We start from the raw sequence: 121,896 nt of genomic DNA, 5'->3' as shown, positions 1-121,896 counted from the left end.
ATTTTTGATTCATTTAGGTATATTATTATACTATAATTATGTAGATGTGTATATTCAGAATAATATATATATACATATATTCGCTACTATACAATTTTAAATGTCAATACTGAATCTTGTTTTTAAACACCGATTATAGCGTCCTCTATATTGGCTTCATGTGGTAAGATCAATGATTTACCATTAATAACTTGCTCAAAGCTACATAAAAAACGAAAAGTGACCTGCGATTCAAAAAATATTGACGCAACCAATAATCTATAGATTGAAATTGTTTTCAAGCTCTTGTTCATTTTAAGTGTAGAGATCGTTTCCCATTACTAATCTTAGTTCATTTCACACCTTTCGTTTTTTGTTATAATGTTTTCACTTTAATTGACATTAGCAGTGACAAAGTACCATTTGTAAGTGACATCGATAAAAGTTAGTTGCGTGTGACAGCTGAAATGAAATTTATTTATCACTAATGCTTTCAAATTATCGATTTAAGAGAAACAATTTTCGTTTCAAGATTTTTTTTTTTCATCTGGTTTGTAACTGATAACTGATGTTACAAGATTGCTTAGAAGTGAGAGTAAATTGAATATAGACATGAAGTGCAGAGTTGGTTAAATATGGCAATGTTCGAATTTTAATTTGGCATAAGATATTATACTAGAGGATATTATGGATCCATCCATATTTTATAGCCAAATGTAGAAAACTTAAGTTTCGAAATTTACCAGAGAGCTTATGAGAATATAACCTTCTTTGAAGTAATTTTTCATAGTGAAAAACAAGGCAACTCCAATGCCAAAAGTTTTATTCTCTTATGAGAAATTTGCAGGTAAATTTTAAAATTTAATTTTTTTTTAATATTTAACTATAAAATATCGATGGATCTATAATATTATCTATTTTAGTTTAACAATATCAGTTTATGAAGTTGAGAGCGTTATTACCAATTATAGGAATTTATCAAGATATATAAAGTAGACATAGAATGTTAACATTTTTGCTATTGCTGCTGAACTGGATATGCGATCTTTATATATATTTATATATTTGAGATGAGATCTAAATCATACATAATTTAAAATCGCTACTCCTTCAACAACTAACATCAGAGCACCATTTATGTGATACTAAATATTTGAGCTATATTTATATTTATATATTTCTTTAAGGGAAAGGTGAAGGAAATTCATCTCTTGAGATCCAAGCACATTTCCCATACCATTTAAATAACTGTATAACAGTCATAGAGAATTGGATTCAAATTATCTCAATTCAACAATGATGTCTACAGACACTCGTTTCCACTGTTTTTTTTTTTCTTCGTCTGTTTTTTTTTTCCTTGCATTTATAGTAAGTAATACGGCCAATAAACGATGTTAAAGATCAAAAATAATAACGGAAATCCAACACGACACAATTTATCAATGCGTTTTGCTGCAATCTTGTAGGATCCAGTGTATGCTTTTAAGTGCGGGACCTTTTCGACTTCATCTTCTGATTCGTGTTGCACTTTTGTCATCTATCATATTTGAATAAAAAAAAATACAAAACTCGAAATTAGAATAGTCTACTATTGGAAGATAAATATATTTTAAATGAAAATTAAATGTATTTTAAAGATATTAAAAATTTTCATACATTTTTATATAAAATATATTGTTAACTCTTAAAATATTAACAAATAAATATAAAAAATACAAAATTGTTTAAAATTTTAGAATTAATTTAAAGATTTTTAATACACAAACGTTATTTACATATTTTGCTATATCTATCATTTTAGATAATTGTTAAACTGCAATTTCTCCCCTGTGGGGGTCGGGCTAAGAATAGCGCTGCTGTAACCAATGCATGCCGTAAGAGGCGACTAAAATGGAAGCAGAGTTTCGCTCTCTTAGGTTTCTTCCGGAATTTTTCTCCCGGTGAGGGGGGGGGGGGCTTAGATTCTGGGGGGTTTGCCCTGAGAGAGCAATTTGAGTCTGCGGGGAGGGTGTTTTCCGGCGTGGCCCGTGTGAGGCATTGTCGGTGGACGCCTTTTCCTTGAATATGAAAGACTCTGCTCGGTGGTAGGGTGAGCCTGTGACTGAGTGGGCCAACGCTAAGTTGGATGATCTTTCGGCCACTGTGGAGTGGTCTAGGGATCGTTCTAATCTTTAAACAGGACTTTATTTAAAAATCGCTGTAGCCCATGCATGTCGTAAGAGGCGACTAAAATGGGACACAGAGTTTCGCTCTCTTAGGTTTCTTCCGGAATTTTGCTCCCGGTGAAAGGGGGGGGGGAAATTAGATTCCGGGGGTTTGCCCTGAGAGAGCATTTTGAGTCTCTGGGGAGAGTGTTCTCCGGCGTGGCCCTTGAGGGGCCTTGTCGGTTGATGCTTTTCCCTGGAATATGAGCTGCTCTGCTCGGTGGTGGGGGGCCGTCACTGAGTGGAACCAACGCTGAGTTGGATGGTCTTTCGGCCACTCGTATGGAGTGGTCCTGGGGATCGTCTTAATTTTTAAAGAGGGCTTTACTTACTTACCAGCAGCACTGTACCAGGCTTGGCTATTGCTGTTACCCACCTGCCATGATCAGAGCTGAGCTTATAGCTCTATATTACCTCATCCGTACATTTTCTTCTGAAGATAACGGGGAACATGAAAAGCATTCTTGCTTTACCCATCTAGCTCCAAAAAAACAACTACTAATTTCTGTTGAGAATGCAGTTATTTTCACTGTTCCTATGTTTTTAGTAATTTTGTACTTGTTTTAGCAATTTCAGTTTAGGAATCAAAACAAATTCTCCCGATTCGTGGTTAGTCACCTGAACGAAGTAAAGTGGTTTGAGGCTAATAGCTCTGATTTTGATATCAGTTTTAATGCCACTTACCTCCATAATGCTGTCCATATAGATGATGAATAACAGTGAAGACAGCGAGTGTGTCCCTTGTTTCATATTTAATTTTACATCAAAAACCATCTTCTGTATTTCCGTCAATTCTAATTTCTTACTTAAAATTGGACTACATGTTGCTCTCTATAATGTCCCATTCCCATCACATATAACGTTTAAATAATGTTAGATGCCTTCTTTAGATCTACAAAACTTAAATATCGATTCTTGTTATTTTCCCAAGATTTTTCTACGGATTGTCTTCGGGTACAAATCTGATCCTGTCTGGCAAAACCTATTCCGCTTGAACTCCGCTCGTTCTTCCCTAAGTTTCCCTTTCTTAACCGTTCTCTGAAATATACTTGCATAAATCTCAAATGGATCACTCCGTAGGGAAATTTCTCAAGCTTCGCTTTCAATTTTATTTTCCTTTTTTAGAGGTGAAAACTATGAGGATTCTTTTCCATTTATTTGGAAATTCATCGGGTCGGTCTTCTGAATTATCCAATGCTGCCACTAAAAAACTTTTATTTCCATATTTGAGCATTTCTGGTCAAATATAATCTACAGCAGCTGTTTTTCACATTTCAGATGTTTTATACTTCAATTGAATAAGCTACGACATACTCTTGAATGTATGTCTTAGCTTATTCAATGTTATAATCTCATTTATGTCATCTTTTATCATCTGTGATTCTTTTACGCTAATTTTTTACTCCCTTTGTAAGCTTTTCGATAGTCTAATTTATTTATTTTTTATAAATTGTTTGTCTTCTAAATTTTTTTAGCTACTTTTACCTACCCGACCTTTTATACATATATATTTCTCTCTATTCGTTAAGTGCACGTGAATTTCTTAAATCCACCAAAAAAAAAGTTCGATTTTTTTTTCTGCCTTGCAGAGAAGTTCATCACACACTTTCTTCTGAGTCTGAATTAATCAAGGATTTTTTTTTTTTTTTTTTTTTTTTTTTTTTTTTTTTTTTTTTAAGATTTTGCTATGACATTTGTAAGATTTCGTTCTTGTTTGGAAAGTGAATTTTGAAGGGGGGGGGGGAAGAGAAAAGCTAATAATGATCGAATATTATTAGCTTTTCTCTTTTTTCTAAATTTTCACAAAAAAAATTCTACCTGTGTGGAATTCATTTATTCTCATATCCAGATCTCCACTGAGAACAGTTTTTTTTTTTTTTTTTTCTTGACAAATATCTTCCTTAATGACGCAGTTTCTGTTATTCGAATCTGTTAGAACCTTCACTGGGAACAGGGACATAAAAATACATTTTATCATCCACTTATATCTTCGAATCCACTCCAACAGAAGCCGACTCCATTAAAGACGTTTACATGTTTAGCGATGAATCCAATTCGCTATCCTTTCTTTACCTGATTACTTTCATTTAAAAGTTGACAAGATTCTCATCTGTTTTGGTCTTGGTTATTGATAACACTAATTACATAATTAGTTTTACCATCGATGCTTCTTATGTTGCTAATGCCTAGTTTTCAATTCTACTCCATCTGAACACGTTCCAGTATCGGACTCTTCATTGTTTACCTGACTCAGCGCTGATGGCATTAACGGGGACCTTGCTTAACCCGCTAATAATTCGTGATATCCGTTTGATGTTCCATTAGTGTGTAGTCTCAACCAATAGAGAATGCATATTTAGACATCTGTGTCCAGAACGTCCAGCTCATCCTTTTGTTCCTTCATTTGCTGGAAGGAATAATTTCTTATAATTCAATATATATAAACGAAATACATATTCAGTTTGTGTTTCCCACATACACGTTTGTAATTTTAGAAATATTTGACGTTGAATACAAATGCAGCAACATTCATAGGGAACGATAGTTGGAAATTCGAATGGTGTGTTTATGTCGCTGTTAATCAAAGTAGCAATACCGGTACTGGTAAATAATACAGATAACTCGTCATTCATCGTTACTGCAATAATAGGAGATATCTGCTGTTTAACTAACTGCAACATAGAATGCATCAAATTGCGATCTTATAGCAGATGTTTATCCACATTGTCTATAATTATTAATTCCAGCGTAAATATTTTATAAACAAGGGGAATTCGATAACGATTGGGTGGAAAGAGAACAGAGTTCAAATCCCTTCTCTAAGAAGACGTCTAGAATCTTTACAAGGACTTTTCAGCTGAAGGTGAGCTACTTGATCACATGCAGCGGTTTCAGGGCAAACGAACAAACCGCTAGAGAATAACACGTAATTGATATAAGACTGTGGATAGAATTAACAATGCCATCAATAAACCACTGTTTCGTTGCTAGGTTACTTGGTGTGTCAGGTTATTTAAAGTGTGCCGTTTTCACGAAACCAATTAGCTGTTTGTTGCCATATTTTTTTACTATAATCAAATTTTAATTATTACAGTTAAAAAGAAAATTGTCTTTCGCTTGCTTCAATACGTCATTGTTGCTAATAGTGACAGTATTCTAATTGTTCATAGTCACGTGTTTTGAGACTGCTATTTGAAAATTGCAGTTACAAAATCATAATGCTTAACTATTTTGAATGATTTCATATTGAAGATTCTTGGCTTATAGCATCACTATGATTTTATTCCTGTGAACTGATAGATCGGGGCCCACTAAGTAAATATTTCAATGTATTTTTAAAGAAAGTATGTCATGAAATTTGGGATCGATATACTGAACTCGCTTTTGCAGAAAAAAAAAAAACATGGGCCGTCAGAATACTTATCCAAAGTTTATCTCTCGCGTTATTACGTTTCGTTTTATCTTTTTTTATTTTTTTTAATAAAGCAGATAAATACTACGAATCGTTATTCACATAGATAAAAGTAGGAATCGATGAGCCAGCAGTTTACTTTCGACAAACCCCTAAAACAGCGAACATGGATGAGTTATTACTAAAATCTTTAATTTTCAGACTTAGCTATTGGAAATGAAAAAATGCAGAATTCGTTTCATTCTGAATTGTAGGGGGGGGGGGGGGAAGAGAAACCAGGAGATGAATCAGCACAAAGTTTAGAACGAACGAAAGATTGTGCGTTATGAGCAGAAATAAATATATTATGCAAACGTCTCTTTAAATACCATTCGCGATCAATGAAGACAATGGAACTTTGTGATGATTTAGCTCCTGGAATTAAAAAAAAAAAAAGAAGCCAAGTATATGTTCGTAAAATCAACTTTTTATGAATTTAGTATTCCGTATATATTTGATATTAAATTACTTTGAAATATTATTTGTTAACATCCATATAAGGACTGGCTTAAAGGGGCGAAGCAAGAATGCTTTTCATCTTTCCCGTTATCTGTAGAGGACAGTGTAGGGATAATGTGTTACTGAGCAATTAAAGCTCTGATCATGGCAGGAGGGTAACAGCAATAGCCGAGCCTCAGTTAGAAATTCATTGGCTACAGCATTGCCATCCATTACCCTCCAAGAGTATTAATCACCATATGTAAAGGTAAAGCCGTCTCTAAAAATTCGGACGATCCCTAGGCCACCCAATCGTGGGTGAAAGACCGTCCATCTCAGCGGTGGCTCCACTCAGTGATGGCCTTCCATCCACACCACCACCACCACCGAGCAGAACCGCTCATATTCCGAAGAAAAGCATTCACCAACAAAACCCCTCAGCGGGCCGTGCCAGAGAACACTTTCCCCGGAGATTCAAATTGCTTCCTTAAGGCAAAAACCCTAAGAGAGCGAACTCAAACTTCGAATCTCTGTGCCCCAAGGGGTAACAGCAACAGCCGAACCTCAGTTAAACTTCATTGGTTCAGCATTGCCATCCATTACCCTCCAAAGGTATTAATCACCGCATCTCACGGTCGATTTTCTTCCCTCACCGTTGTTAACATCATCCTTATCCTTATAAGGACTGGCTTAAAGGAGCGAAGCAAGAATGCTTTTCATCTTCCCCGTTATCTGTAGAGGACAGCGTAGAGATAAGGTGTTATTGAGCTATTAAATTAAAGCTCTGATCATGGCAGGAGGGTAACAGCAATAGCCAAGCCTCAGTTAGAACTTCACTGGCTACAGCATTGCCATCCATTACCCTCCAAGGGTATTGGATTGAATGAATCCGTTGTTTTGAAAAATATATAAAATAAGGGTATTTGAAATAATTATTAAGAAAATAGACAAATATTTGAAATATAAAATATTAATTTTATGTAATCTGATAATATTTAAAACACCAATTTAAAATTATATATAATGAAGCTTTTAAGTTATTTGGAGAACTTGATGTTAATAAGAAGGGATTGATTCATTCAATCCAATACCATTGGAGGGTAATGGATGGCAATGCTGTAGCCAATGAAGTTTTAACTGAGGCTCGGCTATTGCTGTTATCCTCCTGCCATGATCGGAGCTATTAAAAGCTCATTAACACCTTATCCCTACACTGTCCTCTACAGATAACGGGGAAGATGAAAAGCATTCTTGCTTCGCCCCTTTAAGCCAGTCCTTATAAGGACTATATAACGATGTTAATAAGTTCTCCAAATAACTTAAAAGCTTCATTATATATCATTTTAAATTTATCAGATTACATAAAATTAATATTTTCTTTTTCAAATATTTGTATATTTTCTTAATAATTATTTCAAATACCCATATTTTGTATATTTTTCAAGAATATGTTTTCTTAATTGGTGTTTCAAATATCACGCGATAACTTAAATGCCTAATAGTAATCTTTATTCTGAAATGTCGAGATTAATGCAATGCCATTGGTCCTGTATAGTCAACTTTCTATTCTATAGTAATTAGCTAGCACTGCACAGATGTTTACAACTTAAACACTACTGTTATATTCGTGTATAATTTGTGACCTACAACGGAAACTCCCATTGATTTCTTGGCTGAATGTGTACGGTCATTAATTCCATTATATCTACGCGCATCGTGTTCTCTTTGCCTACAGCAAGTGGATTTATCATCATTATCATAATTCCTAACACCTCTGATGACACAGCTGTTCTCTACCGTTTTGTCACACACACACCCTCGTCGGGGAAAGCTTACACACAATTATCTATCTTCGAGACTAGGCCAATGTTGATCCTCCTGACTGCCTATTGAATCTTGGGTAATGGTGACGTACTTGAGCAGTGATGTTATCATTCCATTTATCTAGATTAATATCAATTATATGAATTTCGTCTTGAAGTTGTCGCTGTCTTTGTTTAGTTGGTTCGTTTATATGTCGTCGATTGCTTTCATCACTTGTATACAATTAATCTTTGAGGATACAAATGAAAAGGTGTCAAAAGCATAGTTCATAACGTTTTCATTAACAAAAACGTATTTAAATATTTATATAAAAATACGTTTATATAAAAAAAGCAAATATATTTATATATATATATATTTATGTTGAATTTCTTTTATTAAAGTAAATTATAATAATTAACTTAAATAATTCTAAATATTTTAATATAATAAAGAAATTCTTAAGACACCCTAAATTTATTACGATAATCTAAATATATTATTAAATCGCATTTTGGCCAACATAGATCTTTGCGCAGAGGCAGTGTTGTAGCCAATGAAGTTTAAACGTTCCAGGAGTTCCAGGATTCAGCGGACGCGACCGTATATATATATATATATATATATATATATATATGAGAGCTGCCTTTTCCGGATCGATCGTGGTTGGTAAGATAAGATATTTCTCTATTTTTGGATTCCTTTCACTCTATATATATATATATTTTTTCTTTCTTTCTGCTAGTAGCTAGGCTTAAGCTACAGGATTTGCTGGTAAGACTTGTTCTTACGGGATTACGGGATTTCTCTCTTTGCTTGTAGAACTTTTTCTGTCCTACGGTATTTTTACTAATCTACCTCTTCCCTAGATCCTATATCTTTTTTTTTTTTGGCCGTGGCCAAACCTAAGACTGACATGTCTTCACTACTTCCTAGGGTGAGAACGGTCGGTTTTCAAACTGACCCATCCCTAAACAAAAGACATATCTGCAAAGCACTTTGTGAGGCAGTAGGTTCCGAAAACATTTACGGGTTTACCCCCTTTGGGGCAGGGAGATACCAGGTAGTGGTAAAAAACACCACAACTAGGGACAAACTGCTGGAGGGTTTTAAATGTAATGACGTAGAAATCACTCCGTTCTTAGTGGGAAGCCTATTAAGAACGGTAAAAATTGACAGGTTCCCCCTCGAATATATAGAAAATAGCGACGACGTCATTCACAAGACATTCGCTAAATGGGGCACAATTAAGAACATTAAACGAGGCACTGATGTCGACTACCCGGATTGGAAATCAGGAGTGGTCATCTTCACAATGGAGATGAAAACTCCTGTTCCGAACTTTGTCACCATCGGCTCCGAAAAAGTCATGGTAAACTACCCAGGTGTCACAAAGCAATGCTACAGGTGTGGCTCCCACGAACACCTGGGAGCAGAGTGTGCCAAGGCCAAGTGCAGCAATTGTGGCGAATCTGGCCATTCCCTACCACATTGCACCAACCCCTGCAAGAAATGCCACCAAAAAGACCACAGTTACAATGTGTGTCAACACAGAACAGCAGCAGAACGAATGGGGGTTGCGATACAACCACTTCCCGTTCCTCCCCCCCTTAGCTCTGACAACACAGAACCACCAAAAATACCTACCCCGACCCCGCCACCGATATCAACAGCCCAACCCAAACGTGGCAAACAAGAGGGGTTCAAACAAGTATCACTGGGTAAAACCAAAAAGTACAGAAGCCAAAATTCAACAGCCAGCGTTCCCCCCACCACCACGAACGCAGATACAACCACAGCATCTGCCATAGAGGAAATGGACACCTCTACAGCAAAACGTCAAAGGGAACAGGTAGAAGACGAACAAGCTTCGTTTAAAAGGTTGCCTATGGGCGGAAACCCTACTACCCTCCCCACGACAGGAACAGAACCCACCCCAGCACCATTCCCTAAAATAATTCCAGGGGGAGCTACTATTCTCCACCACGTCCAAAAAGACCAGGACGGGTTCGAAAGAATCCACAATGCCATAGAGAAAAGCGGCGAGCCACACTTCTATGCCCACTACACAAAGGGTTCATCAAAACCCTGTGTTGGCTTGGAATGGGACAAACTTGCCGTGCCAGATATTCTAAATGAGGAACAAAATGGGGTGGGGGGGGGGGGGGGTGGGGGGGGGGGGGGGTGGGGGGGGGGGGGGGTGGGGGGGGGGGGGGGTGGGGGGGGGGGGGGGTGGGGGGGGGGGGGGGTGGGGGGGGGGGGGGGTGGGGGGGGGGGGGGGTGGGGGGGGGGGGGGGTGGGGGGGGGGGGGGGTGGGGGGGGGGGGGGGTGGGGGGGGGGGGGGGTGGGGGGGGGGGGGGGTGGGGGGGGGGGGGGGTGGGGGGGGGGGGGGGTGGGGGGGGGGGGGGGTGGGGGGGGGGGGGGGTGGGGGGGGGGGGGGGTGGGGGGGGGGGGGGGTGGGGGGGGGGGGGGGTGGGGGGGGGGGGGGGTGGGGGGGGGGGGGGGTGGGGGGGGGGGGGGGTGGGGGGGGGGGGGGGTGGGGGGGGGGGGGGGTGGGGGGGGGGGGGGGTGGGGGGGGGGGGGGGTGGGGGGGGGGGGGGGTGGGGGGGGGGGGGGGTGGGGGGGGGGGGGGGTGGGGGGGGGGGGGGATACCTACCATTTTAGTTCCACCTTTTTACGTTACCTTTTGTAGTTTTACTGGTTCTTGTTTTCTTGCCTTGTGCGCGTCTGTCCGACAGTCTTCCGCCTCTAGTAGGAGATTTCTGTTGACGGAGAACGCTTGGCTTTTTTGAATGTCCATCATCCACTTTGAACTTTGTATCTGCTTGCTATATATTTTAGTTAGTAGGGGATTTTTTTGTGGCTAGTTCTATTTTTTTATAGTTCTAAATTATGCGTCCTTTCTGCCCAGACTCAAAACTCTTGGGTTTGAAATTGACTCAAAGGTGGAAAAACGTTCGGTCGCGAAAGCGCTAATAGCCTGTGTAGGATCGGAATGAAATGGAATGTGTGTGTATATATATATATATATATATATATATATATATATATATATATGGAGATTCATTGACTCGGTTGAAATACATATTGTAAAAATAGAGTTGAATGACTTAAACCGAGAGTTAGGTAAATAAAGGGGGTTTAATGGTAAAACACGACTAGTTTCGGCTTATAACAGCCTTCATCAGGTGACATTATAAAAGAAAAGAAAAAACACTAAACACTGAAGGTTAAAAAAACTATGAACAACATAGAGAGTCTCTATACATAATTAGCATGAAAACGTTGTAGTTGTATTTGAAGCTGTTCTTTCGTTTGTTGCATTGTTGGGAGAGTGCGTGCGTGCTTGCAGCATCGCGTGAACGCCAGTACATGCTTACAGCTGAATGACTATCTGGGAGGTTGTAGCTCAAGTTATTATTTAGATGTTCAGGGATGAGGATGATTTCCCTAGATTCTACGATTTTTCTCTCCAATTCATCATGGCAACGAAAGATGTTGTTAGATCTGTCCCAGCGGACTGTATGACTTGGGTTATCATCATTAGGATCAGCCGAGAAAAGGATATGGCTTGATGAGGCACTGGCTCGGTGTCTATTGTAAGCAATGTCCCTCATGTGTTCCTCCATACGCATTTCAATAGGTTTGTCCGTCTCGCCAAAATAAGGAATATCACAATCACACCATATTTTGTACACACCAGGATATTTAAGATGATGATGACAAGATTTTGGGTGGCTTATTAAGAAGTGGATATTTTGGAAGTGGAGCGAACAAAGTTCTGATATTGTATTTTCTTAGAACCTTGGCTAATTTTTGTGAACTGAACTTATGTAAGGAATAGATATATTGCCTTTAAATGTATTTATTTCTTCTGTGTGATGACTAGGAGGATTGAGAAGGAATTTTTCAATAATTCTTTTAGAATATCCATTAAGTAAGAAAGTAGTTTTGAGATAGTTGATTTCTTTATAAAGTTCATCTGGGTCATCAAGAAGAGAGCGAGCTCTATGTCCCAAGGTAGAAATTATTCCAAGTTTTTGGGAGGGAAGTGATGGGACTGACTATGAAGATACCTGTTAGTATGTGTAGGCTTTCTATACATCGAAATTGTATGTTTACCAGAAGAGCGGATCAGTTTTACATCTAGAAACGGCAGAGAGCTATCAGTTTCAAGCTCGGCTGTGAACTTTATACTTGGATGTCGACTATTGAGATGTTTAAGGAAATCCATTTTCCTCATCATGTCTCCAAATGAGGAAAATGTCATCCACATAACGTTTCCAAACCTTAAGTGTTAAAGCAAAGGAAGAAATAGCCTGGGCTTCAAAATCCTTCAAGTAAATATTTGCAAGAACAGGGAATAAAGGATTATCATCGCCAGACCATGAGTTTGCTTGTATATAGTATCTTGGAATCTAAAGTAACCGGATTTGATGCGATGGGTAATAAAGCCAACATTTGTTTGGATAACTTGTCTTTGAGTAGTGTTAGGACCTCGTCTGTTGGGACATTAGTGAACAAGGAAACTATGTTGAAGTTAGCTATGGTTTCATCTTCATTAACTGTCACATCCTTAATATTGGGGTTCTGTTCAAGGGTTTCGCGGGCCAAGAAATTAGGGGCAAATTAGAGCTTGTCTTTCCATTTTTATAGTTCACACAGGAGGGGGTCGGCCTGATTAAACCTAAACTGCGAAGGCCTACATCGAGGCGGTGCAGCTTCTTGTGAGCTGCATCACTCGGGCCAGGTTCTTCCCCTATTTTTATTGTATAAGTATAAGGTGTTTTTTTTAAGGACAGGTGTGATGAGATGACGTCTACGGACCATTTAGCCACAACCTCTCGGTTGCATATCTAAACAGGTCGACTGAGGCCTCTTTATTATCTCCTACTATCATACTCTACTTTTCTTTTCTTCCCCTCTCACTGCTTGCTGACCCTCAGCATTCTTTATACTCCAAAGGCCGATGATGAGAGATACGAACTCCCAAATTATGGACTTTACAATCGCATTATAAATAACTATTTTAATTTCCCGACATATATATTATATGTAGAGGCTTGTATGTAGCTATCATATAACGTTAAATAGGAGTGTTATGGCATTATATATTCTTGTATTGTATTACGGACAGAATCGGCATGAGTAGCGGAGGTTGCTGGTTGTATGTCCTGTCTTACAGAGGTAAGGTCGCACTAGTTTCTGTCGTACGCTGATTCTTTACTTACAGGATTATTTTGCTAGGACTTATTCCTACGGGATACACTGTAGTGGTTTTAACCACTACACTTACTTTCCTCCCCCCCCCTCTCATAACAGTTTAAAATTGGTTACGGTTTCCTCTTACCTAGGGTTAGAACGTTAGGCATTGAAATAGATTCAAAAATAGAAAAACGAATAGTATGCCAAGCTTTATGAGAGGCAGCAGGATTTAGCAATATTTATGGCTTCACCCCTTAATGGTGAGGGAAGATTTCAGATGTGGTTAAGAATGTAGAAACGAAAGACAAGTTGCCGAAAGGTTTTAAATGCGCCGGGGCCAAAGTAACTCCGGTCATGATTGGAAGCCTGCTTGCAACAATCAAAATAGACAGATTTCCTTTAGAATACGTTGAGAACCACGATGACGTCATTCCTAAAATCTTCTCGAAATGGGGAACTGTTAAAGACATCAAGAAAGATACTGACAACGATAAACCGGAGAGATTAATTTTACTATGGAAATGAAGAGTCCTGTTTCCAATTTCGTGTTAATTTGTTACCCGGGTCCACAGAAAGCTTTATGTGTGACTCGAATGTATAAGAGCCAACGAATCCGGACACACCCTAGAGCACTGCAATAGCCCTTGCAGAAAATGTCAGCAATGAGACCACAAGATCAACATCAACACGTGTCCGTATCGAACAGCGGCAGTAGGAGGGGATGCTATCGAAGTACTCTCAATTCCCCCATCGGTTAACTCAGAGAGCATGGACACATCAGAGCACACAAACAGGGGTCCTTGAATTTCCATCGCTACCAACAACGACAGTGATTCTGAGGAGGTGAAACAGGCAGACTTTATGAAGACGTCGCTTGGAAAAATCAAGAAAAAAAAAAAAAAGAAGCAAAGTCTTAAAATAGAATCCGAGACTTCCTCCACAAAAATCGACACAGCAGCTGAAGAACCGACAACATCATTTGCCCAAGACGGGGGGGGGGAACAGCAGAGGAAATTAAAGTAACAACTAAATCAATCAGAAGAAGGAGAAAATCAAAACAATCAGCCAAGAAAAGAATCTACCTGCAAGGAAAAGCTGTCTTCCCCAGACAGTTCCATCGTCTGCCGAAGAAAACTGACAATTTACAAAACCCGTCAACCTCCTTTAATACAACAAAAAAAAGAAACACCCCTTCAGTTCCGAGTGCAACCAAGGAGGGATAGGAAAGCAATTATAATCTGCTCCTTCCGGGAGAACACCTGGTGCAATGGAAAGGCTCTTCGCTGCAATCGACAGATTAGGCGAACCACTATTTTACATATTCAACAAGGAAGGTTTGCTGACACCTGTGTTAACGTGGAATGGTTCACTCTCTCCTTAACAGATACATTTATTACCTGTCTTCTCAGGCTTATTTAAGAATTCCATCTCAGCCTCAAACATGGGTCTTCATGAAGCGCACATAACCCACTTACGTTAGACATTAATTGAAATAGTAAAAGAGGGGGGGGTTACCATACTAAAATTTAACACGGATAACAATTTCCTTTTTTGTGTTGCCACTCTGAATATGCTTGTAATCTATCTGTGCACAGCGCTGTTTGGAGACTGTTTCTACTTCATCACGTTCGTGTACTGTTTCTGCAGGAGACGCATTTTTGTCAGTTGTTGGACATTAAAAACTTGACCAGAAGCTTCCCTTCACAAAGCTTCTGGGGTTTTGGAGAGCGCTGCGCGAGGGGGGTGGGAATCGGGGTAGGAATCCTTTGTTCTCGTCAGCCTATTCTAGACAGGTTTTTCAATTAAAAAAAAAGATGTTGCAGTACGTCTATTCTATATAGACTGGAAATTTGAGGGTAGAACCATCTGCTTCCTCACTGTCCATGCCCCTAATAATACCTACCAGCGATGTAGGTTCTTCACGTCCCTAGAACCTGTTTTAGGGACGTGAAAAGGCTAGAACTGTATCGTAGACACGATATAACAAAGTGAACGGTAACAATTCTGGTACCGGTGGCTCTAGGAAACTGCAACTCTGCTGTGATGTCGACTTTATTGACATCTTGAGGGGAGCATAATCCATACAGAGTCGGTGTCGCGTGGAGGAGTCTCAACGGGATTCGACCGCGTTTACCATTCAAGAAACTTGAGCCACGAATTCTTACAGTGAGGCATGCAGCTGTTGGCAGTTCAATAACAGACCATAAAACGGTTGCGTTGAATATCGAACTACCCCGATGTCGTTGATACATCCAATGGACTTTTGAATCTTCCTCCAAAAGTGTATAAACGAGGATCTACAACTGCTGTGCGACAAATAGAACACTCATTGGGATTGGATCGCATGGGCCAACTTTTAAAACGAGGTAAAAACAGCTCTTTCAGAATTGCTCGAGAGAAAGGGCTTAAGCACAAAGGAAAACAATGAGAGAGCTGTGCCGAGAACCAGGGTGGTACCGTGCGAACCAGAGAAACGGCATTCCCAGTGATTCTCTAATTAAAGATGTGAAATTCGAGTTAGAGGCATCTCGACGAGAGAAAAAAAAAAGTCGATTATAATTATTTTTTATTTTTATTTTTTTTATTTTATTTTGTTGTTGTTATTTTTGTTTTTTCTGGCATGATTCGCATAGTCCCAAATATGTGACGATGGATTCTACAGTCACATTCTTGTACTTACGAATCAGTTCCTTGATCATCCGGGTTCTTCCACAATGGCCAAGTCCATACTCGCACCTCGACTGAGTTTCGACATGCGTTAACAGTTTGCAGAGATGATCATTGGACAACAGCTATAGTGACGTCACTATAGCTGTTGCCAAATCACCAACATGTATTAAATGGATGCAAATAATATTCAAGTAACATGAAATTCGATTTCTAACTCGTGATTTTTTTTTTCATGATATTGTCGACTTGGTTAGCCGAGTGGTCGGCAACCTTTTTCATATGAAGGGCGCCATGACGCTCGCGAGCGCTGCGTTGCCGACTCCTCCTGATTTAAATAATTAAACTTAAAATTACAATTGGCACGAATGGTTTGGAAATGTCTTTCTATATTACTTTTATTAGAAATAGCCACACCACTAGTGCATAATAAACAAATACATTTGCCATTATGATTGATAAAGTAAGGCGCTCGCATCTGATCTGACAGATACATGCTAATTGTTAACATGAATATTCTTTTTGTATTCATTTTTTATTTTTATTTTTTATGGTATTTTATATTCATTCATATGTGACAAAAATATGTTGTAAAAGCGAGGTAAATAAAATAATGTTAAAATTTGAAATCTCATTTTTCTTAAAAACAACTAAACATAGAATTTCTAAGCCTGAAATGAGAGAAAAAAAATGCCTGTGTCATGAGCCCTCCGTAATTTTCAAATTTTATATTGCGCTCTTCATATTAAAAAGGTTGCCGACCTCTGCAAGATGTGCTTTACATTTATGGAAAATACTAAGGAAAGAGGACTGGAGCTTGCTCTACCTTTACTACGAGTTGCCCATAAGGCACTACTTATGCTTGCATCCGCCGAACCTTTTAGTTTCTATAATATTTGGCACAAAACTCTTGTAGTTTCTATATTCGTCTATGAAATAATGTTGGATTCAATATTTACTTAATTTGTACCATCATGTATTATATTTGCGGTGTTTTTTCTTTATGTTTTCTTCATTTTAACACAGACTAGTAATGAATGTATTTCTCAGATATACTGCTATCTACACTGCAAGCTTCAAAGCAGTTTACAACAATTTTCTGAGGGGGTACTAACAATTCACTGCGGGCGCTGCGTTGCCGACTTCCGATCTATAAGATGGGATTGGCATCTGTTAAGTAGTTCAATACTAATGCAACTCGTAGCAAAGGTGGAACAAGCTCATAAGCTACATCAATGTATCATGTTTATATATTCCTTCCTCGATGCAAACATCCTACCGATTTACGATAATTAAATATTACAAAATATTTGAAAGTCTGGTAATATACTGTACATTAATATACTGTGGTTGGGCTGAAAGTTCAAATAATCTGGAAAAAAACTTTTATATACTATACATAGGAGGAACTCTTTGATGCTACGTCAGTTCTCCAGTAAGCAGAATGGAGTTTTACATTGTAGGTGATTTTTTTTTATTATTTATTTTGGACCCAGTGTTAGTATTGCTTTTTGTTTCGGAGCAAAAGTGATTAAAAAGTAATTAATAAAAAGAACTAATAAAATAATGCGCTTAATTACACAAAGGAAATATGTATAATTGATATGTTTGATCAATTAAAAAAAAATTAAAAACTAGTGAAAATAAAATGAAACATAAATTTTAAGATGCATTATCAGTCATAATTTATATGAAAATTACTCGACAAATCTGAATTCGAACAAAAAGCATCTAAATTTCAAGTGACTGTGATAATCCGTTCGTATAATCCGAAATTAAGTATAAAATAAATTATTCATATAAAAAACTTGTAATTATTTTATAAAAAATAAAAATAAATAAAAAAATCACTAAAACTAAGAGAAGAATTAATAATTTAAGGAGGTACATTTATACACCATTTATTTTTTTCTCTATATTTTCTATAACAAAGTGGTATATTTCAATGTATTGCGAATGATTAGTGATCTTTGATTTTGTTTGTGCTCGAAATCCGAACTGTTTTAGGCTGCGTTACAGAATTTACGGAGGTATTCCGTGATTCTTGCATTGCACTGGCTCTAACCCCCTGCCCGAATTCCTATTATTTCCGCTATATATACACGAAATGTGTATGAAGTCAATGGCCGCGTAGGCTCCACCCGCAATTGATGACCAGTGGTGGATGTATGGTTTTAGGGAGGTAGGAAATCGTAGCTGAGCCAAGCAGTTTTACGGCCTCTTCCCACAACACCGCTTCTCGAGCTTTGCTAGTTGACTGTTCCAGCCAACAGGATTGTGCTGGCAGGTCCGTAGGCCTGCAGGAATATAATTGCAGGCTCACCTTCCTACTTTATTATCAAGGAACAGATCCGGAATCTAAACAAGGAGAAATCACTAGAAGTGCTAAAGTTCATCATGACAAAGTTTGAGACTGACTTGCCAGGTTATTTAAACCTGTACGCCCAAACAAACGATCAAGGAGAGGATGAGGAATCTTAAGGGGAATTCATTAAAACCCCCTCCATAACTCACAAGGGGGAGCATTCAAACAAACGGCGAAGAACAACAGAAGATCTTATGAAGGAGGATTCACCCACACAGGACGTTCCGAAAAATTCGGAGAAGGTCCCCAGTCATATTACGGGATAAAGATAAATGGACTTCTGTCATATCAGTCCTTAGAGGCGCAACACCACATGCTCCTGAGCAAAAAACTCAGATGAGGAAGTCAAACTCCAATCCAGCCAGCTACTGTCACTTGCATACAGGCAGATGACAAGGCTAATGGACAACAAAAATCTTCCCTACGATACCTTTTGCTTTACCAAGCGAAAAGACCCTAAAGGTGTTGATACGCGGTGTCACAGAAGGAAGCACTGCCGAAGAAATCTCCGCTGATCTAAGCAACCAGAGCCTGACCCCTAATCAAAGTGAGTAGGATGCTCAGGTCTGACAAAAGGCCGATGCCGTTAGTACTTGTGGAGATTGATAACACTCAGAAGAAGATATATGAACCGACTGTTATTTGTGGATTCAAAATTACCACACGGAACCTCTTAGAATGAGAGCTTCCGCAAGACAGTGCCACAGATGTCAGCGGTTTGGGCACACCCAAAAACTCTGCCGAGCCAACTTCAGGTGCTTGAAGTTGCGAAGGCCACCAGACCATCACATGCACCAAATCAAGATCTACGCCGTTAAATTCGCAAACTGCAGAGGTTCCCATCCCGCCAACTATAAAGGGTGCGTAGCACACCCAAAGAACAGCGGGTCAGCAAAAGCCGCCCAACAGTGACACTCCGGGCAACCATGCAGATCGCCATCCAGTCCAAATAACCTCCACTTTGACAACTCAGGAAGGAAAACAACCTGAATCCAGATTGTTTTCCTTCCTGAGGAATCCAAAACATACGCCAAGACTGCACGAGCCAAGGATACTTCCTCCAACAAACCCTCAAGCTCCAACCTAACATCAGTACCAACTGCCTCATTAGCAACCATGCTTCAGGAATTCACTAAAACAAATTCTGATAGCCCTCAATCATGAACAATAGGAAAGATAAGCCTAACTCCCTTATCATAACTGCGTGGAACGCAAATGGACTGAGAAACGAAATCCTAGAACTGCAAGAGTTCACTCACAGATACAATCCTGATCTAATCTTAGTAAATGAAACGCATCGCAGGCCAGCTAATAACGCTAAATTACGGAGCTACATATTGTACAAAACAGACAGACTCACCACCAGTGGAGGATGTACAGCCGTATACATTAAAAACTACCTAAGCCACAACGTCCTGACCAATCCACAAAATAAGAACTTAGAGATAACAGGTATTGAAGTTTATACAAACAATGCTGGCAGTATCAAAATCTATGCTGTATACAATTCACCCAGCATTCCATTACTGGTATCTGACTTCGACTCCATTCTCTGCTCCACAGACTCCATCATCATGGCTGGAGACTTTAATCCCAAGCATACAGTTTGGTATAACTCCACAATCAATGACAAAGGTCGTACTCTAAACCATTACTCAACGCTAAACTCTATTGTTATAGCCGGACCCACAGAGCCCACCCATCATAGCCCAGCTGGAATATCAGATGTCCTCGAGATCTCCATTCTCAGAAATATCGGCTGGAAACGTTAAACGAGTTATCTTCTGATCACAATCCCATTCTGCTTAAGCTCGGTACACAAGAGCAATTTTCTCCTCTGCACTCCTTTATATCTTGGGACAAGCTCTCCAGACCTCTCTCAGATCACATCGGCACAGTACCTATTACGCAATATAAAGAGGAAATAGAAATAGCCGTAAACAACCTTACCAGCCAAATCAAAAAAGCAATAGCATCAGTTACGGAAACCACAGCCTTTCACCCGAGCGGTCGGATCCCTGAAGAAATCGTGGACCTAATCAGATGAAAAAACAAAGCCAGAAAGAGGTACCATAATACAAGAGCCCCCACAAGATAAAACAACTGAATAATTTAAATAGACAAGTCCGTGAAGCTCTGCAAAAACATCGAAGCCAAGATTGGGAAACCAAACTGACTAATCTAAACCCAGTGGACAACTCCATCTGGAAATTCTTGAGAACCCTCCGCACTAAAAGCCAACCTATATCCCCAATACAGACCAAGAAAGGAATTGCTCACACAGATAAAGAAAAAGCCGAAGCTCTAATTGACGGCTTGGAAACTCAATGTAACCTCAGTCATGTAATCCTTTTTATGAAAATCTGAACATCAATCTCATCTATAAGATTCACCGCCGAGTCAAGCAGGTCTTAAGACAACAAAAAGATAACTCAGACCCTATCACACCCACTTCTTCAGCAGAAGTTATAAGTATCATAACCCATTTGAACAAGAACAAGGCTCCAGGTCCAGATGGAATCACAAACAGAATAATCAAACTATCCCCAAAAAAGCCATTGCCATCTAGTCAACATAATCAACGCCATCCCCAGATTCGAGCATTTTTCCATAACTTGGAAGACGGTGGGTATCATGCCAATCAAAAAGATTGGAAAGAACTCTCAACTCGCCGAAAGCTACAGATCTATTAGTCTTCTATCCAGCCTTGGAAAGATTGCGGAAAAAGTCGTCCTCATAAGGCTTCAATCAGCAACGGATAAATTAGGTATCATTCCAAGTGAGCAGTTCGGATTCAGAAAAAACCATAGCACTGTACAACAAATACACCGACTGGGCGAATATATAAAGGTTTCAACTGGAATCTCCACACAGCTGCGGTCTTTATAGATACTGCGAAAGCTTTTGATAAGGTGTGGCATCATGGTCTTCTCTACAAACTCATCAAATTCAATATACCAATCGATTTAATAAACATAATTGACACATACCTCAAAGTCAGATACATGGAGGTCAAAATAAATGAAACTGTACTAACCAGAAGCAAGATCCTAGCAGGTGTGTCGCAGGGCTCACTTCTGCCCCCCCCCTCTTTTCAATCTATATAGCTGATACCCCTCAAACCCTAGTTCAACAATCACCGCATTATTAGAAAGATCTCTAAGCACCAAATTGGCTATCAGAAGATTCCAAAGCAGCATTCCTACACTGGAGAAGTGGATGGATCCTTCTGGAGGATCCAAGCAAACCCCCCAGAAGAGTTCAGCCATACTGTTCTCCAAAAAGGTCCAGAACAAGGAGGACATAAACCTGCTACGAATCAAGATTCAATGGCAGAGTGAAGTCGAATATCTCGGCTTGATGCTTGACAAAAAACTTCAATTCACCAGTCATATAAAACACATAATCTTGAAGACATCCAAAGTCAATCGCGCAACTCTACCCCATGATCAACAGAAAAAGTCAACTGGATACTCGGAACAAACTACCCATATACATAATGGTAATACGCCCAGTCATCACTTATGCATCTCCTCCGTGGAGCCATACCTCGGACACAAACATTCAAATGCTGCAGAGGATACAGAATAAATGTCTGAGAATGATCCTGGACGCCCCATGGTTCATTAGAAATTCACAGAGAAGTCAACATTCCCTCCTTCAAGATCTTGCAGAAAAGTTCTTCACCAAGACAAGCAATCATCCAAACCCGCTAATTAAGCAAGCTTCAGACTACAATGAAACAGAATTCTACAAATACAAAAGACCCAAGTCAATCCTATGCTCAGCTGAACACAGCTAATCCCACTGTCCATCCAGGGCGAGCTTAAAGCTCAAGAACTCTCCACACAAAGAACTTCCCTTTCAGACAAAGGGGAATATGAAAAGCGAATATGCTTCACCCATTAAACCGGTAAGGTTCTGTATTGCAAAAAGATAAATACGCTTGCCATTGTTTATTTATTTATATGTATATTTATTTATATATATTTATTTGTGTATATGTATATTTAACGACAACGTTACGGTGCCTAGCGGAAGAAAAAAAAAACAATTTCATTACAAATATGCAGAGATGGAATCGAATACAGAATGTCTGGCATCAATAACGTCACTAATGAACTCGCCTATTTCGTTCTTGAACGCAACATGGATTATTATTATTGATAATCGTATTACAGTGCAACTTAATGCAAGAGATTTTGAGTTATCACTTTCGACAGAACGCCAACTAAGAAGCTAATTATTTTTTCGTCATACTTTCTAAACTCCTTTTCTTTAGCATTAAACATCACAGTGATACGAAGCTCACCGAGGCCAATCCGGTTATATTCCGAATTGAACCGTAAGCAAATATATGAACAAATATTTCCCATCCACTGTATAAATACATGCAACAGCCTTGAATTATCACATCTACAGTTTAAGGTTTAATTAACTTAATGAATCATAAAACGTGTTATACATTACCTGCTGGTTGCCATTCATGAGTTCCTTATCCTGGATCTATAATGAAAAATAAATCGATTAAAAACTGTTAAATAATACTGTACTAATAAAGTTCTCTAGATTGATATTGTGGTTCATATAATAAATAAGTGGCGTGTAATTCACGAAGCAGACCTGATTTATAAGAGTTCCTCAGATTGAACGTAAATATGATTTAAAAAAATCTGTATAAACATCTATTTTTAGCATACTACGTGTCGTCATCAAGAACTCACCTCCAACTACTGCTACTAATAGTATTTTTTGTTTTTAAATTGGGTGTGTTCTAGGGCTGATTTGCCTGTATGCAGTAACTCGACTATTTATTTTTTTCATTGACATCAGAGAAAAATATAAGTAACTGCATCCTCAGCTAAAAAAAAAAAGCTTAGCTACTTGTGATAGCGACAGTACAATATCGGATCATCCCATGTCGAAGACAATGCTCTGCTCGCTTCTGCCCAATTTATGTCCCTATATTTATTAAACTATTCGTATTAGGTCAAGTTTTCAGAATTTTATCCATAGAATATTGGCCAGAAATTTGTACGTGGAAGATAATTTCTAATTGGGAATTCCTTCATAGCTGTATTACTCTATCACTTGGTGACATTAATGCTTTCTGTCCACTTTCCATTTATCTTCTGACGTTTAGTATTGATCCAGTAGCATCCTACGAGTCGTTTAGTGTCACATATGATTTATTACGTCACTTTTCCTGGTCATCATTGCGCTTCTAATGGAACTTGAGCAATAGCTATAAATTATCAAGTATTTTCCAGGAGTTTGTTTGTATTATCGCACTAACAATGCCGTATTTCTCATAAATTCTGTTAGCATCAACAGACGGAAATCAGTTTAATTATCTTCCGCTTCAATAGAAAAAGATTTGTATCTAAAATTACGACAATAGAAAAATCGATATTTAAAACAAAGGAATAGTTCCGATAAAAACATCGATTGTTTTATCCTAGTTTTAGCAGCCAATTTAACTTCGAGTGCTGTGAATTTCCACAATTAATATAATATAATATAATGGAATAAGTGAAGAGTGAAATCGACATTTAAATCATAAATTTTACAGACGATAAATGAAACTAACAACTATTTAAACAATGCAGCCGGAAATAAACAACTGTCAGATATAAACAATGAAATGTCAGTAAAACAATAGGTGAAATTCACTGAAAACTACATCGTTAAGCGTATAATTAATCATTACTGATTTCTGAAATCACTTGATCTTATTATTTTTGACAAAAGATAAATGACAAAATTAGCAAGCTATGTACAATATTTTACTAAAATATTTCGAAGAACTAAACGTTTATTTAAATTTATCCATTTGACCTTCATTTCGCGACCTGCAGGTCGCGAAATGAAGACTTTCTACTAAGGCATATGGGACTTTCTACTAACGCATGTATTGCCGGTCACGCATCTTTTTTTTTTTCCAAAACGTATACGTACAGAAAATAAGGCTATCCGAAAGGGAAATCGTCTGTTGCACTCCATTGAAAGATTTATTTCTTATCGTCGAACGAAAAGATTTCTTCTGGGTGAAAAGTATTCATAAATAATTCAAACAGAGTAAAGAAACTTCTATATCCTTGAAAATCCGTGCTACAGTTACCTAAATTTTGGTAGAAGTTTGTTTATTCACAACTGCAGAGAATATTAAAAAGGTCAGTTAAAAATAAGATGGATGGATACGTTTACTTTTATTAGCTCTTATGAGAATGGAAGAAATATAATTATGTATCGTTGTCTAGAGACTGTGCGCCGATTTAATTTTTAGATAATGTAAATAGGAGAACAATTACTTCAGCAATTTTGAAAACTACAGCAAAAAAAAAAAAACAGTCTCAATAACGAAATTGACATCTCGACATGGATCAGTGAAATAAACGTATTTAAAAAGAGACGCTGAAATAGACAATTAAATCAAAATGTAAGGATGCCTTTTACAAACAATGAAATCGACACGTGAGCAATTTAACGGATAAAATATATTTTAAAGTATAACTACGTAATAATGATTGTAAACAGTTGGAAGAGAGAAATTATGCGTTTCATAATAGCATTCTTTTTTTTATTGTTGTTGACCTATTATTACAACAATTGAACTAACTGTCATTTGTGACTTACGTATTGTAAGCAAAATTTTATTTTGGTTTCTTTTAAATTTTGGCATTGAAATGATCAATTGTAACTACTTAGAAAAAGTTTAACAATAATGCTAATTACTCAAATTTCGTGAAATTTCATCAAATCGCACTTTCACTCGCTGTGTGCAATCTGTGAAATCCATTAGTTAACAGGCAACTGATTGCAATAAAATACAGGTGGGAATTCAGAGCAGAATTTTAGATACTTTTTTTTTGTGTGTGGGAGGGGTTAGAATTCTCGCGCTGTAACGCTAAATTTATTACAAAATAAAATTTATAATTTTATTTTGCTACACAAATGGTCCTCCAGCCGAAATTAAAATGAAAATAACTTGATGTTTAATAGGAACTCCAAATATCGAAGTTTATTACATTCAAGTAAGAAATTATCAATATTAGTACGAATTGTTTAGAAAAAATCGGTTTCTGTGTATCCTACATTCCACATTTTGTTCTATTTCATGGATTATATTATTTCAACACCTTTCTACCCCCCCCCCTTTGTTCCCCTGAAAATGAACTGACATCAAAATTAGAATACTTGATATATTTGTATAATGATTCGAACACCAAAATTTCGTCAAATTGGAGTTCGAAAATAGCTTGACGAACTAGAAAAGGCCTGATGGGTGCCGAGGAATGTTTTGAAATGTATTAGTTAATATTCGTGTCACACTATTGAGGTGAATTTCTAGTGAACATAAATATTACTTTATAATTTAAATGAATTTTTAAAGATCCAGGCGACATTATTTTTTTAAAATCTGAAATGATCATCTTTTAAGACTTACCAGTTTCATCTTGATATTATCATTCCCAAGTTTTACGGGAGGTGGCGTTGGTTGTCTCTTCCTCCACAGATAATTGACGAAGGTGAATTCCAAGAGTGCCGTGAAAACAAAAGTAGTGCAGGCTCCCATCCACACGTCAATAGCTTTTACGTAGGAAACAGGAGGTAAATTGCTCTGGATTCCGCTACTTTTAGAAGAAATGGTCAAAAGTGTGGTCACGCCCAGAGTGATGCGTGCAGGAATAGCCTCCACATCAAGCCAAAATGATACCCAAGAGATCACCACCACCAGGATCGTAGGAAGATACGACTGGACCAGGTGAAAGCCTATGGAACGTCGCAGGTAAAACTTCGCTTTCAAACAGCTGTATTCTCCTGCAAAATATTTTTTTTATATAAAACTAAACATCAAAATCGTGATTTGCTCGTTATCTAGATAATTAAGATACTAATTAAGATTATTCTTTTTTCGACTCTGAATTATTGCTTCTATTCGAATCGGAAAGATTTCTTCCTCTCCATCCTCTTTTTCGTTTCACAGTTTCCATCGTCACTTAAATTATCCGTTTTATCACGTCTTTTCTTGCATTTATCAGTCCTATATTTCTAATTACATTTCGCAGTTGACTTTTACATTTAATTACTTGTGAAAACTTTTCCAAAGAGAGAAAAACATCACAAAAAAACAACACCAGATTAATTTTTAATTACGTTTTATACCATCATTAAGAAAGCATAGTTACTATAGCAACAGAAAGAAATGGACATTTTCAAACGTTATCTTTCGTGACCGTTATATTGAATTAAGCATTACGCATGCGCTAAATTATGCGCTTTTCCCACTGAGAATCGAATACAGTTTGTTTGCTAGCTAAGGAAGTAAATTAATCGGAGAAATACTTTATATTTTTATTTATGCTATTGGAATAAGAAAACGTACCGATGTGGAATTTCTCTCTGCATAAGGAATCGTTTACACCTTTGATTTCAAACTGAGGCAACTTTAGCTTTTCGTAGAGTTTAATTGGATCGTTTTCCAACCACTTTAGATTCAACTCTTTGGTTGTTTTGGAAACTATAAAGAAATACATGATTTTGTTTTTATTAGTTAATATTTCATTACAAGTTTTTCGCAGAATTTTGTGGACAAAAATAATAAATACAAAACAGTATTACTTACAAGAAGCCAACTCGACAGTACACACTTGTGAATCCAACGGGAATCTGTAGAGATCCATCATGCAAGAGAAAGTCAACTTCAACCTATGAGAGAGAAAAAAAAAACTTTCTGAACATGAATTATATTTGAGGTCTCATTATTTTTCTCTCTACATAAGAGAATAGTTTGCTTTATGATGGATGTGACGTCATGTTTCTATAGCAACAACATTACGCCATTCAAGTACGAAATAGGCGAGTCGATATAAGATGCATGGTGTTACTATGGTACCTTACAGCATCCGTCGAAAATTTTAATTTCTATAAACCAGAAAAAAAAGTACTCCAACGCGATTTTGTTTCGGTCCTGCAAATAGTTCGACATAGTAGTCTTCCCCTCGTTTTTTTAAGAACATTTTAACGATAACTTTTCATTTAATATTAAAAATTGTGAATTAACTTTATTTGCTCACACCGAATGTAATTTCGTTAAGATTATACTAGAAAAGAAGAATTTTTTTGCCATCAACAGCAGAGAGAAATGAAGAAAGAAAAAGTATTCAAAGATAACCCTATGATAAACTAAGAAAAAAATAGCATTAATAAACGACGAAACATTACACATAAAAAAATAGCTAAATTACAAAACCAATAAGCTTTACACACTTCGAAGCTAAATTACTTCCATTAGATTGCCTTAAACAAGCTTTATTGGGAATTGTTCTCTTATATTTCGAAATCCTATAGCGTATCTAAAGATTTAATGACAAAATATGGTCTTTATTTAATGGTTTTGTTTTTCTTCTTTCCTACTTGACATAATCTGCGAAATTGCTTTGTCACTTGTTTTTATTTCGAAATTCTCAAGTCAGTAAAAGAAATGTCATTATATATAAATTTAAATTGAATGAACATTTCTTTGTAATATTATATTATATATAAAAAATAAATAAAAAAAGCCAAAGAATACTGCATTATGTAAATCTAGACGTCTTAATTGTCTGTTGCGAAGCGCATTGCGGTCCCTAAGTACTTATAACTTCATAAAAAAATCAAAGAGGCGTATAGATTTTTGAACAAGAAAAAAAGGAAACATTATTGTAATTACTTTTATATTTTAGCAAAATATATTATATTTTATTTACAATAAAATTTTATATAGTAGACTTATGATATTAATTTCTACGACAGATTTTTGTGACACAAAATGGAATTAAATGCAAATAGTGATTCAAATGCTTAATTTACCTTTTGCTAAATAACTTTATTTAGTCTATCATTACATTGTTCCCCTGTTAATGTCTCTTCACAACAATACACTGTCGTTCTACAGTCAAAGCATAACTTCTGAATTATCGATTGTGCAGTTATTGCAAAAAAAGTTATTGCAGTTATTGCATTAATATATTTGTGATGTAGTTATAAAAATGTTTTCTAATGATAGATTATAATTTTTTAATCATAGCGTAAAATCTTCAAATCACGTGAAACTAAATTTAAAATATTGATTTTATTGTGTCGATGTAAAGGAAAGACGCTAATTTTTTTTTTTTATTATTTTTTTTTTTATTATTTTTTTAATAATCAGAATCGGCAGAATGTTTTTAATTTTCTCTTTAAAAAAGAAAACAAAATCTGAGTAGTTTACCAACTCTAGCCTATAAACAATAGCATAAAAATTTTGCTGGCTTCCTTAGAGAAACTTAAGTGTAGATGCGTAGTCAGTACATTTTTCAAACTTGATGGGATGTTATGGAAACGGTAAGTGAATTCCATTTCTTACAGTCGGCTCTCTCACAGTATGGTGATCTCTGAGACACTGCAGCCATATGAAGTATTGCTATAAAATATTGTACATGGATTGTAAAGTAATTGTGACTGTGGAAAAGATCGCAGCGACACATTACAAGAAATAATATGCAGCTTCTGCTGTTTGCTTTAGTATCTTCCTTTCATGTCTTTTTTTGAATGGAACTTTGCCAAAATAATTTATCGTGCGGAATACGAAGAGCTTTGTGCTTGACAGACTCGATCATAAATACTTAATAGGACATATACCATGCAGCGTCGCTTTTTTTCATAAATTATTTCCTAGCGGTTTCCATACCACTAGCATCTGAGTGTGAAGAGCATTGTAGTGTATGGCTTTATCAGCGCTTTGACGATAGCAACATCGTCAGATGAGTAATACTATGGGAACCTAATGGGTGTCCTTTTTCAAAGAACAGAAAATTTATTAAATTTATTGTGCGTTTCTAGAAAACGAGATTTTTAGGGGAACAGTAGTGACATCTGTGGAGAGAGTATTAACCTCGATGCTTTTTGTTCTGCACAGTATTTTTTTTTTTTTATCAACGGCCACGCACGAGAGCTGTCAAGACCCATAATAAAAGTGGGCGGTGAGTGAGCAAGTAATTAGAAGAAAGGAATCTTTTAATGGGTTTGTTGAAGAGCTGGTGGTTGTGTACATTGGAGAAGACGGTTTCGAATAATTCCAAATGGAACTGAAGAGGATGGGGAGTTGGATGAGTGGACTTATATAATAAGCAAAAGCGTCTTAATAATTAATATATTATTATTTTATTAAATAATCCTAATTACTGCTTTTCGGTTGAAGCAGTAATTAGGTAATTCAGTTGATCTCATACGCTTAGACGAATACAAAACTTAGAGATATAATACACCAGCCTTATGGCCATTGCTGATTCAGCCATAATTCCAATAACCATAATGCAGTAATATGCCACCAGAGAATAAGAATAATAAAAGTATAAATTAATATTTTATGTATAAAATATTAAATAATTTAAAATTAAAAGAATTAAAGTATTTAGAAAGAATTGTTAATTATTGTAATTTATAGATACGCCTTTTGTTTATTAACATGACTTTCATAGTCATGTCAATAAAATAAAATTTTAGAATTATTCTGCTATTCTGCTTTTCTTATCGTCCTCGTCAATCAATCGCCAGGTAGCTGACGATTGATTAACAAGGACGGACGTGTTCGTTGCATTCTTTTAGGTTTTACTATTCTACTATCGGAGGTGTTTCGTGATTTTTGCATTCAACTGGTTTCAACCACGCTTGAATTCCTACTGTCTCCCCCTCTCAACGAAATGTGTACGAGGTCAATGGCTGCGTAGGCCCCCCCCCCACCAGCTAAGAGGACCACTGGTGGATATTTGGTTTCTTAGGGAGGTAGACAATTCGCGCTGGGCCAAGTAAGGTCACAGCAGCACACAACACTACAACGCCTCTTGGTTTCTGCTAGTTGACGTCCTCAGTCAACGGGATTGTACTGTCAGATCCTTGGACTTGCATGATCATACTAGTAGGCTCTCAGGCCTGCATTAGTGTGAAGTCTCCCACACTTTTCACAGCTCCAGGCGGCGGCAGGAGACGCTACATCGGTATGGAAAGCATTAAGGAGCAGATCCTGAACCTGAATAGAGGAGCAGGCACCAGACGTGCTGAAGCTCCTAATGAAAAACTTCGAACCTGATTGGCCGGGTTTTTTAAACCTATATGCCCATACAAATGATCCAGATAGTTCGGGATAAGGACACTGACCGACAATTCACTACTTTTCTGCCACCAAAAACTCCCCGCCAAAACAATTCACAGGGGTACACTCAAATAAAAGGCGCGGAAGATCAGATGGAGGAGGACTCACCAACACAAGGCGTCCCTAGGAACAGGGAAAAAGGCCCCCCCCCGTTATATTACGGGACAAGGAAAAATGGACCTCCGTCTCATTAACCCTTAGGGAATAATGGAATATATTCCTGGGCTTAAAACTACTCAGATGAAGGAGTCAAAATCAAGCCTGTCACTGAATATAGGCAATTGACAAAGTTAATGGACAACAAAAAATCTTCCTTATCATACTTTTGCTTTACCCAGTGAAAAGAACCTGAAGGTGGTGCTTCGTGGGGGTCCTTGAAGAAAGCACTGCTGATCTTATCAATTAGGGCCTGACCCCCAGTTAAAGTGAGCAGGACCTCAGGTCAGATAAAAGGCCAATGCCGCTGGTACTGGGAGATCGAAAACATGCAGAAAAAGATATAAGAACTCGCTGCTATCTGCGGCCTCAGAATTTCTACTGAGCCGCCAACAAAGAAAGCATCAGCAGGGCAGTGCCATAGATGTCAGAGGTTTGGCCATGTCCAAAAACTATGCAGGGCCGACTTCAGGTCTCTAAAATGCGACGAGGGCCACCAAAACGTGCACCAAACCAAGATCTACGCCGGCTAAACGCGCTAACTGCGGAGGACCTCACCCCGCCAACTACAAGGGAGTGCATTATACATCCAGAGAAACGCTGGTCAGCATACTCCCCTTCCGCCTCCTCGCAATGACACTCCAAGCAATCGTGTAGGTCTCCCTCCAGCCCAAGTAATCTCTACTCCGGCAATTCAGGAAGGAAGGCATCCCTCAACCATGACCAAAACATACTCCGAGGCCGCACAAGCTAAGCTAAGACTACTACATCCCATGAGCAAACCAGCTCCAACCTAATAACAATATTAACTGCCTCACTAGTTTACCATGTGCTGCAGGAGTTCAGCAAGACTAGTCCCTCGCCATCCTCCACTAAGAGATTCCTGAAAGGGACTCAATCAATACTAACGGCCTTGAATCATCAATCGAAACAAATACAAACCAAACTCCGTCGTGATCACAGCATTAAATACTAATGGACTGAACAACAGGATTCTGGAACTTCAAGAGTTCACCTTCAGATACAATCTCGACATAATTCTAATTAATTAATCACACCTCAGAGCAGCAAATAACCCAAGACTAAGAGGTTATGTTATGTACAGAAGTGATAAATTTGACGGAGGAGGCACCGCCATTAATATTAAAAGCCGCCTGAACCACAATACAATAACCAACCCGCAAACTAAGAACTTGGAGGTGCACACCAACAACGCCGGCAGTCTCAAAATGTACGCAGCTTACAATTCTCCAAGCTATCCCCTATTAATATCAGATTTGGACTCCATCCTCGGCTCTACAGACTCCATTATCATAGCAGGGGATCTAAATGCTAAATTAATAAGGCCATAGATGATATAATGGACTTAACCAGGACAAAAACTAAAGCTAGGAAGACGTATCATAACACTAGGGCTCAAAACAGTCCTAAATAATTTGAATAGACAAATGAGAGACGCTCTTTAAAAACATATAAATCAAGAATGAGAAAAGAGTTAACATCGCTCAACCCAGAAGATCATACAATTTGGAAATTCATGAAAATCCTTCGCAAAAGAAATCAACCCTCCCCCTCCCTCCCTTGGATTTCCAGGCTGACAAATATGCACATTTATTATTATTCGAATTTAGTTATTAACTTGATAAAATATACATATATATTCAAGAGATTAGTAGTGTGCTATATTTGGGAAGTTCGTAAAGAAAACCGCAGAGGACATTTATATCCTGCACTAGAACTGGATATTGTTATAGTCCAGCGGGTTCTCAACTTCTTTTGACTCGCGAACATCTTTCAACATATTTTTATGACGAACCACTACGCCTTATATTTTCTGAATTCGAACAATAAGATTGAACTTTTATTATGAAATATATTTTTTTTTTGAGATTTACAACGTCTTGAAAGAAAAGAGCGTTGTATTTTTTGCATTGCAATGATAAATGAGGGGCATTTATCTTCGAAAAAAATATCTTCCAGTTAAGAAACTTCGAAGTCGTAAGTGGTCTGTTGTATAACCACTGAAACGGAAGGGGGAAAGAAAATAAACGAACTACTTGGCCAGCTGACAACTATTAAATATCTGTATGAATTAAAAAGGTTGCATGTTCACTGTCCTGTCTTTTTTTTTTCTTTACGTAAAGAATGAATAAACTGGAAATTCTTGGCCTCAGTTTTCTCAGTTGAACCGTTTTGACAGCATTGCTTAGACACGCTGTAGGGTTGTGGGCTTTAAGTGCGATGCCTCAAGTACTTTTCACTCTCTTGATTTTCGCATGATATATGAATCAGTATTCGATGTTTTAACAAAAACTAACTGAATAATTCTGCATAATTTTTGAATAACCGGTTTTATTTTTATTTATTTTTTAGTTTTATTTTTGAATAACCGGGTAAGAAGGAAGGGTTTTCAAATACTCTTGTCGATTCTCCGCAAATGACACCTTGCAGCGCAGAGGTCCACATCTCCAAAAAAAAAAAAAAAAAAAAAAAAAAAAATGCAAAACCGAATTTAATATCATCTGCATTATATTTCATATTTTCAATCTTCGGTTTCGCGCCAATCTTTTTCAAGAGATTTATATAATATTTGCAAGTATTGACCAACTAATGAATTTTATAATTTGTGTATTATCTGGGAATAAATTTGACGGAGGATTTTTATACTTCACATTGGCTTGTAGGCTTCCGGATTAAACGATTAATACTAAAACATAAATGTTTTCCAGCCTTACGTGGGGGAAATTCACATTAAAAATATACTATATATATATATATATATATACATACATTTTTTCTTGTCATTATACCGATTCGAAATTATTAAGGTGTTATTCAAGTGTGGGTATATCTCCAAAAACATCTCGTAAATGACTTTAAATCTAATTGAGCAGTCCTCAAAGATCACTATCAAACTCGATGGTGCCTTAATGTAATAAATATATATATTGTAATGATATGAAAATAGTATCATAACAGAAGTCCTTATAAGGACTGCTTAAAGGGGCGAAGCAAGAATGCTTTTCATCTTCCCCGTTATCTGACGATAGGATATGAGAGGATAGTGTAGGGATAAGGTGTTATTGAGCTATTAAAGCTCTGATCATGGCAGGGGGGGTAACAGCAATAGCCGAGCTTCAGTTAGAACTTCATTGGCTAAAGCATTGCCATCCATTACCCTCCAAGGGTATTGGATTTTGAATGATTCAATCACCGCATCTCACGGTCGATTAACTCCATCATAACAGAAGAAGATTAACGGTGCCTTTATTGTAATATAATGATATGGAAAGATTAATGGTGATTTTAATATGTCCCAGTTTAAAAATATTTTAAGAGTAAAATTACTAACGTATACTTAATGGATACTGCATATTATTATTATTATTACGGGCAACTCCACGCTCATCGAGGGAGGTCCTAACATCATGTCAAGAACAACTATTCGACATTCACACAGTATCTATCATACCATGCCTTGAACTCATTCATAGTCATGGCACCCACAACAGACTCTGGCAGCTTATTCCACTCATTCACCACTCTCCAAGTAAAAACCCTAGCTCTAACACCCTTGCTAACCACACTCTTGCCCAGCTTCCATGTATGGTCCCCCCTTAGTCCTCCCACCACCAGTCCTATTCTCAAAAATATCTTCTGAATTAATCTTATAGAAACCTTTTATTAATTTAACTGTCTCAATCATATCACTCCTTTCCCGCCTATCAACCAATTTCTGCAACCCACAAATCTTCAACCTGTTCTCATAAGGTTCATTCCACAGACCTGCTATCGTCTTGCTCACTCGTCTCTGGATACTCTCCACCTCCTCCCCATCACGAAGAAACCCTGGCGCCCATATCTGGGCGCAGTAGTCTAGATAAGATCTTATCAAGGCTCGATAAGAGGAAAAATAACTTGTTTGTCTCTGCTTGTTAAAGTATTTTTCAGCAACCAAGTGATTTGATGAGCTAATTTAGCCACTTTTGCAATGTTCCCCCTAAACTCCAGCTCCCTATCCACCAACACTCCCAAATCCCTGGCTTCGTCAATCTCCTGGAGTACAGTTCCATCAATGTAGTATACTGCTGCTAATATTTTCGCCCCAAAATGCATAACCTTACACTTTGCCACATTAAATTGACATCCATTCTCCTTATCCCAGTCCTCCAAACTATCCAAATCATCTTGCAAAATTTTGACATCCTGTGCACTCACTATTGCTCTACCGAACTTTGCATCATCAGCAAACAAGTGAACATTTCCTCTCAGATCCTTTCCTATATCGTTAATGAACAAATTGAAAAGTAGTGGTCCAATAACAGAACCCTGTGGCACACCACTAGTCACAGGCCGTCTTTTGGACTCTACTCCTGAATAAACCACTCTCTGATATCTCTCCATCAACCACCATCCTATCCATCTCACCAACCCTATATCCATCCCCATATGCTGCAGTTTACTGATTAGAATCCCATGTGTTATCCTGTCAAACGCCTTAGCAAGGACCAGTAGAATCACTGTAAACCCATTACCCTTATCCAGTTCAGCCGTCACTGTGTTATAAAAGGTGAGCAAGTTACTGAGGTATGATCTATCCTTTACAAAACCATGTTGTCCCCCATACAATATCCCATTTTCATCTATCCAATCCTGTATTTTTCTCTTGACTATTTTCCCCACGACCTTGACAACGATTCCTGATATGCTAATCGGTCGGTAATTTACAACAGCAGTCTTCGAACCTCCTTCATGCAGTTGAACTATTTTCCCCTCTTTCCACCCCCTTGGGACTAATCCAGACCCGAGACTCAAATTAAACAAAATGGTCAAGGGCACTGACAATTCTTTAGCCGCTTCACGTACGACACGAGCTGGTATACCATCCAATCTCACAGAAGTATTGACATTGAGGTTATGCAATAGACTACTCACCTCCACTTCATTCACCACAATTCCCGCATAATCTATTGGTTCATTAATTCCTGCAATGTCACCACCTGGATGATATACTCTTGCAATGTGCTCGCTCAGTAATTCCACTATATCAACTGATTCGGTTACCTCCCTACCATCGGCATTCTTTAAAATCATTCTGCCATGTACATTTTTTCTTTTGCTTGCAACATATCTAAAAACTGTTTGGGATTCTCTTTAGCCTGCATGACTAATGTTCTTTCATAATCCGTTTTTGCTTTTTCTTACCACACTCGTTACCCTTCTGGCCTGTGCTTTATACCGTTCATGTGTATGCCGGTCACCTTTCTCCTTAAATTCCCTCAACAGTTGTTTCTTTTTTTTTTTTTTTTTGCAGCTCAAGCTTAATGGTGTTATTCATCCATTTAACCCCAACTTGATTTATTATTCGGACTCTAGGTATACAGTCATCCATTGCCTCATGCAAACACTTCCTAACCTCCTCCCATGCACTATCAACGTCTAGCCCTTCCAGTTTTACATGCTATGGCACTGAACCAATCCAACTTCTAAGCTTGTCATACTTACCAGCCCGATAATTCCACATGTACCCTATCTTAATTGTAAATTCCACACCTTTAGCCACCTCCCAAGTCAAGACCCTATGATCACTCTCACCAATTGGTGGCCACGTGGTCATATTCGTTACAGCCAAATTCTCAGATGCAATTACTAGGTCAAGCACTCTCTCACCCCTAGTATTTTCTATTACATGCTGTCGCAGATAGTTATTCCTTAATGACCGCATAAAATCCAAGAACTTGAATTATTGTAATGATATGAAAATTGTATCATATATAACATAGCATAACAGGAAAACGCATAACGGTACTGACTTGATGGGTGAAGCATAAATGCTTTTCATATTCCCCTTCATCTGAAAAAGAAAGTTCTTTGGGGTGGAGAATTATTGAGCTTTAAGCTCGCCCTGAAAGGGCAGCGAGATTAACTGTTTTCAGCCGAGCATAGAATTGACTTGGGTCTCTTGTATTTGTAGAAATCTGCTTCGTTGTAGTCTGATGCTTGCTTGATCAGTGGGTTCGGATGATTAATCGTCTTATTGAAGAACTTTTCAGCTAGGTCATGAAGAAGAGTTGTGATGTAGGGAATGTTGACGTCTCTGTGAATTTGGGAGTTTCTGATAAACCATGGAGCATCTAAACCCATTCTCAGACATTTGTTTTGCAATCTCTGCAGCTTCTGAATATTTGCCTTCGAAGTGTGACTCCACGCAGGAGATGCATAAGTTATGACTGGGCGTATTACCATCTCGTATATATGAGCAGTTTGTTCTGAGTATCTAATTTACTTTTTCTGTTGATCATAGGGTAGAGCTGCGCTATTGCTTTAGACGTCTTTGAACTTATGTGTTCTATATGGTTGGTGAATTGTAGTTTTTTATCCAGAATTACTCCAAGATATTTGACTGTATTCTGCCATGGGACTTTAACACCTAGTAAATGTATATCTTCCTTGATTTGAGGCTTTTTTCTGGTGAACAGTATGGCTGAGCTCTTCTGTGGATTGGCTTGAATTCTCCAGTCCATTAGCCATCTTTCCAGTGTGTGAATGCTGCTTTGGAGTCTCTTAATAGCCAGTTTTGGGCTGAGAGATCTGGCTAATAATGCAGTGTCATCAGCATATAATGCAGTGATTGTTGAGCTTGGGTTTTGAGGGATATCAACAATATAGATAGAAAACAGCAAGGGGGCCAAGAGTGAGCCCTCCTGCCAGAACCTTGCGTCTGGTTGATAGTTTCATTTATTTTGACTTGCATGTATCTGTCTCTGAGGTAAGAGTGAATTATTTTAACTAGCTGAATAGGTATCATAACAGGAAAACTAGTAACTAGTAACATTACTGGCTTAACGGGTGAAGCAAAAGCTTTTCATATTCCCGGCTATCTTAACAGAGACTGTGAGTGGAAAGAGTTTATGAGCTATATTGCTCGCCCTGATTGGGCTAGGAGATTAATTCTCAGTGATAACAGGAAAAGATTAATGGTGCCTTTATTATAGTATAATGATATGAAAAGATTACTGGTGTTTTTAATATTTCCAAGTTTAAAAATACTGTAAGGGTAAAATTACTAAAGTGAATACCGCATATTATTATTTTATTATTATTTACATTATATTTTAAAGAACTTTAAAAGTATATGTGAATATACGTTTAAAACGTATGAATTCTTTCCCTACTCTTTAACCAATCTTTTCATATAGATAGTGGATTCTACACAATTGCAAATTACTTAGATGTAACTTCACTGCAGTGCTCATTTGCTATGCGGAAATGCATGAACATCCAAGTATTTAACCATTGCTGGCATCTACAGGATATTTATAGTAACATTTGCACTGCACGCCATACTTTCCAGAACGTGCTATCAATTCCTTGTCATTTAAGAGCTAAGAAACATATCCACTCGACTGCATCTGGATTCGTGCGCGAACTTTTAATAGAAAGCACATTTGAGCAGTTCATTAATTTCTGGAGCTTTGGTCCTTATAAGCGCCAACAGAATTCACTCAAGTGAAGCGCAGGAGTATTTTTCATCTCTAACTTCCGTGTTGTCGGGTGAGTTGAAAATGTTTTTTTCGCTAAACGAAGAAATTTATTAATATTCCGTAGAGTTTGATATTTGCCCGGGCAATGGAATTAAATCAGATCTACATCCGTTTACCTGAATCCCTGTAATTAATCAAATGTGACTGATAAAAATTATCAAGTGAAGTCAGAAAACGTGAAGTAACAGATTTTCCGCGTTTTTTTTTTTTGTTATAAGTAATAATCTTTTTCCTCTTCTTAGAATAAACGTAAATCAACTTAGTACGTGAATTTTTTTTCCAGTATTTCAAGCCTCAAAGAATTCAAGAATATTTCTTTGAGTGTTTACAAAGCATCTCAAGAGTCAAATGGAAAGCGAAATAGCGATGAGGCGAGTAGGAAGATTTGTTAAATGATGGAGAATAATTACGTCTAGAAAACTTAATGGGCGACTGTAAATTTTCCAAGTAAGCGTGTCTACTTTTAAGCAAATTTATAAGTAGTTATTATACAGTTTTTTTCCCCTTATTTCAATAATTTTGTTTAAATTAGAATAAATTCGCAGTCAGATTCGCTAATGTGTCACTGGGAGATTTTAAAAACGTCCTCATCGAAAAACAAATGAGGAAAGGTAATTATAAATCAAAGCATCTAAAGTTTGATTTTTAATTAGAAATCACTGCTCGAGTTTCGCCAGCATTCTCATTCTTGCTTAGCTTTCCGAAACAAATAATAGAAATGGTTACACTGATTTAGTTGTATATTTGAGAAAGAAATGTATGATAGTTTACTCTCTCACAATGATAATGCTTTTTTTATAAACAGAAAAGAATGATTTTATATTTAAATATAAAGTTCAAAATATATACACTGCATTTATACAGTAGTGTCTCTCTTTCTCTCTCTCACACACACAGCCAATAAAACATTTTAATTTGCTTTTTATTTTCTTCAAACAAATTCCCCTCTCTCAATAGCTACGACCCAAAAATTGAAAAACTCATTAGCATGTTTTTTCTCCAAGAAGAGATGACTCCATTGAATCTCCATCCATTATATTAGAGGTACTTCTGAACATGTTCTAGTATCATTAAGAAATTTCATCTTTCAACCAAGATTAAACTATTAATCAAATCTACTCTTTGTTGTTATAAAGTATGGATAGAGTACAGCCATTATTGGTAGCTGAAGTCTATTTAATTCCAAATTAATCTACGTTGATAAAATAAGCCGATCTGTCAATAATCTTTAGGTACAAATCTATATTGAATAAAAAATGTGGTCTTGCTGAAACATGCAATTACTAATACTAGCCTCAATCTTCTGCAATGATGCTAAATTACTACGTGGTTGCACCCGCAAATTTGAATGTCTTTTTAAACTGCTGAGCTCTTTCTCCATCTCCCAACTTCAGTTACAGATTGCCTACGCCCGAAATTTGGAAAATTGGTATCCGTAATTTCTTAATTTTATTGAACATAGCTACACACACATCCGGTTCCTAACAGTATTATTATCATCAGTCATTTTCTGTCCACTGCTGGACGAAGGCCTCCATTCAGTCATATCTTGAGAATTTCTGCAGTTCCTCCCATCTCCTTAATCTCGTCTTCCCACCGTCTCTTTGGTCTTCCTGTAGCTCTCTTTTCATCTCTGGGATACGATTCTGATATCAACTTTGTCCATTTTTGAGTGTTACTTCTTGCCATTATCATTCGCTCATCCGGGACATCATTTGCTCATCATACCACCGATAGGCAACTTCTATTAGGAAAATTATATATATTTAAATTTATAAATGAAAACTTTTAATGGAAACTTTACAGTTAACCAACCTTATTTTCTCTTTCCATTCGTTATTATATTTATAATATATTATTATTTATTATACTTTATCACTTATATTTTATTATATCTCTTCTCCCCACCTTTATTATATTTGTTGACTACTTTCGTCCTATATTTCTATTGTTTATCATTCTATTTATTTATTTTTTCATCTTTTTTTCTCTCATCGTTTCTTTTCGTCTTTCAAGTATATTCCTTCGCTGTTCAAATTCTTTAAACTGACACCAACATTTAACGTGTTATCTCTTGAACTGCCTTACTACAATATCTACGTGATAATCGGAGTATTGTCGTGCTCTTAACAGTTGTTATTTTGGAGCCAGAACCGCCAATTGCTTTTTTTCTTTTCATCCCGATGATCGATTGCCTGTCATGATACCACAATCGTTGTACTAAGTTGCATAGAAATGCGCCGTGGTTTCACACTTTTGGTCGAATATTAGCGATCCTTTCAATTAATGGATGGGTTTTCAACCTGTCATTACTTGGTCTACCATGAACATCGAATACAACGCGACGGAACAATTACGGAGAAAGTTTTTGATCTCCATCGAAGCACGAACTAGAAATATGAAAATTGTGAAATTGATAAAAGATGACTCAGCCAAACCAAAGTTAGTCAAATAGCCTATGAAAGACGATCTAGAATAATCTTCGACCGTAAAGTATGCTTCGATGTTATGCGAATGGTTCACTAAAATGTACTTCACGTAGGTAATGGCTCCGTCGTATAGCTCTCCGCACGTAAAAGCGATTGGTGGATGTTTAGTAGTTACGACCGAAAACAACTTAGGCTGTAAGGTGTATTATATTTGTCAATGCGTGTGGTCTTCTAACCGGTTGTCTGTGAATTAGCAGGTCTTCTGAGACTTGCTAATTCACCTTCTGTTGAAAAGTCCAACATCACTGCATTTAAAGGGTATCTTCGATTCCGACCAAACTACGGATGCTCTTTCTAAAATTGATACAAAGTTTACTTTATTTTCATATCATTCACAACATAATCTTTCGCCCTTGAAATACATTCTTTTCACCATCTAACAAGTTTTTGCGTAATTATTTAGATTCTTTTACATAATCATTCCTCACTTCTGTTTGGATCTGCTCTTCATTTTGTACTTGGATACTTCCACACGTGTCTTTAATTTAAGGAATAGTCAGAATAACTTACAGTTCATAGTCTGGCGTGTAGGGAGGATGTTCCACAACTATTTACAAACTTTTGTTATTAAAACCTTTACATAAATCATATTTAAAACAAGTTATGGGACATCGTAAGAGTTCATGATATTGACAGGAAAAAAAATCAGTTTTTTTTTTAACACAGCCTCAGAAGTTATCGCATTTCAAGTCTGGACCACGTGAGGCACGCGTCAGAACAATGGCAACTCAGATGCGGAAACCTCCGTATTTTTGATTTCATAGATCCACGACTGTTTTTAAGAGGCCGCTTACAATCGTCTTTGAACTTAAATAGTGTTGTTTTGCTTATTGGTACAAGTTCTGTAAGTGTGTTTTGCATGACAAAAGTTTAAAATGATACAAGTAATTTGTAATAAACATGTATAAACTATCATTTTATTCGAACATTTTCTTTCATTGGGAGCGGGTGTACTTACCTAAGCATATAAAGTATTTCCCCACTCGGTTTTATCCTCACTAATACATTGGGAACTGTGACAACCTGAAATTCTGCATGTTTGGCGTTTGCAAAAAACACTTCAGGCTTCCAGATCCGTTTCACAAGGTTTGGATCATTGAGATCGAGTGGTCTAGAAAGGGATGGTCTTTTCAATCGCTCATCGTACCATCGCTGTCGAAGATAAAGATCCACTTCGTAATCCTAAGTAATAAAAGACAGTAAATTGGCGCGTAAATCGAGTAGGAAAAAAAGGGTTTAATCATTACAAAAAAATATTTAGGAATTATCATTATCTCACACTCAAAACAGAATTCAAATATTCAAGTAGTACTTACCATTGTAGAGGGATTGATCGATCCGAAACTCCTAATATAAATTTCACAGTATACTACCGTAGGTAAACCTATGGGGAAAAAAAAAATCGAGTAATGTCGACTTTTGCTTTCATAGCAAAAGTACTGACAGTTTAAACTAGAGGGCGTTGTTTGCTTTGCATACTGGCCTAAACAAACTGAACGAAATAATTAGATAATTTCGAATTTTATAAGCATATTTAAACATCATATTTATTTGAAAATACACTTTATAATTTTTTTTTTCGATAAATTGGATTTCCGATTAAATTCTAATTATTTTATTTAATATATTTTAATATATATATATACAGGTATCCCTCGTTATACGCGATCTCACTTTACGCGTTTTCGCTATAACGTGATTTTAAAAAAGTTAATTTAAAACAGAATCGCAACCGGTAGCAATTTCGCAGTCACCCCTGTGCGCGGTCACGTGACTTTGTGTGCGCACCGCTTTGACAAGACGGTATTGTGGTGCATGTCAGTCTCTCAGAAGGTGTAGAACTAGTAAGCTCCATTGTTGGAGTCTTCTGCAACGCAAACATTATGGAAAAAAGAGGTAATGGTGATCAAAATACTTCCAAGACTAAAACACACGAGGAAAGCTATACCACAGGAGGGAAAATTAGAAGTTATAAAGAGGTATGAGAGCACAGTCGACATAGTCAGAGCTACAAGAATTTCAGAATCAACTTTCAGAACAATAAGGCATCAAGCAGAGAAAATAAAACAAAGTTATAAAAGTGCGACGAGAATGTCGACAATTAAGATAACACAGATAAGGGAGAAATCATGGAGAAATTCAAGGTGTAAAGTTTTTATTTTTTTTATCCTTCTGAAGAAACCCCTATCTCACCCATGCTAAATTCAACTCACTTTACGCGATTATTTCATAGCACCAATTAATTGCGTAAAACAAGGGACACCTGTATATATTTTAATTTTGACGAACTTAAATGCACAAGTATTCAAGTAAATATATACTGCGATATATTTATTATATTTAAGCTATTCTCTGAATATTCCTATTAAAACGTAATGGAACTTATTAAAACAATCTTCCAATATTGGTTTTATTTGTTTTTGTTTGTAAATTATTTTCAAACAAATAAATTATATAATGCACACCTTTAACAATTAACCAAATGCAAATTATTAATAATATACGACTCATTTCTCAATGTTCATGACTGGTTGCAAATATACGACTTCCGACTAGTTGAGCTTGTGTCTTTCAGGAAATTCATCCAAACAACTGATTTAAATTAATGTTCACTTCAGTGGTTCGCTAATTACAATTGCCACAGGGTTGTAAGAGAATAGAATCCGGGTCTTTAAAAGGGAGTGTTGCAGTTTAAAATACGTACTCTGAAAGCTACCAGTTATAAACGTTAATTATGTGGACAAGGTAACCGAATGTAATTATGCATCACATTCAATTTCTTATTTTAATTCTTTAATTGATCTGAAAAGCAAGTCTTCCCTATGGAACCATGCAAATTAGAGATCGTTTCGTCTGTATCGCGAACACCATGCAAAAAAATAGTTAAGGTTCTTTCCAGTTTGAAGGTCTTTATTCGCATAATTATTGGCCTCTCATTAGGTGAGGGCCAGAACATTAATAATTACATCTGTTTTTATTAGATCGTACTGTGGTTAGTAATTAACTTTTAAACCTAAATAAAAAATTATATAATTCCTAATTAGGGCTTGAAAGTACAGAGAAAAAAAAGACAAAATAAATGCTACGCAAAAACACCCTTTTCTAAATAATATCTTTCTCTACTTAGGAAAAAAATAGTAATACAAGCTTTCTTTCTTTTGTAAAAAAATATATTAATGTTCTCTTTAGTCTCTGATTTATCATCCGTCTAGGGAAAAATATTAAAACTTAATTTAAATTTATATTTATTTACATAACATTTGTCTTCAAGGCAGTCGAAAACTTGAAAAGAAAAAAAAAACAAACATAAGAACACAACTGTGTTTTATAATCGATGCTTGGAGTGTGACGTCACGGTATCCTGTTTTATACGAATATGCTGTTCCAATGTTACATATGCAGAAAAAGTATAAAATTCATTACATAAATTCATCATAAACAACGAACTCGATGCATATTTTAAAACTATATTCACCTTAAACAAACTACTATCAAATAAATATTAAAATGATTTTTCTAACCTGAGCAATTACGTTATAGACTGGCAGAGAATAAAGAAATCAGTTATTGCGCAGACATCAGTATGAAAAACGGATTTTTTTTATTATTACCTCAGCGTGTATATTTTTTTCACCTGGTAATTACTGTTTTCCAGGGAAGAAAATAAATAACAAAAGGGGTAAAGTGCAAACGAAGTGCTGTAATATTGAAATTAATCACCTGATCGAGAGTAACAAGAATGGTTGCTATGGTGATGTTGTGTTTATTATTACGTAGGTGAAAATCTAAAATCGATATTGGCTCATCCATTAGCTTATGATATTAACGATTTCTTGTTTTAAAGTCTCCAAATTCTTTAACGTATCAAATAAATATAAGTTATGAAAACGAAGCATTTAATTTACCTCACTTATTAAGATTTATAATCGAAGGTAGTTTTTTATTTACATAAAAAACTACCTTCGATTACATGCAGTACTAAAAATCCAGTTTTACATACTGATCATGCTGACAAACCGGTCAGATAAGAAAAAAATTATGAAATAACAAATGGTTCCAATGTTAGTTGCTTTAAAATTGTAATTTTTTTTTAAAGTACCAGACATATGATAAGCTCTTTCGGTGTATTATTTTGGTTGGAGGCAAAGATTTATGAAACCTATGACGACATTGAAATGCCCTCTGGCGGTCGGAATATGTAAAATATTAATGCTTAGATGACAGGAAAGTTAGAACACTTTAATATAAGATCGAAAGAATATTGGAATTATGAGCAACAAAGAATATGATACTATTGTATTCTGTCTTTTAAATGTGTTTTTTTTCTGCCTGACTGGTTTGTTTTTTCGTGTTGAAAAACCACGTAGCTTTCGTATGATGATTGAATGAAAATAAACTAACTTTATTAGAGAGGAGACTTTTTTTTTGTTTTGTTTTCAGGAAACTCGCATGTTAAACAGAACCGGTGATCAGTTGAATTCCAGAGACAAAATATTCAAAATTAAAATTAAATTAAAGGGAATAAATATTGGAAAGTTCCTTTGTTTTGTTTATCTTATGTAATAAAATAGTTTAGTTCGACTAAAACCGATCTAATGTTTCCATGGCAACAGTCGATTCTGCTCATGGCAAAGTACTTGTCCCAAACTCCAGTAAATATGCGAAGTAATCTCATACCTTGGAATGAAAGAGGTTATAAAAATGATCATTATTAAGAGAGCTACACGGAATCAGGGACTCATCGAGGAAGGCCACATACTACACGCCCCAGCTATCATACTTATTCCTGAATTTATTCACACTGCTTGTACACACACATCATCCAATGGCAATCCATTCGCCATCATATGAGAGAAAAATCTAGCTCTCATCCTCTTTTTAGCGACATTCATTCTCAGCTTCCAAGTATGTCCTTTCCCCGCCCTCCGCAAATTGAAAAATTCCATACTTGAAATCCTGTATGACTCTTTCAGAAGTTTGTAAGTCTCAATCATATCACCTCTCTTTCTCCTGTTTACTGGTGTCTGCCTCCCACAAATTCTCAATCTATCTTCATAATCAGTATTCCACAACCCTGTTATCATTTTAATATTCTCATTTTGACTCTCTCCAATATATCAGAATCACCACGGAGACCAGACTGTGTGCAGTAGTCCAGGTGAGGTCTTATCAAGGCTTTATAAAGAGGCAAAATGACTTCTTTATCTTCAAATGTGAATGTTTGTTTCAGCATTGCCATCATTATCTGAGTTGCATTTACTATTTTTGTATGACCCCTGAACTTTAACCTATCTACTAACACTCCAAGATTCCAAGCCACATCAGTTTCTAGCATAATCTGACCAATATAACACTGCATTGGATATCTAATCACGCCGAAGTGAATGACTTTACATTTACTGACAATGAACTAACATCCATTTTCCCATGCCCACAATTCCAGCCAGTTCAAATCATTCTGCAAAGACTGCATATCAGCAGCATTCCTGATTACTCTACCTATCTTTGCACCATCAGCAAATAGTTGTATGTCACATGTCAGATCCTTCCCAATATCATTAATGTACAGATTGAATGACAGTAGATCAAGCACTGATCCTTGTGGCACACCACTTGTTACCTTTTAGTCTTGCAGACTCACTTCCCCCATATACCACTTTTTGATATCTGTCAGTCAGTTATCCTCTTAACCACGTTAATATTCTATAACCGAATCTTTTGGGTTATAGAATCTCCATATTCAAACCAATATTCTCCAATTTATGCAACAATTTACCATGCTGTATTCTGTCAAAAGCCTTAGCAAAATACAAAAGTATCATGGTGTATCCACTCCCCTTGTCTAGTTCAATGGTAACATTGTTATAGATGTGATCAAGTTGCTAAAACATGACCTTCTCTTAGTAAACCTATGCAATTCATTGCAAAGTAGAGATTTTCTGTCACCCCATTCCTTAATGCAAGCCCTAACCAATTTTTATCAAAATCTTCACCACCACTCCAGAAATACATTGACCTATAGCTGAATACAGCGGTCTTTGCGCCACCCTTATGCAATTGGATTACATTCTTTCCATTCCTGTGGAATCTTCCCTGTTCTGAGACTCATATTAAACAACCTGATCAAAGGAATAGTCAGTTCAGTTGAACACTCTTTTATCACATGTGCTGATATCCCATCAGTCCCTATTGCTGAATTCTTATTCCGTTTGATCAACAGCTCTAATACCTCCTCTTCATACGCCTGAATTTCTTCATCCAGTGAAGAAATGATGAGTAAAATAAACTGAAAAACATCCAACGTTATTTATAGTTCATTTAATATTTTTAATGGACTAAATAGGCACTATTTCAATCCTTTAAGCTTAGGTATTAATAATTGGATCTATTTGACCAGTGCGTGCCAGTTAAACACTAAATCATGATGTTAAATTAAATTTAAGATAAATTCTTTAAACTGATTTTTATTATTGAAAATTATAGCAGAATTCTTTCAATTATCAATGTAATTTTATTTCATGTGATTTACCGTCTTAAGATGGTAAATCACATGAAATTATTGCGACCTTTGCGCCCTCTGGAATGTATGGACATCGGATAAAAAAAAGACTTTAGTGAATTCAACCCATGAAGGGTTGTTAGCCTAAAGTACATTAGTAGTAACTACCTAAACATTATCACGAAACTCCATGCTCCCAGTTCAATTTGAACTCATGGTTTTGCTTGGTTTGAGTGCAGAACACTAACAAAACGAACATCGGAAATATGCCCATTTTAGTTACTAACTAGACTTCTTTCGCCACTTATTTAGGATATGTCTTTAATTATATAAAATAATTAATAGAATATTATGTAAACAATAATATATTTTGAAATTTAAATAAAATAGTTGCGTAAACCTTTATAAATCTTGAGTTTATTTAGAATTCATAAATACACTTTTTTGATATAAAAATAGAAAACTCCTTATTCTCGAAACAAAATAAGATAAATGCTCCATATATAACAAGTTTAATGAGATAAATGCTTCATTATAATATTTAGTGAGATAAATGCTTCATTATAATATAATATAACAAGTTCTGTATACGTTATAAAAACATTCACACTCAAATAGTTGCCGCAATAGGCTTAAAAAACAAAGCTATCAGAATACGGTGCTATACTTTTAATAATGATGATGATGATTATTATTATTATTAAAAGTATAGTGAGATAAATGCTTCACTGCAATTTTTCAAAGCAGTTGTTACTGGATGCTATGCTTTATAATACGGTATTCTAATAGCTTTGTTTTTTAAGCCTATTGAGGCAACTATTTAAGGCTATTTTCCTTGAATGTTTTTGTACTATACAGCGTTGAATTTGTTATAACGAATTCCAATAAACTGGTTTTATTCATGTAAACTATTTGAAAGTTCGATTTGATTAAAAAATAAAAACTATCTCAGTATATCCATCTAAAATTAGCACATTGGCTTAAAATAGTCGGCCACAAACTCGATAGCTGTTCTCAAATAACAGCTAGCAACAAAAATTAAATGGCTTACTTACCTAAGTGACTCAGAGGTAGCGCTCTTCTGTCGTAATTCTTCAGTAATGTATCCAGATTATTAAGGTCATCACTGGTTTCACTGTTGTTGCTGAAAAATATAAATTAAAAAAAAAATACATTCAAGTTTAATGGGTTGCGAAAATGCAGATAGTAAGCAGCTATACTTTTTTTTGTTTGTATATGTGTTTTATGTTTGTAACTCGTAGGTGTGAAACAACCATCCCGTAAAATATGAAACTCATCCTACTTAAAATCTACCAAAAAAAAGCAGATTTTGCAAATAAAAGATGGCAGCTATAAGCATGCACATTTCTATTCGCAACTCATATCACAGTAGAATAATTTGATTCAAACACATTTGTGTTCTTGGCTGATTTTTCATCTGCTTTATCAGTTGAAAAAAAAGCATATCTATTGATGTCAAGGAGGCTCAAGTTAGCGATTTATTTTGGACAGTACACAATAGACATCTGTTGACAAAGCATTGCTATGGGGCGTAAAAAGAAGTCTCAACAGCAAAAGGCACTTAGTTGATACTACAGGAACCCGGAAGAAATAACACTCGGAGATTGTTCTGTCTTCTCGGAATTCGAGAAAGAAATGTAATCACATCTGGTCGTAAAAATGGATAGCATTTCCTACAATTAGAATTCTTTCCTTGTGCAATGAATCTTGAACGTAAAGAGGAGATGGATGTTGGAAATGGAAATCGAGTAGGAGGTATTTGAAAGGTGAAGTAATAGATTGAATCTTCAGGGATAAACACACACATATACAGAGAGAGAGAGAGAGAGAGAGAGAGCTGCGAAACATATAACGATCACACTGGCATCTATATGATTGTACGAATGATATTTTTAAAAGATTGAAACGAATACAGCAATGCATGACGATAACAGAAAAATTCGATGTTATAGAAAGATTGTAAGACATAAAATAGTATTATTAAGACGGATATAATGGAATCGATTAAAATTGACGTTTATTAGTTCATTCAAAGTTCCTCTAATTTACTTCATACTGCTTTGTCTGCTACCCACCTACCCGTTATTATCTGAGTGTGTAACATTGTCACACTGCTATCAGATATATTAAGATTAATATCTGTTTTTTTTTGCCATTATTTCTTTACCCCCATCCTATTTGTTTTGCTATTCTCGAATACCAACATTTTTATAACAATCATGTCACGTAATAACAACTACGAAAAGTACACTAGAAATCCCAAAAATAATACACTGCTAAACATATTATCAACTATAGTAATGATTTTTTCGGGCAGAGATGGACCGATTCCTTGACTCTTCATCTGATTGAAGAAAATGTGTGGTTGAGATGCTATTGAGCTGAAACCACTGGTCATGGTTAGGTAACGGCAATAGCCAAGCCTCAGTTAAAACTTTATTGGCTACAGCATTGCCATCCATTACTCTCCCTGAGTACCCATTTTAGTCGCCTCGCACGACATGCATGGACTGGTATATAAGTATAAGTAAAGCCCTTTCTAAAAATTAAGACGGTCCCCGGACCACTCCTCACGAGTGGCCGAAAAATCGTCCAACTCGGTGGTGGGCGCCCCCTCAACTGAGCAGAACCGCTCATATTCCAGGGAAGCATCCAGCGACAAGGCCCCTTCCCAGAGACTCAAATGCTCTCTCTCAGGGCAAACCCTCTCAAAAATCCAAGTCCTCCCCCCCTTCCTCAACGGGAGCAAAATTCCGGAAGAAACCTAAGAGAGCATTTGTCGCTTCTTACGACATGCATAGGCCACAGCGGCGCTATTCTTATCCCGGCCACCACACGGGAAAACCATTACCTTATCCTTATGAGGACTGGCTTAAAGGGCGAAGCAAGAATGCTTTTCATCTGCCCCGTTATCTGTAGAGGACAGTGTAGGAATAAGGTGTTATTGAGCTATTAAAGCTCTGATCATGGCAGGAGGGTAACAGCAATAACCGAGCCTCAGTTAGAACTTCATTGGCTACAGCATTGCCATCCATTACTCTCCAAGGAGTAATGGATGGAGGGTGATTACCCTCCAAGGGGTAATCACCGCATCTCACGGTGGATTCCTTCCTTTCTCCTCGTATATATATATATATATATATATATATATAATAAAAAATAATAATTTGTGAGTTCAACAAATCTTCATCATCGGCCTGTAGAGTAAGATAGGCTGAGAGTCAGCAGATAGTAGGAGAGGAAATAAAGATAGAGTGCATAGTGCTAGGGTAGGTTAAAGAGGCCTCAGTTGACCTGTTTTAGCTGTTTGCCCCCCAGGGACGTTTCTAAAACGGTCGTTGATTTTTCGCTTTACAAAAAAGGAAAAATCCTAAAAAGGAAACATGTAACAAAACAAAAACAAAAAAGTACACAGAAAAGCAAAAATTAAAAGTTAAACTTAGAGGTGGAGGAAGTATCTGGCCCGAGTGATGCAGCTCACAAGGAACTGCACCGCCTCGCTGTAAGCCTTCGCCGCTCGGGTTCTCAGGTCCTCCCCCGCCTGTGATAGCTTGAAACCGGTGAAGCTGTGTACAGAAACCCCACAAGGTGGTTACTGTGTCTTTCTGTTGTTGTGGGCAGTTATTATTCTTTTGGCCACCTCACTTCCCTTGGCCATGTCTAAGTTTGCAGAGAGCTATGAAGAACGCCGAAGCTGCCTCCTCGTCTAAATCCTGGGCTACCTCTACTTGCTCAGGGGTGATTTTGCTGATGTCATCAACGAAAATGTCACCCCATTTTGCACTGACGATGTCAGATCCATGTTCTCCTGTGAGGAGGAGTTCAGGTTCTCCTATTTTTTTTTCGCTTCTTTGAATTTTTCCGCCATCCCTGGGATACCTCTGATGAGATGGCTGAGAGTCTCCTCTGCTTTCGCGTGAGGGACTTCTGGGTGGGCGGTCTCAGATACTTTTGCTGTTTTGGGCGTTACCAACTCTTTTTCCTGTGGGCTTAATGGCCGTTTGGAGGTGTTGGTGTTCACCTCCATCTTTCCTTCTTCCTTATCTATATCATATGTATTAGTATCTAAATTGGTATTGATGGTTTCAATAGCGACTGTTTCTTCTTGTTGGATTTTACCGCTTGTGGAAGTTTTTTTCCCCTTTCGGTTTTTCTTAGACGTGGAGGTATGGATTTCTGTTATATCAGGAGCAGCCTCGAAAGGAGGAGAAGCTTCCTGTGGTGTGTCATTTCCATTGCTTGGTGGAGTGGCTGGCGTGATTGTACCACCCATCCTCTCAGCAAGGGTTCTGGATGGGCATGTGTCCACTTTGTGGTCAATTACCCCGCATTTCAGGCAAGCTGACTCACAGTTTTCTTGGTTGTGGCCTGCTTTGACGCAGTTTTTACATTTCAATCTAGGACAGTCCGCCCCAAGGTGAGTGAAAGCACCACATCTAAAACATTGTTTTTTTACACCAGGGTAATTTATCATTACTCTGGCGGATCCAATAATAATGAAGTTGGGAACGGGCGTTTTCATCTCGAGGGAAATGTGGACTTCACCCGACTTCCATTTGGGGTTTTCTGTGTCATTTAGGACTTCCACCTTGTGTATAACGCCCCATTTCCCGAATATTTCTGGATGATCTTTACATCCGTTTCAATATATTCTAAAGGGAATCTGGGGATTCGAAGTAGTTTGGTAATGCTCCCTACCAAAAATGGAACTGTTGTTTTTCCATTACATTCGAATCCTGCAAGTAGTTTGTCTCTTGTTTGCTCACTCCTTACTACTACTTGGAAGCGGCCACCACCAAAGGGAGTAAACCCAAAAATCTGCTCAGCGCCGACGCTTTCGATGAGGGCTTTGGCCAAACATCGAGGTCGTAGATCAGCTTCAACTTCGATTCCAAGGGTTCGCGTACGCGGCAAAGCCATGCTAGTGAGGGGGGGGGTAAGCTATTCCCACCACCGAGTGTGTTGTTCTTGCCCCAGTCTGGGGTTTATTCTGTATCTGCTGCTGTAGTTTATTATCAAGTGCCTCTATGAGACGCTTTGCCGATAATAACTGAGCTAACATATACTACAATTTGCGCTTAGCTAAACAATTTGCTAATCACTTATGGGGAAAGTTCACAAAAATGAACTACACACTTGATCTAAGCCAAAAGGTTTGGAAATGAGAATATATATATATATATATATATATATATATATATATATATATATCAGTCCTTATAAGGACTGGCTTAAATGGGCGAAGCAAGAATGCTTTTCATATTCCCCGTTATCTGTAGAGGACAGTGTAGGATAAGGTGTTATTGAGCAATTAAAGCTCTGATCATCATGGCAGGAGGGTAACAGCAATAGCCGAGCCTCAGTTAGAACTTCATTGGCTACAGCATTGCCATCCATTACCCTCCAAGGGTATTGGATTGAATGAATCAATCACCGCATCTCACCATATATATATATATATATATATATATTCTCATTATGACTTAAAATAATTATGATTTTAAAATATTAAAAGGTATTTATTGATTAGTTTAGTTTTAGTTAAATAAAAACTAAAATTCTTCATTTTTAATATTTTATTTCATTAAAGATTTTAAATGGTTTTTAAAATCAAACAGAAAACTTTATAAAACAATTTATTTGCGTTTCAAACACCTGTTTCGCTAACCATTCTTCTCCATTCTAATTAAGTGACCTTACCACCCAGAGGTTAGCTCTGCTTACAATATCGAGTTCCTAATATGATTCTATTATACTCTATTCAAACCCCATTTTTTTTCATTCTTAATCAAATATTTACACTACCTTTTGTTTTCTGCATTGCTGGCTGGGATGTTTGGCTGATTTCTCTTATTCAATTTAAATTTTAACTGGTTATCAATTTTCATTGAACAAAATTGCCTAAATAGTACCCACTTTATAAGATTATTCTTGTTTCCTACTGTTTGACTTGTCTAATTTCCATATTTTTTATATAATTTTTATTCTTGCTTGCTTTTAATAATAAAGTTTAAGTTTTAAACTAAAAATTGATTTTTTGTTAAATTAATTTCTTTCACACCTTTTTTTTTTTAGAATCAGAGATATATTTTTATTTTGTTCCAGAAAAAGTTTTGAAATATAATTCATGGATAAAAAAAAATAAAAAATAAAAAAAATGGCGGCCCGCGTATTAGTCGCGCGTTTTGATTAGTGTGATATTATTGGATTCCCGAATGATAAATGATATATAGAGATAAATCTTCTTCTTTTTGTGAAATTTGTTCAGAAAACTTTTAAGTGCAAACTTTTGCTACCTATGCTGGTAGATCGATTTGATCTACGAGATATTTACATTGGGCTCAAGGACCCATTTCTCAAACTTTATTCTAACAGAATTATTACCTCCTATCAGACATGTCAAAACCTCTCAATGAAGGCCTATTCGAAAAAGTTTACAGAGAATTTCTAAGATTAGGAAAACTATTGAGCGACAACTGGCCAGGGAAAGTAAAGCTGTTGACTAAACCAGAATTAAGACACTCCACGAATATAGAAGATGCTGCATCCCTAGATAATACTCCGCAGTTTTCGGAAACCAACACAGAATTCCAAACGGTAAAAAAGAAAAGGAAAATCTCCTCTACTGTAGATACACCCAAAACAGCGGAGATAGAACCAGATAATGAAATTAAAGAAAGGGTACCCCCAGTCGTCCTAAGGGCCAACGAGCACTGGACATCTTGCATCCACACTGAAATCTTCAGATAACATCTTCATGAAAGCCACAAACACAGAAAAAGGGATACGTATACAACCTAAAACGTCGTCAGACTACAGAAAATAACCAAACTTCTAGACAACAACAACCTGCCATACCACACTTTTGCACTCAACAGTGAGAAAAATCTAAAAGTGGTATAAAGGGGAGTAACTGAAACATTACAAATAGAAGACCTCACTGCAGACCTCCAATTTAAGGGATATAGCCCAATTAAAGTCAGCCGAATGCAGAGAGCTGATAAAACACCCTACCCCCTAATTCCGGTGGAAATAAGTAAAGACTAAAAACATATATACAATTTCCAAACCATCTGTGATCTAGTCATAAAAGTTGATGCATTAAAACATAAATCAACTACAACCCAGTGCCATAGATGCCAGAAGATTGGGCACGCACAACGTTGCTGCAAGGCTGAATTTCGTTGCGTGAAATGTGGTGGCAAACACGCATCAAATGAATGCCATAAATCCCGCACACTTCCAGCAAAGTGTGCAAACTGCGGAGGACCATACCCTGCAAACTATAGGGGCTGTATAGCATTTCCCCAAAATATAACTCAAAACCAGTAATAAACACCTCTTCAAGAACGCACGTCCTCCCATCAAACCATAGGCTCCACAACGGATGGAAGATCGTATGCTGAAGTTACAAGATCAACCTTCCAAAAAGACCCAAAACCAAATCATTCACAGCAAACCAACAAACCTATCCTACTGAACATAACAAGCCACTTAGGTGAAATGCTTGCTGAACTCCGACAAACCAACCCAACTCAAGAAGCCAAGGATATCATCTTAAGGCACACACCATCACTCTTTATGGAAATTCTTAATGGATGAGAATCTAAAAGGAAACCGAAATCGTTACAAATTGTTTCATAGAACGCAAATCGTTATCTATCACATTACAGGAGCTGCAGGAGTTTGCAGCAGAAACCCAAGCAGACATAATCCTCCTAAATGAATCACATCTTCGTCCAAGTGACAAAATCAGAATCAACGGTTATAGCACTTATCGTACAGACAGATGCTTTGCTAGAGGTGGAGGCACTGCCATCTTTGTGAAAAGAAACATAAAACATAATTCAATAGCCGAACTGCAAATAGAACACATGGAAACTACAGGAATAGAAATACATATGGAAAACACAAGCAGCATTACGATATATGCAGCCTACAACCCCCCATATAAAAAACCTCCTTGAATCTGACTTAGAGGTGATACTAAATACAGGCAGAGCAGTGATTATAGCCGGAGATTTTAATGCCAAACATTCATCTGGAACAGCAGAAACTCGAATATTAACGGAAGAATCCTCAACGCTTACACCACTTCAAGAAATATAACAGTAATAGGACCCACTGAACCCACACATTACGGAGCAACCGGACGTCCTGATGTAATAGATATAGCTATATTAAAAACATAGCGTACAGCAATCAGATACAAGCAATCAACGACTTAAATTCTGATCATAACCCCATCATATTACAACTGGGCACCATACAAGATTTAACGGAAAACACTACCACATTTATAAATTGGAAACAACTTCCCTCAGCCTTCCAGGAAAACCTTGGTCCAATACCGCATATAACATCCGCCGAAGTTATAGAAAAAGCAGTGAAAACTCTTGAAAAACAACTACTGACAGCTATAACACAGGTAACAAATATAACCAAATGTGCACCATCAAATAAACTCCCAGAGGATATAAAACGTCTTATCCAAGAGAAAAACAGATTAAGAAGACAATATCAGAGAACAATGGACCCAGCGGATAAACAGGCAGTCAATAGAGCAACAAACCAGGTTCGATATGCCCTAAACGACCACCGTAACCAACTCTGGAATAACAAAATTCACCAATTAAACACAGAGGATCAATCAATATGGAAAATGATGAATCACTCCGTTCAAAGCGTTTTACATTTCCTCCAATCCAAGGTGAATCTAATGTTGTCTACAACGACGAGGAAAAAGCTGGTGCATTTGCTGACAGCTTAGAAAAACAATGCAGCCACAATTATATCAATACAGATATAAATCTAATAAGTAAAATCCACACCCAAGTGCGTAAAATAATTCAAAATGTCTCAATCCAATCCAATAACAAATCCGTGTCACCAACAGAAATATATGAGATTTTAAGAAAATTAAATACCAAAAAGGCGCCGGGTCCAGGTGGAATAACAAACAAGGTACTCAAGTTACTTCCACGCAAAGGGGTTATGCATCTGGTAGCCATCATTAATGCCATCCTCCGGCTAAATTAATTCCCAGAGCGATGGAAAATTGCCGACGTTTTCCTAATTCCCAAACCTGGAAAAAATACAGTTTCCTGAAACTTACAATCAGCCTTCTTTCATGCATAGGTAAGATAGCCGAACGTGCTATTCTCACACGGGTTCAAGAGGCAACAGATATCAACCATGTCATTCAAGATGAACAATTCGGCTTTAGGAAATATCACTCCACAACGCTACAAATTTACAGAGTCATCGAGCATATAACCCAAGGGTATGAATGGCACCAACACTCTGGCGCAGTTTTCCTGGACATCACTCAGGCATTTGATAGAGTGTGGCATCACGGACTAATTTTTAAACTACACGAAGTTGGTATTCCATTGCCACTAGTTCTACTTATCAAATCACATTTAAATAACAGAAAATTTAAAATAAAACTCGACGGTATCAAATCCACAGAGAGGAAGAATCACGGCCGGAGTCCCTCAAGGCTCTCTGCTATCTCCCCTACTCTTCTCCATATACATTGCAGATATCTCCAAACTGTCCCCAGCTATCACCGCTCTATATGCCGATGACACATTCATTATAGCCAGATCCTTCCGTCCACACCTGGCCACAATCAAGCTGCAGAGAGCAATCAGTGAACTGGAGGATTGGTACACCAAGTGGCGTATCGCAATTAATCCAAACAAAACCTCTGCAGTAATTTTCGCCAGACGCAAAGCAGAACCGAATACAAGCATACAAATGTTTGGTAAAATCATCCCTTGGTGCAATTCTACCAAATATCTGGGAGTTCATCTTGATAGACGTCTAACCTTCAAGTCATATATGGATAGTGTCGCCACTAAGGCAAGTCAGACCATAGCACAGCTATATCCACTTTTGAACAGGAACAGCTTCCTAAGCATAAGCAACAAAATCCTCCTTTTCAAACCGGTAATCAGACCGCAACTAACTTACGCCTCTCCAACCTGGGGTCACACGACTAAAAGACTTCAGATAATACAGAATAAATGCCTAAGAATGGCATTTAATGCCCCATGGTTCATCAGAAACATCCCGTTACATTAAGAAGCCAATCTTCCAGATATTAAGACCTACATGAATGGCATTGCGGAGAAATTCTTCACAATCACGGATAATCACCCAAATCAGCTAGTTCGACAGGCAGCGGACTACAAGCCCTCAGATCGTTTCAAACATAAAAAACCGAAATCCTCCATCGCAAGAGAAAGCTGATACAGCCTCAATGCTCACAATGAGCGGGTAAATTACCCACAATAATCTCATCACCCACAATCTAAAATCCAGATGAAGGGATAAAGAGTCAAGGACCCAGTCCGTCAACCAATTAAGTTCAAAGTTCAACTTTTAGTTTATTTATTTATTTGAACTCGTATTGAACAATTGTTACCACAGCAACAATCGATACGTTCCTGTTTCACGCGTGTTAAATTTTTTAAAGAATAATTTAAAAGGATAGGATATTTCGTTTTTCTTTCGAGAAGATTGAAGAAATATTCTGAGCAAGTTTTCTCGGACCATATTCAAGTTTAATTTTAAAAACTGTTAAACACATGATATGGTATTGATATTCAAGCTTTTAGAACCAGTGATCATTAATAAACCGATTGTATTAGTGAATTCGCAATAAAAATATTGACGCATACCCTAATGCTCTGTGTTTCAAACCGAAATGGCGATTACATGTTTTAAGGTATTCCCTTTTGTTACAAAAGCATCTGGCTCATTAATTAGTACATTGGATAGTGTATAATTCAGTAGAATTAGAATTTTATTACGAATGTATTTATTTTATCATGAATAGGTTTTGTTTTCTCTATTCTGAAGTGTGCCTAACCTAACTGCACGCGTGAGGGTTCTTTCATCGGTATGATTTTCGTTTCCAATATAGAGCCTCCGTAGGTCAGTCGGTATAGACGAAACCCTTGGGTCAGAAAAAACACCTGAGTTCGATTCCAGTCAGTATGAGCAATGTCTCTTTCGACTAAAGGTGAGTTAGTCGGTCTCATACGGAGGTAGAGGGGTTTTTTTTGTTCCCCCAGAGCAAGCAAACTGGTCTCGTGAACGCACGCTGCTACAGTCAAAAAAATATACCCCCCCCCCCCCAAGAGAGGTAGTTTCGACGATAGGCCGGTTGGGGGTTGTACTCGCCATGAAAAGGTGCATGAAAGGTCTGTTTTTTTCTTCATCTTCAGCGTACTTTCAATGACGGTTACAATCACACAAACGTAAAACCCCAGAAGGATCAGAAACACAAATGTCAAGAGTAGTGATGGAGTACAGCGCTTCTAATTATAATTGAAGTTCTATCAAGGTCTACTAAACAAAGTTTAGTTATTTTATTTAGTTTAGTATAATGCAATACGCGTACGTTGTGGATAAGTCCGTATGTATAGTAGATAAGCCCACTTACGTAGTCATGATACCGGCATAAGCATCATTACTGAACTATGGTTGATCTAAGCTTCTAATCATCAGTACTACGTAAGGGGTTATCATAGAACCCAGAAACGCAGCTTAATCATTGCGTTTACATTCAAGACTAAAATTTAAATCGAACAATGATTACCACCTTTCAAGGTTAATGAGACGTATCGAATACGTAAGAAAACGATGCGGCATTTTTTTATGTATGTGGAGAGACATCTTCCTTTTTAATAATTATCCCATGTCATCTGTGATCATTGATCAAACGGCTTTGTTTCTAATTCAATACTCGTTTATTTATATGGCTGAACAATGCTTTGCATATATTAATGCATTGGCTAATTTCTAAGTACAGTAAAATGTCGATTATCCTTGGTAATTGGGGGATGCTACAGCCTGGATAATTGAAAAACACTGTTAACCCAAATTACGTTTGATTGGGTTAAATACATAACAAAAACAATAAAAAATATAAGATAAACATTCTTTAGTACGTAAATACAAAACTAAATATTTTAAAACTTAATTAGATAGAAAATCCGAGATTTTTGTTTGTTTTCTCTGTGGTGCATTATTTTTTTTTTATTTTTCTTATATGCTGCTTGGAACGAAGTCAACGGACACCCCCATGGCAAGGTACATCACGCCACGTAACGAGTCATGTGTTTGTAGCTAGCTAGTATCAATTGGAGGAATATGTTGCCCCCAATCAGTGCAACTGTGTTCCGAGTGAAATTGCAGGAAGAAGAGAATTGACGGAGTTTGAAAGAGGTGTTATGATAGAATGGCATGTTGCAGGCCTGTCTGTTCGGAACACTGTTGACAAACTGGACCATTCCAGGTCAACAATCAGGGACACCATAATGAGATGGAAGCGCAGGGAGTCAACTGCAAGTGCTACACGCAGCGGATAACCCGCCACACTCACCAAACGTGACTGTAGGGTGCTACGAAGGATAATATGTACAATCCACCGTTCGCCGTCGACGCATTGAATACGGAGTTTTGGGCATCGACTGGAACACGAATGTTCACAAAACATTCAGCACCGAGGCTCACAACATGGGTTTCCATGGTGGGACCGCAATATGCAAGTCCCACATTACCCCGAACATGCAGCGTCGTCTTCAATGGTGCAAAGAGCGTGTATGGTGGAACGTGGAAGCTTGGAAAGCTGTGTTATGGAGCGAAGAATCACACTAGACCTACCGAGCAGATGAACGTCTCTTACCAGAGTGCGTAACCCCCAACTATGAAATTCGGAGGTGGTAGCGTGATGGTATGGTCCCGTTTATCTTGGTTTGGCCTCGGATCTCTGTTTGGGGTGCCACTAGCATATTGAACTCAGAGAGGTATCTGAACATTCTGGACATTGTAATGCTTCCTACTTTGTGGCGTTTCTACGAAACTGACCATCGTCTCTTTCAGCAAGACAACGCACCATGTCATAAGGCTGGTGCGACTGTATGTCTTGTAGACGTGAATGTCACCACACTTAACTGGCCCCCACAGAATCCTCATCTCAACCCTATCGAATATCTGTGGGATAAATTGGAGCGTCTTACGAGGTCAAGGGACGTCTGCCGGACAACAATCCCCTGACCTCATTACATGCCTACAGGAAGAATGGTGCAAACTTCCCACTGATCTCTGCCGTACGTTTGTAGAAAGTATGTCCCGTAGGATCAGGCTGTAGAAATGTTATAAGCGGCATCTATAATTGTTAGGGACTCTTCCGTAATGAAGTCCAACATCCGAGTTTTTCTATACAATCGTTTCCTTGGTCCACAGGGTGAACTAGTGACATTACGTTTGGCAGAACATAAATGATGACAATATCGACATTTTCTTCAGAAATTTGTATGTAGTACAGAGGACCACGGATAAGATTTATTCTGATTAATTGGTATTCCCATCATAACCAATTTTTCTTAATATATTGCATTATTTCTATATTTGTTATTCTTAAAAGTTGTATCTTTTAGTCAAATTTTACATAATAAATGCTGATATTCCTACAAAGCGTGCTGCAGAACTCGATCAGTAGAATAATTTAGATCTGCGTCCAACCGTTTCATCTTCATAATTCAGTTGCAGTCGCCACATAACTTAAACATAAGCAAGCAACTGAATGTTTAATTTCTTCGCATGAAGGACCACCTCGTTCTTAATGTTTTAAACATCTTTTCCCTCGACGCGCTTTCTTGAGAGCACCAAAATTCAAATATGTTTTTCTATTTCTGTATTAACTTGATTTTAAAGTGAAAATTTGGTTCCCAATGAACGTCTCTTCGAGCCAAGTTCAGTTCATTTTTCACACTTTGTTTTAATCCCCCCCCCTTAACGTCTTAAAGTATGTTAGCATGAATTGTTTCTAGAAATTCCATAGGGAATTGCATCTTCTGAGCTCGCTAAACGTTTTATACCTCTGTTTAATTATTTAAGGTCGAATATCACCACATTACGAAATTTTAATATTTTTTCTACCCCTAATATCTCTTGAACATTGGTTCGCGTTGTGGATAAAAAGGGTCTAAACGTGTCTTCCCATTCGCCGGCACTTACTGTGTCTCGGACAGTTTTAGCCGCACTTTCCTAATGCAGCTTTTATGAGCACGTGATTGATTACATTTTCACTGTCATAGACAGTACGGCGAACAGTTATAGAAAATAAAAACTGCACCAATGAGCGGAAAGATTTCAAAGTGAAACCGAAACTCATTCGCAATAAAAGAGACGATGGTTTGGAAAAATATTTTCCCCATCATGACATTACCGGCCTTCAACTATTGAACCATTCAAGAAAGGTGGAATTTGTAGTGAAATTCCACCTTTTCTAGACCTCTGAAAGAAATTTTTCACATTAAATTTTATAAATCAAAAGGGCATGCGTGAAAAATATTAAAAAGTGTACACCTTAGCTTTTTTCTAAATTTATTAAAATAAATTACCTTTAGTTTTTCATAGAACTCTTCATATTCCTTCCCAAAATCTTACATAAAAAAAAGATCTAGAGTAAATACTCGCAATGGATAGTAAACGAAAAAGAAATTAATGATACATAAAAGAACAGGAAAATATTTCGGTAAAAAATTCAAATAAGGCAGAAAGTTTAGCAATCGGACAAGCACTAAAACTACATCCGATGTGGAAAGTTCTCGCTGGTCTCCAGTCTCCCGAAAAATGGGATCGATAAAACATGGCAGTGATATTATGTATGACTTGGTTTCGTCCGGTGAAGGATCAAGCGGACAGTGTACGGAATCTCTTGGCTGCTACTTCCAAGAGAATAAAAGCGTCGATTTTCTAGAAAATGTTCGTCTTACGTGTAAAATAAGAACTAACATTACCAGAAAAGGGAAGTCCCTCCCCTAGCGCCAGTTTAGTTGCTCAATTTGTTTGATTTTTTTCATTTCAGTTGACTACGAACGTTTCTTAATTTTCGCGTCTTGCTGCTTTTTTAATTCTGTAGATAATTTTCAGTCCGTAGTTTTCCGATATTCTCCGTATATCATCAGGATAGTGATCAACTATGACCTACTAACCATTCTCAGTATTACTAGCTTTTCAATTACGTCATCATATATTTTTGGAATTACTTTTGACCGCCTAGGAGGGGGGGAGGAAGATTTGTGCGCACACACACATTTAGTACTGATCCTCTGGCCTTTTGTTTATTATGTAATAATCATAAGTAATATCATAATCTATATGGCTTTCTTAGTTATTTTCGTTCTTATCTTGATATCTATGATGCTCTTTTCCATTAAGATACAACGGTTCTAATCCCGTCTATGTTTCCTTTGTAAAGATTCATATAATGATTAGGGAGCGGTATAATATTGACTGACAGTTCTCCCTGTCTAGTCTTTTCATAAATAATCCAGTCTTGATTTTACTTTTCGACCTCTCAAAATCTCTTCAATTTTTTCTCAAGCAAACAACAGCTTTTTATCTTTCACCTTCCCAAATGTTTACCTGATTATGTGCGCCTGCAGTTTATCCTACCTTGGTCTATCCGGAAGATCCACAACCGTTCTTCCCAAAGAACATAAAGATTATATCAAATACCATGAATCCGACCAGTCAGGACTTACAGAACATGCTGTTTCATCTAAACACGGTTTTGAGATAAAGACTAAAATCTAAATAGATTCCTTATGGAAAAATATTTTAGGATATTTCTGAGCATTATTATATAGGGATAGTCTTAACTAATCTTGAAATAATTAACTTTGCATGTCTTAATTATACACATATATACAATACATGAGAATTTAGAAATAATTGATTGTTGTTCCCCTACTGATTGTTGGATTTCTGTTATGTTCCCCTAATATTGTTGGATTTCTGTTATGGATGCATGCAGCTGTGTTCCAATCATGTCATACTTGAAGATGCCTGTGAAACATGCAATGATTTATGTATTACCTTATTTTAACGTCAGTAAGTTTTTTTAAAGACCAGCAGAAAACTGTTCAAACGACATATGCCTTAATAAATAGGTTAAAAAATCATGGAATACACACCAACGATAGTGGGATTTGAAATGATTATACGATCAAGATTTTCTGATTTTAATTTTTTAGAAAGCATATACTGTAATATTTAAAATATTGGCACTCGAAGTACAACATAGGTTACATTTATTAATTAAGAGGAGAAAAAAAGTAACACCGTGACGTAGTATGACGTCACATACTTCTCAAACTAACTCATTTTCTGATAACGAGTAATGTTATAAAAATTAGATGTAAAACATTTATTCCTTTGTATCTATTTTTTGTGAGAATTTTAAAAATATAACTAATAATTCATTAATAGTTGTTTCTCGCGGCTCATTTACTATTTTGCAAACGTTCTTAATATATTTAAATATGCGTGTTAAATTATCTTAATTTTTTTAATTCTTACGAGCAATAATACTTCGGAAAAAATAAAATTAAAAGCAACTGCCTTCTGGTGGCGACATTTTTTTAGATTCTTATTGCTATTTTAATTATACTAAAAGCAGGCTTTCTTTAATGGTAATCAATATATATTTTCAAATAACTTAATATTAAATATCTTTCTTAAAAAATTTAACAGTGTGATACTTACAAATAAATTATAATGCAAAGCGTAATATCCATGTTCAATTTTTATTATTACGGTGATTACCTATTATAGTAATTATTATATTTAAAAGGTGTTTAAATTATAATGCAGATTTTAGCAGAATATTGATCTAAAAAGTTAAAAATAGGAAAAAAATCAAATGCATTTATAGTATGCAGTATTTATTTATATATTAATATTCATTTTTATTTACTATATTTATATGATATCGGTATTCGTTTCTTTACTATCTTAGTATAACTTTAGACGCATTGCTTTTTGCTGACATTCTCCAAACCCCTTGTTACTATCTTTTAAAATCCCAGTTTTTACATTTTAACGTTTTATAACATGATTCCAGTTACTCAATTTGGTCATTATGAATTAATTTTCCTCTGAGCACCAATTTTGTAAATAATTTTATCAAATTATTTCCTTTTTTTTTTTCTATTTTTAATTTCATATTTCCTTGAGATGCAATATGAAGGTATCTATGAAAGAAAGAATAGAAACTAGAAAAATACATATAGATGAACAACTCTCTCTCATCGCGCTTTCTGAAACCCCACATAAGATATTCCAAGCGACAATCTATCACAGTCAGGCTTATTACAGTGCTGTAATACCATTAAATCCTATGGAGCATTGCGCAAATCCAAGTGTCACACCGGTGATATGTGCATACATCAAATTCACTCTGAGAAGTTCCTAGAAGTTAATACCTTTCAGGAGGGGGGGGGAGAGTTAGGCAAACGTGTTCTAGGAGATAGTGCATTGTTACAAACTAGGAAGCCGTATTTTCTTCTAAGCTCGGGATGTAACAGTATAGAATTACTCGAGCCTAAACAGAAGTGGATTAGCAACAAAACTTCAGCTTCTTTTCAAAAGAAGGCTAGAAATTGTGACGTTGAACTTTTGCAAGACATTAAAGAGTTAGATAAGCACCGAACAAGGACCGTGGTACAATATCCATCTATAATAAGCATCTGTCTGTTGTAATACTTTATCTCAAGTTCCTTCATTCTTTGACATACGAATTTAGAGTGCATATTTATGAAAAAATCTTTACTGAAGTCTAACCAAGCACCGACAGTTCCAACAGTTGATATTGAGAGACTCTTCATCCAACCGAATGCTGTAAAAAAAAACCTGCTATCGGCAAAGCTTATCTTGTGTCTTGAAGACGATGAGGGATTTATTATAGCTAATAAGCACATTCGTGGACTGATTGGATACTAAAACATATATTATGGACCAAGTATACAGACAGATTATTAAGTGGGATATTCAAAAGATATCAATATTGCTTAGTCTTGTATGAGAAAATGCCGAAAACTCATTTTCGGATAGAATAAACTCTCGGCTGTTTGCAGTCGTTGAACGTTTGTTGTTAGGCGTTTGAAGAAAAACCAAATTTCATGTATGAAAGGACTAAAATAATGACCCTCGGATGTTTTCATAAGAGAGAATTTTCGGAATACTAAAACTAAAGATGCACTTAGCTTATAACTTGCTAAAAAATAATAGACAGGCAATTCACCTTGTTCAGACTGCCAATTCCAAAAATTCATGAGTAACGTAAGGTTTTGAGAGTCACTCCCTCAAGGAGCTCCAAAACTGGATCTCTTATAAATCTGAGCTCTGCCTGATCACCAGCCGGAAGCTTATAACTTGCTAAAAACAATAAATGCTCACAAATTTCCAAATAATAGGATTTTAATTGCTTTGCCTTCAAGAAAAAAGTTGATAAACTAAGCTAAGTGGAATTAAAAACTTTAAATATTATTTTAGAATAAAATATTTTTAAAATAAAATACGTTTAATATAATATTTTTTCTATATTGTGTATAATGTGTATATATTTTATATAAATAAATTTTATTTTATATTTGCTACAATTTAACTCTTCCTGAAAGCGATAGTGGCGCCATCTCACCTCTGCAGTATATCTTATTACATTATAAACGTTTTATGCTAAATGTGTTGACAACAATCACTTACCATATTGACAATTGCTATAACTATAATTCCTGCTAACAATATTAGCCGGAATTATAGTTATAGTTATTATTTGGAAGTCCCTTTGTTTCTCTTTATTCAATACGATTAAAAAAAAAAAATCAACACCATAAAACAGTACCAAATCGGAATCATAAAGTTGTCACTAGAGGGAGCTATATAAATAGCGAATTAAGGTTTGCGTGATATAGTAAAAAAAGAAAACCCCTCTATTCAGATAATTTTCTTCATTTATGAGAGAGAAAAATTTATGAAAATAGTTTAATATCTTAATATTTCAGATCGGTAAGACTTCATTTGCATAAAGAACATTGATGTAGTCAGTGCGTGTGAAAAGTTATGTATGGAGCTTGCACGTTCTACCATCTGTCTTTCTTCATGGATCTCACGCAACTAACTTTTCCCCTTACCACCAACGGTCATCCGAAATAGCGAAGTTTTAACACATCTCTCTGGGAAACTAACTGTTTGGAATTACACACAAGTGGGCTGTCTGCTGAACGAGACATTGCTAATAGAAAGGAAATAGTTTGCGAGGAAATGGCCTAATTTCCTAGATGAATGTGTCTCGGGTTTTTTTTAGATAGAAATGCGATTCTGTTTCCATAGTAGCAGTCTCTTTAGTATCCACCTGAAAACATCTATTCCACGATCAAGGATTAAGTAGGATTCTCTAAATAACTTCGGATTCAGCTGGTGTCAAGTTAACTGTATTAATTTTCACGTAGACTGTCGGGACTTTTCCCAGGTTTATTAACAAGCCGAAGAGAAAATTCCACTTTAAGTAGCCATTTGTATAATTAAGTCGAGAGCGTTCTTACTTTATTAGTATTAAATACCTATAGCAACAAAGCAAAGTTAGAGAATGCATCATAATAAAAGTGGAATATTCGCCTATAAAAATAATTTTCCCTCATAAAAGGTACAATATTTGCCTTGAAAGAGCCTATTTATGTCAGTTTCAGTGTAGTTGATTGCATCACGTTTACTATGTCGGCCATTTTAAAATGCTTTAAAAATGGACGAGTATTAGAGCAGCCTAACGGACAAAAATAATTAATAATGCGATGGACTTAAAATTTGTTACCATGGTTTAATACTAAACCAAAAGCGTAATTCCTGTCTCATTGTTAGAGGAATAATTGCCATAAGAATATAATTCGTAATCACAATTTTGCTTCTATGGAATAGTAAACTACTGAGATTTACAGATAAATATGCTGTCAGTTGAATGACCCTCCGATGATGAGTCTGCCGACTCCATGAAAGGTGCAATAATAATAATATTTATATAAAATACAAAATAAACATATATATTATATGAGAAATTTTAAAACATTTCCTATTTATAAAATAATTTAAATATATACTGAGTTTTTAAAAGTACACTCTTTCTTTTTTTAAATAACTTATAATAACATATAGATTGAAAAAAGGCAAACCTGAGAGGATTAGCACCCTTCGAGGGTAATGAATAGCAATGCTGTAGCTAATGAAGTTCTAACTGAGGCTCGGCTATTGCTGTTACCCTTCCGCCATGATCAGAGCTTTAATTTAATAGTGCAATAACACCTTATCCCTACACTGTCCTCTACAGATAACGGGGAAGATAAAAAGCATTCTTGCTTCGCCCCTTTAAGCCAGTCCTTATAAGGATAAGGCAAACCTGAAGGTTGGGAGAATCAATCGACCGTGAGATGCGGTGACTGATTCATTAATGCCCTTGGGGGTAACGGATGGCAACAATGCAATGCTGTACCAATACCAATGAAGTTTAACTGAGGTTCGGCTGTTGCTGTTACCCCCTTGGGTGATGAGTTTTTGAGTTCGCTCTCTTAAGGTTTTTGCCTTAAGGGAGCAGTTTGAGTCTCCGGGGAAGGTGTTCTCCGGCACGGCCTGCTGAGTGGCTTTGTCGGTGAATTATTTTCCTCGGAATTTGAGCGGTTCTGCTCAGTGGTCGGGGAGCCCGTCACTGAGTGGAACCAACGCTGAGATTAGGACGGTCTTTCGCCCACTATATGGAGTGGCCTAGAGATCGTCCGTATTTTTGAGATTTCACCTTTACTTACATAGTCGGTGATTGATTCATTCAATCCAATATCCTTGTCCTTGGAGGGTAATGGATGGCCATGTTGTAGCCAATGAAGTTCTAACTGAGGCTCGGCTATTGCAGTTACCCTCCTGCCATGATCAGAGCTTCAATAGCTCAATAATCTTATCCCTACACTGTCCTCTACAGATAACGGGGAGATGAAAAGCATTCTGCTTCGCCCCTTTAAGCCAGTCCTTATAAGGACAAACATGAAGGATTGGGAGGATTCATTCAATCCAGTACCATTGGACGGTAATAGATGCCAATGCTGTAGTTAATGAAGTTTTAACTGAGGTTCGGATATTGCTGTTACCCTTCTGCCATGATCAGAGCTTTAATAGCTCAATAACACCTTATCCCCACACTGTCCTCTACAGATAGTGGGGAATGTGAAAAGCATTCTTGCTTCGCCCCTTTAAGGCAGTCCTTATAAGGACAAATATAAAAACTATTTGTTGTTTTTATTGAATCGAATTATATACGGTGTGGTGAAATGTTGTGTTTACAAATTAATAGAAATCGTGACGTCACATGTGACATCGACCAATGGATACTTCATAAAACGCCATCTGTCGCTTACAAAAAATTATACATTAATTGGACAATTTATATATAAAAAAACTGGATCTGTATGTTTTTCCTAGGTTTCAGAATTTTTAGAGTAAACAAAGTTTTAAAGTAAAAATATTTTTCTATTCCGACATGTGACATTGATAAGTTTTTATTTTTTAATGAGAAAAGCAGAAAAAAAATCAAGGGATTACATTTCAAAATAATTATATAATAAAAATTTGAAATTTGTTTATTAAATACAAATCATTTAATACCGGAGACAATCAGGAACATTTATTACCGACTGCATCAATCACAGTTCTCATTTTATTACAAAAATTAATAACCTAAAGTCAAGTTCTAAATAACAGATTAGGAATTTTTATTAATGCATAACTAATCAAGATGAATTTGGTGAAAAGATGACATCGTACTGAGCCTTTGCATCCATTGGCAGGTTAAGTTTGTTCTCGTCGTTCCTCTAAGTGTGTAAATGACTCTTTGGACATTCATGAATAGATTTATGACTCCATTATTGGAATTTCTTCAAGAGGAGGAAAATATCAATGAAAATTACTTTGATCCTCTTTTGTAGTTAGTGTTCAATATTATGGAAGTTCTTCATGGCTTGCTTTTCCAATAAGAATCTTGAGAGGCTTGAATTTTTCATTAGAGAGATACCGGATGAAATAAAATAAACAGTGAAATCTACAAATGCTTATGATCCGGGTATTTCCATACGTAACAGAGTTATGCGATTAATATACAAAAATTTAACAATGGTTATCACGTGATATTGCCTGATCTAGTCATTCGATTGTTTGCATTGTATTGTTGTCTGATATATAATTTACACCAATGGAACGTTGCCATGGAAATTTGTCCCCCTTTTGATTACTTTGCTTTCATAATAGATATTTGCATTTCGATATACTGTTAAATAATTTATTGACTTTTGTGACGATTTCTACATCTTATCTGTTTTATTTTTAAGTCAACCATTTCTTGACGAAAATCACTACTTTTAATGATTATTTCTACAAATTACGAGAATTTGGTCTTTTATTGTATAAAATTTAATATTTTAATTAAATGCATCCTGAATATTTTAACTCATTATCAAAATTTGTTTGAGTTTAGGTAAACTTTTCGCTACATTTACATGGAAGTTATATTTTATAGTTAATGATTAAAAGACACGCAAAACAACCATAGCAAGATATTTACTATTCTCATGGAGAATCAACCTTAGCTACGATTTAGCACGCGAATTCTTCGTAAAAGTGAGTTTCGTAATGATTATAAAAGATGATGAGAGATCCATCACTTTTATCACCTGGAAGAACTTTCTCTTATAAATTAACTGCGAAATTATTCTGAAAAGTGTTGATTATCATAAAGTAAGCAAACTGTATGTGTGTGTGCATGTTGAACTACCCAGATGTAAGAAACGTGAGTTCTGTAATTAGTTGACAGATGGCGCCACATTTATTATCGGTTAAAACGAATACCAAGTTTATTTATAGTGCTATCTAATTACTGTCGTGTTTTAGGACATGGCCCGAGTTAGTCAAAAACAGAAGCAATGTCAATAAAAATATAATTTTTAATGTCATTGTCAGTTATTAAGATTTCGGAACATTTCTTTATAGGATTCTATTGTGGAAGGGGGTTGCTACTAAGTAATGGAGGCAGAATTATATTATATAATTCTTAATAGGCTCGAGACATTGGTTCTGAGTACAGCATGTCATAGCAAGTATATAGAACTATGAACTATAGTAGGCATTTTTAAGACGAAGGAAGGGTATTTAAATTTGTTCTAAGACCAAGAATTCGTTATTGGGTCTCTACGATTGAGGATGTGGCCTAGAATTTCTCATATTCGAAATAGAAGTGGATGGGTCTACTTCGTAATGTCTGCTATCGTTTTTTGCAGTCCGCTGAACATGATATGAACTGGTTCCAGTGATCTTCTCGCTCCCTTAAGCAGTCAGCGAAGGCAATTGCTTTCAGCTCTCTTATCATTTTCTTTAAGTGCCTTCAAGGAACAGAAAAAAAAAATTCGGAGATCTTTGTAAGCATCTTTATTTATTTTATCCTGTAATCTTCTAAGTGATTCCATCCCTGAATATTATGAATATTATGTTAAAATGTACTGACAGCAATCTTAGACCTGCTGTCTCTTTAATTGAAATATCAGTCTACCCGAAAAATGTCAGTCTACTTGAATTAATGTTGACGAGATCTCTGACGTATTTGTAGAACCTACGAAAACTGTTGGCAGATGCTGCTTCGTGTCAAATGCGCTCACGTTGGTTCTCTGAAAGTGACTTTTTGAAACGGGTAGGACTAAACATAAAAGAACAAAAATTCCAAAATATTTAAGACAAAAAAGTAACAAGTATACCATATGAGGATGACTTACACATAATACTATAGTGATTCTATTTCAATAGTTTTTCTGAATCAGTACGAGTTGTACCGTGTAATACCGTGTTAATAATTATTTTACACAGTTAAATAGTAATAAGAATACATTAGAAAAGGCTTAAGTTGTAGTGGCGTTTTTTTGTTGTAGAGATGCCAGATTTCCAGACTTCTAGCAAGAAAACTTGAAATCTGAGGCTGTAAACACTTCTGAAGTTAGAAATTCAAATTTTAAGACCATCTAAATAGTTTTTTTTTTTTAATTTAAGAAAGATATAATTTTATCACTCGACACCCATTAACGTAATATTATTAATCATTTGGTTAGTAAATAAATGCCACTAGCCAGTTGGGATGGTCGACATCCACACCGATTGTATTTTCCTATAACAGAACTAAAACTACACGCAAACCGAACTAACTTTATTCTCTTTGAGATAAAGCTAGTTCGAAAACGGAGGAAAAATCCAATTTCTTTAATGGTTTCTATGCAGCTAACATGTATACTGATTTATTCCTCAAGTGTTCTTGTAGATTCCAATAACTCTTAACCAACCCCCCCCCGTGACTTTCTTTTATTTATAAACCGAGTAGGTGTGGATTCTAAACTTGTAAGTGATCTCACTGGTGGCCACTGAGCCCGATATATCCCACCGATAGTTTATTTTCTTTTGCTAAAAGATGCTGTCATCACTTAGAGACTTAGAACGGGTCTGTTTACAGATAGGTTTGTTTCTTTTTTCAATAGGTCAGAGAGAGATTCACCATTGCACTTAAGTTTTAGATAGAAGACACCTGTGTATAAGAATAACACAAAATTGTATGTCATGAATTTAGTTCTAATATATTCGTTTATTTTTGTATACAGTGTCTTTGTTTATTATTTTTTATTGTTTGTTACTAAATGATAGAAAAGTTAAGAGATTTAAATAATAAGGAAAACTTTGATCATATTTAAAGATCCACACTGTTTCTAGATTATGTAATATCCTTCATCACCCCTGCTAAAAAACAGATGAGTTTGAACAATTACGTCATTCATAATTTACACAATCTACCAATGAAATGTATTCTTTTCTTGGGAATAATAAAATGAATTAGTTTGCTTAAAAACAAATTATATAACAATTAATTCTATTATAATATAGTAATTATAATATCGAATTTGATAAAGGTATTAAAATATTAATTTTTTGGTAAAATTTTATAAAATTAAAAAATAATCAATACACCTTAAAAGTTTTTATATCAGTATATTACAATAAAATTAGGATTTCATATTGAGATTTTATATTTTTAACTATCGGAAATATTTCATATTTCATATTGAGATAGTTGAAAATATTTTCAATTTTCAACTATCTCAATATGAAATCCTAATTTTATTGTAATATATTTGTAATAACAGTTGAAAATATTTTCAATTTTCAACTATCTCAATATGAAATATGAAATATTTCCGATAGTTAAAAATATTTTCAATTATCTCAATGATAAAATCCTCATTAATGATTAGTTATCGTTCTGGGCCTTTGGGCTAAGATCAAATCAAAGTGTAGTATCATTCTCGCGACCGTAGATGAAAGCTTCGAGATCGTTTTTCTTAGATCTTAGACATATTGTTCCATTTTTGTTTGTTTTTATGCTTTGTGGCTGTCTGTCAGTCTTCCGCCTCTAGCATGTCCAGTAGGAGATTTCTGCTGACAGGCAACGCTTGGGGACTCTGTTTTCCTTCCTTTGCTAGTTGGCCGCCCAGTCTACAGGATATTTTTTGGTAGGACTTGTTTCTACAGAATTTACCCAGTTAGTTCTTATCACCACGATCTTCTTTATCCCTCTACTTTTTTCCGTTTTGTTTTTTCTAAGACTCTAGTTATTGCATTGCTCCTTCCTAGGGTCAGAACTCTCGGGTTCGAAACTGACCCTAAGCTTGGAAAGAGACTTATCTGGCAAGCATTATGCGAGGCAGTAGGCTCGGAAAATATCTATGGTTTTACCCCTTACGGAGCAGGAAGGTTTCAAGTAGTAGTTAAAAACTTCAAAACCAGGGACAAACTCTTGTAAGGGTTTAAGTGCTCAGGAACTGAGATTATCCCGTTTTTGGTAGGCAGCTTGCTCAGAATAATAAAAATCGACAGGTTTCATTTGGAATACGTGGAAAACAGCGATGACGTTATCCACAAAGTCTTTTCCAAATGGGGAACTGTCAGCGATATCAAAAGGGGCACAGACAATGACCATCTAGAGTGAAAATCGGGAGAAATCATCTTCACCGTGGAGATGAAAACTCCTGTTCCCAACTTCGTCTCTTCTGCCAGAGCGATGGTGAATTATCCTGGCGTGAAAAGACGGTGCTTCAGGTGCGGTTCTTATGACCTCGGAGCAGAATGCCCCAAAACTAAATGCAAGAACTGCCTGTCAGCTGGACACGCACTGCAGCAATGTCCATCACCCTGCCTTAAGTGTAATAACACTGAACATAAAGTGGACACTGTCCACACAGGACCCATGCTGAAGGAATGGGAGGTGCCATACAATCAGTGGCACAGAAAACCCTAAGACGGGAAAAAACAGGAATCTGTAGTTTTCCTACCATCGGCTAGCAAGGCAACAACAGAAGAAACCCCCCTCCCCCAACAAGACCTTAGGTAAAAATAAACAAAAGAAGAAGATCCCAATATAATTAAACTATTGGGATTACACGTTAATATTAATAAAATTAAATATATACATAATTAAATATCATATAAAACGTCATAACAAATAATGGAAATATTTTTATGGAATTAAACATAAACGCGACGCAATGAAAACTTCAACGTGATTTTATTTTTTTTTTTTTTTTGCGTCTTTCTTTAGAGGATGAACATTGGAGAACACCGATGTGTTCCCTAATGATTCCTTGGTACTACATAAATACGATTGCTTGTTAAGATAATCACCTCGGGGCACATTCTGCTACTGACGAAGATCAATTAGTAACAACACGCGCGCACCCATTAAACGGTTGGCGAGCGTCCAAAAATGCAGCCTGTTCATTCACTAGTTAAGAAGCTTCCATGCATTTGTTAAACAATAGAGCAACTTAATGACGAATCACACGTATTAGTCACTGCCACTTATTCGCAACAATGGAGTTCGTGTAGGTAACATTAGATTCTGCGCAGTAACGTGTAATAAATTGTGCATTTCAATGAAGGATCTTTTGGCTTTGAAGTTGCTATTGTAGCTTAATGCAATTAAAAGTAGATTTCTACAAATATTTTTATAACAATCGGATTTGTTTAAGTTTGCAAAATATAGGCGTGTCACCATTTACATTTAAACTCTTTAATTAATCAAACACTTAAGAAAGTGGGAAACTTTTAGGCCTAAATTACTTCGATGCAAACGGTTTCATTAATAATGGAATTTCCTAGCGACTCTTGGACATTTACACTGTTTATTTTAACGTCCGTTTTCGAACTGCTGGTCTCATTACCAACGCTAATATTTTGACAAAGACGGGTACTCGAAACGCCATCAACTCGAAGTGAACAACTCCAAGACGTTTCAGCTAAGTCTTACCAATTAGCCAAACGCCGCAACCGTGCGATTAAGAAAATGAAATTCTACACTCATTAGTGCAATCCGAAAGAGAACATTTAATAGTTTTACATGAAATAAATCGTAATTTTTTTTTTTTTCAAACTGACGTCATTTTCAGTATATTTATCAACTTATACGGAGGCGGCAATTTGATTTTTTCTCTCTTATTTATCAACTGTTGGTTAAATTGAATCGATGGATGAGATCTCTTCGTAAATCTACTTCATTCTTGCTAATGAGGGTTGATTTAATGTGATGCACACCTTGCATGGTTGGAGCGTAACTTGAAACACACTTGTAATCTTTTTCAGATCCGAAAGCTGTTTCCTTGCATACAAAGATGCAATTTTAATTGAGAGAGAGAGAGAGAGAGAGATCCTCTGTTCGCTATCGTTAGCATTCATGAAAGTATGATCAAACAGAATTTCAAATAGCATACGTATAGGAATTTTAAACTCGAAGGTTAAATTTAATTAAAAGGTGACGAATGGGATGAGGATGTTATTAGTAAACATAGAAAGAGGAATATTAATAACCATAGTAATAATTGAATAGCATGGAGAATCTGTTATTGCATTACAATAGCTTCCTACACATCTCGAACAAGAATAAAAATATATACGCAACTCAATGTTGGGTCGGCTCACGACTTATTTGATGTTACGATATTATTAATTGATGTCTCTAATGAGACGATAGCTCCGATAATGACGATGCATTTTTTGGCTGGAAAAATCTGGGTTCAAATCTCTCGTCTGAGACGCGAAGAACCTTGAACATGTTTTGTTTGAAGTTAACCGGTCTCATACGGAGGTGGTAAGGTTTTACTTCCTAAAAATTCAATTTTTTTCATCATCACGATGCCAAAAAGAGGAAAACTGGTCAGAAGCGCCAGTGCGTTTGTTAGATCCTAGCACTCAGCTCTTCTGTCTTAAAACAATGTCATTGCTCAACTGATTGGCGTATGTTGCTTCCATCCTGTCTCCAAAATAATCCACATGACGTCATTTTTTTTTCTTTCATCATTCACCCATCAGTTATTCGTTTGTTATAGTGATTTATGTCGAACAGCATTACACTCAAAAAGAACCCGAACGTTTGACAGAAAATTAAACATAGGCCAATTATAATTATTCAAATCATTTATTTCAACCAATATACTCTCCCTCAGCTTCGATACAGCGCTTGGAACGGTCAATTAATTCGTTAAATGAGTTTTTTTTTTTATATCAGTATTTGGGATTCTATTGAGGATCGTCGAGAGTATCGCTTTCCTTTCATCGGCAAATGAAGTTGGGGGAAAAGAAAGAAGTCACAGGGTGCTAAATCAGATGAATACGGCGAGTGATCCAAAACACAAACTTGGGTTTTCCTCGAAAACTGTCTCACGATCTTTGAACGATGAGATGGTACATTATCGTGCAAAGTGACCAGCTGCCTGCATCACGCCGTACGCGACAAATTCTCGCTATCAATCGCTTCAGAACTTCGATATAAAACTCACTATTGACCGTTCGGCCAAGCGGAACGAATTCTTTGTGGATAATGCCCTTGGAATCGTAGAAACAAATCAGCATTGTCTTTACTTTTGACTTTTCCAAGCGACTTTTTTTCGGATACCCCTCTTCTGGTGGTCTCCACTCAGCACTCTGTTTCGGGCTCAAACTCAAAATACCACGTTCCGTCACCAATAACGATCGTTTCAAGGAAGTTTGAATCCTTACAGGCGGTTTTAATGAGGTCCTTGCAGTGTTCAATTCGATACATTTTTTGGTCGTCGGTCAACTTGTGGGGGAACAAATCTTCCCGCACAAGTTGATTCCGAATTCAATTTACGAAGGCCCAAACTTTCGGTTAAAATGTTGTGCACAGTTGATTTTGGAATCCCCAATTCATCTTCAATCAATCTCACGGACAATTTCGGGTTTTCTTTGATGAAATCACGCACTGTTTGGATGTTAACTTCGCCCAATCCAGTTTTTGGACGGCCCGACTTTTCGTCCTCCTCAAGCGTCTCACGACCACTTTGAAATCTCTTAAACCACACATAAACTTGAGTACGGGATAAGCATTCATCACTATATGCTTTTTGAAGCATTTGATGCGTTTCGGTAAACTTTTACCAAGTTTAACACAAAAGTCAATCGCGGTCACTGTTTGAAACTCATTTTCCGACCGTTCGTCAAAACACACTGTCACTCTTGGCATTATAATTCGGCTTCTAATGAAACAAATGGCATAAACAGTTGACAACACTAATGAAGGTTGCCGTTTTCGACAACAAAAAGATATAAGCGGTATCGCCACTAGTTTCTTCTATTTTCGAAAAGTTCGGTTTCTTTTTGGACAGAGGGTGTATATACGGCCAATTGTCGTTTATCGGTTATCATCTGAGTTAGGCTATCTCGTATACGAAGGTAGGTATTCCGCATGGAACAAGTTACGTTACCTGCATAATATTCCAGTAATCCCCAAGAAGTAAACTCAGTCTTTGACATAATACTTCAGATTATTTTTATACACACACTTGGGTATAACAATAAATCCTCTAATACCTTTTTTCCCCAAATAGGCGGAACTTTTTTATCCCCTAAATTACTTTTGGAAATCGGTAGGTAACTTGGTCCATCTTGAATCCTCACCGATAGTTTAATTAATGAGTTCTCATGATTTTAAAGGCTTCAGGGTGAGTATAGTAGATAACCATCTTCATCTTCTGTTCCTGAACTCTTATTTAGTATTAATGTCTGAAATAGTGCGAGTTCTATGGCTGTTAGCGGGGGGGGGGGCTTCATCAAAAAAAGTGAATAGGAAAATAAAGGAAAGCCTAGAAAAAGTTGTCGGCGACTAGAATCAATTCTATGTATAACGGTCTTTATTCTAGCACTCCAAAAAAAAAAAAAGTTTTATTTTTCTGTTGTTTCTATTTATTTTTATATCAAAATTGTTATTTTGAAAAAAAAAACTCTGCCATCATATAACAATTTAATTATGGCAGCGTTTTTTTTATGGCTCTAATAAACGATGTTAGAACTATACGGTGCGCTCCTGGATGGAGTGAAGATATAAGGTCAAGAAGAGAATTGAAGTAGGTGTAAGACGTTGTGTATTAATATCTTGATTAGTTCTGAATCGCTGAAAGTTTTTGCGAGATTGAAAAGTCTTTATTATACTTAATTAAAATTTATTTTATTATTATTGTTTTTTTTAAAAAAAAGATTTTTTTTCCCGGAGTAAATATTAATTTTGTGCATAGTATGTTTTAGTATTAAGATATAAGCTATCTTCCAGTAGCTTAATGTTCATTTCCAACACTTTGATTAAAGTTGTAGCCTGGAATATATCGTGTTAAAGGGAACTTAAAGGAAAGAGACGGGAAGTCCTCTGTGTTTATTAAAATAGAAAGAAAATGCAGAATTTCATTAAGAATATCTGATATCTTCTAGCCATCATGTCAGTCTTGTTCCGTTCCTAATTTTATTTTATTCACAAATTTTATTAATAATGTTAAAAAAATGTAACTTTTTGACTATTGGATCATTTAAGTTCGTAAAAAAAAGTTAATTAAAATCAAGATATGTAAAGAACAGTTCTGAAAGCTACGTATGGGATGGGAGTACGTAAAAATTTTTATTGTTTGAGGATGCGTTATATATTAGGAATTCGTAAGTCGTAAAAGCACACCTGGATCAAATATTTAAAAACCATCACACACACACACACACACACACACACACACACACACACACACACACACACACACACACACACACACACACTCTTCATGGTGACGTTATCCGAATAAAGTTTTTATATGTTCAGAATACAATAATGAGCATCCTATACTGGCCTGATTTATGATATCAGCCGTTAGAGGGCGACAGTGCATTTAAAGTTTAATCCATTACGATAATTAAACTAAAAGTTCAACTGTTACCGTCATATATTTGAAAACTGAAACATGGAATTATGTTTAGCAAATCTTTTCATCAACCCAAATATTGCAAATTAAAACATTTATTTTTTTAGAATTTTTATAAAGCGTAGTCAGTCGCAATATATTAAAACCATGGCAACTACTATTGAAACTGAATAAATGTTTAAATTCTTCAGATAATTAAAACAAACTCAACGTGGAATGTTTATTTGTTCTAGCAATATGATATAAACAGCTAATTGCTAATTGGTGTTTTCGAGCTCTTATAAACTACTATTAAAATATTTTAACAGGAAAACGAAAGAAATTAATTACTGGGATTTAATTAGCTTATTTATCCTTTTAATCTGGGGAATTTCATTAACTAAGTACCACGGGAACTAATTATATGATATGAAAACATGGTCGAGCACAAATATTTACTTAAAAACATACTCTCTTGTGAAATACAGATTTCACGTACACAGACATTGTTGGTAATTAGAATTCAATTTTGTTTTTTTGTTAATCTATTAACAGTTCACTAAATATATTTAAAAAGTTTCTGAAATATTCCTTTACCCGGTATATATATCACTTCCGTTGTCTAGTGAATTCTTACGAGAGTAAAATCAATATAATACTTATTGAATAAGACTAATAAAAACGGATTGCTAACCTAACTACGCCAATCATTGTTGCATTGAAATCAATGTAGAAAAAAATGTCCATCAAACAAAAGGAATGCTTTTCATATCCCCGTTATCTGCAGAAGAAAATGTATGGATGGGATAATATAGAGTTATAAGCTCTGATCATGGCAAGAGGGTAACAGCAATAGCCGAGCCTCAGTTAAAACTTCATTGGCTACAGCATTGCCATCCATTACCCTCCCTGAGTGCCCACGCCTCGTACGACATGCATGGGCTGCAGTGGGGATATTCTTATCCTGGCCACCACACGGGGTAAAAAAATAAATAAAATAAAAAATAATTAAATTTATCATCCTTATAGTCCTTATAAGGACTGGCTTAAAGGGGAGAAGCAAGAGTGCTTTTCATCTTCCCCGTTATCTGTAGAGTAGAGGACAGTGTAGGGATAAGGTGTTATTGAGCTCTTAAAGCTCTGATCATGGCAGGAGGGTAACAGTAATAGCCGAACCTCAGTTAGAACTTTATTGGCTACAGCATTGCCATCCATACCTTCCAAGGGTATATATATCGTGTTCTTAATTAAATTAATTAAATTAAATTGAGTAATTTGTTTTATTTATATGATAATCATATAATAAAATAAGTGGTATATTAATTTTTGAGTCAATAATATGAATTCAGTTTTTTTAATTATAAAGTTTCTTGACAGAATTTATCTTTAAAATTAAGAATTTTATAATTGCATAGTTTTATAAAAAAAAAATAGAAAATATATTTTTAATATTACATGATGTAATCTTGAATAAACAGCTAGTTTTGAGATGGCCAATCAGGATCGGTATATTATTTCAGTATGAAAAAGTTTATCGAAAAAAAATGAATATATATAAAGATTTTTAAACATAATTTCATTGAATTTGTTTTATATAGCTAGAATGAAAGCATTTTATCCTTTCTACTTGCAAAACCATACTATGTTTCACAAAATTACTTTCTTCAGTTTGTTTACAAACTCTTCCTGCTCATAATTCAGACAAATCCACCAACATAAGTCCAAATCGATTCTGTTCTTAATCGCACCATCTTTGCTGATGGCATCATGAAGTAGAGTATTTGTAATGGTCTGAAGATCAATTCTTTAGTCCATTAACTCTGTTTTATCGTTGTCATGGTGCATTTGGTAAAGATTTTTCTTGCATTAGACTCATGAAAATCACATCTTTATGACAATCTGATAATGCCTACAACAAATCTCACTCGGAGTTTTCTCTTCTAAGTTCTAGAAACTTCCTAATAGTTATCGATCTGTAAACGTGAACGATACTGTAGGAATTACCTTGAAGGAATAAATATTGTCAGCTCATATAAATTGCCGAATGTACATTCGCAATAAGTACCTCACCAGTGCGTCATCAGTAGCCTTCTAATAACACAAATCCCGAGTTGCTGCTAATTAATTACGAATAAAAAAAATATCAGTCTTTGGCTTAAATATTTTATTAAAATATTAATTTATCTTTTTAGTTGAAACATAAATATATACTTGTATATTTTATTACATTAAATTATTAAGTTTATTTCTATATTTTATGTATATAAATTTATATATTTTATATGTGTGATATATTAGTTTAGTCTTAACTTTTTATAACCCCGTGATAGGAGAATGGTAAGGAGATCGACCGTGAGATGCAGCGATTAATACCCTTGGAGGGTAATGGATGGCATTGCTGTAGCCAATGAAGTTTTAACTGATACTCGGCTATTGCTGTTACCCTCCTGCCATGATCAGAGCTTTAATAGCTCAATACCACCTCATCCCTCCACTGTCCTCTACAGATATTGCTGGTACCCTCCTGCCATGGTCAGAGCTTTAATAGCTCAATAACATCCTATCCTTACATTGTCCTCTACAGGTAACGGGGAAGATGAAAAGCATTCTTGCTTCGCCCCTTTAAGCCAGTCCTTATAAGGACTATAACCCCGTGTGGTAGCCGGGATGAGAATAGCTCCACTGCAGCCCATGCATGTCGAACGAGGCGACTAAAATGGGTATCCAGGGTGGGTAATGGATGGCAGTGCTGTAGCCAACGAAGTTCTAACTGAGGCTCGGCTACTGCTGGTACCCTCCTGCCATGATCAGAGCTCATAGCTCAATAATACCCTATCTTTACATTGTCCTCTACAGATAACGAGAAATTGAAAAGCATTCTTGCTTCGCCCCTTTAAGCCAGTCCTTTTTAGGACTTTATAACTTGTTCACGTTCAGATGTCTTCGCTGCGCATGATTAGTTTTTCATTTTATTTTCAGTGGTGTCCCAACTCGAATTTCTACTTTCTCCCCCTCTGCATGAAATGTGCATGGGGTCAATGGCCGCGTAGACTCGCGACGAGGATCTGTGGTGGATTTATAGTTCACAGGGAAGTGGAAGTCTCGAGTTGAGGGTCAGTGAAAATCACGGCATCACCCCACCCCTACACAACGGGATTTTTTAAGATTTCTTGTAAATATTAGATACTCTAGTTATACATTATTCTGCTAGTAGACTCCCGTGAGAGTCTACAGGATTTGGTAGTAGGCGTTAAGCCTACAGAATTACTTCAATAGACTAACTATACTGGAAATATCTCTACCAAGGCCCTGCTCATTTCGGTATGGACAGCATTGATGACCTCATCCAAGGCTTAAATAGGGACTAGGCGCTTGCCCTGTTTAAGAGGTTATTAAAGAAGTTTGAGGCGGAATGGCTGGATTTCTAAACATATATAAACAAGTAGAGGATACAGAGGGTGAATTTACAATTGTGCCATCGCCCAAGAATCCTCGACAGATGGACTCCCAGAGAGAACATGCAAGCTGAAGGCCACATGAAAGATGACGTAACAACACGATATACTCAAGACAAAGAGAAAAAGGTCCCACCAGTTATTCTCCGAGACAAAGAAAAGTGGACTTCAGTCTCAAGGACCCTCAGAGAAAAAAACATCAACTTCTCCTGGGCCAGAAATACAGATGAGGGAGTGAAGATTCATCCCACTACTGTCTCAGATTATCGCAAAATGACAAAAATGCTGGACAACTCCATGTTGCCTTTCCACACCTTCGCACTAGTTAAGCAAAAAAACCTTAAAGTGGTGCTTAGAGGAGTTGCTGAGGGCGTCACAACCGACGAGATCACCACTGAATCAAGGCCTGACCCCAACCAAAGTAAGCAGGATGCTAAGATCGGATAAAAGACCAATGCCATTAGTGCAAAAATTTGGGTGTTACTGAATTCATTAGTGTAGAAATCAGAACACCCAAAAAAGAAAATATGAATTGACAAATGTGTACGGGCTCAAAATTACTACTGTGCTGCTATGGAAGAAGGCATCGCCAGGGCAATGCCATAGATGCCAGAAGTTTGGGCATGGCCAAAAACGTTGTAAAGCAGCTTACAGATGTTTAAAATGCGGCAAGGGACACCAAGAGTGCAGCACCTGCACTAAGCCGAAAACCACACCAGCACGTTGCGCTAACTGCGAAGGACCTCACCTTCCCCGCAACGACACAATAAACAGTCAAGCAGCTCGCCCTCCAGCCCAAATCACCTCAACTTCAATAACGCAGGAAGGAATGCGACCCACAGTCATGACTAAAACATACACCGTATATGTTTTGGTATATGTTTAGTGCAGCCTCAGCATGCACTTGTATGCTGAGGCGGCACGAACTAAGACTTCTACATCTTCCGAGCAAGTGGGCTCCAACCTAACGTCAATTCTAACTGCTTCACTTGCCACCATGCTGCAGGAATTCGGCAAAACAAGCCTCCTCACCATCCTCTAGAAAGAGATTTCTACAAAGAACCCAATTGGACAGCTCTCTGCCATGAATATAAGCGAATTAAAATCAAATTCACTTTTGATCGTAGCATGGAATTACAAGAGTTAACAAATAGATATAATCGGATATGATTTTTATCAATGAGTCACACCTCAGACCATCTAACAATCCAAAACTAAGAAGATATCTATTATACAGGACGAACCGACTGAACTCTAGTGGAGGAGGCACAGCCATATTCATCAAAAACTACTTAAGCCATAATGTTATAACCAACGCTCAAACTATGAATTTAGAAATAACAGGTATAGAAGTCCACACCAAAAATGCAGGTCGAATCATAATCTACGCAGCTTACAATCCTAGCATTCCACTATTGACATCTGATTTTGACTTTATCCTCTGCTCCACAGACACCATTACTCATTGCCGGAGACCTCAACTCTAAGCAAATAGCTTGGTTTAGCTCCTCAACCAAGACTCAATTCTGCTGTTGTAGCTTGACCTACCGAGCCCACCCATTACAGCCCATCAGGAAGTTCAGATGTATTAGACATTGTCATACTCAAAAACCATCAGATATCAGTATAAATTGGAAACATTAAACGAGCTTTCATCAGACCATAACCCCCATTCAGTTAAAGCTAGGTACGCAAAACCAACTCTCTTCCCAGCACTCTTTTATAGCATGGCACAAGCTTTCTAATGTTCTCCCAGAGTACCTTGGTCCACCACCACCTGTCATCCGCAAAAAAGAGGAGATAGACAAAGCTGTAAACAACCTAACAAGCAAACTTAACAAAGCAATAACATCAGTTACGCAAACCAACGTCTTCCACTCGTCCAGTCAGATTCCAGAAGAAATTATGGACCTGATCAGAGCAAAAAACAACGCCAGAAAGAGATACCACAACACAAGAACCCCTCTGGACAAAACAGTATTAAACAATTTAAATAGACAAGTCCGAGAAGCTCTTCAAAATCATAGAAATTCGGAATAGGAATCTAAACTTACAGAAATCAACATAGAGGATCACTCCATCTGGAAATTTTAAAAAATTCTACGTACCAAAAGACAACCCTTCCCCCCCCCCCCCATGCACACTAAACATGGAATTGCACATTCAGATGAAGAAAAGCAGAAGCTCTAATTGACAACCTGGAATGCAGCCCATCTTATGAAAACTTAAATATTAATCTAATTTACAGTGTCCACCATTCAGGTCAGAAAAGCCTTAAGATAACTCAGAACTAACATCCCACTACTCCAGCAGATTTAATCAACATTATATCCCACTTGAATAACAAAAAGGCTCCTGTCCCGACGGCATCACCAATATAATACTAAAGTTACTCCCAAGGAAGGCCATAGTTCATCTAGTTAATATTACCAATTCAATATTGGTTATATTAAGCTCCCCCAAGACTACAGACCCATAAATCTTCTTTCCAGCCTTGGTAAAGTTGCATAAAAAGTCATCCTAGTAAGACTACAAGAAGCAGTTGATAAGCTTAAAATTATCCCAAATGAACAATTTTGTTTTCGCAGAGATCACAGCACAGTACAACAAATTCACTGGCTAACGGAACACATCATCCATGGTTTCAACTGGCACCTCCATACTGCCGCGGTGTTTTTGGATATTGCCAAGACCTTGTCTCCAAGCTTATAGAAAACAACATGCCAATTTAGTTAGTAAAACTAATTAATTCATACCTTAGCGAAAGATACATGCAAGTCAAGCTAAAGGTAATTGTTTCATCCATTCGCAAAATTCTAGCGGGTGTACCTCAAGGTTCCCTTCTGGCCCCGCTACTGTTCTCCATCTACGTGGTAGACATCCCATTAAACTCAAGAACAACCGTTATGGCCCTTTATGCCGATGACACCGCTATTCTAGCTAGATATCTCAGCCCTTCTCTGGTAATCAGTTGACTCCAGAGCAGTATCAACGCACTGGAAAAATGGTTCATGGACCAGAGGATTCAAGTTAACCTCCACAAAAGCTCAGCCATATTATTTTGTAGAAGGAAGGTTGACAAAAAAGAAGACATCCTGCTCTCTGGTCAGAAGATCCCATGACAGACAGAAACCAAATATCTCGGAGTACAACTGGATAAAATCTCCTATTTAACAGTCACATTAAATTCGTATGCTCCATGATATCCAAAGTAATAGCTCAACTCTACTTTGATCAACCGCAAGAGTAAACTACACACACAAAATAAACTGCTACTTTACCGGATGGTAATACGTCCGGTTATCACTTACACCTCCCCAGCATGGAGTCACGCTTCACGAACAAATGTTTCAAAACTACAAAGAATCCAAAACAAGTGCTTAAGGATGATTCTGGATGCTCCATAGTTTATCAGAAATTCACAGATCCATCGAGAAACTTGCATTCCATACATTTCCTCCCTTCTTCGTGATCTAGCAGAAAAATTCTTCGTCACTCTAACGCTGATCTCACAAGCTGTCAACTACAACGAAGCAGAATACTACAAATGCAAGAGACCCAAGTCTATTCTACTCCCAGATGAACATAAATAATACAATTGCTCACAAAAGAACACCCTTTCCACAAATTTTCCTTTACAGCTTAAAGGGAAATATGAAAAGAATTTAAATAAGAATTCCCTTTAATTTAAAGAATTTCTTTAAATTAAAGGGAAAAATTTAAAAGAAGTTTTGAAAAAGTAGCATTATAACTTGTACTGTTGCATTTCCATTTTTTTATGTAGATCATCTCATGCCAAATGACATTTTATTGTTTTGTTACCTAGCAACAGAGCGCGAGATAGTTCATATTCATTACAAAGAGAGGGGGGGGAATGCAGTATTGTAAGCTGCTTGCTCTGTTCTGAAAGTTGCATTTAATATATATTTCTAGTTTATCTGGTTTTATTTCATAAGTAAAGAATAAAATGGCTTCGCATTTTCTCGATATTCTGTTTGGAAGAAGTTAAACGCATTTACATGACAGGGTTCTGTTCTGTAGATTAAATCGATACGTGGAGCACAAAACCGACTTTTTTGCTATTCCTATTCGATTGAATAGAAATAATAGAAAACTTTTTTTTGTTAACACTGAAGATTTAAAATTTTTCATCGATTTCGATATACCATTTTCAAATAAAAAAATAAATAAAAGGTAAATCGAACGTTCCGTTTTATTCAAGCAATTGCAAACTTAGCAGAAAAATACACGACTAAGTACTGTCAATAGAGATCGCTATCAACTTTTTTTTTCCTCCGATATTTTCTTACAACAAAATTTAACGACATTTCTAGAAAAACTAAAAAACCTTTGCTGCTCAGTTCCACTAGTAAACCGCCGAATAATTTATTGACAATATCTTTTTCAGGGCGAGTCGTGTTCCGATCATAACCTCACCACAAAAATCCAATAACTTTTTTTTTTATTGATGTGCAGCGTGAGAACAAACACCCGACAAGAACAATCGATGCGTTTATTATTGAATTTCCAGCTATTATGTTTTATGACAGGCATGCTGGGAGGGTATTTAAATAGCTATTCTTGAGTGACTTATATTTCCCTAGCAGGATAATTATCTCCACCATAAATATCAAGGAAAGTAATAAATAAGACTAGTTTTAATGGAACGAGGCGTATTTTATGCAATGCGGTTTCATTACAGGAGACGTTGTCACTTCAAGTAATATGGAAGTTTAAGTATGAGACTTTTACCTTTCTTTGCTCATTTCTTTTTACATAATTTCTTTTTGTTCTAGAAAAGTTTTGACAAATATTCGGGCGACTAAATGCACTATTTTTGCACCTAAGTTTAATTTTTTTGGCAATAATTGTACATTTTTGGCAAATAACTATACTTTCTTGGCAAATAACTATACTTTCTTGGCAAATAACTGCACTTTCTTGGCAAATATTTCGGCAAATAAATGTACTTTCTTGGCAAATAGTTTGGCAAATAAATGTACTTTTTTGGCAAATAACTGTACTTTCTTGGCAAATATTTTGGCAAATAACTGTACTTTCTTGGCAAATATTTTGGCAAATAAGTGTACTTTCTTGGTAGATATTCTGCTACCTAAATATACGTTCTTTGGTAAACTAAATATATATATATATTTTTTTTTTGGTATCAAATTGTTTTTAAGTTTGTTGAATATTGCTGAGAGAGTAACTAGCAGCTTATTTGGTACACTGTAAACTAAGTGTTTCCTTCTATCTAAAATTAGTTTAACACTTAGAAAACAGTCTTCCTTTTCCAGTTCAGTGCATCGAGTAAACCTTTGTGTGTTACAAAGCGACGGGTGGTAATTGGAAGTCCAGAATTTGTCAGTCTTCATTGCTAACTCTCCGAAAGTTTTGTATGGTGAAAAAAAAAACTTTTTTTTTTGCTATTGATCTGTTCTTCCGAATTGATAGCATCAAACGCAGACTCGAACACGTCTACTTTAATCAAAGCATGATGTTTTGTTTTGCATGAAGTGCCATCGCTCTATCTATCCTTTCTGTTTTTCGATATGCTATCTTTCGTGTTAGAGAAAGAAAGAAACTTTTTTTTTTCTTTCTATGCAGATCGAAATCACTCCAATTTAGTGAAAGTACGGTAAACCTCGAGGGTGTTTCTTTGATGATTTAAGCATGTCTGTTTTCACTGCATCGCTTGCTACACATTCGTATAATCTGTCCATCAATTTTCGGGTCAGGTTACTAAAGAAAGTTAGGGAAATGTTTAGGGATTACTGAACTTTGTTATGTTAAGAACTAAGAACGGCATACAAAAGACTGCAGGCTTCGGAATACCCTTAAGAATAAATTCAGCGTAAACGTTTTAACTACTGTATATGCAACGCGTATATCGTACTGTAGATGCATTGGCGACTGTATTTTTAATCGAAACAATCCCATCTTTAAGATTTTGAGTTTTAATTTCAAAATCTAATCTTTTAATTTGATATTAGATTAAACGTTGTCTTTATAATAGCTATTTTATAATATTTAAAATAGCTCCTAGTATTACATACGTAATACTAGGAGCTATTTTATGCGTCTCTGTAACGAATTGGAAGCGACATTTCCATTTGAACTGAGGATGATATAGTTTCAAATGGAAGTGAAAAGGTGTTTCCTCGTGGGTCGAGTTTTTCATCCCACCTAACATATAAATCGACTATAGAATTCACGCATCAAAAAAGAGCATGAAAAGTCCTTATCTCTTAATTTTTATTCACATATGGCAATCGGGCTAGCCACCTGATCTCCGGGACAGCTTAGAAGTGCGAAAGATAGCTCGGTAACAGGCCACTAGGCCTAATAACTTAAGGGAAGAAGAAGAACATATGGCAATCATGTACTATAACGTTTTTTGTGTTTTCATCCTTTTTCCATCAACGTTGGCCCACTTGGTTTACCGAATGGATGGGATATTCGTTCTTCAACCAACAAGCTGCTAGTTCGATTCCCGACGTGGGCATGTTTGTTCGTGAATATCTTTGAGATTTCCTCCCTGCTTATTGGAGGTCTGAAGTGACTCTAAAAAGTTCCATGTTTAGCATGGAGATGATTTTCTGAATATGTAACCCGTAGACTAAAGACGGTACTAATATAAGTCTCCACTCTTTCGTGGGTGCAATTGTAAAATCATAATTGAGTACTAAACGCAAATAATAATTACACCATAATATAATTTTAGTGGGAATTGACGATAATATGATATCATTAATATTATTTTATAGCAATCTTTTTATTAATTATATTTCGTAAATCTTAAAAATGAGAAACGGTATATATGTAATCGCATTGCGTCTCTACGAAGATTATTTCGCTGGAACTAATTGGTAATTATAACACAACGAGGCGCAGGCTCCGGAGTATTCTAGAGAGACATTTGAAAGTGAATGCAGCTAAATTGCCCTGTCACATGGGTCAATAAAGAGCCTTCTCTGCGAAGAAAATGGTCAGCAAATGAACGTGGCCAAGACACGTGACTTCAAAGGAGAAAGAGCAGCAGCAGAGAGAGAGAGAGAGAGAGAGATGAGCAATCAGACTCTGGGAAATAACATTAAATGGAGAGAGACAGATTAACGAAGCAACGCAGAAAAGTAAGAATACAACTGAAGACGAACGCAAACTACTTTAAGGCGATGTCGAAATTCCTGCATCATTTATGGTTTAGTCTACAAAATTGAATTCTTAGTAGCAACACTAGAGATCGAGTCAATTGAGAAAGAATGTTTTGGTTCGGTGTGTAGAGCGTGATTTAATTAGCGCTTCAAATATATTACTAGTTTATTTAATTAATTATTAATTAATTTTTATAATAGTCGTTTTCGTTAGAAACCAAGCAGGTATATTTACCGCTGTGTAAAGAAATTATACTAGCATTAAAAATGTCAAACTGTCTTTCTTTTACGAGAGAATGATTATCTTTTTATGTATCTTTAGTGAAACTCCTACAGGGTTACGTGGAATGATTCCATACAGTACCTCTAGTAAAACGATAAAAGAATATCCTAGATTCGAACTTCTGCAGATCCTATGGAGTTCTAGTATTACGTTAAGTGTTCTTGATAGTGGGCGGAGTAAAACTTTATTCCTTAACATAACCGAGATATGTAAGTTTAAGTATAGTAAGGTCATGAAACTTCTGAGAATTTTTCTTGAGTGGTACGTTACCATTTTGTCTAAATATGAATGCTGCGCCATCTACTGTTGGAAACTTGATACTTCGGTGTGAATTTGAATTGATTACTATTTGAAATAGCATTACGTCCGCGCGGTTAGCCGAGTGGCTTTGCGCTTCGCAATCATATGCCTGTGGGAGTGTCCTGGGTTCGATTCCCGTCGCCGACGTGAGGAGCTTAAGGATCTTTCTCAGCCATAGCCAAGTTAACCAGTATTGGGGGTGGTCATAAGGGTTTTACTCCCCAGTTTATCTGGGGTTTTTCATCCCGCAAACAGGCAAACCAGCCCGCGAACACACGAGATGCCGCCATAGGATACACCGGGAGACACAGGGCTAGCCACCTTATCCTCGGGACGGGGACGACTTAGAAGAGCTTAAGTTAGCTCTATAACATGCCAGCAGAGAGAAGAAAATAGCATTACAGATATTTGTCATCGTTCCGGTTTTAATGGAAAATAAATCTGTGTACGTTATTATCTTAGTTTTCTGTTCTAATAAATCTCGGAGGTCTATTAACTTCGTTTCTTAATTGCCTTTATATATATTTTTTTCATTTTTATTTTTTCTTATACAAATGTTAACAATGAAAGAGATTTGGGCTGTTATTATTGCAATCGTCTTTTGGAGTGTTCGAAATCAACTTTCAATAAGACGTCCGTAACGAGAAGTCGGTTTTTTTTCCTACAGTTTTTTTTTTATTCCGAAAAACTAGTGAACGAAGTCGAGCCAGTTACATACACCGAAAAAAAACGTTCTAAAAAATTTATTTTTTTATTTTATTTGACAGTTAATAGAATTATCCATCTTTATAGCTTACAATGAACTGTAAGGTATAAAAACGTTCATTGCACAAATGTAATAGGAAAAAAGAGCAAACTATCTCTTGGATCCATTTAGAAGTCATCTTTAAATCGCTATTACAATTTTCTTTGGGGAAAGTTTAAGAAACTTTTGTTGCTCTGTTGAAAAGTGTCAAAATCATTTCTTCTTCAAAGTCATGTCACAATTTATTATTTATATATATAAGAGAGAGAGAGAGAGAGAGAGAGAGAGAGAGAGAGAGAAATTAAATATAAAAATTTCTTTTTCCAGATGAAGGTATTTCCGATTTTTAACTTTAAACTTGGCTGCAATTAACGAGAACGGATTTTTTTTATAATTAGCATTTTTATATTTTTTCAATGAGAATGTTACTAGTAATTTTTTAAATTTCAAAATTCTCTTAAAAAGCAAAAAAGAATCTTGACGTAATATCATTCTCGATATACATATTCACTTCCGCAGCAAAGAAAATCGCATTTTTTTTCCCTCCCAAAAGGGTCTCCCAAACGCAGTTAGAAAAAACAAACAAACTAGATTTAGTTAGTTCGAGTAAATAAAGTGAAAAAAAAAACATTTATCTGAAATAAGAGCTTTTCTACCAATCTCATAAAGGAGGTGATGGTGTTTTGTTTTTAACTCTCTGAAATTGAGTTTTTCATCGTACAAACACATCGTACAGTGGAAACAATCAGATATATCATGGAATATAATAGGCCACCGTCTCAATTGGTTTCAGTGCGTGAATGAAAGGTGAATTCTTTGAATGGACTGGAAGGTCGATCTAAGAAAGCTTTCTCGAGGATAGAACCTGAAATTAGGAGCAATTAATCAGAAACCTGGATTTAGACGACAGTTCAAGTAGAAAACAATAGCTTTAGGGGATTAAAGTTGAATTTTCAATAAACCAAAAGTATACAATGGGTTTTGTTGATCAACTTAAATGAGTGATTTTAAAGATGTAACTGGTTAATCTCAAGCTTGTTTTGAATCCGATTATGATATTTTCTCTTCTGCTCTTGTTATTCCCTTTTATCTGCATCAAGGGGTCAATCATCTGTATAGGTTTAAATTCAAAACGTTCATCACTGTGATGCACTGCCTTTATAGTAAACCTATGATTGGCTGTTTGGTTTTTCTCACTATTTACTTTGTAGTTAAGTAGATAACGGTAGTGCTTAACAGATTGTTTGGCAATACCCCCCCCCCCCAAAAAGTAGCAATTTGTGGAGTGTGATCGTTTCGTCCAAATCATAACAATTACGAATGATTGATTTCTTGTTGACTTATCGTCCAACAAATCTCTGAGATTTACAACGCAAAATAAATATAACTCCATCAGTTATTGGTGTAGTTATATTTGAAGATGAATTTCATCGAACGGTGTGACACCACCTTCCCGTTTTTTGGTTGTCTGAAGTGACGTAAAACAGTTCAAAGTTTGGACTCTAAAATTTCTATGCAAAAGTAAATAAAATAACTAAATGAAATACACATAAATCAGAAAATTTATTTAGACCTGAATGAGAGTTGGTTTTCCTGTATGACTCGTTTGTCTAGAGGTGAAACGGTAGCTGCAGGGGTAATGTCTATGACTGAACAAACATTGGAATTAAAAAAAAAGTTATTTAACCCGCCCACGTACTAATGTATAGGTTTATAACATTTAATGGGTGAGAGGCACGCCAGGTAAATATATACTATTCCCATCCTTATTTAACATTCAAAATATATTTGTTACACTTTTTTTCTGAATATGAGTAGGGATAAGTTACTTTAGTACAAAGTAACTTATCTTAAAAATATTCTTAAATCGACGAGTATTTTGCTATTAACACTGGTGGGTTTCAATTATTTATTTATGAGAATTCTACACATTTCAAGTCACTTCCGGCTTCCAATAAGCAGGGTCTCACGGTGGGATTCGAATCATAGCCTGTTGGTCGTAGAGCAGTGACACTATCCACTCGACCAATCAGACCAGCAATATTTGTTTAAGCGCTGTCATAAGAAATATTGTCCATTGAACTCTAATATAATGTCCATAAAAACTACGGATTAAAGAAAGAAAATCTAAAGGTTACTTCCGAAATTCGGTGTTAAAAATACATGTAGTGATCTATATTTTATTTTTGTTAAAAAAATCGTGCTTACCGGTTGTTTTATTGGACCAAATATAACTCCAACAGAACTATTTTCTTTTGTATTAGAAAGAATTCAAAATAACTGTATGAAAAAAACTTTACACACGTGCAAGCCCCTTGGCTGTATAGAAGATGTTCTATGGTTGATAGCAAATAGCCACTATTGGGTACATTTTCCGAAACATATGATAAATTATGGAGAAATAGTTGAACATAAAACCACTACTTTAGCCTCGATGGGAGTTGGTTTTCCTGTATCTCTGTGGTGTCGTGAGGAGAAGCGGTAGCTGCAGGGGTGATGTCTATGACTGAACAAACATTGGAATTCGATATCTCTTTTGGGAAAAAAAAACGTTTTACCAAAGTATCGCACGCAGGATGCATATTATAAAAAATATGCCGATGCGATGGTGTTTGTCACGAAGACTAAGAAACCATTTACATCTCTTGATGGAGAAAGTGTTTTTACTATTGGAATACATTCAACCATCAACGAGCTAATGCTTTATAACAAAGGCTAAACGAATTGTTACAGTTCAAATCATCAAAGGGAAGAAAAATGGAAAACACTAAGATTATCTCTATAGAAATTACTGATAGCAGAGATCACTTACATTCAGAATTGATATTTCTAGTTCCAGTTTTAAGATTTATATACCTTATAGCCTATAATTAATTTTCAAATCAAATTGAACTGAAAATACAAATCGCCCTCTATGTGCGAGGGTGGTCTGAAAAGTTCTTGGCCTAACAATCATAAAACGAATTTATAATTTCAAAATTACTTTAATTTTTCAATATAATCTCCTTTAACACTAATTATTCCAGCGATGCTATAGCGCCATTATCCCGTCCCTGTAGTGGTTCTCAGTATGATCTGCAAAATACCCCTCTACAGCTGCAATCATTCGAATAAAAACGCCGACCAGCGAGAAAGAGTTTTAGTTTTGGAAAGAGATACAAGTCAGAGGGAGCCAAATCTGGGGAATAGGGTGGATGTTCCAACAATTCATAGTGCAGATCCCTTAATTTTCCCATTGCCAAAACACTTTTGTGGGCAGGTGCATTGTCCTGATGAAAGATGATTTTTTTCTTCTGCAAATCGGGTCTTTTCTCACGAATTTTTCCGTCTAGTCTGGTTAAAAGAGCGGAATAGTATTCCCCGGTTATTGTTTTACCCTTTTAAAGATAACTGATAAACAAAATGTCTTTATCATCCGACTTTAAAGAAGAAGACGACGACAAAGTTGGTTTCGATGGAACCGACTTTGTCTTCTTTGGAACTGCACAACCGGCTTCTGTCCACTGTTTTGACTGCTGTTTGGATTCTGGTGTGTATAATGGTGCATCCAAGTCTCATCCATAGCAATAAATCGACTCACAAAATCAGTTTTATTCTTGTTAAAACGCTCCAAGCACTGTTCAGAGATTTTCATGCGAGTGCGTTTTGGATCTGCGAGGCACCCATCTTGGCAAAGCTTTTTCATATGCAATTCTTCATGCAAAATATTTCCTACACGTTCTTTTGAAATGCCCATAGTGTCAGCAATTTCACGAACTTTGACTCGAACTTCATCCAACACCATATCGTGCGCTTGATCAATGATTTCCGGTGTTGTTACACTTTTTGGACGTCCTTCACGTGGATCACCTTCAAGGCTGGTACGGCCACGTTTAAACTCTGCAGCCCATTTCTTAATTGTCGACAACGAAGGAGAAGAGTGCCCATAAACTTTTGTGAACTTCGAATGAATTTCTTGTGGCGTTAAACCTTCTTTTACAAAGAATTTTATAACCGCACGATACTCAATTTTATCCATTTCAAGGGATACATACAGATGACAGATGTACCAACTTAGAAAAAGAAATCTTGCCGATAATGTTGCCATCTATGGTTGAGGCCGGGAACTTTTCAGACCACCCTTATATCGAATTTTTTCCCATTTTTTTAAAGAAAATGTGATGCATATCACTTTATCAATGCAATTTATTTTTCTTATAAATAACATAATAGCTTTTATTATATTTTATACTTTAAAATGTAATTAATTTAAAATGTTTAACTGCTAAAGAAATGAGAACGTTAATATTAAGCTATTAAATATAATTACAACATTATAAGGTGAAGTCGTCACTGTTATGCTGTTTTATATAATATGAAAAACATGACATCATTGATTGTCTCATAAAATGTTATTATACTGCATTATTTATTTTTATTACATTTTATATAATAAAATGTATATAAATTTATTGTACATAATTTTTATTATATTTATTATTTTTATAATATATATTGCAAATATCTAATATTATAAAGCATGACTACACACCAAAAACATTTTTTCATAAGTAGCTTCTAATATATATATAAAAAAAAGTTGATTTTGAAATCAAGTTAATCTTAGCAGTAGTTATTTATTAGGAATCTAATGTACAATATTTACAAATGTCCTCATAAAACAATAGTAATTATTTATTATTAGTTTTTGAAACCTTAGAAGGAAACCGTAATTCAGTACATCATGATAAGAAATCATATATTGATAATGATTAGTATCACTTTCAAATCCATGTTGGTTAAACGCAGAAATCAAGATTAAACTTCGGGGAAAGTTGAATCTTGTCTTATAACTATAAATGTAGATAAATAACTGAATACAATTGAAGAATGTTTTTTTTCCTTGGAACTTTTCTGGAAACTTAGATAACTATGAACCTAGCTCTGTTCTCTAATTACTATACATTTCAGCTATCTCGGAAATGATCTCCAAATCCATTTTAGAAAGTCCTTTTATCGCCCGAGAAGAAATCAGGAGATTAAGCATCCTACTGGGCACTATAACAATTGCTCCAGCTACTGATGGAACATAAGTGGTTGATCCACTCAAGCAGCGCTTTCAAGTGAGCTGCAAAAATCTCTTCTTGATGATATTTGAGTACTTTTCAGAGTTTGTAGGAGACTTGCAGCTGCCTTTTGATCTCCTTTATTCCACTGGGGGAAACGTGTACATTGATTTGGTATTGTATAGCTTTAAGGGAATAAATGGGTGGTATTAAGACGCCAGAATAAATGGCAACCAAAAACAGAACTGGATAAAAGTCATGGAGGATGAGATAAACAGGAAGATTTGTGAAAGGCCGAGTCAATTGTATGTTTATTAGTAATAGAAAAATGTATACGCGCGCACACAAAATCCTTAGCATTCGGAGATCGACTACGCTATACATAAGCAGTACACATAGGTACCCCATTATAAATATAAATAATATAAATAAAATATTGTTACTTTAATGTACAGTTTTCATACACCTTAATTTTAATTGCATTTTTATACAATAGTTATACTAATTTATATATATAGTGTGTGTGTATATATATATATATATATATATATATCAGGCGCAAACTTAATTGTTTGCATACTTGGGATTAGGAGCTAAAATAACCAAGCATATAAAATTGCTTGGTTATCCTAATATATATATATATATATATATATATATATATACAATAATTATACTAGTTCTTAAAAGAACTGGGCGATGGACTGAGTCCTTGACTCTTTATCCCGCCATCTGAATGAAGATAATCTGTGTGGATAGGGTGTTATTGAGCTAAAAGCTCTAGTCATGGCTGGGTAACGGCAATAGCCGAGCCTCGGTTAGAACTTCATTGGCTACAGCATTGCCATCCATTACCCTCCAAGGGTATTAATCATCGCATCTCACGGTCGATTAATTCATTTCTCCGTATTCAATAATTATACTAGGACGCAGGACATATATGGCGCAGAGGGTGAAGCTTGACGTTTTTTATATTCCCTGTTGTGTTTCGGGAGCAGTGATGGGAGAGATTTGTGAGCTATTTTAGCTCGCTCTGAGTGGGCCGAAGTGGTTATTCGTCGTTGAGTGTTAGGATGGCTTTTGGTCTTTTATGTTTCCAGTGGTCATTACCGTCATAGTTTCTGGCTTGTTGTATTAGTTGGTTTGGATGCGTAGATGTCTTCATAGAGAATTTTTTTGCTAGGAAGCGTAGTAGTGGAGAGATGTAGGGGATATTTATGTCCCGGTGGATCTGGGCGTTCCTGATGAACCAAGGCGCGTCCAGTATCATTCGCAGGCACTTGTTCTGTAATCTTTGTAGCTTGAGGATGTTTGTCTTGGAGGTATGGCTCCAGGCTGGGGAGGCGTATATAACTGTGGGACGGATTACTGTCTTGTACAGTAGAATTTTGTTTCTTGAGCTTAGTTTGCTGTGTCTGTTGATCAAGGGGTATAGTTGGGCAATAACTTTTGAAGCTTTGGTGCATGTGCTCTTGATGTGGCGTTGAAGCATAATCGTTTATCGACAAGTATTCCGAGTATTTTGCTTCAGTTTTCCAGGGAATTTTAGAGTTGAACAGGGTGATGTCTCCTTTGGGGGATGCTCGTCTTCTTGTGAAGAGTATCGTTTTGCTTTTCTGGGGGTTTCATTGTAGTCGCCAGTCTGTAAGCCATTTTTCTAGATTCAGGATGGTGTCTTGTAGTTTTTTGGTTACAAGATGTGGTTGGCGGGATCTGACTAGTATAGCCGTGTCATCCGCATAAAGGGCGATAGTGGATGTGAGAGGATTTTGAGGGATGTCTTCCATATAGGTATTATGTCTTCTATGTATAGGTCACCTCATTTCACACTCAAAACTTTAGGGCCTTTTTGGCCTGTGAGCATGAGTACAAGTTCTCCTATTTTTATTGGTCTTTTGAAAGGGGTGTTGTTTGTCTCCATACTCCATACAAGATATTAATCACCGCATCTTACGGTGGATCAATCAAAATAATTATACTAATATAGTCCTTATAAGGACTGGCTTAAAGGGGCGAAGCAAGAATGCTTTCCATCTTCCCCGTTATATGTAGAGGACAGTGTAGGGATATGGTTTTATTGAGCTATAAAGCTCTGATCATGGCAAGAGGGTAACAGCAATAGCCCAGCCTCAGTTAGAACTTCATTGGCTACAGCATTGGCATCCATTACGCTTCCTGGGTACCAATTTTAGTAGCCTCGTACGATATGCATTAGCTGCATTGGTGATACGTGAGTAAAGCCAATCTCTAAAAATTAAGACGATCCCCTAGACCACTCAATAGTGGCCGAAAGACCGTCCATCTCAGCGTTGGCTCCACTCAATGATGGCTTTCCATCCACCACCACCACCGAGCAGAACCGCTGATATCCCGAAGAAAAGCATTCACCGACGAAGCCCCTCATCGGGCCGTGCCGGAAAACACCTTCCACGGAGACTCAAATTGCTCTCTTAATGCAAAAACCTTAAGAGAGCGAACTCAAACTCTCGAATCTCAGCGTTCAATTAGTCGCCTCTTACGACATGCTTGGATTTGAATTGGCGTTATCCTTATCCCGGCAACCACACGGGGAATCCACTGTATAAAGATATAATTAAAATTAAGGTGTATGAAAACTTTGGATTAAAGTAACAATAATTTTGAATTATTTTAAATATATAAATTGAAAGACATTTTTTGTAATTTCTACTTTTATATTTTATATAAATTTAAAATAAAAATTTCGATAATTTTAATGTATTATTAGAAAACAAAAAAATCACTTTGTAATAAAAAATAAAATAAATAAATAATAACTTCATTGGCGCAGACGTAGTTGCTGAGCATTATGGGTAATTATTTGTTGCACATGCTCCGTCACAAAACGGCTGCTAAAATATCAATTTCTATATTCGTTTAATTTTTTAAAGTAGCTGTCAATTGCGCAGACGTGGATAAATTGCACTGCACATTAAACTTTATATTACATATAAAAATAGCGATATAAACTGTAGTACAAATTTAATTCTGCGATGCAAATAATATTTTAATTCTATTTTCTTAAGTATGAGCTTCTTAAACATTCAATTCTAAGCCTTTTGCAGTCTTATACAGGATACATTCTGAAGTATAATATTGTGAGTTGGTTTGCGTAATACTTTAATTCTCATGGGAATATACAGTAGCTTTTTCAAATTCTGATTTCCCACAGCTCGTCGGTGACAATAATGCACACCCAAACATACGGAAAGCCAACGGGACTATTCATGTTTTAATAAGCAAGTTTCGTATCAATAAATATGGCTTTAAAACCGAACCGAAATGATATTAAAGCAAAGTAGGTTTCCCGGTAGGAATCGAAAAGTGCAAACGACATTAGCGCCATCTGTCCAGAAATGTCAATAACTTAGATGCTACAAATGATTAGAAAGAGCAATGCCGTCAGCCTTTGATATTTATTGCAGGCTAAGTAATATTAAGTTTGGAATCCCATAGGTAACTATTTATGTTTCTGTAGTGTTTTAAAAGTCAAATTTCGCGTAGGTAGAATAAAGAAGATGATAATTTTACCATCCAATACACACAACTTGTACGCATAATAATATAGCACCGTTTCAATAGCTTTAGCTATTTCAACGCTATCCCTAATATAAATAAAACTAAAATTGTAATCAAACATGCATTAAAAAATAAATTTTCTTTACCAATTTGCTGTTCTAATTATTTTGAATTTTTCTAGACTTCTTTTATACATCAGCGTCGTTTTTTTGTATAAATTAAGAAGTGAAAAACAAAATACTCGAAACTGTATCAGAGTTGTTTACGTCTTGAAGAGGGAAAAAAGATACGCAGTCTGTTTTTATTTCTCTCTCTCTCTCTCTCTCACACACACACACACACGCACACTGCCTTACACGAAAGTCTTCTTATGGATTATAATCCAGTGGAGTCTTTTTTTTAGGCATGTTTCGGAATAAATTCCAGAGTTCCACGGATAAGTATTTCTTATACAAAATTCACTGTATAACCGTATTTTAATAAGCAATTGTCGTGTCAATACATACAATTTTAAATATGGAATAAAAATATACTAATTTACTGACTTAAAAAGACCAGGCTTCCAATCTATCTAGAATACGAAGAATTTTTATAACTGCGTTTAAACTAAAGATGACTTCTGTGACTTCATACCGACGTTAAGATTTTTTCTAGATCAAAATAGGCAGAGAACCCTATTTGGAGGTTAGCTATTATAGAACTATAATTGTAGAATAACGTATGCCACAGTAAATAACTTTTATTATGTAAATATTTCGTCTTATGTATCATATGACATCATCAGCACTATCGGGAAAAAAAAAAAAGAATTAAATTCCAAAAGCAGTACTGCGCATGCGTAAATTGGAATATCTCTACGTGTACAGTCGCGTGTTCATGGATTAAATCTATTGGGCTGAAATTTAAATTCAATTAAAATATAGCAGATAATTATGTAATACAGTTGAGGATAAGAATTTCCCAAACGTTTGGAACAGTGAGACAGTCGTCCCGATTAAGATTAGGTCTATGAAGTAAAGCTTCAGCACTTTCTTTATATAAACGATCTTCTTTTTATTATGTGGATCTGTGTAGTAACTCGGCGTTCTGCCATTGGATCCTGTGGTTAGCCTTTACGATTCCATGTTGTGCAAGGCCACATATCTCTGAACATCAAGGCCACGGATGTGGTCTTGATGTTCAGAGATACGTTTATTTATAGATCTTCCTGTCCATAGTAAGACAGGTTACTTGGTGTATGCCAGGTAACATCATTGGTGAGAGTTTGTCTTTTGGAGAAGGAAGCAAGTTGTGAATTTGGTTGATGGGTTTGTAGGTAGCAATGAGTTGATATTTTCTCATAATGTTTGCACACGTTCAGAGATGCCTTTAATATGGAATGGGACATGTGTGGGTTGATTTGTAGGAGATGCTTTTTGGGTTGTTATTGGATTATACACATTTAGTAAGGCTGTGTCTTTGATAATTTCCAATTCATGTTTTCGAGATTCTTCAGAATACATTTTGTGTGCTCGGGATACTAAAGATGTTTTATGATGTCATATTTTTGAGATGGATGGTGAGCTGATGTATTATGGATATAACGACCTGAAAAACTTGGTTCCATTTACACTTCCGTCTACCAAAATCATCTTGTTCACGCTGGGTGTGTACATCAAGAAACGAAATACCTTTTGATGATTCCTTTTCTAATGTGAACTTGATACGAGGATGCAGGGTGTTGATTTTTTGTGGAAATGAGAGATCTGGTTCTGTGTGACTGCACACCGCAAAGACATCATCGACGTAACGTAGCCAAATTGTTAGTTTTGCATCAAGAGAAAAAGTTTATCTTCTAGATGTTCAAGAAAAAAGTTGGCTAAGATAGGTGATAAGGGAGAGTCTATTGCTGTTCCTTACTCTTGTTTATATATTTTATTTTTCCATGTGAAGTAACCTGATGTGATTGCAAATTGGAATAATTCCACTATGTTAGGTGGACATTTTTGAATTAACAATTCTATTGTTTCTTTGTGAGGGATATTAGTGAAGAGAAAGAGACAATGTCAAAGCTAACATGTATGCATATGCCAGTTTAATGTCTTCTATCCTTGTATGAAATTCTATAGAATTTTTTATCAAAGAAGTTGAGTGGCTTGTAAAGGGCTAGAGAAGGTTAGAATTCTTGATACTGTATGCGTGGGACTGTCTATAGGTCCACAATAGGTCTACGTGGACAGTTACTTTAATGTAATTTTGGCGAACCATATATTCTAGGAGGTCTTGCATGGTATGTTTTGAGTCTTTTGAGGGTCTCCTGATCTATGGAAGTTGTTTCATCCAATAACTTGAGTTTTTTAGCTGACTTTTGGTAGGATCATTATTAATCTAGGAGTAAATATTGTGATCATGAAGCAGTAAATACATTTGCCGATCGTATGATTTAGCATCTAAGACTACAGTGGTATTTCCTTTGTCAGCTTTGTGATAACTATATTATTATTTCGTTTTAAGGAATTCTGGGCTTTTAATTACGCTGGTGAAATATTCCCTTCTGATAGTTGGGCATCATAGATCACTTTGGCTATTTAAAACGTAGTCTATTAGCTTCAATACTAGACAGATTACCGCTCTTTTGAGTATCGTGTATGAAATTATAGAACGTCAGAATGTCCGTATCTCCGACCTATCATAATTAATCATTCGGGACTAGTACTGTAACTGGGCTTCACGTACCAGTTAGTATCCACACAAAGCGAGACACGATGTATGTAGATATATTACGGGACCGCTTTGCCTGTTTAGAGGGATGAAAAACCCAAGTTCTGGGAGAACATCCTCAAAATTAATCAATCAAAGCTCTGATCAAGGTCCTCTGCGTTATACACGAGATTAGAACTCAGATCTGCCTCAGGGCTCCTTTGAAATCAACCGAGCTCTAGAGAACCCATACAATTGGAAGCAGACTATAGAAATAGGAGATTAATCATCCTATTAGTAAATTACATGGTGTAACTAATATAAAGAGAAAAATAGTAATTGATCGGATATCTAATGAAAGATATCAATAAAACTGACTGATGAACATATTAGAGATAAATATCCACAGCGTCATGGATCTCTAATTATGTCGTTTAATTAACTACATCATTACGCGAAGAACTGCATCTGACATATGATTACGATTGCATATCAGTATCGATAAATATTTTGTGCGATATAATTGATGACACTTCAAGGCTGCACGAAAGAGAAGCAAAACTTGCTAAAGAACATTTTTTCTTCAACATTTTTCTTAAGAAGATAGGGAAGAAAAAAAAATGACTACTACAGGATTATGCTGTTCTCCTGTCATACGTTTAGCGGTCCTTCCATTTATCGTAACCTATCAGCGGAAGGATAAATGTGGCATCTACGAGCGAACGCAAACATGGCTTCTATTCCCCCTAGAGACGACTTAAACGATGAAAGATTAAGTTCTCAAAAACCTACTTTACGGGGTCTGAAAATTTCATTAAAACATTTTACAACAAAATACGAAGAAAGATGCTGAGTGGGGCGCTGTTAGCATGCACGGAAGGTGCATTAGAGGAATGAGCAAGGGAATCCAAACGTCCCCGAAGTACTTGGCCATCTGTGGGGTAGAAATACGGTCTTAAAGCAATGGAAGAGCGGGAGAACATAACTCACGTTTCGCCATCGCTTGTAAAGTGAAAGCGATGAACTCCCACCTTTTTAGACTACCTACGTTGTTACTTTCTGTCTTAAGTTGGATGCCAAGAAATAACATGTAAGGAAATATTACCTGCATAAGTGAGAGCGAGGTGTTTCCTATTAAGAAGCGTTAAAGTTCCTAGTTTTCTCAAATAGATGGGAGATGAGAAGTAAACAGACATCCTTCCCATCTTTCTTTTTTGATCTGGAAGCACCTAAATTCCCAAATTGCCAGAGAAAATGGAAATCAATCGCATTTGGCTTAAAACTTTAAATAGAATTCTTTACTATAATCTTCATATGTCCAAAGTTTTATTATTCCCCATCCCCACATCCATTGATTTTTTTTTTCTTTTTAACACCCTAACATTTTTCTTTCATTTATTTGACTTTCCTTTTTTTAATACTGTTTAGAATTTAAAAGTATAGAATATCAATAATTTAAAACACGATGTGTTCGAAGAGATTATCCATGAATATAAGCAAGCACTTTTTTTTTTACAAAATGAGATTCAATGCGCTGATAGCCTTTCGTTATAATTAATATATGAAATATGTGAACTTTTTTTTTTGGCTAGATGGGTAAAGCAAGAATGATTTTCATGTTCCCCGTTATCTGTAGAAGAAAATATGTGGATACGGTGTTATTGAGTTATGAACTCTGGTCATGGCGAGGTAATGGCAATAGCCGAGCCTCAGTTAAAACTTCATTGGCTACAGCATTGCCACCTGTTATCCTCTGGAATCTCTTTCCGCAATCTTCAAAATATATGAAAAGCAGAACGTTATTGGTTTGATGGGTGAAGCATATTCCCTTTTGTCTGAGAGGTAAGTTCTTTGAGTGGAGAGTTCTTGAGCTTTAAGCTCGCCCTGAAAGGGCAATGAGATTAGCTGTGTTCAGCTGAGCATAGGATTGACTTGGGTCTTTTGTATTTGTAGAATTCTGCTTCATTGTTAGTCTGAAGTTTGCTTGATCAGGGTTTGGACGAGTGCTTGTCTTGGTGAAGAACTTTTCTGCTAGGTCATGGAAGAGGGATGATGTAGGGAATGTTGGCTTCTCTGTGAATCTGGGAGTTTCTAATGAACCATGGGACGTCCAGAATCATTCTGAGGCATTTATTCTGTATCCTCTGCAGCTTGGTATGGCTCCATGCAGGCGATACTTAAGTGATGACTGGGCGTATTACCATCCTGTATATGAGTAGTTTGCTCCGAGTATCCAGTTTGCTTCATCTGTTGATCATGGAGTAGAGTTGCGCGATTACTTTGGATATCTTCGAGCTTATGTGTTTTATATGACTGGTGAACTGGAGTTTTTTTGTCGAGCATCACGCCGAGATATTTGACTTCAGTCTGCGATAGAATCTTGACTCCTAATAGGTGTATGTCCCCCTTGGTCTGGACCTTGTTTTTGGAGCTGAACTCTTCTGGGTCCTCCAGTCCATCAGTCACTTTCCGAGTGTATGAATACTGCTTTGGAGTCTTCTGATAGCCAATTCGGTACTGAGAGATCTTGCTAATAAAGCAGTATCATCTGCATATAATGCCGTGATTGTTGAACTAGGGTTTTGAGGGGTATCAGCTATGTAGATGAAGTGAGCCCTGCGGCACACTTGCTAGGATCTGACGTCTGGTTAATACAGTTTCATTTATTTTGACCTGCAGGTATCGGTGTTTGAGGTATGTGTCAAATTATTTTTATTAAATTGCTTGTTATATAGAATTTGATGAGTTTGTAGAGAAGACCCTGATTCTATAAAGACCGCAGCTGTGTGGAGATTCCAGTTGAAACCTTTTGTGATATATTCGACCAGTCGGTGTATTTCTTGTACAGTGCTATGGTTTTTTCTGAATCCGAACTGCTCATTTGGAATGATACCTAATTTATCCGTTGCTGATTGAAGCCTTATGAGGACGACTTTTTCCGCAGTCTTTCCAAGGCTGGATAGAAGACTGATAGGTCTGTAGCTTTCGGGGAGTTGGGAGCTCTTTCCAATCTTTTTGATTGGCATGATACCCACCGTCTTCCAAGTTATGGAAAAATGCTCGAATCTGAGGATGGCGTTGATTATGTTGACTAGATGGCAATGGCTTTTCTGGTGATAGTTTGATTATTCTGTTTGTGATTCCATCTGGACCTGGAGCCTTGTTGTTGTTGTTCAAATGGGTTATGATACTTATAACTTCTGCTGCAGGAGTGGATGTGACAGGTTCTGAGTTCTCCTTTTGTTGCCTTAAGACCTGCTTGACTCAGCGGTGAATCTTGTGATAAGATTGATGTTCAGATTTTCAGAAAAGGGGTTACATTGAGTTTCCAAGCCGTCAATTAGAGTTTCGGCTTTTTCTTTATCTGTGTGAGCAATTCCTTTCTTGGTCTGTATTGGGGGTATAGGTTGGCTTTTAGTGCGGAGGGTTCTCAAGAATTTCCAGATTGGAGTTGTCCACTGGGTTTAGATTAGTCAGTTTGTTTTCCCAATCTTGGTTTCGATGTTTTTGCACAGATTCACGGATTTGTCTATTTGAATTATTCAGAGTATTTTTATCTTGTGAGGCTCTTGTATTGTGGTACCTCTTTCTGGTTTTGCTTTTTAATCTGATTAGGTTCGCGATATCCTCAGGGATCTGACCGCTAAGGTTGAAAGATTCTGGTTTGCGTAACTGATGCTATTGCTTTTTTGATTTGGCTGCTAAGGTTGTTTACGGCTATTTCTATTCCCTCTTTATATTGCGTATACTGTGCCGATGTGATCTGAGAGAGGTCTGGAGAGCTTGTCCCAAGATATAGAGGAGTGCGGGGGAAAGAATTGCTCTTGTGTACCGAGCTTAAGAAGAACGGGTTGTGATCAGATGATAATTCGTTTAGCGTTTCCAGTTGGTATTGGTATCTGATGTTCCTGAGAATGGCGATATCGAGTACGTCTGAGCTTCCAGCTGGGCTGTGATGATGGGCACTGTGGGTCCGGCTATAATATTAGAGTTTCGCGTTGAGTAATGGTTTAGAACACGACCTTTGTCATTGATTGTGAAGCTGAATCAAGCATATGATGGTCTGGTGGCCTTCGCCGCATTTCAAGCACCTAAAGTTGGCCGGCAGAGTTTTGCGGTGTGCCCAAACCGCTGACATCTGTGGCACTGTCTTGCGGAAGCTCTCTTTCTAAGAGGTTCCGTGTGGTAATTTTGAAGCCACAAATAACAGTCGGTTCATACATCTTCTTCTGAGTGTTACCAATCTCCACAAGTACTAAAGGCATTGGCCTTTTGTCAGACCTGAGCATCCTACTCACTTTGATTTGAGTCAAGCTCTGGTTGCTTACATCAGCGGAGATTTCTTCGGGGGTGATTCCGTCTGTGACACCGCGTATCACCACCTTTAGGGTCTTTTCGCTTGGTAAAGCAAAGGTATGGTAGGGAAGATTTTTGTTGTCATCTGCCTATAATCAGTGACAGCAGCTGGCTGGATTTTGACTTCCTTATCTTATTTGTTTGCCCAGAAGTATGTGATGTTATGCCCCCTGAAGGCTGATGTGACAGAAGTCCATTTCTCCTTATCCCGTAATAGGACTGGGGGGGGGAGACCTTTTCCGAATATTTTGGAACGTCCTATGTAGCTAAGTCCTCCTCCATATGATCATCTGTCGTTCTTCGCCGTTTGTTCGAATGCTCCCCTTGTGAGTAGTCATGGCGGGGTTTTAGGTGGCTGAACAGTAATGAATTCCCCTTGAGATTTCTCCTCCTCTCCTTCTGGATCATTCGTTTGATCCTACAAGTTTAAATAACCCAGACAGTCAGTCTCAAACTTTGTCATGATGACCTTTTGAACTGCTAGTGACTCCACCTTGTTTAGATTCCGGATCTGATGCCCTCTATGCCAATGGGGGCCTCCTAGAGTTATTTGAGGGGTGTGGTGTGAAAGACTGTGTAATAAAGTAGGAAGGTGTGAGCCCGCAATTATATTCCTGCAGGCCTAAGGACCTGCCAGCACAATCCGGTCGACTGGAACAGTCAAGTAGCAAAGATCGAGAAGCGGTGTTTAGGGAGAGACCGCGAAACGGCTTGACTCAACTCGAATTTCCTACCTCCCTAAAACCATACATTCACCACTGGTCATCAGTTGCGGGTGGGGCCTACGCGGCCATTGCCCTCATAGATATTTCGTGTATGGGGAGAGATAGTAGGAACTCGGCAGGGTTAGAGCCAGTACAATACAAGATTCACGGAGGTATCCGGAGAGTTCATCGAACGATAATGCGTCGAAAATGCAATTCATCGAAAAACAGCTCACCGAAAATTTTAACTTTTCGAAAATGTTATGATAAAAGTGATCCATTTGGAACAAAAACTGAACCGTACAGAGAGTGAGATAGCAATGCTACTTTAATAGGGGGAAATTATAGAACAGTATGGTTTATATAGTCTTTCTTGTCCGATAAACTGTTTCACGTCTGTTCATGAGACTGATTTGTCTGTTTCCGGGAGGGAAAAGCCCACCCATCTCCGTATTGTGCCTGCTCTTTAGCTGAACAGGACTGATAAAAATTATGCGCGTCGTAAAAGGGATTCCAACTACCCAGGTCTTTCTAACTAAACGGCTTCGTTTATACCGACTGAACTACGCATGTTCCATTATTATTATTATTGTTGCTAGTAGTAATATGAGACTTCAATACAGCAATTATTATGGGATGAATTTTACTCAGATTCGCTATTTGAAACTTTTATAAGAAAATGTCGAACCGTTCCAGTTTTCAGTTCAGCTATATTCGGAGCTTCAAAGAAATCACGTGTCCAAATTAAGTACTGTATTACAAAAACTCTCTGACTTAACGGACTTAGTACAAGTTGTAGGTACAAGAAGCAGTCTGCACGGTTCAGTTTTTGTTCTTAATGGATCACTTTTATCATAACATTTGCGAAAAAAAAGTTTCGAAATGATATTAGCAATTCCGCTTTGGTTGGATCAATTTAATGAAATTTTAGTTAAAATTTTCGGTGAATTGTTTTTCGATGAATTTTCATGGAATCTTAACGGAACACCTCCGATAATTGTGTAGTACAGCCTAAAAGGGTTTCAAGCACAGTAAATAAAACACGTCTATCCGCATCGAAACTCAAACTCCCCTCAAAATATTTCAATATTTTTTTTTGGATAGATGTGGGCGAAGCAAGAATGCTTTCACATTCCCCGTTATCTATAGAGAATAATGTAAGGATTGGATGTTATTGAGCTACGAGCTCTGATCATAGGAGGTTAACAGCAATAATCGAACCTCAGTTAGAACTTCATTGGCTACAGCATTGCCATCCATTACCCTCCCTCGGTACCCATTTTAGTCGCCTCGTACAACATGCATGGGCTGCAGTGGAGCTATTCTTATCCCGGCCACCAGACGGGGATATATATATATATATATATATAGAAAGTATTTTACCTTGGGTATGTATAATAAATGTTAAAGATACCAAGAAATTTTAAACCTGGTTTTACTCCATTTCCCAAGTAAGCAAACAGACAAATAAGTCAAGTTTGCGCCTGCACGTAGTGCAAGTCTAGGTGACCCGCAAAGTAGTGCAAATCTAGGCAACTCGTGGTAGAGGTGGAGTAAAACTAGGTTTAAAATAGCTTGGCATCTTTAACATATATTATACCCAAGGTAAAAAAACTTTCTCCATCTATCTCTCATCCTGAGATTTTTATTTAATAAGGTCAAAGCATCTTATGGTAACTTGTTTTGGTAAAATACATATAAGCTCTGTATTACTTAAACCTTGGTATTTCTAAGCCTGGCCTCCACTGACGAGACCTCAATAAAGGTCGAAACCGATATGGATAGGGGGGGCCCCCTTGCCTTTAATGCATAGCACCATACATCTCCTCAAGGAGATGGGCTTTGCATTAAGGGTAAATATTAAAATTGTGATCAGAGCTTATACTCCCTTTACCACGAGTTGCCTAGACGTGCACTACTTTGCGGTTCACCTAGACTTGCACTACGTGCAGGCGCAAACTTGACTTATTTGTCTGTTTGCTTACTTGGGAAATGGAGTAAAACCAGGTTTAAATAGCTTGGTATCTTTAATATATATGAATATTTAATATATATATATATTGATCCCCGTATGTGTATATATATATGAATATAAACAAATAAATAAATATATATATATATATATATATATATATATATATATATATATATATATATATATATATATATATATATTTATTTATTTGTTTATTTGTTTATATATATTAAGGACACCAAGTAATTTTATAAATTTGGTTTTTTTACTCCTAATCCCAAGTAAGCAAAACAGTTAAGTTTGCGCCTAAATATAGTTCAAGTCTAAAGGTACTGCAACACCAGGACAACTCGTTGTAAAGGTGAGTAAAGCTCTGATCACTATTCTTAGTATTTCCCATAATGTAAAACACATCTCACTAAGATATGTATACTGTTATACACTATGGGTGTGGGGGGTCACTACCCTCAGTGAGTCGCTAGGCCCCGAAATACAAGAAATACCTGAAAGATCCTTTACCCACCTTTATAACAAGTTTCCCTGGTGTTGTACTACCTTTAGACTTGAACTACGTTCAGGCGCAAATTTACCTGTTTTGCTTACTTGGGGAAGGAGTAAAAAACCAAGTTTATAAAATTACTTGGTATCCTTAATATATATTACCCCAAAGTAAAAAAACCCTTTTCACATCTTTATTTCATCCACAGTTTCTTATTTAAAGTAAAAGCACCTTGTAGCAACTTGTATAGCTAAAGCTGATAAGGCTCTGTATTACTAAAAACCTTGGTATTTTGGGTCTAGCTACTCACTGAGGAGACCTAAAAAAAAGGTTGAAACCGGTCTGGGTAGTGAACCCCCACGCACAATATAATGTATAACAGTATACATCTCTTAGTGAGATTTGTTTTACATTATGGGAAAAAATACTAAGAATAGTGGTCAGAGCTTTAACCACCTTTACAAAGTTGCCCTGGCGTTGCACTACCTTTAGACTTAAACCACGTTCAGGCGCAATCTTAACTGTTTAGTCTCCTTGGGAGAAGGAGTAAAAAAAACTAAGTTTATAAAATTACTTGTTATCCTTAATGAATATATATATATATTCATTAAGGATATATATATATATATATACATATATATATATACATATGTATATATATATATATATACATATGTATATATATATATATACATATATATATATATATATATATATATATATATATATATATATATATATATATATATATATATATATAATATGTATTTTAGTATATATATATATATATATGAATATATAAAAGTTTAAAGTTCAAGTTTAAAGGTGGTGCAACACCAGTACAACTCATTGTAAAGGTGGGTAAAGATCTGATCACTATTCTTAGTATTTTCCATAATGTAAAGCACATCTCACTAAGAGATGTATACTGCAGTACATTATGGGTGGGGTCACTACCCAGACCTGTTTCAACCTTTTTTGAGGTCTCCTCAGTGAGTAGCTAAACCCTAAATACCAAGGTTTTTAGTAATACAGAGCCTTATCAACTTTACCTATGCAAGTTGCTAAAAGGTATTTTTATTTTTAATAATCTCTGGATGAGATAAAGATGTAAATAAGATTTTTTTACCTTGGGAATAATTATGGAAAATACTAAGAATAGTGATCAGACCTTTACCCACCTTTACAATGAGTTGCCCTGGTGTTGCACTATCCTTAGACTTGAAATACGTTTCAGGCGCAAACTGAACTGTTTGCTTACTTGGGATTAGGAGTAAAATGACCAAGTTTATAAAATTACTTGGTAACCCTGGGTAACCCAAATAACATGAGAGGGAAGTGATGAATATATGTACATATATTGTTGTAATTAGGATTGAATCGGGATGTATATATTTATAAAATTAAAATTTAACTGACTAGAACCCGAGAAAGTATAACAAAAACCTTTAATAAATCACGACTAGTTTTCGACTTCTTCAGGTGAGTAAGAAATAACATAAGACTTAAAAATTGCAAGGTAAAAAACATGGACTTTCCAGTTAAATAAATAGTAACAATCATATTTGAATAAGTGACCGCGTGCTACTGTTGGCATGAGTTGAATGTGTGTGTGTGACAGCTAATTTTAGAGCGCCAGTATCTGATTACTGCGTTATGGGAATCAGGCAAATTGTAGCTTAGATTGTTGTTCAAGTGTGAAGGATCCAGAACTATTTCTTTTGATTCCATAATTCGTCTTTCAAATTCATCCTTGTATATATATATATATACAGTATATATATATAAATTGGTTGTGCGGTCCCCATAAACTTGGTGAGGCCGTTCTTCGAGGTTAGAGTTTGCGGAGAGAGAACATGACTGGAAAGGGCGCTCGCTCGTGTTCTACTGTAGGAGATGTCACGTCTATGTTCCTCAAGACGAAGTGAAACAGATTTATCTGTCTGGCCAAAATAAGGTCGACCAGTCGCACATAACTTTATAAACATCAGGAAAATGCAGTTGGTTGTGTTTTGGTTTTGGTCGACTCAGAAAAGAACGAAGTTTTGGCAGAGTAGTATGGTCGGTATTTATGTTGAATTTCTTCATAATCCTAGATAGTTTTGGGGTAAGAGAGCTAATAAATGGTAACTGTATTTGAGTGATAGGGTTGGAGTCATCTTCTTGTCGAGATTGTTGGCATGGTCTCAAACGTTTAATGATGTTACGAGACGAATATCCATTATTTAAGAAGGTGTTTTTCAGGAAGTTAAGCTCTGTTTGAAGGTCTTCTTCTGTGGAAGTGAGACATCTTGCTCGATGGGCAAGGGTGTAGATGATGCCCAATTTCTGAGGAGGGAAGTGATGAGAAGAGCGATGCAAATATCTATCACTGTGGGTGGTTTTTCGAAACATTGAATATTTAAGAAAGTCAGGTAATCTACTGATCTTTAGATCCAAGAAGGGGAGAACGCCGTTAATCTCTACGTCTGATGTGAATTTAATGTTCTAATGTTGATTATTTAAATGGTTTACGAAGTTTTGAAGTTCCTCTGAACCATGTTCCCAGATAAGGAAGACGTCATCAATGTAGCATAACCACAGTTTACGTTTTAAAGTAGCTATAGAAATAACTCTCTCTTTAAAATCTTCTAACAAAATGTTAGCTAAGACTGGGGATAGAGGGATGCCCATAACTAACTAACTATATATATATATATGCATGCCTGTGTAGCTCAGTGGATGTGGCGTTTGCCAACCACGGCGCTTGGCCGCACGAAGGGAGACTTGGTTTCGAGTCCAATCGGCGACTAGAGGAAATTTTTCTAAGCCTTTTTTCGACCGGTTCCCGAGTTAGTCGATCTCTGGCACGGGCATATTGTGTTAGGGTTAGGGACCACGAGATGGCGGCACATTTGAGCCGTCTCTCTTCACTGAGTACCGCTTAATTAGTGATAGCCTTGGGCCATCTATCTCTGATTGGTACCAGTGGAGATTGAACTGCCCACTCAGTCTCCAAAAGTTAGATAGGGCTAAATGGCCTCTCCTACTCCCCATATACGGGAATAAAAAGGCGTTAAGGTTAGAATATGTAATATATATATATATATACGTATTTATGAAGGAGGTGTATATATATACATACTCGGCCTGGTTGGCCGAGTGGTTAGCGTATTCGCTCTCCAGCCAATTGGCTGCGGGTTCGAATCCCCGCCTAGGCATGGATGTTTGTGATTGTCTTCCACCTTCATACATTCCTTCACCCAACTATAGATATACTCTCCCAATATGGACTGGGTCACCATGGGAGTAATAGACCCAAAACCTCCCGCAATAGGAGAGGCTTTCATCCTACAGCGGGTAGAAAAATAGGCTGTAGGCTGTTCATCATCATCATCATGATCATCATATATATACATATACAGGAATACGTATATATGTGTGTGTATATATATATATATATATATATATATATATACGTATTTAAGAAGGTATATATACATATATATGTATATATATGTATGTATATATATATATATATATATACGTATTCCTGAGCTTCTACTCGGTTGTAATGGTACATTTTGAAGAATAAATATTTAATGACTTAAACCGAGATAAAATATATGAAGTTTTAATGAAAATGATACAAGGCTGTAAAAGGCTAAATGATAGTTTTAGCCTTTTACAGCCTTCCAGGTAATTCCAGGTAATATGAAATGCACTATTTGAATTAATTATAATATTATGATATGAAATAGTTAAAAGTGTATAATAATTTCTTTAGAAATATTAATATTTTTCTTTTTTAAAATTTTATTTTTTATCAAATAAAATATAGTTTCTAATATTTTAAAGATATATTTTAATTTTTATTAGTAAATCATATAAATGTAGCATAAATTTTATCATTGTTATCTAAAATAGCAATCTATTTTATGGGTATTCAAGAAAATCAGCCACTAGAATATATGCAATTTACAAAAATTACTGTTGGTGGTAGTAGACGGTCGATGGCGTGGTGTGTTACTGGTGACGAATTCGTGAGTAATTGGAGAAAGTCGAGGTGGGGAGATAGCGAGTTATAGGGGCGTGGGATTCTTCGTGTGATATTTCTAAGGAGTCCAAGTTCATGTTAATAATAATATATTTGTAATATATTCGACTCTGTTACGAGTTGCCTTGGTGTCTCCCTACTTAAATACCCGATTCCTAATATAATTGTGTTTTTTATCAATTATATTCCCATGTCATGGAAACAGACTATTATAAAAAATAAAAAAAATTCATTTAGTCTTTTCGTTTTTCATGTTGGGCTCAATGGCATGTCAAGGTCAGTTAATTTGGCTTGTTAATATTCATTTTAAACGTTTACATTAATAATAGATATAATGTTAAGAATCACATTCTCATTCTTGCAAACTATCTTGTTTGCCCATCCAGAAATGTGTGTAGAAACAAGCTGTACTTTGCAAGGAGCAGCATGGGTTTACTAAAGAGGAGGTGGAGTCTGGGCAATTTGCTCATTTTATTTTATAGCAGTGTTACGGCCGAGTTGGATAAAGAGAATGGATATAAGGTGAACAGTGGTGCATCTCAGGGTTCAGTCCTAGGACCATCGATTAATCTGTACATTAATGATATTAGAGAGGGCATGGCAGGAGATATTTACTTGTTTGCTGATGATGCAAAGATAGGCAGGGAAATCAGAGATACGAATAATATACACCATTTACAGGAGAAAGAGGGATGATATGATAGAGGTGTAAACGTTTGAGAGGCGTTATAGGAGGTCGGTTGATAATATTTTTCATTATATAGAAGGTGAAAGAGGGGGATAAGGAGACGTTAAGTTTGTTCCGTAGGTGTTAATTTTGTGTGCAGTTAAGGGATGAGAGCTAAATTTTTCCTCTCACAGAGCAATGAGACAGTTTGTCTTTATAACAGCTGATGTGAGTGATGTATGGCCTCCCTCGATGAGTCCGTGACTCCCAAGAGGTTTAATAATAATACTTTATGTTTCAATGTGGGTATCTAGGCAATTAAAAAAAGTTAGTGTTAATATTTACAGAAATAAACGCAAAATCTTTTCACGATCATAGAACAAGCAACCACTTTCTTAAAAACTTCAAAAATGTATATCTTCTGTAATCGTTAATAACTTAAGTAAAAATCTAACGTATGATTTTATGTTTAATCAAAATATTATTTGAAAGAAATATCATTCTCGAATATATGCACATTGCTTATTTTTTCGAGTTGCCTCAGTATTGACATTCAAAACCACAAGTACCAGATCGCATTTTGCCTCTCATTAATACTTTCACAACAATATTTGACACTTTTTTTGATTTCTCATCACAGACGAGAGAAGTAAAAGCCAAGGATAAAATCTTGAGGAATTAGACGGGATAAACCGATATTTTTCTCAAGGAAAAATACCGCTTCATCCTTTCAGATAGTTAGCTAGCTAAGACCACATCCAACAATTTTTATATCAACAAGAAGCCATCCGATCCAAAACATTTTTTTTCTTAATCTCAAGAACACTTCACTGTAAGCTTCATCAGTCATTTTGGATTTTTTTTTCTGTTGCAATCCCTAGAAATTCAGCAGATAACACCGTCATGTCTCACGTTTTCTCTCTATGTGACGTCGTTATGGGACGCAATTTATCTTCATTGCAAATGTCAGTGTACATTTTCTCTCCTCTTCTAAGTCAAACTTTGGTGCTGTGAAAAGTAATTAATTGATGATGAAGGCAGAGAACAGTCGCAGGTGCGTTGGGTTGTTGCAGCAATCGGTAAAGAGGAGAGATCACCACTGAAGCAAGACTGACGTATCTACTCAATCTCATCTTTACTTCTCCACACATTATTCTTTGAAAGAAAGAGACTTTATTGGGAAAAAATAAATACGGTAGCCAAACTCTGGATTTTTTAAAAAATTCTGGTATCAATTTATCAAGAATTATAAAATTCTTCTTTCAATTGCGCAACAAGTTCGAAGTTTTGCTGTTTATTATTTGTTTTTATTAATAATAGATGATTTTGAATCACCCGTACGAATATAAAGACATATTTTCGTTATTATAAAATGTTTCCTTTAGCTTTCTCTAAATTGCCTTTTCTTTAGAATTTCAAGTACCTGGTATCTTGATGTATGCGATTAATAAGTTTTCATTTACAAAAATAAAATAGAGCTTTTCAATCATCAAACCACGTGAGAGTTTGCGCGCCCGTGAAAGTTTCAATTTCATGCAGATATCAACAATGAACATTGTGCTTGTAAATCATCAAATCACGTGAGAGTAGCACGTGAAAGTGTCAATTTCATGTAGAAGTTGTAAACAATGTATTTTTTAAACAATAGAAAATCGTTACTGTTCTATCACGAGTGAGTTAAACAATGGGACATTTCCCCTTGTCAGTTTCTTGTAGAAATTATAAACAGTGGAATTTTCCAAACAATAATAAAAAAAAAAGTTTCTGTTCATATAACAAGCGAGGTAAACAATGGGAGATTTCCAACAACAAAAACTTTGGCTATAAAAACATTCAATTCTTGCGTAAGAGTAAACAAATCTAGTGAAGTTTAATTTTTTGTCACAGTAATCTGATCGCGTGTCTTACATGACGAAATGCAGTTCAGCCAAGCTTGTTAAACTTTGCTTCGTGTCATAATTCGATTTTGCATTCTAAGCTACTCTTGCATAACTAGAGATCTTATAGTGTATAAATTATTCTCGTCTGTTGTACCCTAACAATAAATAATAGCTAAATATCCATGTACTTTGTTTCTTGTTCATTACGGCATTGTGAACAGCTTTGTCGTCTCTCGAGTATCGAATCATTGCTAACCTGGAAAAATGCCAGTCAAGAAAACCGATGGGAATTAGGGTTAAGGTCGACACTCAGCAAATATATATGGGGTAGCTATTTTATTGCTTGTAATTTCGTTTTCATTTTAGATAAGTCGGTAGAAATGTGGAAAATCTCAAATGCACTCCCGTAGCTTAGTATTTTATTTGAAATATCACATATACACACGTAACAGCAAAAGTTTGAGAACACTTTTGAGTTCCACGATCATAAATTCTAACAAAAATGATTATAGTCCGTACATTAGGGTCAAATATTAGTTTATATTTATTGTTGGACTAAAACTATAAGCACAGACTTCTAGGCTGGGGTTAGGATTTTCTGAAGGAGGATTGTAAGTCCACTTAAGGGAGATGCAGCTTAATATTTTCTATCAATTAGTAACGGATACTTATTAATATCTGAATTATTTTCGTGAATGTATTGATTTTTCTGCAGAAATGTATAGGTTAAATTCTTGGGGAGGGGAGAGTTTAATTTCTCAGGAATTCTTTGCGTACATTATATTTTAATTTTTTTAATGAAAAATGATTTAAAGTTTATATGGAATGAATCAGTCTTTTAAAGTGTTAGAAGTAATTTTCTTGATTTTTTTATTTTTATTTTTTTATTTTTTAGAATTTAGAATGCTTACACTATTTTTTCCCTTTCGATGTTAAAACCCATTTTGTTCAATAGAACGTTTAATTTATTTTCTAAATATCACAACTTTAGCATTTACCGTATTCCTTGTCGTTATCTGAGTGCATAACAAATGAGTATTTAAAACAGTTCGAATTGCAACTGCTGGCTATTGCAGTACAAAATAAGTCCAAGCCTGTGTAGGCTTATTAGCGTTCTTTCTCTGCCACAAAAACAACTTAATGTGCTCCGATTTGCTACCATTCTCATAAAAACTCTTATTCTAACATCATATAAATACTCTTTAGAGTATTAAAGTATTAGTACTTTAATATTTTTAAGCATGGCCATTTCAGTATCTCGATTAACGAGACAAGCGGATACGTATAATAAATGATTTATATGAAGGCGTCGAGATTAATTATCATGTTTTAATTAAATACATCAAATTAATGAATGTATCTTCATTTATATATAATCTTATTTAATCCTTTGAAGATATTTTTTCCCTTTTCTCTACCGAATATACGACATAATCCTTACCCTGCTAATCTCATTTTGACAGCTAATTTCATATTTCAAGTCATAATCCTCTAACTCCAGACATTACTAATCTTTTAATAAGTTATTTTATCTCGCATAGTAAATGATCTTTTATTACTGCGTCTATTATTTCGATATCCTTAACCGATTGAGCCCCATCATCGTTGATATCTATTGTTAACATGGGAGACTTTGCCTTGAGAGATTGCCTCGGTGATCCAAGTAATCCGTTAATCTTGTTAGACTTGCCAGCCTATTATATAAAACTCTGCAGGGATTTCTAACAAATTTTGTTTTCTTATCTTGGAGAGAAAGAAAGAAAAAAAGTGCTGTGTTTTATAGCAACTTCTACCTCTCTTGGCTGGGTCACCTTGAAAGTATGACGTCACTGAACGAATCTTGTAATTAAGAATATAGGAATTTCATATATAGCATTTCTAATAAATGTTTTCTATAGAAAACATTTAATTATTGAGTACATGTCGAATTTATCCATATTTTTTATTTACGTTATTATTTGAAACATAATTGATATGATGTAAAATATTCGTCTATTATTCATATTGAAATTAACATCATTATAATGGTCGATTTCTTTAAGTGGAATTTTTTTTTCTTTTTCTTTTATGTTTATAATTCAATAATATTTATTTAGAAAGCTGCAATGAAATGAACATTATGATGTCATTCCATTTTAGCCAATAATGTAAACCCAAACAATACAAGACGTAATAATATCGTTGTATTGTTTAGATTCTGTAATCAAATCACAATTGTCTATAACAGGTACAGACGATCGTTGATATTAAACAGACGAAATTCTCATTCTACTTACTGTGTTCTCAAACCGCATGATAAAGCCATGACAAACAACATCCACAGCATCTGTTGCACAGCATTGCTCATCGACATGGTTCGAGCTTCCTGTTCTCTCCAGACTACCGATGTGTGGGGTGTGTGCGTGCGAGGGATTGGTACGATCGCACGTGAGGGAAGCGTCCATCCGCGACAACAGCCGTTTACAAGGACATATGGCTTGCGCGCGGCACTTACACTACACTCCGAGATTGCGTGGAATTAGAAGAGCAAGTTTCGGCCACCAGGCAATGCAACAGCATCCACGGCGCATGCGCACTTGATCATCATTGAATCCAACACGTGTAGGCATTGCGAAAATTAAATTTTCTCTGTGTGTGTTGGTATTTTGCGCTAATCAAATTATTCAATTGTCAATTTAGACATTAATTTTACAGACTTGTGTTCATCTAATTGAATTCTTAAGATTCCAGGTGCTTTTCGTCAATCCATACTTTTACTTCTGCGATCAATTTCGACTATCGCAATGTTGTTTTATTTATTTTTCGCCCTTTTTTCTTTATTTTTGAAAATACTTCGTCTTTCTATACCGCAGTATCCGAATTGGAATTCATTTTTTCCCCATTAGTAATGAGAGTTTTCATTTTCGATTATTGCCATTGAAACCCTAACTTTTTAAATCTTGTTTTAAAAATAAATTTTCTGAATAAATTTAAAAACTCTATAAAATATTATTGAATTTAAAAGTATTTTAAAAAGATTTTAAATTTAAAGGTATATTTTTTAATTTCTTTATTAAAAATAATATTTACAAACAACACCTATATAAATCGCATTAATGCTTCTTTATATAGTACGTATGGAGGGTTTTCATAGAGGTCCCTCAGAAGAGTATTGCCATGCTCTTCACTAAAAACTCAATACTCTCCAAAGATGATATCTTCCTATTTAATACCAAGATTCCCTGGAAAGCAGAAGCCAAATATCTGTGTGTACTGCTGGACAGAAAACTAACTTTCAGTTCACATATAAAAGCCTCATGTTCAAAAGCATCAAGAGTCATTGCACAGCTTTACCCTCTTATCAATAGGAATAGCAAGCTGGATACCAAAATAAAACTGCTCCTTTATCAACTGATGATTCGACCCATTATCACTTACGCATCCCCAGCCTGGAGTCACACCTCAAGTACAAATATCCTCAAACTACAGAAAGTGCAAAACAAATGTCTCCGCATGATATTAAACGCACCATGGTACGTCAGAAATGTCCAACTTCACCGGGATACAAATATCCCCTACATCTATTCTTTCCTGCAGTCTTCAGCAGTGAAGTTCTTCTCAGTGTCCTCTTCACATCCAAATGAATTAGTGCAACAAGCAGCAAATTATGATGAAACAGACTTCTCAAAATATAGGAGACCGAAGGCCATCCTACTTCCAAATGAAGATCTCTGAATCGCACCCACTCAGGCAGAGCTCTTAGCTCATAAACTTTTCCTCACACAGTAATCCTTATCAGATAGCAGGGAATAAAAAAGCATTTTGCTTCGCCCTTATAGTCAGCAACGTCTTGCGTTTCATAGAGGTAAGTTTTCATATTTTCATAGAGGTATATAGAGGTAAGCGTTCTTCACATTTTCTGAAATTTCATATGCTACTGCTTTGCGCATTTAGCTAATCGCTCGATATTGCTGGCAATCCTTTTCATCTGCAATATCCTCTACAAAATTTCTGCTGGCAGGTCTCAAGACCTGCGGGATTTCTAATTGCGATCATAAGCAATTCCCCAATCACCTCCTACTAGATACTAGATATAACAACAAATAAAACAGACATGGATAACATGAATGAATGATCTTCTAGAGCATCTAAACAAAGATCAAGCACTGAAACTGTTTAAATTATTGCTTAAAAAATTCGATACAGAATAGCCAGGTTTCCTAAACCTGTACACAACCAGAAGAATCCGAAGATATAGAAGACGAAGTAGAAGAAATCAACAACACGACCATCTCCCTACCCGAGAACCACAGTCAGACAGTCTTCACAGAAAAACAAACGAATAAAAGACGCAGAATCGAGGATGATCATATAGAAAACGAAACACCCTCACAAACAGTGCCAGAAAAAAGGGAAAAGTTCCCCCCGGTAATTCTCCGTGAAAAAGAAAAATGGACCACAGTTGCAAGAAACCTGAAAGAACATAAAATTGGATACTCCTGGGCCAGAAACACCGACGAAGGAGTAAAAATTCAACCAACAACAGTCACAGACTACAGAGGAATAACAAAAATGATGGATAACAACAAACTACAGTACCACACCGCACTAAGCAGCGAAAGAAATCTAAAGGTTGTACTGCGAGGTGTCACCGAAGGCATTACCTCTGAGGAGATCGCGGCTGACCTTACCCAGCAGGGCCTATCACCTATCAAAGTCAGCCGGATGTTCAGATCCGATAAACAATCGATGCCATTAGTATTGGTTGAGATACAGAACACACAAAGACGAATTTATGACATAACTGCGGTCTGTGAACTTAAGATAACAACAGAACCACTCAGGAAAAGGGCATCAGCACGGCAATGCCATCGTTGCCAAAAGTTTGCCCATGCCCAAAGACTCTGTAAAGCCGAGTTCATATGCCTGAAGTGTGGTGAGAAACATCAAACTATTACATGCACAAAACCAAGAACCACACCAGCCAAATGTGCCAACTGTGGAGGTCCCCACCCAGCAAACTACAAAGGATGCAGCCACTACCCCAGAAATCATGGAACTACAAGACTCGTCCAACCTCCCCCAGTCTGGACCACTCAAAGCATCTCTGCTGCACAGTCATCAAACCAACAAAACCCTATCCATTGGGTGGGCAGAAGCAGCCCACCCAATGGACACAATGCAAAGAAATCAAATAGGCTCCAACATCAGAGCAATACTGACTGCCTCGCTAGCCACTATGCTGCAGGAATTCAGCAGAACAAACCCAACTCCATCCTCCACAAAGAGATTCCTGCAAGGAACCCATTCCATACTGACTGCACTCAACTATGAATAAAACAAAAGTAAAACTCAACTCGCTTCTAATTGCAGCCTGGAATGCCAATGGCCTCACCAACAAGACACTAGAACTACAGGAATTCGCAAAAAGACACAATCAGGACATAATGCTGATCAACGAAACCCACCTAAGACCTGCCAACAACCCAAAAGTGAGAGGGTACACAACATACCGAACGGATAGACTCGGCACCAGAGGGGGAGGCACTGCCATCTACATCAAACCGTACCTCCACCACAATGCCATATCCAACCCATAGACTACAAACCTGGAAACCACAGGAATACAAGTCCACACAAACAATGCTGGAAGCCTCAAGATATTTGCTGCCTACAACTCACCAAGCAACCCTCTACTGACAGCAGACCTGGATGCAGTCCTTGGCACCACAGACCCCACCATCATAGCAGGAGACGTGAACGCCAAACACACAGCATGGTTCAGCACCACCAACAACAGAAGTGGACGCATACTACACAGCTATTCAACACTTAACTCAGTTGTGGTAGAAGGACCCACTGAGCACACGCATTACAGCCCTCATGGCAGATCAGATGTACTTGACATAGCTATCCTCAGAAACATCAGTTATCAATACAAACTTGAGACGATCAATGAACTATCATCTGACCACAACCCAATCCTAATCAAACTTGGCACGCAAGACCAACTGGCCCACCAGCACACCTTCATATCATGGGATAGGCTAGCTAAAATCCTACAAGAATACATTGGTCCTGTACCCATCATCCACAATAAAGAAGAAATAGATGAAACAGTAAGCAATCTAACAAACCAAATTAAAAAAGCACTAGAAGCAGTCACCAAAACCACAACCAACCACCCAACCAGTCGGCTCCCAGAAAACATCATGGGCCTCATCAGAACAAAAAACAAAGCCAGAAAAGATACACAACACAAGAGCCCCACAGGACAAGAAAACACTGAACAACTTGAACAACCAAGTCAGAAAAGCACGTCAAATCCACAGGAATCAGGATTGGGACAATAAACTATCATCACTCAACCCAGAAGATCACACAATATGGAAATTTCTGAAGATCCTGCGCACCAAACACAGCCCCCTACCCCCCATGCAAACTGCTCATGGAATGGCGCA

At 36.5% G+C, this 121,896-nt stretch overlaps 1 protein-coding gene across 1 annotated transcript; it reads right to left on the bottom strand.

Annotated features, from left to right (window-relative positions):
• Window positions 1-353: 353 nt before the first annotated feature.
• On the bottom strand, window positions 354-117,909 carry LOC150098879 (glycine receptor subunit alpha-2-like). Its single transcript, XM_090404688.1, has 9 exons — window positions 117,733-117,909; window positions 48,028-48,116; window positions 41,790-41,857; window positions 41,432-41,655; window positions 26,739-26,821; window positions 26,499-26,633; window positions 25,560-25,933; window positions 22,583-22,618; window positions 354-1,516 (listed from the first exon to the last, which is right to left on the bottom strand). Exons 1-9 carry the CDS (start codon window positions 117,807-117,809, stop codon window positions 1,343-1,345), a joined length of 1,260 nt encoding a protein of 419 aa, XP_090260814.1. The 5' UTR covers window positions 117,810-117,909; the 3' UTR covers window positions 354-1,342.
• Between the last annotated feature and the right edge of the window lie 3,987 nt (window positions 117,910-121,896).

The sequence above is a fragment of the Typopeltis vanoorti genome, chromosome 15 (assembly GCF_054136105.1).
Source record: "Typopeltis vanoorti isolate ZY-2024b chromosome 15, IOZ_Tvanoo_1.0, whole genome shotgun sequence".
NCBI classification, from domain to species: Eukaryota; Metazoa; Arthropoda; class Arachnida; order Uropygi; family Thelyphonidae; genus Typopeltis; species Typopeltis vanoorti.
The sequence above is the reverse complement of the archived record's forward strand: the minus strand, read 5'-3'. Positions and strand labels throughout refer to the sequence as shown.

Excerpts from the sequence above, each read along its gene's own strand:
- LOC150098879 (XM_090404688.1), bottom strand. The coding sequence starts at position 117,809 with ATGTCGATGAGCAATGCTGTGCAACAGATGCTGTGGATGTTGTTTGTC. Across the intron at positions 41,656-41,789 it reads CGATCAATCCCTCTACAATG|GATTACGAAGTGGATCTTTA; the intron begins GTAAGTACTACT and ends TTTATTACTTAG. Across the intron at positions 26,634-26,738 it reads TACTGTCGAGTTGGCTTCTT|TTTCCAAAACAACCAAAGAG; the intron begins GTAAGTAATACT and ends ATTTCTTTATAG.